Source organism: Cynocephalus volans, chromosome 1 (genome assembly GCF_027409185.1).
Source record: "Cynocephalus volans isolate mCynVol1 chromosome 1, mCynVol1.pri, whole genome shotgun sequence".
NCBI lineage: Eukaryota > Metazoa > Chordata > Mammalia > Dermoptera > Cynocephalidae > Cynocephalus > Cynocephalus volans.
Window position 1 is genome coordinate 181,673,994 of NC_084460.1, and position 135,812 is coordinate 181,809,805.

Genomic DNA, 135,812 nt, shown 5'->3' on the forward strand with positions numbered 1-135,812 from the left:
CTATAGGGAAGTTTACTCCTGCTTCCTCCGAATGACTGACTGGAAGGGAAAGCCCAGAATAACAGGGTCCCAAGTGACCAACACAGGGGACCCCCTGGGAAAGAGAGCAAGAGCCAGCTGAAGTAGGAGGAACTCAGAGTGACTCCTGAGCAAGGCCATGGCTCCTACACTATTGAGACACCCTACCTCCCAGCTGGAGTCCTGGCTGAGACCTCTCAAAGGCTCTCCTTTCTTTATTCTCCTTTGACTCCCTGACTTGTGGCAGGCCAGATACTTGTAAGGGGTAGAGTCATCACAGGAACAGGAGCAACTCCCTGCTACCATGCTGGAAGCACAGGTGTTTAAAATCTTTTAGAAAAAGGACCAGAAAATACACTTAGGCCAAAAGGGCAAAGTACTAACACTCCCTGAGAATGCTGGACCACAAGTGCAGTGCCTCCAGAGAGGCAAACCCAGGACCTGACAAACACCCGGGGACGTTGCCTCCCTGCCCTTATCTCGAGAGAAGCTTTGTTTGCACTGTGAAGCCAAGTGACTCAGCTGAAAACTCAGTAAGTGCATTGGCACTTGGGTCAACCTGCACTTAGTGAAGATGTCAGGGGGCTCAGGCATGTTTACTGTACTGTTATTGGTCTGCATACACGGGACTGTGGTTATTGCTTGCAGAAGGGAAATGGGATGTGAGGTATAAAGTGGGAGTCAGGTGTAGCAAGGAAAGCTCCAGACTGAGAATAAGGAGCCTGGGCTGCTGGTTTCTGTTTAGTCATGAACTTGCTCTGTGATCTGGGGCCAATCTCAACCTCTCTGGGCATGGTGAGTAGACACTGGGTCCATTCTAGCACTAACTTTCTATCCTTCCATGAAATGAATGAGGGACCTGTGCTGTCCAACTTGGTAGCTACCAGCCACACGTGGCTATTTCAATTAAAATTAAGGAGACTTAAATAAAATTAAAAATTCAGTTCCTCAGTAGCACTAGCTACATTTTAAGTGCTCAACAGCATGTGATGATTTAATTTAAAATGAATTAAAATTAAATAAAGTTTAAAGTTTGGTCCCTCAGTCACATCTGCCACATTTCAAAGGCTCAGTGGCCACTTGTGGCTAGTGGTTATTGCACTGGACAGCACAGATACAGAACATTTCCATCATCCCAGAGAGTCTACTGGGCAGCACTGAGACTGTGCAGAGTTGAGACTGTGCAGATGGAGACATGTGGTTTACATTAATGCTCCCGAAACCACCTCTTTAAAGAATTGTGTGCTAGGTTAGAGCCTATATAAAGTATTGAAAGACAGCAGGATATATTTGGTGTGCAAAAGCAGGTATATAACAGGAAAGTACATATCAAAGATAACTGAGGTGAGTTAAAGTACCATGCAGCCACATCAAGGTTATGGTCAATGGTAAAACACCAGCACGCCTCCATAAGACAAGGATGTCCATCTGGTTCCTCTATTATTTAATGGTGAAGAGTCATTTGGACAAGAGAATAAAGCACATACAAGTATTGTGAAGAAGATGGAATATCATCATTATTTGCAGGTGATATGATTTTACATCTGGGAAATGCAAAAGAATCAACTATTAGAAACAGTAAGAGGCTTTATATAGGAGGTTGGCTACAATGTTAATACAAAGAAACAACAATTTCCTTAATATGAAAGTAGAATTAAGTGTAATGGAATAAAAGATCTCATATTTTGATACATTTCTTAAGTTTACATAAAAACTTATGTTAAAGGATTAAAACATAAATACAAACTAAAGAAATAGTAAGATCTATATAAAGAAAATTTCAAACCTGCACTGAATGGCATAAAAATATTGAAACATAATATGTAAAGGTGTCAATTCTTCCTAAGTAACTCAATAAACCCAAAGGAATATCATTCGCAATACCAATGGGTTAGGTTGTTCCGTTTTGTTTTCATTCTTTTTAGGGGAGTGGAGGATAGTTTGAAAGTGACAGAGTAAATCTAAAGTTCACAACAAAGAATAATCAAAGGACACTGCCCAGGAAATTAAATACTGAAAAAGAAGACCGGAGGAGAATTAGCCCTATTCATTGTTAAATAAGACTAAAATGTAAGGCCACAGTCATGAAAATAGTATGAAACTGGCTCAGAAATGGACAAAAAGGTCAACAGAAGAGTCATGATACAAGCATGTTTGACCATTTAGGTGGTATTTCAAATCTGCAAAGAAAAAAGGACTGCTTAGTAAACAATATTGGAACAACTTGCAGGTAACACGCAAACAAGAAAACCAGAAACCTAACACCTTTTACCAAAATATCCACTGAATGAAAGACAAACATAAAAAATTAAAATGTGAAAAGTACTAAAAGAAAACATACCCCTGTACATCTTGGTTTAGGTATAAGACAAACCCAGAAGACAGGAAGGCAAAATTTTTGCATCTGAACTACAAATAAAAAGAATACAAATTTCTGTGGGGTAAAAGCACCGTAAAATCAAATGTCAAATTGGAGAAATATCTATAATATATGTGATAAGGTACCGATTTCCTTAATTTACAAAAAACTCATAAATTCCTTAGACCAAAAGCTCAGCAGAAAGTAGTAAAAGATATAAACAATTTGTTTACACAGAAAAAAGCAAGAAATGACCAAAAGCACATTAAGATGGTCAACCTTATTCCTAACTGAGGAAAAGCAAATTAAAACAAGGAGATACCATTTTTTCATGTATCAAAGATCGTGGCAATGTTCCAAAATGATTTATAATCCCCAGTATTGGCAAGAATGTGGGGAAAAAGGAACCCTTATGCAATGCTGATGGTAATATAAATCCGGTATAAACATTTTCAAGAGCAAACTGACAGTATCTATCAAAATTTAAGATAACTATCCCCGCGGACTTGGAAATTCCACTTCTAGAAATGTACCTCTCAAACATGTTTATGTAAGTAAACAAAGATATATGTATAAGACTGCTGCTTGCAACATTGTTTATAATAGAAAAACAAAAACAAAACAACAACCCCCCCCCCCACACACAACAACCTGGCAACGACCTAAATGTCCATCAATAGGAACGACTGGTTTAGTTGTATGTTCTTATAATGAAACATCAGGCAGTCAGTCATCAAAAGAAATGCATTGAGTCTATTGGAAAGATGTCGACAATATTTTAAAAAGGCAAATGGCAAAATAAAAGTATAGTACTCAGTATAATGCTATGTAATATTGTACACATACATACATAGTATATATTTAAATGCATAGCTCTTCATATACATCATGTATGTTTATACATGTGTATGAAAGGGTACACATAAAACTTAGAGTCTATCTGTAAGGAACAGGCTGAGAGAAGATGGGAGAATTTTACTAAATGTTTTTATTTTTATTTTTTATGACCAACTATTACTTTTATAATTACTATACAAATCATAAAGCAATCTAAGCAAACGTGATAAGTTGGTGCTTAGCAAATGGTACTATTATGAGTTGTGCTCTGCAGACATTTCTCCCTAATGCCATTAAATAGCCTTAACAGGCACAATGTAGATCTCTACAACTGGTGGGTAACTTTTTGCTGAAGTCAGCTTGTAATGGTTGTGCTCTGGGGAGAAGCTTAAATAACAGATAAGTTATCCTGAACCTAAAGCAGAGAACTGGCTTTCTGAGTCCAGACCACACTATACTAATGCGCCTCTCACTCCAATCCTCAGTTTCCCCAGTATCTCCCTATGAAGCAGTCATCTCGCAGTACCATAACTGGGGACAGACTGTTGGGTGACATGCCGCTGCGAGGGTAAGAACTGAGTTTTTTTAAAGACTGGCTTACTTAATTAAAAACACAGCAGGGTACTGTGCACTAAGCAGACAGCATGCTTTTCATTAAGGAAGGTCATCCTCCCCGGCACAATCTAATGGAAACCAGGGCAGCACTTAGAGATAAGAAAGATCACACGTTGCTTCTGCCCTCTTAGGATGAGATATGGCAAAGAATGACCAGTTACCTCTGTCAGGGTGCTGTAGGCTGGCTGGTGTAGTAGGTGGAGACTTAGCAAATGACATTTTTCACTGCTGTGTTTCTGAAAAGATCTGTTTGTCTCCTAAAATGCATTCTAAAAACAGTGAGAAGGAAGGGGAGGAGGGAAGGGAAATGGGGGAGAAAGGAGAGGAGAGAGGAGGGAGGAGGGAAGAGGGAGGAGGGAGGGAAAACCTTACCACTAGACAGCAGCATTTTTCAATTACAAGGTTGGGTTTTTATCGTGGAGGAAGACTGATTTCTTGTTATCAACAATGGTTTTATGCTTTAGAGGTCATGGAGTTTTTCATATTCATTATGCTATTTGAGATTTATTTTTAAAAACTGTTTAAGCGCTTAAATTGTGCTAAGTTACTCCTGGGAAAATAAGGCTTACTATTTAATGGACTTAAAAGAGCAGTATTTTCATTTTTACAGTGGTGTTTTACTTCCACTGCTCCACAAATATTTAAGTGCCTGCTCTGTGACAAGCACTGTCCTAGGCACAGGCTAGACAGCAGTGAGCAGTATGGACACTGTAATCTTTGCATTTTCATAATAATTTTAATAAAATTGCTAAACTGTACTAAACACTACAAGCCTGGTATTATTCCAAGCCCTTTACTTGTATTATCTCCTTTCATCCTCACAATAGCCCCATAAGGTAGGTACTTTTATTATCTCACTTTGCAAATGAGGAGATCAAAGTTCAGAGAAGTGCAGTTTCTTGCCCAAGATCACACAGCTGGCTGCTGGCAGAACTGGATTCAAGTCCAAGCTGACCTGGCTTTGGGGCTCACTGTTTTAACCGCTGTCTAACAACACGTACAACTTTACACTAAGGTAGGTATTTGTCCATAAAGAAGGGTGGGCACATCTTCACATTTTTTCACTGCCAGCTGAGCCATGAAAATTAAAGTTAATAATTAGCAAGAAAACCTGCAAGTAGGTGATCCTGCCGATGCAATCTCTGTGCTATCCAGTACAGAAAACAAAGGAGGATAAGAAAATAAATGAACAAACAAAAATTAAGCAGTGACCCTATATAAAACCTCTAACAACATATTCATCATAATTAAAATGAGATCCTTGATAAAGACCAAATAAGTATTTTCTGAGTATCTCCTGTCTTCAGATACTATCACAAACATTACCACATTACATTTAATTCTCACAGTATACCTAGTAAGGCACAGGTACCTCCTGGACCTCTTTTTACAGACACAAAGATGAAGCTGCTCAGAACCTCAGGTGCAGCCCTCAAGGAGGCCAGCAGAGATGGCCTCATGTCAAGCCACTAGTGCAGCACATAATGCTTCATGCTGTCCTCTGCAGAGTCCCCTCCACCAAGTGCAGGAAATCATCCCCACAAACATACGAGCTCTCCATCCCCCACCTACCCTGCCCTGTATCTAGTTTGAAAGCTACACCTTGGATTCGCCTATCCTAGAAAGAGACCTATACAAATGAACCCTGAATCACATTCCAAACACCTGCAAGTGTTTCCAGGCCACTTCGTGAACTGTAACCCAGTGAATTTTTCTGACCGGTGGGTGGTCTGCTCTTAGGGACTGGAAAGGAGTTTTACAGACTGCTGGCCCAGACCGAGACCCACAGGTTAGGACATGTGAGTAAGGCCAGCATCTTTATGAATTCCCCAGAATCTCTCAGCTTCAGCCCAAACACTGTCGCTGCACGGCCCGAGCTGTGGTAATTCTGGAATCATCCGAGGGCGGGGGCCCCCACCTGAGAGAACAACTCCCACCACATAGGTCTGGCTGCCTATCTACTAGCACAATCTTTTCCTTTTCAAAGTAATCTACTTAATAACCTCATATCTGAAGCCCCCTCAGAAAATTCCCATTATCTCCAGAAAAAAGGTGTGTTTTCATGAGTGAGTTCTCTCTTTGTATTTCTCTATGTTGATAATTGGAGTCATGTCCCAAATAAGCTGCAACAAATCTGAGAATGTGGCAGAAAATTTACAAACTTGTGCCAAGGTACAGTTGGAGTAGGAGGGTCATTCCTTAAAAAGTCTCCCCTTTATGGGAACAAGGAGCTCTATTTCATTTTCTAACCAAAGAGGGCAGCATCACCAGCGGTAGGGAAAAGATCCACTGGGGAAGTGGCTTTCTCACTACACGGTTTTCTGCTGGGGTCTCTCCACTTTAAAGTTTCAGTTACAAACTTCTCTTTATAATAGTTTCTTTGCAGCACGAGGCATGACTTTTCTGTTCTGAAATGCACTTTTCTGTCTTTGATGCCTGAAATAAAGTCGAAGTCAACCAACAGGATCCACTGCAGAACACACATGAGGTTACTTCCCCCTGGTGGTGGCCTCTGGACTTTTGAACATCAGACTAGCTCTGAGTTCAGTGCTATCTCTGTCCCCTCCACCAGCAGGGAGACTGCTCTTTGGCAGCCCCCTAACAGTGGCATGGGGACAGGCCTTCCCCAGGTGTTGTTCCAGCTGGCTTTCATTCTAGAGGTCCTCCCTGTTATCTGTATGCTCCAGATTCTTTCGGATGGGGGTGAGAAAGGGGAAGACATTATTTTATACGATTAAACGAGTAGTGTAAAAATCAGTGGCTGTGAGAAAGGAGACCTGATTTCAAGTGCAGTTCTGACAATATCCCATAAGTATCCTGAGACTACTTCATCACCCCTCTTAGCCAGAATTTCTCACTGGAGGATGAAAGGTGAGGATCGGAGGGCCCTTCCTGCCATGGAACTTTGAGAACCTGAGTCAGGCGTCCAAAAACCACGGGATTCTATGGTACTTATTATTTTTACAAAGGGATAAGTCTCCATCTAGGAAATGGTCAAATAACTGTATTTAATCTTAGAAGGCTGTAAGAAGGATTAAATGAGATGAAGTACATGAAATATTTGGCACAAATGCTAAGTGCTAAATAAGGTAGTTGTCCTTAATTGTATAATTACTAATAATGTAATTTATCACCCAAACTTGAGTGAAAGGGGGTGCTACTAATAATTTCCCTAGAACACCTGGGATAAACCAGGATTGACAAACTGGGACATGTTGTCACCCTATCAGTAAGTAATAGCTATCACAAAATTTGGAAGAGTCATCAATAATTGACAGACTTTTAAAATAACATTTCATTCAAGTGTTCTGGCATTGTGAGGCTATCTTTGGCAAACTTTCAAGCAGACAGAATTGGTGCTACAGTCATTTAAACCATCTCTGACACAGAGGTCATCTCAGATCAGTCCAATGTAAATGTCCATGACCAATTAAAGACTCAAAGTTTAAGTGACAGAAATTTACCTCCTCTCTAGCCACAAACTAGCAGATAGTCCTCCCCCTGACCAATGTAGGACACGGCAGGGTATGGGTGAAAGGCCAGGGAAGCTGGACGAAACAGAATTAGAATCACACTGGAGAAATTCCCTTTTTGAACAAATTCCTACCTGGAAGTCTGATTTAACCTGCAGGGTGTGGGGGAGCAAGGAATGACATCACAGAGACTGTCTAATACAACCTGCTCAATGTACAGAGGAAGTAACTGAGGTCTTGACAGGTTGAATAACTTGCCCAAGGACATGTGATTTATTATTGATCTATTAAGTTCTTTAGTGCATATTTACATGATGCACACAATACCAAAAAAATTAATTTTGTATCTTCCCTGTTAGCCTGTAAATTCCATGAAGGGAGAGACGGTGTCTATCATTCACCAAGGACTGTCTAGGGCTGTGTCTTCATTACACTGACCTCCCTATGGCTGCCAAGCAGGGATTACTGTCCTCATTTGGCAACTGAGGAGGCCAGGGCTTGGGGAGTTTGACTGACTTGCTTGGGGTCCCACAGCTGGTCTTCCACCAGTGCTGAGAACACAGCTGGCACCCAATAAATATCTGTTGAATGAATGAATGAACGAACGAATGAATGAAGTGATGAAGCCAAGATTCAAATCCGGATCTGCCTGGCTCCCATGTCCAGGCACTGCCTTCCACCTGAAAACCTGCTGACACTGCCTCGTATACCATAAGCACCCAAAATACCCATTAAATATAAATACATGACTGAAAGAATCAAAGTTCTAACTCATGTGAACCTCAGTTTCCTATGGATAAAAATACATTCTTCACAGAGTTGTCCTAGATTTAAATAAGATGTGAAAGGTATATACAAAATTCATGGGTTGGTATACAACCCCCTCACTCCTCCCCTCCCCCTGCTGAATTTGACTGGCTTAAAAAGTTTTTTTTTTAATTTCCAAAGAATTAAAAAATGCATGCGCATTAATGCCACACAGTAAGACAATTAGTAGCACAGGCTTTGGAGTTAGCCCAAACTGGGTTTGAGTGATGGGACCTACACTTACTGGGACGGCTTACTTGGCCAACCTTTGGCCTCAGATTCAACTTGATTGAATAGGGATAATAGTACCTATTTCATAGGATTCTTGTAAAGATGAAATGATACATATAACATAGAGTACTTATAAAATAAAGCACTTCATATTAATGAATGGAAACTATTTTATTATCTTTAACATAAAGCACACAGATTAACAAAAAATATAAAAGTGATTATTATGGACTGAATATTTCCCCCCCAAAATCCATATGCTGAAGCCCTAACTCCCAGTGTGGCTGTATTTGGATACTGGGCCTCTAAAGAAGGTTAATGAGGTCATTAGGGCTGGGGCCCTAATCCAATAGATTAGTGTCCTTATAAGAAGAGACACCTGAGAGCTTGCTTGCTTCCACACACACTGAAGAAAGGCCATATGAGGACACAGTGAGAAGGTGCTGTCTGCAAGCCACAACAGAGCCCTCACCAGAGCCTGATCACGCTAGCACCCTGATCTTAGACTCCCAGCCTCCGGAATTGTGAGACAATAAATTTCTGTTGTGTAAGCCACTTAGTCTGTGTTATTTTGTTATGGCAGCCAGAACAGACCAATACAGTGATAAAGACAAGCTGTTATGTTGAGGGGAAAAAAATAAAAAAATTAGCTCTCCGAATTAAACAACATTTTTGACTTTTAATTCTGAATTCATGCCAACCTCAAATGCCTCTTTCTATGGTGTTAATTATGACTGCACAAGGGAATTTCATACTGCACCTGCTGGAATTAGTATCAAAAGGAAAAAGTATTGGACCTTTCCAAGTTACAAAGAATTTAGTTTCCCAAGCTCTTCTTTCAGAAATGCAGTGGATAACAGCTTTTTGTTATACTTCAGAAACTTAATGACCTAGCTGTAGTCTAAGTTGTGGAGGCTAAAACTGTATTCTTTTATGGAGTGGAAGCTAAAAGGAAAAAAGTTAGTTTAGAAAAATACCTTAATAAACTTTTCTAAACACTAAGTGCTCCACAGAAGGCAAAAAAGTTTATAGAGAAAAAATTGTACTAATAAATAGGTAACTGTGGTAGGCAGCCTGACCCCACCTCCTGATAGCCATACCCTTGTGTAATTCCTTCTCGGAGTGTCACCTGCACTTACTGACTCACTTCTAATGAACAGAACACAGCAGAAGTGACAGGCTAGCACTCTGAGATTAGGTTACAAAAAGCCTGTTGATTGCATTCCATTTTGCATGTCCTCTCTTGCTTCCTGTGAGGGAAGCCAGCGGCCATGCTGTGAGCTGCTCTACGGAAAGGCCCATGTGGCAAAGAGTGGAGGGAAGCCTCTAGTCAGAGGCCACCCAGGACCTGAGGTTTTCAGTCCAACAACCCACAAGAAATCCAGTCCTGCCAACAGCCATGGGGGTGGGAACAGCAGCAGATGCTCCTCAGCTCAGCCTTCAGATGAGACTGCAGCCAATACTTTATTGCAGCCTTAAGACAGATCTGAGGCAGAGGCACCAAATTTAGCCACCTTTGGATTCCTGATCCACAGACACTGTAAAATAACAAACAGTTACTGTTTTAAGCTGCAAAGTGTTGGGTTAGTTGTTACATAGCAGTAGATAACAAATACACTAAACTATATTATAAATTTACTATGTCCCAGTTACGTTCACAAGCATTTTATGTACATGATAAGATGTAAGTACAGTCGGTCCTCCTTATCCATGGGTTCTGTATCCATGGATCCAACCAATCACTGATTGAAAATATTTGGAAAAAAAATTGCATGTATACTGATCATATACAGACTTTGTTTTCTTGCCATTATTTCCTAAACAAAAACAGTCTAACAACTATTTACATAGCATTTACAATGTATTTATTATACATAACCTAGAGATGATTTAAAGTATATGGGAGGATATGCATAGGTAATATACAAATACTATGAATACTGTGGGATGACTGTGCTGTTAGCAGCCCCATTTCACAGGCAGAGAAACTAAGGCACAAGTTGGGTAAATAGCTTCTCAGAGTCACACTGCATACGTGGCAAAGGTATGCTGAAAACCCATGCACTTAACCACTGTGACACACAGCCTCCTCATGCACAGACTTCACTGGGGAATGTGAGCGTATTAAACCCAATTAAATCTTTAGAGGTAAAATAAATAAATAAAAACACCCTACCACAACTAAATTAAGTCTAGTAAAGTATTTCTACAATGATCAAAATTTATACAAGAAGCCAACCTTTTCCCCAACGTCAACGTTTGAGTTAAAGTAATTAATACACTCTTGATGTTGTATTTTAGAAATGTTCCCATTTTTCCCAAGAAGGGCAGCGAGTCATTTTTACTTTTAACTGCCATGGAATAACCACCCCCTTCATGGTCAGAGAACATAGCAGAATCATTTACTGTCTCCTTAACTGTCAGCATCACCATGTTTTGACAGTATTTAGTATTTACAAAAGAAAAAATTATCTCTCACAACTACATTGTATTTCAAAAGACTGTCCCTCCCCACAGCCCTTGAAATGAGTCCTAATGATTGTGCATAGAAAATATGCACCAAGGGGTCTCTTCACTGCCCCCCCTGCCTCCCACTGATGTGTGCACAATCACTATTACTCCAGCAGGAGTGATGCAGTCACGGGACTCTGCAAACAGTGAAGTGTGTCAGCTGATTATATTTTTTAAAAGGAAAAAAACAAAGAGACAAAGAATACAGCCTGAAATATAAACACTGGAATCAACGGCCACTGCTCGGGCTATTCTGCTCTATCACAAAGCCTATTTTTTGTTCCCTTATGTAATTGTCCTGAGGCTTGAAAAGTCTGTAGTTGCAGGCAGTAACATCTAAAGCTACTGCTACTAAGGAAAAAATGCTTTGAGCAATGTATGGGGGTGGCAGGTTGAACTGAAAAGGGAATCAAACACTCACTTGGGAGTAGGGTGGTGAGGGGGGATTAAAAGAACCTTTGAATGCAAAAAATATTTGATTTATTTGAGTCAGAAATTGTAAAACTAGGAAAATAATGACCTTTTAAAATAAACTTTGCACATATGCAACAAGTAGATTTTTTTTTTTAACATACAACATTTGAACATTCCCAAATAAATTAAACCAAACCATATTGGAGATGAGATCATTCAAGGGGAAATTTTACCCATAATTTAGATCTGAGAAACCACATGCCTCATCTTCACACTAAGGTGAAAAGTGAAAATGGCCTAAAACTGCCTGGCTTTTCCAGTGTGATAGAACCCAACTGCTACTCTCCCGCTAGGATGCCACATTTTACAGTATGCTACCACAGACTGACTGACTTGGGATAGGAACAGGCAGAAACGCGGCTAAGTCTACACAACCTTGGGAGTGGAAACTATGTACCTCAGCTGTGCCACCTTAGATCTGAAAAACATCATCAAATTACTATTAACTGATGTCTTGTCTGCTAAAAAACAAGTTCTGGAAGGCCAAGTCCAAGAGACCTGCCATTTGGGTGGAGGGTGAGCAGCAGCATATAAAGACCAAGGGAGGCAACCCAGCCTTAAAGAAGGACACTCTTATCTCACGCAGCTGCCTATGTCCCAAGCCTCAGGCTCTCCTGCTATTGGATTGCCAATAATCCCACAAGGTCAAACACTCAGGAGTAGGAAGCCTCCAGACCAACAGCCTGACTCCCATTTTAGACCTGAAAAAATCAAGGCACAGGTAGGTTATGTGGCTAGAAGTGGAAACTAAATATCAGTTATCTTTTCAAGATACAAAGATACCAAGCATGCCTCTGATCAGGCAAAACACCTTCTAGCTGGTACAATGGTTCCAGCCTTGACTAGCAATTAGAATCACCTGGGGAGCCTTCTAGGCACTTCCCAGCCCCTGAGATTGGAATTGTTCTAGAACAGCCTGGGCATGGGAATGTTTCAGAGCTCCCCAGAGATTCTAACTAGCTGCTGAGGTTGCAACCACTGCGCAGGGGTCTCCACTGATAGGAAGGATTTAAGAATGTAGCTTAAACTTCTTTTATGCCGATCAGAATATTTTGTTATTAAGAGAAAATCATGGAAAATATTTATCACAGGCATTTTTTTTTTTGAAGAAAAGTGAATTTATTTACTAGAAAAGAGTACATTTTTCTGTGATTTTCTGACTTAGCCTTCAGGCAAAGTTCTATCAACCAAATATGCATTCATGTTTTGGACAACTGAAAAAAGGGTATTTCCACTACTCTATGAAATTATACCTATTGCTTGGAAACTCACAGTATACTATTTGAGAACCTTAAATTCCTGGTTAGCCTGGTGATGACTGAATTAAACTCTTATTCTAGGGAACCAACTACCCATTGCCAGCAATGCAAAGCACATGTAATTATTGGTTCAAAGCACTGCTTTGGTTTTCTAAGTAGAAAAGAAAAATGGGTACCGTAATGGAAAATGCTAAGTAAATATTGGTACAAACAGAAAATAATCTTATTTTACTAAAAGTTTTCATTCATTTGTATCAGTATAATCTCTCAAGTAATGGTAATGATACACTTTTTAGATAAACATTTAATTAACATATTCATTATACATTATTTACGATATTGATGATGATCCAGCTAACAAAAACAAATCTTGATATGAGACAAAACTGTTAAAGTTACAAAACAACTTCCAATATAAATTCTCAAAAGACTTAGTAGTTCAGGTCAACTTCTTTCCTTTAAGACTAAAGTTATAGAACGACGTAGACATATGTAAGCAAGCTTGACATAATCTTTTTCTTCACACCATCACTCCCAGGCTGGCCTTCCAACAGACTGGTAGAGGGGGTGGCCAGACCACAGGGACTTTTGTCCGCACTTAGTGATTTGTCTACTCAAGGGTAGACACCACCAGCCTAAAGAACTCAAATTTTCATTACACCACCCAAAGATGACACCCTAGCCTTAAGGAAGAATGGCCTTTAAAATAATAAGGCTGTCAGGCTGAAATCTCGGAAGCTACATCTTCCCACCTAAAGGGATGGTTTTAGCTAAGTGAGAAAACTACCAGCTTGCTGAAAGGCTTACCAATGACCTGCCATGATTTTAGCTCCTGGGTTGCATATTTGCCTCACGGACTGGACTTCCTTGGCCCAGTTGATTTTAGTGTTTTCACCTATTGCTGTACACCTTACACGATTCTATGAATGGGCAACCAGTGCACAAAGCTCCCATGCCCCCATTCTGAAGCCCCTGATACTCAGAATGGAGAGAAGGGGAGGTTCAAATGGAGGCTCTGTCCCTTTCTCCATCTCCAACCCACCACTCTAGTCCACCTACCTTCCTATCTCCCCTGGGCAACGACAACAGCCTCCCAACCAGTCTCCTTGCCTCCTCTCTGGCCCACCCACCTTCCCCACAAGCCATCCTCCACCCAGCTCTGCTGTTAGATCACATCCCAATCCTCACCATGGCCCCCAAGGCCCTCCATGGAACTGTTCCCCCAACCATCACTTCCTATTATCCTGTTTATTTTCTCCATTGCAGTCAACACTTCTGAAATTACCTTGTTCACATGCTTTTTTTCCTACTGTCTATCTCAACCACTAGAACTGAAGATCCATGAAAGCAGGGAGCTTGTCATGTTCACTACTCTATTCTCTGGGCCTAAAACAGTACCTGGAACATAGTAAGCGTTCAATCAACAGGAAAGAATAAATGAACGAATGAACAAACGAATGCTGGCCCACTGTCTCTGCTCAAAACATCACCATATCAGTAAGACTTTCCCTGATCATCTTACCTTAACCATCTTATGTTAACATCTTATGTTAACCTCCCTCCCCTCCCAGGCCTCCACTCCCTCCCCAACTCCAAGTCTTTCATTTTCCTATAGCGTCATCACCTTCTGATATATTTGATATTTGTCTTGTTTCCCCCAACAAAAATGTCAGCACTGAAGGCAGGAATGCTATTTGATTCACTGCTGTACCTTCAGAGCCTAGAACAGTGTCTGGCCCATAGCAGGGTTCGAGTAAGCATTTGTTAAAGTGAGTAATAGCTAGCAAAGTGGGCAAATTATCATACAATGCAACTTCAGGAATTCTGGGAAGAATGTACAACTGTGAATTGCTAGACACCCAACCAAATAAATGCAGTCCTACATGACTTGACCTTGCTCCAGTAAAAAGACAGCCTAGGACCCCTAAGAAAGAGGCTTGAAATGCTGGCTAGAGCTTAGGCTACCAAGAGAAGAAAAGGTTTTAGAATAAGATGAGTAAGTCCCCAAGTTCGTGATGATTGTTGCTCTAGAAAGCATGCCTGGAAGCTTACCTAAGCACGCAGCCGTTGTAAATCCTTTCTGAAAGTAAATGGGCATATAAATTATGAATAATGAGACTTAAAGCACACCATGCTATGTTTCACAGTGGCGTTCTTAATGGCAGCAGCCTTCAACTATAGTTCATTGACAGTCTGTGTACACCCAAAGCCAAGCACTGAAAGCACTGCTGTTTTTTTTTGACAGCTGCTCTCCTAATGGGACATCCCTCAAAATCAGGTTTCACTCTGCAATGCCTACAGTGTCCAAATTTTATTCTCCACAATAATTGAAGATTTAAGATAATTTCCTCCTCCCCACCACCATCACTGATTACTCATACCTCCCCCCTCACCTCCAAAATGTCTAAATTGTGTGGATTTTGGAGAAAAAAAAAAAAAAACAACTCCCCATGTACTGAGTGTCCCCGATGGTGGCATGCCACTCCTCTAAGGGGGCAAAATTCCTAGCTAGAAATGGAAAACAGAGAAACATAGAAAATGGTCCCCTTCTCCCCAACACCATTAGACCAAAACTGGCCAACTGCAGATAATGAGCAACCACAGATCCTCACCCAAACACTGCCTTTTCTTCCAATAGTGCAGATTGAGAATGCAGAGACGTCGTCCTATTTATGAACAGTGAGTCACATCGCCGCTCAACGTCTGCTTCCTCCTCCCTATGAATGAGGTGACCCCCTCTAACTAGTAAATGCAGGGCGATGGCTAAAGCTCCGGGGGACGGACAGCTCCCCCGCCGCTTCGGGTGTTAATTCCTCCCCCGATAGTCTATACTTAGTCGTGCCCCGCCCGAGTAAGCCCCCGGGGGCAGGGGCGTCGCCGGCAGCGGGGAGGTGCCTGGCCAAAGGCGAGCCGCTGACAACCCCCTCGCTGAGCTGCGCGCGCCCCGTAGGAGCTCGGGGACACGGGACCCTCGCGGAACCGCCCCCTCCCGCCCCCGCCCGCGAGGAGGGGATCGCGGCAGGGCGGCCCGGGGTCGCCTCCATGCCCCGCCTGCCCGCGGCCCGGACCTCGGCGCTGCGACCCACGCCGCCTCCTTCGGGCAACAAGTGTCCGCCCCGACGGCCCGCCCGGTCCGGCCCTCACCCGGCACAGGCCGTCCACGAACACGCGCGGGTCCAGGTGACAGGCGATGGTGGCGCTGGGCAGGTCCTGCAGGTCCACCTCCTCCATCTCGCAGTCGATGAAGCTCCAGTCGCCGCCGCTCTCGTCCGCCTCGGCGGCCCCGGAGAGGGGCGCGAAGGGCCGCAGCGTCACCCCGGGCCGCGCTCGCGCCTCGGCCGCCTCCGCCGCTGCCCCGAGCCGGGGCCCGGCCACACCGTCTTCCATCCCCGCGCTCGCGCCCGCGCGCCCCTGTGCGCCTCCGCCGACTGCGCTGGGCTCGCGCGCCCAAGCCTGGCGCTCCCCGTCCGCGCCGCTGCTGCCGGCTCCGCGTTTAACCCGCTCCTGCTCGCACGGCTGCCGGCGGCGGACGGTCACCACGGCTCCCGAAGACGCGGCCTCCAGTGCCGGACCCCCGCCTCCGCTCCGCGCGGGAGGGGCACGAACCTCGCGCGGCGCCCTGCCCGCCCAGCCCCGAGGGCGGAGCACTGGCGGATTTACCGGTGGTCCCTTTAAGGCCGGCCCCCACTGGGTTGTTGTACCCCGCCCACTCAGGAAAGAAAACCATTAAAAGAACGGGGCTCTCTTCACGTGACTCTCATTTTGCCGCCCTATGCTCGAAGCTTCAAGGCGGCCATGTTGGTTAAGGGCAAAGGCCTCTTTAGACAGTTCCGCTTTTCTGACAGCTGGTGCCTGCTGAAGAGAGCCAGGCAGTGTTTTGGGCCCTTGGACGATAACGGCTTAGGAGGCAGCTCTTCTGTGGTTCCCATGAGGTGACGTTTTGAGGTACATGGGCCACCTTCTGTGGATTTAAGCGAGATCTAGTCCTGGCTCTGACTCTAACTGTAGCTGTTGACAAGTGATTAGATGCCTACCATATATTATCAAATATAGTCGCAAATGAGGATTGAACTAGACCATGATAACAATATCTTACTTTTATATTGAAGCTCATTAGTCATTATGTCATTTATAATGACATCAAAATTTATATAATTAAAAGTAATTTTTGAATTACAACTATGTATTATGTACAAGAGAAAATAACGAAAGAAGTAAGACATTGTTCCTTGCCTTTGGGGAGTTTTCAGAGGGAAAACAGAGGACTTCAAATGAGCATGTATCTCTTTTTCCCTACAAAACAGAATTTGTTCACCGTGAAGGACAGTATGATACCGTGAAAATCTGGGCTTGAATTTTAGCTTTGCTGTTAATTACTTGGACAAATAACCTCAATCTCAGTTTCCTTGTCTAAAAAATGTGGTAAGAATCCAATAAGTGCTTAATAAATGGTAGCTCTGTTTATGTGCTAGGTTCTTCAGAGGATGTGAAATTAGACTTGTATTTTCTCCTAAAAATAGGCTTACCCTCTAGTTAGGAAATGTAACTGATTATAATAAAAAGTACATCCAACTAACAACTGAGATTTATTCAGAACTTGCCGTGTGCAGATTCTATGGTTGCTATTATGACAGTCTTAGAGCAATTACCCTCAAGGAGCTTAAATCCAAGCAGAGTGGTAATAGCCATGCAGAGAAAACTCATAAAATGGAATGTGATGTGAGAATGTGGAGAAATCGGAACCATTGTACATTGCTGGTGGGAATGTAAAATGGTACAGCCACTCCAGAAAACAATTTGGCAGTCCCTCAAGAAGTTAAATGTAGAGTAACCATGTGACCCAGGAATGCCTTTCCTAGGTATGTACCCAAAAGAAATGAAAACATATGTCCACAAAAACCTGCACATGAAGGTACTTAGCGTTACTATTCATAATAGCCAAAAAGTGGAAACAGCCCAAATGTTAATCAACTGATGAATGAGTAAAGCAGGAGTGTATCCATACAATGGAATATTATTCAGCTATAAAAACAAATGAAGTGCTGACACACACTGCAATATGGATGGATCTTGAAAACATTACGCTAAGTAAAAGAAGCCATTCACAAAAGGAAGGCCATATATTATTCCATTTAGTTGGAATGTCCAGAATAGGCAAATTCACAGAGACAGAAAGTAGATTAATGGTTGCCAGGGTCTGGGAGAGGAGGGAATGGGAAATGACTGCTAAAGAATACAGGGTTTCTTTTGGGGGTGAAGAAAATCTTCTAAAATTGATTGTGGTGATGTTTGCACAACTCTAAATATGCTAAATATCACTGAATTGTACTTTAAAGGGTGAATTTTATGTGATTATATCTCAATAAAGCCAGTATTCTTTTTAGAAAGAGCGTGTGATAAAGACCACAAGAAATTGGAAGAAATACAGCAGAGTGGATAATATTGCAGAGTTGAAAACTCTGTAAACTTGGCAAGACAGTAACAAAGGAGATGAGGCACCAGTTTTGGAAAAACAACACCCAGCCAAGCTGTTGCTGGGTGGGTCCATGTTGTTATCATCCCTAGGACAGAACACTCATTCACCGCCGGCTTACTGTAAGCCGCTCACAGCACGCACAGTGGCCCCCAAAAGCACCAGCAAAACAGAAACCTGCCGTGCATACAGAGCAAATCATCCTAGCTGGCTCTACGCTGTGTTAAGAGAGGACCAAGAGTGGGTACGACCTCAGGGAAGTGGTAAAGACAAAGTCATCTTTAACTGACATCGGAATGCAGCTGGCCATTCATTACTCAGATACACACCAAGTCCCACATTCTCTTGGTGACTTTGGATCCCCACCTCTCTCCTCTTCCTCCTTCCCTCCGGAGGCAGTAAAGTAAAGAAGGTGATATTTCTTAGTTCACTGACCAGATCAATTACTTGTCTGTGTGACTCCAGTGATAATACTGGTCTCTTTTCTGTAGCTCATATTCTCACTAACAAGTGTTATTACTGCAGATCTTAACACTGACACTCCAAGAGATTGAATAACCTTCCCACAAGCAAACAGGCCACAAATGGCAAAGTAGGACCCACCCGGCTTGCATTCCTATGCGGCTTCTGCAGCTTGGGGCTACAGGAACAGAAACTTGGGAAGAAACCAAAAAACATGGTGGTGGAAAGTAAAGAAGGAAAATAAGGTAGAGGAAAGAGAGAGGAGGGGAAAACAAGGTAGGGAGATTGAGAGCAGAAGGTAAGAGATGCGTGAGGTTCACAGTGGGGAACAGGGATGATGATCCTAAAGGAGAGCAGGACCTCCCCCAGCACAGCCTGCCCAGCAGGGCACACCGAGACACCCAGGGCCAGTGCTGTGCCTGACGCTGGGAGAGAGAGAGCTCTCAAAATGTCAGAGCGAAATGATAGACGCTCTTGATAGAGGGGATTAGCGTCATGCCTTCCACATCTGGGTGCCCAGGACTTTTGTCCCATTGCAGGTGACGTAGTCAGCGAAAAATGCCATGTTCCTCTTTCCACTCTAGAAAATAAAATCGTATGGGAACTGCAAACATTCCCTCTAAGGTTAATGAAGGTGGATGGCTGTGCCTTATGCTTTCACCGACACTAACAATCAACACCAACAATCAATGGACTTTCCCAAGGAGATAAGAACAGAGAAAATGTGAGCTGTCAACAGCACAGGCAGAAACTAAGCCAAGTATGCTCCTGGAGTACGATTGCAGACATTTCCAAGGGTGAAATCAACCAAACTCAGGAGTAGTCTTTGAAGAGGCTGTGCCACCATAAAACATGCACAAATTCCCCAAGCGTTCTTTGGGGAGGGTTCACTGCAGCCTCTTTTTCTAGCTGTGGCGATGGAGTCTAAGATCTATGCCTGCTTCCTGCTTCATTATCTAACTGGAGAGCATTCTGTTCTCATTCGCTCCAAGGAGCCAATTTGATCCAGAACTTCAGATAACCAGAAGAGAAAGGAACCAAAATAGGTAAACAACTGCTCTCAGTGATTCTTCTTTTTTTTTAATGGGGGAGGGGCACACGTTTTAATTAGTATATTCTACCACCTCCATTCACTTCCTCCCCTCACACTGCCTTCATGTCAGCCATTGCAATTAGCCAATATAAAAGGAGAGGAGGTGCTCAGAAAGCCATGTTTGGTTATTTTTGTTCTCAGCACCTGTGTCTTACATCTATTGCAGCCCAGTTATGCAAACGTGCGTGGATAAACTAGCCTATTCATTTGCCAGGTGGGAAAGTTTCACTCTAGGATACTTTCAATTGCTTCCTATTTTGTTCTGGAAATTGAAGGGGGCTGTGTGCAGTAGGCACTTGCCAAGTGCTTATTAAATGAACTAAAGGCATTTCTGCACATTCGGAGAGATTACAGACATTCAAAAAATTTATTTAAGGTAGAAGGCAAATTGTTGACTTTCTGAGTGTTTGCTTTATAAAGAATGAACTGTTCCAGAGACTATTCAAATGGATAAACCCCTTTAATAACTAAATAGAAAGTTTCTGTTTTGTTATTGCCTATAAAATGAATTAAAATGTCATGCTGTTTTGTTGCTCTTGTTTTGGTTTGTTTTATTAAAGAGAAAGAAAATTTTCCCCCCAGCTCAAGGTTTATTCTTAAAACCCACTCTTAAAACCCCCCATTATTTTTGATGTTCTTCTGATCCTTTTTAATTCGAAAGCCAGTTATAAATTTGGTTTGGGGAAAATTTTTGGCATTTGGTTACATTTCCTTTTCAAGTTTGGAAAGGAAGTTCACTGACTTTTACATTTCTCTAAGTTCTCTTTCAAGTGTGTTGACACTCATTTGGCTTTTATATGAGTTAGGATTTTCCTGGTTGTAAGTAACCAAAACCTCTGAAGCCAGTTTAAACAAGAAAGAGTTTAAATTAAAGATGTAAGGCATCTCAAGAAAGCCAAAGGCAGGAATACGGCCTGGCCTCGGGAAAGGCCTAGAAGCTGGACCTGACACTGTCTGGAAGCCAGGCTATCTTCTGCAAATGAGTGTCTACTTCTGAAAGTTAGCAGCTCATGCATTTTCAGTGAGCTCTCATTGTTCAAAATGTCTTCCTTTGTTTTAAGCTAAAATTATCACTCCTATACTAGCATTGCATGATCTCTTGTATAACTCTGGAGGCCAGGTAGACCAGGTCTAAATTCCAGTTCTGTCCCTTATTATCTCTGTGGTGTTGTGGAGGACACTTGACCTCTTCTGAGTCTGTGCATAAAAAAGTGATATAAATAGCTTCCTTTCAGAGGTGTTGCAGAGGCTAGAGACAATGTCCAGCCAATGCCTGCCACAAAGGAGGGGCTCACAGTGGAACGGTTGTAATTCTCTTGGTCCCTGGTCTTCCATTTGGAGACCCCCTTCTCTTCTACACAACAATCTCTCAACAAAGTGGTAACTCCTCTGGCCAGCTTCTAGGAAATGAATACCAGGGCAGAGTCTGGGTGTGGGACCAGTTAGCTATTTCATTTGTCAGGAGTTCTTCTCAGGATTGTGAGATGGATAACGGTATCATGATTTAGTAAGCATAGCACACAATACCACAACGAGGTTCACCGTGATTTTCCAAAAGGATGAAGCATGTTTAATCACTTTACTCTCACTAAGACATTGTTAATAAGTAATTGAGAGTAACACAAGATTTTTGAGAAAACAATGTTTTTGATTCTTGATAAATACAATTTTTTAACATGAATTTATTTAATAAACATTATTGAGAGCCCACTCAATGCCCAGAACATTCTAGGCTGGGCAGAACATTGGTCAAGCTAAAGACCTTGCTGTCATCGAGCTTCCATTCTAGAGGTGACAAGGATAAAAACGTAATAACCATTTACATTTTTGTTTATTGCCCTTCTCTCATCCGTTCAAAATCCTACTTCAATGTGTGTTTTATAATATGCATTGAATATATTATTAATAGAGTGGGGAGAGACAGATAATTCATAAATGTGTTTATAATTGCATATCATATAACATACACAATTTAATAATGTTATTACGTATGTTATCTGCATATATTTCTATATCCATAAATGGCGTATGAATATATATTCATATACCATATTATATATAGTATATATTAGATACTATAGATCATAATTATGTGGCATGTTATAATATACATTTATATATGCTTGCTCACAGCTATTAATGTATTTGCATAGATTGTAATTATATGCATATAGTCACATATTACACATGTATACTTACATGTTATATACATCTGTTTACAAGTTATACACATATATTATACTCATACTACGTTCGTGTGCATATATAACCCTCCTATATTTCTCTAGTCCATTCATCCCACTTCTCTAGAAGATTACCTTGCATTTTCCTCCCTTGCCTTAAACGCCCAGTGCCACCATTCTCATCCTCACTCTCGGTTTCCTGTCTCACTGAGAAGATCTAAGCAACCACAGGGAACTATCACCAACCCGCCCCACTACCACATCACCCTGCCCGCTGGCACCTGTGCCCTGAATGGCGCATGCTGTGTTCTTCTGGTGACCACGAATGGTTTCTGTCCTTCCATCGGGGTCCTGCCTCTCCACTCATGCACCAGGTGCCCTCCGCTTCCTTCTGCACAGAGATGGCTCCAGAAATTCCCTCCCACCCTGTAATCAAGCTTTCCTTCTCTACTGGATCATCCCCATCTGCATACAGGCCTGGTGTCCCTTCTCCCATCTGTAAACAAACGAAACCCTTTCCTCACTCCCGCTTCTTCTTGCAGCTACTGTCCCACATCTCTCCTCCCCTCTAGAGCACGACTTCTTGAAAGAGTTGTTTAAACTTATGGTCTCTGATTCTTTTTCTCCTATTTGGCCTTTAACCTCCCACGGTTTCTCCAAAATTTCTCTTGCCAGGGTCAATAATGACTTCTGAATTTGGAAACCCAAAGTCAGTTCTCAGTCCTCCTCAAAGCTGACTCTCAGCAGCACTGGGCGTGGAGGACCCTTCTCTCCTCCAGGAAGCCCTTTCTGGAACTTGCCTTCTAGACACCCCATCTGCCTGGTGGTTTTCCAGCCTTTCTGATCCGCCTTCCCAGGCACCACTGTCTGAGTGTCACTATGCCTCGGACTCAAACCTCAGACCCTTCTCATCTATAGCTACTCTCACTCTGAAAGAGATCTCGAGGGCCTTGTGGCTTCAAATGCCATCTAGAGCTGAGCATCTCAAATGTATGACTCTAGCCTTCCCCCCTAGACTCCAGACTCTCCAGTCAACTGCCTCCTTGACAATTCCACTTTCACATAGAGAGGTGTCCCAAGTCTAAATTGGCCCAAAGTGAGCTCCTGATAACTATCCCCCACCGGCTCTTCTCTAAGTCTACCTTTTCTGGGGTAGAGGTGGCTCCTTTCCCACAGCTGCTCAGGCCAAAAGCTTTGGACTCAATCTTGATGCCTCTCTTTCTCTAGGTATGGTGCATAGAGTAACGGTCCCCCCAAAGATGGCCAAATCCTCATCCCTGGAACCTATGAATAAGTTACCTTTTGTATATGGCAAAAGGGGCTTTGCAGATGTGATGAAATTAAGGATCTTGAGATGGGGAGATGAGCCTGGATTATCCAGGGTGGGCCCCTGATCAGAAAGATCCTTACAAGAGGGACGTGAGAGGATCAGAGTCCAAGAAGGAGACAGATGATGGAAAATAGGGCAGAGGGATGTAAGGCCATAAGCCAAGGAATGCTGAAGCCTCTAGAACCTGGAAAAAGTCTAGGAGAGGGGTTCTCCTTAGGAGCAACACAGCTCTGATGACCCATTTTAGACTTCTGACCTCCAGAAGTGGTAATTAATCCCAACATTCATAGGAAGCTAATATAATAAGAAAATCCTGTTGGCTGAGCCTTCAAAATATAGAGAGAATCTTACCACTTACCACGTCAGGTTCTCCGTCATGATCCAAGCTCCTGTTTCTCATCTGGATTATTGCAATTGTCTCCTGCCTGGTCTCTGGCTTCCATCCTCTCTCCACATAGCGTACTGTGCACACAGCTCTTGAGTGAGGTTTCTTGATTGTCATAAGAAAGTCAGATCATGTTAGTTATTTTCTGCTCAAACCCTCCCCTGGCTGCCTGTTACAATGAGGGTGAAATCCAAAGTCCTCACTGTGCCCTACAAAGCCCTATATGATCTGACTCTATCACCTCTCTGACCTCAACACCACTCACACCCTAGATCACTCACCCCAGCCCCAGAAGGAACCCACCACAGCCTTTGCACTGTTCCTTCAACGGGCTGAGCAGCTGCCGCTGCGGGGCATTTACACTTGCTGCTCTGCCTGGAATGCTCTTTCCCAGAAGTGGGCATGGCACTCTCTCTTTTTCTCATAGTCTGCCCTGGTTGCCCTAGCTGAAATCCTTTCTCCTCCTCTCCCCTCATTTCTAATTCCTCTTCCTTGCATTATTTTTTGCTTGTTAGTACTTATCACCATACATATCAACATCTACATATTGCATTTATTTATTTTATTTATTGTCCATCTCTCCCCTCCTCTCCACTACCACCAATGGAAAGTACACTTCATGAAGGCAGGGAGTTTTGTCTGTTCTGTATACTGTTGTAACTCTAGCATCTAGAACAATGCCCTGCACATAGCATCCCAATGAGAGTGGGAGTCTCCAAAGTCAAAAATCAGGATGAGATCAGGCCTGAATGAGGCTGATTTAGTGGTGTCACTTTAGCCCTTCTCCTGGTGAGTACACAAGCACTAAGTTATCTTTATTCAACACACCAGGCACTGTTCAATGTTACAGGCAAATAAGATTTGGATCCTATACTTTAGGGGTAGACTCAAATAAGGAACCCATCACAGCAGTTAAAAACCATCCCTGAGGAAGAGCACTGGGAGAGGAACCAAGGATGCCCTATCCCAACCCCTTAAAGGAAATCTCTCCTTTTGGGATAATAATGGCAATGACATCAGCTAGATATTGGGATAGACTAGCTAGGAACACAGGTGGCCTCCAAGGACACACTGTCAAGAGGCTGGGGATGTGGTGGGATGAGTCATTAATGTACCTGAGTTCATTCTTCAATTCCTTTCCCCAAATATGCAAAGGATTATTATTATTATTATACTTATTACACGGTAAATTTCCATGCTCATTGATATTGATGAGTTATTCTTAGAAAGTAATTGGAAGTTGTTCATTTTTATAAGCTGCACAAATGGATTTTAAAATACACAGAACCCCTTAGAAGCTTTTTAACAGCTTAGAAAATTGTGTTTCCAAGTTTCAAAGTGCAAGATAGATGTCATACATTATTTTTTGGGGTAACAAAATCCCTTAATGACAGAAACCTTTCTAAATTTCTTTTTTAAAAATGTTCTTACTGTAGCACAATTTTCTTTCTTTCTTTTTTTTTTTTAATAAAGATGACCGGTAAGGGGATCTTAACCCTTGACTTGGTGTTGTCAGCACCACCAAGTGAGCCACGGGCCGACCGTACAATTTTCTGGTAGTAAGAAAGTTACTACCAGGAAGTTAAACTTTCTCACTCATTGTTAAATGTTGCCTTGACACTGAAGGGGCAGTTTGCTTGTTTGTTTATTTATTTTTAACTACTTCCAAGGCTCAGATTTCATAACCTGGCTGGCAGTTGCTCACTCCTAGAGTGGAGAGATGCCAGTTCTGTCTCTTTCTCGTTGTCTATCTCTGCTTGCTTCGTTAAATATCTGCATACCATTTCTTAGCAGGCATCTTTGTAAGGTACTTGACCATGTCTGTGAGATTCAGCTTGGTTAAAAACTAGATGATATAATTCGCAAGTACTCTTCAAGGGAATTTGGGATCTGCAATAACAGCAGAACTCTGGAAGCAGAGAAGGTGTGTGGAACCATGTCAACCCAAGCCACCTGGAGCTCCAGGTGTTCCATCAGGGGGCCTTGTGTAAGTCCCCCCCGCCCCCCACAACACCTGCCTGGGTGGCTCCTGCAGCAAGAGTGGGCCTCGGGGTCAACTCACACAACAAAGCAGCAGCATAATTCCTTCCTTCCTTCCTTCTTTCTGTCCGTCCTTCCTTCCTCCCTCTCTCTCTGTCTCTGTCTCTCTCTCAAGGATGAGATGCCTGCCCTCCAGTTTTTCCCAGAAAGCTCCTGGGGAGCAGATCTGAGGACCTGGGAGCCTTCTCCAGCCTATGCATGAATTAATCACCAGAAACTTTTCCAAGGATCAGTCGCCTGAATAAGGATCATTAAATTCCCTAATAAAGACTGTGGTCCCCTATATGGTACATTCCCCTATACGATGCCCTCTTTATTACTTTTATCATTCTTCATTGTAACCCTTCATCGTCTTTCTTCTCCACTAAACTGCTATCCTCCTGAGGACAAGAAGGGTGGTGGTCACCCTGCACCCGACACAACACCAAGCACACGGCAGGAATTTGATATTTATGTCTGTTGCGATTTGAGGACAGGCACCTACTTGTAATTATACGTGCATCCCCAACCTCGAGCACTTGACAATTGACTGCTGAATGAGTGAATGAAGCAAGAAATAAATGGATGACTGACAACATCCCTCCAATAAACAAAAGAGCAAATTTTATAAGGCTGCTTCTCATGGTTTTCACCAATTCAAGCTGAGGGGACATTAACCGAGTACCAGTTAGTACACTACAGCAATTCCTTGAGGGAACAGGCAGTGCAGTCATCCGTCTGGCTTAATTCAGGAATAGACTTGTATTTATCCTATACAATAAATAAACTATTCTGTAATAACAATTGGACTATATGCATGTTAGACAATCTTCCATGAGTACTGTGATGAGTTTGTCTGGGAGATGTCAACCTCTCCTCTACCTTACAGGGTGACTAAAAAGATCCTAAAGTTGGTCTCTTTGCTTTACATTCTAATCATTTTCCTCAAATTTGCACTTATTTTCCAGTGCCTGTATGGCTTTTTGTGGAGCAAGCATGTTATTTTAAACTGCTTTATTGAGGTACAACTGACATACACTAAAGTAAACATATTTAAACTGTACAATTTGTAAGTTTTGACATAGGGTGGAACCATCACCACAATCAAGAAAGTGAACATATCTGTCCTCCCAAAAGTTTCCTTGTGCATCATTGCAATCCCTCCCACTCCCACCTCCACCTCCAGGACACCACCGATCTGCTTCCTATCCCAATAGAGTGGTTGAGCAAGTATATATTTAATCATTAAGAGCTTCCATACTCTCTTTTCCCTTTTCATAGATTTCCCATTCTTAAGTTATTGCTTTATTATCTTATATCTCTGTGGATTTTTAATTTGATTAAAAATTAGTTTTGGTCTGCTGAGTTATCTCTGTAGCCTCCAAAACAGTTTTAATTATTTGTTTTTCTTGGTCTTCCCCTTTTAGCTTGCATGTTCTCTTCATATGTTGGGAGCCTTGATACACTCAAGAAAGAAGGACCAGGCAGCTGGCAGGCATTTCCATTATTGTTGAATGAGACAGTTTTCTCAAGGCCAATGGCTGCTCTATGTGGGGGTGGGGTATGGAGGGTGGTGAGAGCTAAGTAACTATTGGGCTGCATCCCAGGCAGTGAGCCAGCTGTCAGCCTGTGGACCCCGAAATGCTTGAAGGGGAAGGGCTTTTCCTGAAATGCCAGCATTAACGAGAGCAGTCTTAGCTTCCCTCAGACAGTTTGTTCCATTTATTGGAAGATCCACTTGGGTTTGGGCTGTTTTCTGTGTGCTGTGTGTGTATATATGTATATGTGTGTATATTTGTGTATGTGTAGTACGTATGTGTGTACAGATTGAATATCCCTCAACCAAAACTTTTCGAGTGCTGATATGATGCTCAAAGGAAATGCTCGTTGAAACATTTTGGATTCCAGATTTTCAAATTAGGGCTACTCAACTGGTAAGTATATACTGCAAATATTCCAAAAGCTGAAGAAATCTGAAATCCAAAACACTTCTGGTTCTAAGCATCTCGGATAAGTTTTCGAATGTGTGTGCATGCATGTAATGTGTCTGTGTTTATTTGTGTAGTGTGTGCATATAGATTTGGATAAATGTGTGACTCTGCATACATGTATGTGTGTATGCATATGTGTGTACATGTGAGAATCTGTGTATGTATGCACACATGTGTATGTGTATGCACACGTGTGTGCACATATGTGCACCAACTGGTACACCTGTACAGGTTGTTCCCTATACAGAAGCTTCAAGTAATCCCCATCTCAACTCTAATCCTCTGCTAATCTGCCCTGGGACCTCTTCTGGGTTCTTTCAGCTACATTGTCTCCTTGGAGATACTCTCCCCCCTCCAAGTTGTATTGGTCACTGGGGTTTCTTAACTTTAGTAATTGGACAAGGGGACAAATAGAATTCTCAAGAAGGTATGCCCGAGGGGCTCCTGTTTCTCAGCCACAAATGCTCTTTGGGGCTCATTTGGGTGTATTTGAGTCACCTATGAGAACACTCTACACGCAGTGAAAGCATAAAACTGCCATTTTATTCCATAAACATAAATATTTTTTCTTCTACCAAACCATTTTGCCTGAGTTTTTTATGAGCTTTGGCCAGAAGAGAATTGGAGGTTACTTTCTACTCTGAATGTATTCTTTCTCTCTCTCTCTCTCTTTTTTTTTTAAAGATGACCTGTTTTTTTTTTAAAGATGACCTGTAAGGGGATCTTAACCCTCGACTTGGTGTTGTCAGCACCATGCTCACCCAGTGAGCAAACTGGCCATCCCTATATGGGATCTGAACCCGTGGTCTTGGTATTATCAGCACCACACTCTCCCAAGTGAGTCACGAGCCAGCCCTGGATGTTGACGGTAGGTCCGTTTCCTTGTCAATTCCGTGAGCAGAGTAGGGCGGGCCTCCTTCTCTGTTATGGAAGGCCCCTTTGCAGGACTCCTGCGGCCATCTCACTTCTATGAGGAAAAATTTCACGGAAAGATTCATATTATCTTTTAATTCCATTTTTTTCCCATTAACTTTTTGAAGTACCCTTATATTTCAGGTACAATTAACATTTTCCTTAGAAAACAGCTAAAGCCCCAGTGTTGCAGATGATTTTGTGATGAAAATGTTTAAAGTATTCATTTCCATTAGCCATCTCTCTTGATTAAAAATTGCCTAATTAAGACATAGTCTTACCATACAACCAGCAATAGCACCCAAATGAGTTGAAAACTTATGTCCACACAAAAATGTCTATAGAAACTTTATTCATAATTACTGAAGCTTGGAAGCAATCAAGATGTTCTTTAATAGGTGAATGGGTTAAAAAAAACTGTTACACCTGTACAATGGAATATTATTTGGTGATGAAAAAGAAATGAGCCATCTGGCCATGAAAAGACCAGGAGGAATCTTAAATGCATATTGCTAGGCGAAAAGGCTACATACTGTACAATTTCAAGTATATTACATTCTGGAAAAGGCAAAACTATGGACACAGTAATAAGATCAGCAACCACTGATCGAGGGGTTAGGGCAGGGAGGAAGAGGTGAATAGGTGGGGAAGGGGATTTTAAGGGCAGTGAAAGTATTTTATATGATACTACAATGGTGGATACGTGACATTATACATGCGTCGAAACTCATAGAATGTACAACACAGTGAACCCTAATGTAAACTATGGTCTTTAGTTAATAATAATTTATCGATATTGGGTCATCAATTTAACAAATGTACCACACTAATGCAAGATGTTAATAATAGAAGAAACTAAAGTCTAATAATATGCCCACAAAATACCTGATTTAAAGCAATAATGAAAACTTGCCAGGACAAACTAGTTGCAAATTGTACTTTTTTAGGATATTGAAGAACACCTGTTAAAATAATAATTTTAGTTTCATAGTAGCTCATCATGAGATTTTTCTCTCCTTTAATATTGAGAACGGAACTCCTTTGTCTGTTGGGGCCACTCCCAGCAAATCGCAAGGTAAAGGAGAGCAAGCTGTGGAGACACTCCCATCTAGTGGTGGAAGGCAGACTTTCAAAAATGTAGCTTATTGCCCTGATACTATTACTAACACTGGGGATGTGCCCGCATCCCTTTATAAAAGCTGGAAGAAAGAAAACATGGGGGAAGAGAGAGGGGTAAACAGGAAGGAGAAGAGCCTGGCTGTCCAAGTGGCCAGGTCCCTAACATTTTCCACCAGGCAGACCGAGACAGAGTGATCAGATCTGGAGAGCGCAGAGGACTACCACACAGATAAAAGTGACTAAAAAGGTACTACAGGATCCGTTTGCTTCAAAACATCTCTGCCACAAAGTACTGCCCGTACGTACTGCTTGATGTGAATCCCCACAGTATACAATAGACAAAAATACAGAGCGCCCTCACTTACTTGTCTAGCAAGTGCCTGTTCCGGGCCACACTGCCGTGGGCACTGCTGCGGGCACTTGGGGCGGATATATACAGAAGGCAGCCTTCTAGCCCTCCTTCTTGGGTGCAGAGAGAGGTGTCCCCTTGACCATGAAAGATGTGTGGAATGGCAGCTCTGGGGGTGGAGGGGAAGGGGAACCCAGGGCTCCTGGCCAAGAAGGTGTGTTTAAGGGGACATCATTGCCAAGCGGAAGGGAGCCCCACTGCGCAAAAGCAGGGAGGGGATAAAAACAAAAGTCAGCCATGTCTTGGCTTTGCTTTAGGCCTGCCAGGGATGGCAGGTTCATCAGCCTCTGGTGACATATTTTAGCTGATTAATAAGTGGCTGATTCTAGGTCGCTTGGTCTTAACAGAGGGAAATTCCTATTATGAAGGGACTCCACGCAGAGTTTCAGCGTCCGCTCTTTTTCCTCACTGCTGAGGTGTGAACATCCAGATTATCCTGAGGATCAGCTTCCTGGGGCTGCTGTAATAAAGTACCTCCAACTGGGTGGCTTCACACAATGGAAATCTATTCTCTTATAGCTCTGGAGGCCAGAGTCCAAAATCAAGGTGCCAGCAGGACCCCCTCCCTCTGAAGCCTCTAAGGGAGAATCCTCCCTCGCTCCTCCAGCTTCTGGTGGCTCTGTTCCTTGGCTGTGGCTGCATAATTCCAGCCTCCGCCTTGGTTTTCTTCCCATGGCCTTTCCCTCTTCTGAGTGTCTCTGTCTCCAAATCTTCCTCTCCTTATAAGGATACCAAACATTGGATTTAGGGCCCACCCTAATCCAGTAGGACCTCAATTTAAATTGATTACTTCTGCAAAGACTCTATTTCCAAATAAGGTCACCTTCATAGGTATCAGGAGTTAGTACATCAACACACATATATACATTTAATACATATACATATATATATTTTTTGGTGGAGCCCACCATTCAACCCATAACACCTTGCCTGAGTTGCTTTACAGAGCAATCCACCAGGAATTCCCTGGTGTGCCACAGTCACATTTGATTTGACACATTATGTCACACCAGGAGAACACAACAGTACAGTGTTGGTATTTCTGACCCTTTGGCGTGTCTGTGACTTTGGGCTCCTTGGAGTTATGGGGATCTCTGCTGAGCTGTTTCTGCCCAATAAAGGGCCAGCTGTTGGAAGTCCACTTGTTTGCAGCCTGTTTTACAGCTACCCAAATATATCGTCGGTAACTAGAATGGATTCTTACGAGTCAGGAAACAGTAGTTGAATGCATTGATCAGGGGAAGGGGACTGAGGTTCCACCCAAGCAACTCCTCAACTGCTGGTAACAAGTTTGAACATGGCTGCCCCACTGAAAAGTGAACAGTTACTCCATGTTTGAATGGTTGATGGTGGTCATATCACTTCTGTGGGCTCCTACACTAAGAAACGTCCATCCAACCTTGATCTTGAAGCAAATTAAGGAGACATGTCTAAATAAAAGTGGGCTGTATCCATCAATGTTTGTGGGCTCCAAGCAAATGCATACAACACCTCCTTGGACATGAAAACATCTTATGAAATACGGAGGCTATTCAAAGTGTGTGTCTGTATAACCCAGCTATTAATTGGAGAGTTCCGGGGCCGGCCCCGTGGCGCACTCGGGAGAGTGCAGCGCTTGGGGTTCGGATCCTATATAGGAATGGCCGGTGCGCTCACTGGCTGAGCGCGGTGCGGGCGACACCACACCAAGGGTTGCGATCCCCTTACCGGTCACAAAAAGACAAAAAAAAAAAAAAAAAAGGGAGAGTTCCGTGCCTCAGGTGGACTCAACTACCTCATATGGATCTTAACGTGGAGGTGCCCTGGGTGTTGGGGTGTGGGATCAAGGAGAGGGTTGTGACAGGGAAGTTAGAGGAAGAGAGAATGGAGCAAGTCCCAAATTGTGATGCTACAGAGCTACGTGGGTCACTGTGTAGGTGCTGAGCCCTGCACACACGCTGAGCCCCGCACACACGCTGATGGTGGGACTTGGAGTGACGAGCTGCTTTGTGTGCTGCGTCTCCCTCCTCCACCAACCCTGGACCACTTTGCTGCTTCATTTTTCTCCATAACACTTACCACCATTTTATGAAATACATTTTTTGCTTCTGATATTATAAGATATTTTCATTTATTTTGGTTTTTTTTTTTTTTTTTTTTTTGCCTATGACCCTGTATTAGTTGCCTATTGCTACTGTAACCACTGCAAACCTAATGGATCAAAACAACACATTCATTTTTTAAAAAAATTCTATTCTGTAATTCAAAGTCCAAAATGGGTCTTACAGGGTCTCACTAAAATCAAGGTGTTGGTAGGGCTGTGTTCCTTTCTGGAGGCAGAATCCACTTTCTTGCCTTTTCTAGCTTCTAGAAGCTGCCGCACCCTTTGCCTGTGGCCGTCTTCCGTCTTCAAAGCCAGCACATCACTCCCAACTCTGCTTTTATCACCTCCTCTCTTTCTCTGACTCTGGAAACTCTTCTGCCTCCTTTTTTCATTTTTTGAGGGTACTTATGATCCCTCTACATTGGCCCTACCTGGATGATCCAGGATAATCTCTTTTAAAGTCAACTGGTGAACAACCTTATCTTCATCTGCCATGTGAATTCCCCTTTGCCATGTCACATATTCACAGATTCCAGGAATTAGGGCATGAACATCTTCGGCGGGGGAGCATCATTCTGCATCTTACCCCAAATGTAGGTTTCACGAGGCAGGAATTTTTGTTTATATTCTTAATAAAATACAAACATGATGATATGAGTTTCCTACTCATCCTCCTTCACTAGCTCTGCATGGACGCAAACTTCCCTAGCAGCATGCATTTGCCTGGCTTCCCCCAGACCAGCCCTGAAGTTGAGGATTTGAGTGCAAGGGAAGCGATCTCAGGAGATGCTGGGAGGGGAGGGGGAAGTGACACACAGGGAAGCAGCCAGCACAGGATGCACCAATGAGTAGGTGGCCACTGTTGGTGACGGTGGCTCAACATGAGGTGTATGGGACACACAAAGGGTAAGGAAGCAGGGGTGTGCCACCTCCATCCCATTGAGGACTATTGCTGGAGACATCAACTGTGCAGCACTTCCAGCCTTCAGGCTCCAGAGGCAGTCGAAGGTGCTTGCAGCAAGACCTCCATGGCTGGGGGGAGGCACCTCTACACGTGACTCACAGCACCTGTTAGATCTGAACACATTTACGTCTCATGTAAGATAGGGCTGTTTCCACTCTTTCTCAGTTTTTGCACTGAAAGTCCTGTCTTGGGAACACCCCCTCAGTCCCAAGACAGTTGGTCACTCCCTCTGGACAAGACAAAGATGAAATGAGCTAGTTAGTGATTTGTAAGGTACTGTTTAAAGTTTGCAGCTCTCCTAGGGGCACTGGGGGCTAGCTTGTCTACACTGTTCAGGGATGTACAGATTGATGGCACACATCTGCTTTAACCAGTTGTACAGCCTGGTCTGGCTCTAAACGACCCTGCTGTAAACTTTTGTCAGGGCGCCTTGCAATCAAGATAATGTGCACACATCTTGGTGGTTCAGAATTTAACAGCCAAGTGCATCCTGTATGAATGAGAAAGGACAGTGGGAGTCTGTGCTTAGAAGTTTTCCGACCTCTCTGTTTTCTTTTTCCTCTGGTGCTCTATCCCTCACCTTTATTAAAGCTGTATGTGAGTACACCTGCGGTATGCCTGTGAGTACTTCTGGTGATTCCATCCTATAAGGGATGCTTTGTTCTAGCATGATCACTCACCTCTCCCTCCTAAAACTCCTCAAACGCTGTATTTCTGGGCACTCTATTGAACTGCTTGTGGTGTTCAAAACTACCAGGGTCTCTCTTCCCTCTGGACATTGTTCCCTCAAATTCCCAAATGCCTTCATTGCCCCCCCAAAGCTTATAATGGTGCCCCTCTTCTCAAAGCCCTTGGTGCTTGCCCCTGGCACTTACCACACTGTATTAGAATTGCCTGATCTCTTGCCTGAACCCCTCCTGGACTGCCTTAGTCTGCTCAGGCTGCCACAACAAAGTACCACAGACTGGGTGGCTTCAACAACAGAAATTTATTTTCTCATGGTTCTGGGTGCTGGAAGTCTGACATCAAGGTGCCAGCAGGGTCTGGTTTCTGGTGAGGGCTCTCTTCCTGGCTTGCAGGCAGCCACTTTCTTGAGGTATCCTCACAGGGCCTTTCCGTTGTTGTGTGCAGAGACAGAAACAGCCTTGGTGTCTCTTGCTCTTCTTATAGGTTGTTAACTTTAAAAAAAATTAGAGAATGTAACCAGTACTATCTTTTACCAAACCTTTGGAAGGATTTGTGTTTCACAGTTCTTAATAGGAAATAAAGGGTGTTTACTCATTTATTTAACTATTCTTTAAGCTTTTTAAATTATGGCTAAATATACATAACATAAAGCTTACCACTTTAACCATTTAAAAAAAAAATTAGAGAAAATTATCTCCTAATATATTAAGTTTATTTGGGAATAGAAATAAGATTATAATCCAGAATGCACACCATGGCAAGCCACAAATGAATTTGGTGAGGAAAGGGTAAGAGAAATCTTTTATTGACAAAAAGGGTGAGGTTTGGGGCCAGCCTGTGGCTCACTTGGGAGAGTGTGGTGCTGATAACACCAAGTCAAGGGTTAAGATCCCCTTACTGGTCAACATAAAAAAAAAAAAGGGGGGGGGGAGAGGTTCATATAAGCTTCTTGGAAACAGAGTTCATTGGTTTCAGAGGCTCAAATTCAAATTTGTTGTCAGTTCATTGGTTGAGATGCTATTACTGGGCAGTTTCTTGGAGCATTTTATCTGAATTATTGCACTTCTAAAGAATGTCTAGTAATAAACCTTGTCACAGAAACATGTGTGTATCTGCAAAGCAGTAGATGCATGAAGGACATGAAGGAGGTGAAAGGATTCCTGATGGGTTTCAGAAAGTCCTTGGAAACAGTTCTTATCTCAGAGAAGCAAGCACAAGTCTCCCTCCTTCATGCCTTTCCCAGCCCTATGTTTTCTGGGTCTGACAGAAAGTGATTTTATCAACTTCCACAAAGGCCATCAATCCTATCAGATTAGAAGGTTAGGACTTCAATGTCTGAATTTGGGGAAGGGGGACACAATTCAGTCCACAACATATACTGTAAACTCCCTGAGGACAGGAGCTGTGCCTCATTCATTATGGAACTCCTGGTGCAATAAGTGCAATCCTGAAGGCAATAAGCATTTGCTGAGAAAACAAATGAATAAACTAACAAGGATGTAGAGAAGTCTGGCTGTATTGCTCACAAATACCTCCATGAGGTGTAGGCAGGGATAACAGATCTCATCCATTCACTCAAACCTTCTTCTCCTGGGTTTCCCTTTCCTGCAGAGGCATCACTGCAGAACAGACAAAAACTGCATTTTCTAGCCTGCCTTGCCTATAGGGCTCCACATAAGATCTGCTGATTAGATGCAGCCAGCAGAGAGCCAAATTTGGAACTGAATTAAGTGCAAAGGGAGGTAGCAGTCAGGGGTACCTATATTTTTGCTAGTGCAGAGCTAGCAGGTGTGTGTGTGGGGGGGCACAGGGGCATATATTGTGGTGGCAGCCCCCTGATCTCCAGTCACAGTGAAAGTGTTAGTCACTGGAGGTAAAAGTGGATTCGGAGGTTCTAGGGTTGTGCCACTTCCTGATTCTGGAGCTTCCTGCTTGAGTTAGAAGAAGCAGTGACAGTCTGTTTGGTTTGCTATAACAAAATACCTTAGACTGGGTAATTTATAAGCAATTGAAATTTATTGCTCACAGTTCTGGAGGCTGGGAAATACAAGATCAAGGTGCTGGCAGATTTGGTGTCTAGCGAGGGTCCATTCCTTAGAGATGGAGACTTAACACCCATTAAATCTGAACATCCTCACGTGGTGGAAGGGGCAAGTAAGCTTGCTTTTATAAGGACACTAAGCACATTCATGAGGGCAGAGCATTCATGACTTAATCAGTTCCTCAAGGCCCTAACTCTTAATGCTATCACACTGGGTATTAGGTACCAACATATGAACTCTGGGGGGACACAGCCTTCGTAAGCCTGTATTAAACCCAATTTTGTTTGATGCTCTGGTTCCTGTAACTATAAGGGGACCCTGCCTGAAATAGATAGAACTATCAAACCCATCGTATAGGTGCACACCTGAGAAGATGAACAGCTATGCAAGGTTGCAAAGGTCACAGGTGTTTGAACCCAAGTATGACCCTAGTAAGGATGAGTTAGTATGGTTTAGGGGACTTTGTTTACAGAGTGGTGTGAGTCCTGAAGATACAGTGAACCAAAGGCAAGAGTAGAATTAATCAGTGCAGGGAAGACAGACAGTGTGGGGATGAGAATGTTAAGAGAATAAATGAGCACCAGTGCTTGCATGTGAGCAAGCTGTCTCTGTACGAATGGAACGCAAGGCGTGGCTGTGTCACAGTCTTGAGGGTTCAGAATTCAGTTTCAGGTACACGTGTGTCCCTTTGGGCTAGGCAGAAGCCTCAGGTTTCAGTGAGAGGCCCAGTGACATTTGCTTTGGGTTTTAGGTAGAATGTTGATGCAAAGTTGTCTTTGTGTTTCTGCAAATCCCCAGGAGCTGGTGAATAGAGACAGTGTGAACCTGGTAGATTCTGGTGGCTGTCAGCTCTCATTCAGAGAGACATGGTTTGGAAATTCTCTGAAGCGTACAGCACCAAACCTTCCCCAGACTTTGGAAGAATTCCCCATGCTCTGCCTGCAGATTCAAGGACATAGAACGGATTCTGAAGCAGAATGTTCAAAACCCACCAGCACCAACCCAGAGCTGTTGTAATAGGTCCCAACACCTGGGGGTAGATGGACATGATTGCTCCTTTGATGAAGACAGGAGTCTTGTTACCCTCTGATGTTGGCCAGCTACCTCAGCTGTATTTGCCACAGGACTCAAATGACCCTGAATATTAGAAGGAAGAGGACTCTGGTTGTGGTGCATCAATGAGCAGTAAACTTGCACAACATGTTTTTTTACAGGGCCATTTGCCAGAGTTGTTGACCTCACTGTGAGACTTCCACCACTATAGTGACCGCAGTGTCAGTGCTGTTGAAAGTGATGTTATGATACAACTTTGGAAAACTGAATAAATAGCTTTTGACCCAGCAGGGTTTATTTTCTCTGCCCACCAGGAAATTGGTGTCTCCAGCAGTGTATATTACATTGGATCTGATGACTATGTACATCTGATTTACTGGGGACACCTGCTAAACATTCAGATTCTTGGGCCTAACCTAGATTTATTGAATTGAAATTTGGGGGCATGGTGCCAGAAATAAGCACTTATAAAATCTCAGATAATTTCAATTCACACTAAAATCTAAAAGTCACTGGTCTTAGACATTCCTGTCATCAGAATGATCTAATTATCACATCTTCTGATTCCTGTCCTAAGGCGTTCTCCAAGGGGATGTAAGGTCTGATGGGAATGGCCCCAGCAGTCTCTGAAGAGAGTGACAAATGCCTGAGCTGTTGTTCTGTGTACCTGGCACAATAGTGAGGGAGGAGGAGGAGGAGGCATGGCACAGGCTCGACTGACCATTTCCTCAGGGTCTCTGATGGGTCAGCTGCCTGCGGCAAGGGCCACACATCTGCCCACAAGCTTGAAAGAGCAATAGTACATCTTACATTATCATGGACCTTAGAGGAAGTGTATATGTGTGTATTTATAACCCACCTTACTCCAACGAGATTTAAGGTGTTTGGTTTATCAGAGTAGGTTGTATAAACTTCACTAAAAAAACTAAACTCTTTGATCCTCTTTTCTTTTCTTTTTACCCCTAAAGCCTTGATTTTAGACTTCTAACTTACAGAAATGTGAGAGAATAAAATTCCGTTTCTTAAAAAAATTGAGGTAAAATATACATAATGACACTTATCATTTTAACCATTTGTAAGTGTACAATTAAGTGGCATAAAATATGTTTGAAATGTTTCGTGACCATTAGCACTGCCTATACCTAAAACTTGATTTCATCATCCCCAACGTAAACTCTGTACCCATTAAATAATTTCTCTCTTGTTCCCCCATCCCCTAGTAACTTCTATTCTACTTTCTGTCTCTGTGAATTTGATTATTTTAAGTACCTCATATAAGTGGAATCATACAATATTTGTTCTGTGTTTGGCTTATCTCACTTAGCATAATGTTCTCAGCGCCCATGCATATTGTAGCATGTGTCAGAACTTCATTCCTCTTTATGGCTAAATAATATTCCATTGCATGTACATACATTTTGTCTAGCCATTCAGCTGTTAATATGGCATCCTCCTCTTGCATTCTGATCACTGGGAAATACCATTCTTTTTTTTCTTGATTTTTCATGGCTAGCTGGTATGGGGATCTGAACCTGTGACCTTTGCTGTGCTCTAACCAACTGAGCTAACTGGACAGGCCAGTCCATTCAGCTGTTAGCGGACACTTGAGTTGTTTCCACCTTTTGGCTATTGTGAATAATGCTGCTATGAACATTGACGTGCAAATACTGGTTCAAGTCCTGCTTTCAATTCTTTTGGGTATATACCCAGAAATGGAATTGCTGGGTCATTTGATAATTCCATGTTTACTTTTTTCAGGAATCACTAAACTGTTTCTACAGTGGTGGCAGGCACCATTTTAATTTCTCTTAATTTTCTTTTTTAAAGCAGAATGGGGAATATGTTTGGCTCATGTAACAGAGAAGTGTGGGACGGGGCCAATGTGGCTTTCTTTGGGGCTCCCTTGCCACCTCTGCTCCTGGCCCCTCTCCATCTCTCATCCTGCTGCCTCCACCTGCACATCTTCCTCAGGCCCCACATGGTGGGGACATGGTTGCAGCAGTGCATACTGCCATGTTTGAGTTCGTCTCATCAACTCTGAGTTCTTTGGAGAAACTTTTCTGTCTTACCAGAAGAATGACTGGATTCCAGATGGCAAAGGTGACAATTGTCCCGCAGTCTTTCCCCAATCCTGTAAATTTTCCCACCTCAGGACAAAATCAGCCTCTCCACCCCAGCACCATGTTCAGGAGTGGAGATCACCAACATTCCGGTGTGTGGGGACCCAAATTCTCTACCACCCTCAGTGCCTCCTTCTTGCCTGACCTTCATATTCAATCAACTCCTCTGCCTGCCCAATTCTTTCTTTGAAAATAGTTTTTCTTTTCATTAAAAGTGTTCATCGAGAACACTCATTATTTAAGTCTGTATAAGGTGGTTACTGCAAGTTCCCCGGATGCTGGAGGTGATCGTGCATTCAGGGAGGTCTACACTGGTGAAACAGTCACATAGCAGAGGAGATGGGCTGTCAGAGATGGGATCACTTCCTTCTCCAGACCAGTATAACTCAGGGCTTAAGAGGCAGTCTCAGGGGACCCACTGAACTTAAGAGGAGGCTGTGGTTTAGTCAATAATATTTCAAACAGCTGAAGGAAGACAACGTGACCAGCATGGAGTCTAGGAAAAAAAAAAAAATGGAAGTCAGAAAGTGGCAGATCCAAGCATCTTAGCACAGTGGGTGTTGCTGAGGCCAGTGCTGTGTTTTCAGACTTCTCTCGTGATCCATGATAAATGCCTCTCTGTTGTCTGAGTCCATGTTCACTAAGGAACCTGCTGATGACTCATCAGCTTCCCAAATACTCGGATGGCAAAAAAGTGGTGTCTTGGATGATAGCCTGGAGGCCCACAGGATCTGTTACAAAAGTCTGTTGTTGAGATAATTATTATAGATGAAAAAAAAGTGTTCTGGGGGCTCAAGAGCAGTTGTGGGGCTCACAGTAAAACATGATTCCTGTAGTGGATTGAATTACGTCCTCCCAAAATTCACTGAAGCTTGATTGTGTCCCCCAAGTTTTATGTATTAGAAACTTGACCCCCACTGGGACTGTTAAGAGGGTGGGAAATCCTATTATGGTAACCGAAAGGTGGAGCCTTGAAGAGGTGATTGGACTGTAGGACCGTCTAGTAGTGAATGGATTAATAATGGTGGTCAGGGGTGTGGTTCTGAGGGCTTTAAAAGAAGAGAGAGGATAGTCTGTCTTTCTCTCTTGGTTCTTTGTCTGCTCCCACCATCTTGCAATATGAGACCCCTGGGTCACTGTTGCCACCACCAAGACCCTCATCAGATGTGTTCCCTGGACTTTGAACTTCCTAGCCTCTGAAACTGTAAGCAAACAAGTTTTGTTTTCTTATGAACCACCCAGTTCCAAATATTTTGTTATAAGCAACAGAAATGGAATAATATAGCACACTCCCAATAGGTAAGGCTCCTTGATGTGACCCCAAACTCATTGAACATTTGTCAAATCAAAAATCTGTCTCAGTTGCAAGACCTGTGAGTTAGAGGCAGTCACTAGGGTGACAGCATGCTGGCAGGACACTGGCCTTGGATCTTTCTCTGTTCTCAATCCCTAGTACCCCACTCCGGCCATGGCTGGCTGGCTGTGAATGTGAGTTTAGGTCCATAGGCAACCAGAAGGGGTTCTCAAACCTACAGCCTCCAGGTTGGTTCCCAGCAGGGAGAGAGAGACTTAGAAGTGGGGCCTGCCTGGCTTTGGGTGCTGGGTGCTGCCCACCGCATGTGCTGTGGGCAGTGGGTGTGGTTGGCTGTGAATGGAACTGCAGATGTGCAGCGATATCCCATCCATGGCAGAGAACAGGGAAGTAGGCAGGGAGAACATGACCCTCTGCCCTGGCCCATCCTGGGTGGGGTCTGCAATGTGGGGGGCTGATGGCTGGGGTGAGTGGAGGAGTTTCAGAAAAAGCACCAATCATGGAAGATGAAGGTCTAGCAAGGCAGGTGGGTTGGGCAACAGGAGGCCTGAGGCTGAGGACTTTGGATTTTATTCTGCAGGTAGAGGGGAGCCGTATAATGTTTTTGAGTAGGCAGAGCAGTGAGACTCCAACAGACCACAGTGTTTTGCTGTGTTTGTTTTAAGGAGAGCAAGCTACCAATTTTTCCCTGCCTCATCCCGCAGCTGCTCTTGCATTATTTTTTTTTATTGTGAGATACACATCAGTTATAAGAAGGTATAGAATATATAGATATAGGTTAATGAATAGTAAAACTAACATCCATGTACCTACTATCCAAATTAAGAAATAGGACCTTTCCAGTAACTTAGAAGTTCTGGTGTTTCCTCCCTGATTACAACCCCTCTCCCCACATCCCAGAGGTGACCACTATTCTAACAACATAGAGCAGGGGTGGGTAGGAAGCTGGGTAATGTGGTGGGAGTGGAGGCAAATGTAGCTGAAGGACTTCCTAGAAAAAGAACGGTGATAGAGTTTGGATGTGTTGTCCCTGCCAAAACTCATGTGAAAATTTGATCCTGAATGTGGCAGTGTTGGGAACTCATTGAGTCATGGGGGTGGATCCCTCATGAATGGATTAATGCTCTCCCTGGGAGAAGAGGTTTAGTGAGTGAGTTCTCTCTCTATTTGTTCCTGCGAGAGCTGGTTATTTAAAAGACCCCGGCACCTCCTCTCTCCTCACTCTTGCTTCCTCTCGCCATGTGATCTGCTTGTACCTGCTGGCTACCTGCCAGCATGAGTAGAAGCAGCCTGAGGCCTGTGCCAGAGGCAGCTGTCCCAGAATCGTGAGCCAAATAAACATCTGTTCTTTATAAATTACCCAGTCTGAGGTATTTCTGTTATAGCAACACAAAACGGATTAATACAAGTGGTAAGACCTTGCCTTGCGGACATTTGCTGATCACATTGCACTCTACCTGCATGGGTAGGTCCAAGCCTGCAGTCCAGTGAGCTCATGCATTTGATTGGGGTGAAAAGTGCTTGGAGCAGGGTATCTATGCCTGTCCTGCATGGGTCTGTTGAGGATAGCTGCCAATGGTGGGATGTGAATGAGTTCAAGACTTCAGGGGGAACAGGAGTACGAAGCAGAGGTTCCTGCATCAGGATGCTCTTGGCCACACATAACAGAAAGCTCAACTTACACAGCCTCAAATGAGTGGCTTATGTATTGACTTGCCTAACCGTAAGTCTACAGGTGGGTCAGACTTTGGTGTTGACTAAATTCTATGACTCCAGCCCCGTTTCCCATGATTCTCTTGGATTTGCCTCACTGTGAGATGGATACACTGTCCCAAGCCTCACCTCCAGGCACAAAACATCTTGGGGAACAAGAAGCATTTCCTTTTGTGGTTTTCTCTAAAGAGCAGAGCAATCTTCCCAGAGGCCCTCCCAGCAAACCTCCTCTCTTGCCCATCACCCAGTGGGTCCCTCACTGAACTGATGCCACCTGCATTGACTCAGGCTTGAGTTCTTGAATTCAGCCCTGACATGGGGGACATGGGACCACCATGAGCAGTTGAGGCCAGTTGTGATCACCTCCTGGCTGTGGTGTGGCTGAACCATAAGGAGACAACCACAATGAACATAGGAATGAATGTTACCTCTGATTATTTACCGAGATATCAGTGAGAGCATTGGTCTTCTCTCCAGATGCAAGTTAAGGGGTTCAGGTTAATTTTAGATTGTAAATATTATAACAAAAGAATTGTACCTATATTCATTTATCTTACCCTTCAAGTTCCTTTCCTATTACCATTTAAGATCCCATAAAATTCCCCAAGCAAACGAGCTAGTTAATAGTATGTACCCTTCCCGGTGAAGAGCTCTTCTATAGTAGTTTAATAATACTCAATGCAAAACATCATGTTGCCATGAGATAAACAACTAGATCGTTGCCTCAGGGGTCAGAACCTAGAGAAGACAGTCAGAGTAGAAGACTGCTGAGGGACTTGGGTTTCAGGAACTGCCTAGGAAAAGAGGAACGCACCAGGGAGCTCTAGAACTGTGCTCTGGAAGACCAGCCCTGCTGCTTGCACTGGACCACGGAGCCCGGAGCTCAGAGGCCTGTCCTCACCCCTCCTCGCCTGTGTGTCCCACCACCACATGTGCTTGTGGGCTCCCCCACTGCCCCTCTACACTTCCTCTCTCTTGCTTTCTTCCCTCACTGCCGTCTCCTGGAAGTCATTCCACAGCAGCGTGGGAACGATGGCTTCTTCGTTTCTCCTTCCATGCTGGGCACGTGCTCTAGTTTATTCAACCAACTCCCTCGGGTGGACATTTGGGTTGTGTCCTGCCCTTGGCTTGCTCAGAGCAGTGCTTCTGTGAACAGCCTTGTGCATGCATCTCCTTTGCACTTTTGCCAGTAGATCTTTGGGAAAGACTCCTAGAAGTGGGATTGCTGGGTCAAAGGGCAAATGCTTATATAATTTTACTGGTTAATGTCAAATCCCCCTCTATAGTATTATACCATTTGATTCACAGTTTTTACGTCTATCTCTTAGGCTGTTAAACCAGAAACTTTATGTTTAACTTATTGGTACAGTGTTCCACTCAAGAGACATACTATGTTGATGGACGAAGATTTGAGTTCCCCTTACAGGTTTTATTCAATGAGTTCACAAAACGGAGTCTTTATTAGTGCATGAAAATCAGCCAATTTGGCTACTAAATTATCTCACACAGGTGCCCTAATACTGTATGTGCAGTGTTCATGGCTGGCTATTTCTGCATCACTAAACTATTGTGCTTTGAAATTATTTTAATGAAAACAATTTATGTTGTTGCTGGGGGAAAATACTGACACTAAAATGTCCTCTGAAGGCACTGCATGTCCTTCAAGTTCTATGGGAAAGGAAAAGTCCCTCATGCACAGGCTATTGTTGTATCTCCTCCTGCATGAAGTCCCCTCTCTGCTTATTGCCAAGGACTCTGTTTTCCATTTGCCTCACATCACCTCCAGAGACAGCGGGCCAAGGGTCAGCCCCTGCAAACTTGGAAAGGGTTTTGATTCCAGTTATGTGGGCACAGTGGAAGCATGCCAGCCTGCCTGACATAGTTAGATATGCTATAAATTCCAAGGGCTGACCCCCCCAATCAGGGAGTTAGGGCCCCATGATCTAAGGTTTTGGGTAGCAGGTCAAGGCTTCAAATTCCTGGAGGCTGATCACTGACCAAAAACCTCTTCACAGGTGACCATGTCCTGAAAGGGGGTCTTACACACCTAGGATATATGATCCTCTCTCCTAATGAACCAGCCCAGCACTTAAAAAGGCTTGTGAAGGGATGATGGCAGTGGAAGAAAACAGGAACGTTGACCTCCCAGAGCCTATGGATACCCGTGAGGGATCAGGTGATTGATTCATTCAAAAGCTTCCTGGTAGAATAAAAGCATTTCTCAGGTAAGCCCAGGAACAAAACAAGGTTCACTGAAACCGGGCTATTGTTGGCTTCAGGAAAGTTTAAAGGGAAGGTGGAGCCTTTTTAAAGAAATAGGGTGCACATCAGCTGTGTAAATTTCACAGGAAATATGTGAAAAACATATTAAGTATAGGAAGTATATGACACAGCCAGTATGGAGTTTAGTAAAGATGTCACACATTCATTAAGGAAAAAGTCATTAGAAAATTCAGAGCTTACAAATAAAGTTCAGAAGGGATAGAAGTTTGGAAATCTGAATTGCTAACCTCTTTTTAAAAAGAGTTAAATATGATTTTTGAGTTGGTATTAAATATACAGGATTCAAAAGTCCAAACCATACTATAAAGGTATTCACAGAGGTGGCTCACTTCCACTCTCATCCCCTCCCCGATGTAATCATTTAAATTAATTTCTTATTTACTCTTGCAGTGTTTCTTTAGTTAGATATGAGCAATTCTTTATTGTTATTTTCTCCTGCATTGAGTTGCCAGCCAGCCCTGGCAGACAGTCCCTGCAGCCTTTCTGGGAATGTGGGAAAGGAAAAGAGAGAGCCTTAAGAAACAAAACACTCCTTTCCAGCTTTGGCTATGAAACAGCAACTTTATTGCAAGTTCCTGTCTACCCTAGGGCCAGGGGGTCACTGTCACTACAATGCGGGACGGAACCTCCCAGCAAAGTAGAGGGAGGCCTGGGACTGTGCGAGACATGACCTGGGAGGGCAGGTGCTGAAATTTTGAATGACCCGAACAACTCCTTCAAGTTAAAAATTTCCTTAAAGAAAAGAGGGAACCAGCTCTCCATTCCAAGCCAAATTTTGGGAGGGCAGAAATCTTTGATTTAAACATTTTTTTAAAGCATTGGGGTAAATAGAACACCTCCTCCAAATTCATTACAGAGCCAACAGCTGTTAATGGAGCACCTCCAATAGTGAGAAAAAAAAAAAAAAGATTTTTTTGAGCATATCCTCCCTTTATCCCAATATATGTGAATATATTGACACATTTTAGCCACACATTTACGTATATAAATATTATTCGTGCATTTTATATGTTAGTAGAGAATGTTACGTACTTGTTTATCATGTGCACTATAAAACATAAGACATGTATCTAGAGAGGCTGATACCAAAAAGTGGCTCAATATGTGCTTGGATTTACTTTCTTTGCTGAGTGTGTGTCCCTCACACTGGGGTGTGGGCACCCACCCCTTGGAGACCACTGCTGCACACTGCCCCACTCCTGGAAGTGGAGTTCTAGGTTGGTTGGGAGGCTCATTTTCTGAGACATCCCTTCATTTCATGATCCAGACTGCAGGGAGCAGAGGCAGGTGGGGAAGGACTGAGACTGTTGCCTGTCTGTATGGGGGAACCGCTCTCAGCTTATTGTATGCTAGACACTGGGATTAGTTCATGTATCAGACCAGACACCTGCGCTCCCAGGCAAGTGACCTGTTGGGCAGCCCGCACAGGCTGGAGTGGTGTGGACTCCATCTCTGACCCGCTCCAGGAAGTCAGGAGGCTGATGACTGGACTTGGAGACCAGCACCATGGCATGAGATTTTATTTTGCTTATTTTTCTGTTTGGCATTAAAAAAAATTGTTTGACTTTGAATTTAGTGACTTCTGAGGGCCATGTTTCTCCTTTGTCCCATGGGAAGCTTTGTTCTGAATTGTTCACAAATTGCTTTCTTGTGGGCATCTGTTTAGTGCAGGGTTTCTCAGCACGGGTATTACTGGTGTTTTGGAATGGATAATTCTTTGTTGCAGGGGGATGTCCTGTGCCTGGTAGAGTGTTGAGCAATGTCCCTGGCCTCTGTGACAACCAAAATTGTCTCCTGACATTGGCAAATTGCCCCAGTTGAGAACTACTGGTAGAAAATCACAGCCCCACAGTTGGGTGGGCCCTTTTAGATACCTCCCCTCATCACTCTTTGGTGGTGAGACCTGCACAACAGTAAGGGTCCTGAATTTCCAAGTCAGAGCCCTCCACTTTTCAGGAAGCAGCTACTCTGGATCTGTGGAGAGTGGGGCCCGGTGGGCGTTCCAGGTCACCACCATCACCTGGACCGCTGCCATCTCCTCCTGATTCATCTCCTGCAAGTTCTCCATGCACATCAGCTCATACCACCTGGCAGCTGACGACCCTTCAGGGTGCCTCAGTGCCCATTGCACAAAGCCCAAACTTCCTGGAGGGCTCAGGGAGACTTCAAAATCCAGTCCTCTCCAGCCTCTCCAGGGCCCTCTACTCTTCTGTGCCTTTCCACACTTGGCTCCATCCTTGCTGAGATGACTTCTTTTTTCCAGGTATACTTCTTGCTCTGGGTTTCCCCATGCTCTTTCCTCGCCTGGAATGCTGTCCCCTGCTGTTTTTGGCCAACTGAACTTCTGTTCATCCTTCAGGTATACCTTGGACCTGACCTCTCTCCCTGCCTACTTAGCTCCAGGTCATGGCTGGGCGCTCCTTCTATGTGCTTCTATGGCACATTTACTTTCTATAGCACATTTACTTTCCCTGTGTTGTAATTTTCTCTACAGCACATTTACTTTACCTGTGTTGTAATTGCTTTCTAATTGTCTGAAGCCCCCCAGGAATGTGGCTCCATGAGGACATAGGCTAATGGCTTTGTCACCCCTGTGTCCCTGGCCCCAGCAGGTCTCAGTGCATACCTGCTAACCACATGCACACACTGCAACATGCCTGGAACTGGGCACATGCTTCCCAAATATTAGGAAGGATTAAGTTCACAGACTCTGGAGCCAGGCTGTCTAGGAACATTGCTAGGCTCTGCTGCTTTCCAACTGGGTGCCCTTGGGCAAATTACTTACCCGCTCTGTTCCACAATCTCATCATCTTTTGTATGGGATGGTAATAGCAGTATTTACATCAAGGATTTTTTATAAGAATCATAAGAGTTAATGTTTGTTACATACTTAAAACAGTGCCTGGTGTGCAGTCAGCACTACATAAGAGTTTGCTGTTATAGTTTCCAAACACTTAATAGAATTAACCCTCACTAAGAGGATGAGAGTTTTGATTGGAGGAGGCATGTGGGTGATTGGGATGATGAGGGGAGGGAGACAGGGTGGGCTGGGACTCCTCAGGAAACCAACAGCCTGGAATTCTCAAGAATAACAATAGACCCTCGGAGAGAAGTGCAGAACTGGGTGGGAAGGTTCCATTTTACAAGAATTTATGGTAGATTAATGTTGGGTCCAAGAAAGGAGCATGAAATTCTGTTCCTTCCTTCCTGCCCTGTCCAGCCCTCTCTTCCCAGGACTCACGTGAGTAGATGTCTTTGGGCAGCTAACCATCTATCATGTCATTGCCCTGAGAAAGATGCATTTCAGTTCCTCCCCTCCCACTTGTCAACGAACCCATTAGAAAAGAGAGGATTGTTGGTTACATGAAACTGTGGCGGTTTCATCTTATTATCAAGCATGTGGGTGAAATGGAAAATTTACATCTGTTGAGACGCATTTCTAGCTCTTCGTGGTTAGTCACGAGATAGCAGATGAACACCTGAATTCTCCACTGACATCTTCGGAATGCACTCACAGGTCTGGTGTCAGGTAGAAATAGCTTGGTGTGGTGTCAAGCCCAGGTTTTAATGTCCAGAGGGGAAATGACTTTAAACTTCTAACAAGGTTATCATGAGTTGAGGAGAAACCAAGAACATAAACACTTTCCTGTCTCTCGAGCCTGCGTTCATAGGCTCACACTGACCAATGCAATGGAAACAAGTGGTTATTCGGTAGCTGTTGAGTTCATTCAGTTGTTTAAACAACTCAATCAGGCAGGCAGGCAGGCAGGCAGGCAGACAGCAAACACTGGCTGACACCTGTGCTAGGTGCCCCGGACAAGGCAAGGACACTGTTGTTCTGATGTGGGGGTTTGCAGGTCACCTACTATCCCTGACACCTGGGTTGGATGCCTGGTTCTGCTGCTTTCCAGAGTTATTGATACCTCTGAACCTCAGTCTGGTCATCTGTAAAACGGGGATAGTAATTTTAGTTACCTCATAGAAGTCCAAGAGGCTGGAATGGGATACTCCACACACAGAGCTCAGTGTACTAAGTATTCACTACCCCCTAGCAGTTACTCTTAGTGCCTCTCTTTTGGAGCTTATGAGGAGATGGCAGAATCCTATCAGGGGAGAGAACTGATCAGCAAAAGCTGCTTGATGAGCCTTTTTTGTTTTGAAAGGATAGCTCTCAGGACATATGCAGATTGGGCGAAGAATGAAACAGGGAGAGTTGCTAAATTTGCATAATAAAAGCTGAATAGGGATTGGGGGGTTGCATGTGAGCAAGCTAAGGGGTAGAATTCAATTTGGGATGAGGTGGAGAGGGAAAGTGGGAGCCCTGTCACAAGCAGAAGATATCATCAGTGAAAATTCCTGTGGTCAGGAATGGCCTAAAACCCTTAAGAATCTATGTCTAATATTCAACCCAAAGGTGTTGTTTTTCTCCTTTGTGGCTCTGATATAACCAACCCCCAAACCACTGCCCATCACAGCCCTGAACCTTTAGGAAGCAGATCCCATGCCATGGAACATGTGTCATAGCTTTCCAGGACAGTCTTGTGGTTTACACCTGTGGTTCCAGCATAAATACTTTCACTCTCAGAAGCGTCTGGGTTTGGCTATAAATTGTGTCCTAACTATGTCCAACTGCTTTCTGGGAGATGGTATGTTTGAAAAACCATAAAAACAAGGCTGGATTCACCCGGGCTGATGCGAGGATGAAAGAAGATTGCTGCAGGTGGAGATGGGGTTAGTATGGGGCAGACACAGGTAATCAGAGAAGAGGGGACCAGGTGAGACTGAGCTGAGGCCAGGGGAGAGAGGCTGGGCTGCCTGCTGTTCTCAGGATGGGGCTTTCAGCCACCTCCATCTTTAGGGAGAGCTGGAAGGTGGAGGATATTCAGGAAACTAGCATATGGGTTATAAGTATAGTGTTTTAAGGTAAAATTTACACCTATTGAAGTACAAAAATTCCATCAGCCCTGCAAAGTCTTCTTTGCCCCTTTATTAGCAATCTCTGTCCCTCATTTCCTGCCCTCAGCCAACCAGTGGTGGTTTTGACATGGAAATAGCGTCATATAAATGGAATCAAACAGTATGTATGTAGCCTTTTGAGTCTGGCTTCTTCCATTTTTCATAATGCACTTGAGATTCACCCATGTTGCGTGTATCAGTAGCTTATTCCTTTTTATTATGGAGAAGTATTCCATTATTTGGGTGCACCATATTTTTTTTCCCATTCCCCAGTTTTAGGACATTTAAGTTGTTTTTATTGACTGTATTATTCTGACAATATCACTGTGTGACCTGCACCCTTCTTAAGATATGCACAGAGGTTTCATTTAAAATACCACTGAGAACCAAAATCTAGCTTAAGGGTTTTTATGTCTTTGAGCTATGGGCCTTTGGTAGTCTGATGAACTCTTCTCTGAATAATGTTTTAATGCATAAAAGAAAATGCATAAGATCTCAAAGGAAGCTGAATATATTGAAATATAGTTATTAAATATTAAGAAGAAATATGGGATGCAAAAATATATACTTGTATGTTTCTTTGTGATCATATTAAATATAATCAAGAGGCAGGTCTGATAACTACTGAAACTCTTACCAAACCTAAGTCCGGCTGCCTGCCCCGTATAAAAATCCCTGCTTGGCTCACCAAAATCTGTTAAAGAACCCAGAGCATTCAGCTCCAGGCTGAGTTGAATTTGAGGCTCACCAAAATCTTGTTACCTCAGGGCATTCAGCTCCTGGCTTAGGCTTATCAAAATCTTGTTATCAAACCCAAGTCCAGCTGCCTTCACTCAAATGAAAACAAATGACCCAAAAGTTTAATTGGTGGAAAAGGAAGTCAGCTTTTATTCAGAAATCCTGGAGACCTGAGGAGAGGTGTTAGGCTAACCCATCTCTCTGCTAAACCTAAAGGAGAATGCCCTGTCTCCAAGACTCAGATTTACTGAGAGGTTTTTAAAGAGGGGGTTGAGGGAATAGAACGTGAGAAATGAAAAGCAGGGAGAAGGGGGACGTGTAAGGGAAGCAGTGCAACTTCTCACCAAGGCTACTTCTGACTTCTGTTCTCATCTTTGATGTTATCTCAGAGTCCTGCAGGGTTCTGATTGACTTCAGGGTGGAACCAGCATAGCTTTATTGATGTCTTCCTTGGTTTCTCAGGATCTGGATGGTATGTATCTTGTGGCAAGTTTGCAGCCCTAGACCGATTGGAAAACAACTTTATATTTATGTAAATAATGCCACCTTTCCCCATAACCAATGTTCAAAATATCAAATAACCACAGGAAAAGAGGGAACTCAAGGGGCCGGCTCGTGGCTCACTCGGGAGAGTGTGGTGCTGAGAACACCAAGGCCCCGGGTTCGGATCCTATATAGGGATGGCTGGTTGGCTCACTGGTTGAGCGTGGTGCTGACAACACCAAGCCAAGGGTTGAGATCCCCTTACCGGTCATCTTTAAAAAAAAAAAGAAAGAAAAGAAAAGAGGGAACTCAGAGAAATGCATGCTAAGAAAAAAACTATCTTTTTTTTTTCTAAAGTCCATATGGTTTTAGGTCCCAACATGGCTTCCATACTGCTCATTTTGAGATACTCATGTCTGTAATGAGATATAAAAATATCTGTGAGTTTTAAAATGAGAACAAAGTCACGGGTACAATTACTATTATTATCATTTGTTTCCTACATTTATAATGGAAAGAAACTCAAATTTCAGTTTGAGGTTTGTGAATATAAAAACATGATTTTTCTTCATGAACACTCTGAATTCTTTTTTTTTTTGTCGTTTTTTCGTGACCGGCACTCAGCCAGTGAGTGCACCGGTCAGTCCTATATAGGATCCGAACCCGCGGCGGGAGCGTCACCGCGCTGCCAGCGCAGCACTCTACCAAGTGCGCCACGGGCTCGGCCCGAACACTCTGAATTCTATCTGTGCATCCTTTGGGGATTTTGGTTGTGATAACATGCTAGAATTAGATGATTCAGCTCATTTTGTTGCTACAGAGGGAAGGGGAATCAGCTCCTTTTTGCTGAGTTCTTTATACTGCAGGAATAGAACCCAGGTCTTTTTCTCCACTGATTCACGTCTGTTGAATAGTACATAACCCACCTATGTGAAGCAGGAACATAATCCCTAGTCATTTCTGTGACTTTAGAAACTACTCAGCTTACAATAGTCTAACAATTATGCCTTCAAATCCAATGAAAGAAAACTTGAACAACACCCCCAAAGTTCTCTAAGTGAAACATCCAACTTCATCTGTATGGAGACCAGCCACCTGAATTTATAGCAGTATACATACACTTAAAGCAAAAAAGAAAAAACAAAAAGCAAGAAGATTTAGCAGGGGTAGAAAAATGCAGCCAGTATTTCGTGATCTCTTAGTTTCTATTGAAACATAAGCCAATTTGATTCTGGGAAAATTCAACTTCCTGGTTTAAAGACGGACTTATAATATGACTTTCACATTTTACCTATATCAAATGCTTTTGTACTCACCAGACAAGATTTTTTCAGATGTAATACATATAAGTGCATCAGAGATATACAGACTAGCAATGCCTTAAAAGCCACTTAGATTTACGAGGAGAAATAACTATGTTCAAAAAAGTCATATCTTCAAATAGGATTGTTTTGAAGTATATCTCTTAATCTATTTTTTCACTTCTTCAAAAAAATCTAAGACCTTCCCCACTTCCTATCATGTACCTAAATTACTTTTAGACCTACTAAGTTCCTTATTCACTCCTGCACTAAAACAATCTATATGGTCAGATTATACCTTAATTACGTTTTCTCACCAAAGGTCCCACATGGGATAACTTCAGGGAAATACCAAAGGTTCTCTGTAAGAAAAATAGATTTCTCACTTGATTTTAGAGCCCTAGCATTTTTAGTCAGTGCAAAGGTTTTATTTCTCAAGTAGAGATAAGACTTAAAGTGCAGATACTCTTTAGAGTGGTTGCTCACTGACCTAAGTCCACATGAAAATGTAGATGTTTGTTCTTTAGAGCAGTCTTCCCAAACCTAGAGAGCATGGGACATTACTATAGAACCTACAGAACAGACACCAGAGTCTGGCCAACTGGATAAATCATTTCTGGAAGTGAGGCCTAGGGATCTTCCAATCTGAAATACTTTTCTGTCAATTTTGATGTGCAGCGGGGTTTGGGCACCACTGAAATTCTGATGAAGAATGTCTTACCTTGTATGTCCACAGTTTATGGATTTCGTCCACACAGATTCTTGCTTGGTCCCAAAGAAACTTGTGAGGTCTTCAGGGCAAGGATCACTTCCCAATAGTACGGATTGGGAATCAGAGGACTGGAGGTGTTAAGGGACTCATCCAAAGACACCTAGGTGCCTGTGTAAAGAAAAGAAGGAGAAGGAAGGGCTGGATCTGCCCTTGGCTTATTTTAAAAATTTGTGTTAAGGCAATTCCATATGTTAGTGAACACCATGAGTGTCTTCTGTGAAATTCAGGGACTTAAATAAGAAATAGGGTTTTAGAAAAAGCTTTCATTCACAAATGTGATCGAGAGCCTTCCAGAGGGGCACCGTGTTGGATGTTAAGTGTGCATTCCTTTTTGTTTTCCTTTGGTAAGAGAAGCTACCGTCTATGACTAAACAAAAGAAGGGCTGGTCAGTTATCTTGGGCTCACTGAGAGTCGGGTGCAGGTGGCATTGCCCTAGGTTCCTGGGTAAGGGCAGAATAGAAGTGTTTTTGTCCCAGGGTTAAAGAAGAAGCCTCCCACACCTAGGGGAGGAAGGGTGGCATGGTGGTGTTCATCTGTGTCCTAACTTCAGGCTCCGGGGGCCAGCTTGGCCCCTGAAAGAGGCTGGGTATGTAAACTCTTAGAAGAACTTACTGAGAACTGTGATATGGGGAACACTCTCAGGGAAATTCAGAGTTAAGGAATGGGACTGTTTCCCTTCCGAGTTTTGGCCACTGTGGCTCTGCGGGACTGAGATCAGGTCTCTCTGCAGAGGGGAGAAGTGTCCCTGGGCTTGAGCATCAACACTGGGTGGAGGTGGGAAACCAGGGCACTTTCTCCCTAAAGATGAGGAAACTCCTGGGATTCTTGGACAAGTTAAGTGAGGGGGAGACCCAAGAGGAAGAAACTCAGTGAGTCCTAGGAAAGAAAAATGAGGTGGCTGCATTTAAATCTTGACTTTATAGACAGTATACAAGCCAAGTTACCAGTTCACCTCTACCTGGGCATGGACTACAGAGTAATTTTGCCAATCATGACATATTTGATGGCTGGATAGATGAAGGAATAGGACATTTGCTCCCTAAAAAAAAAATTGGCTGTACAGACAATCCTAAAACATCCAATCAATTTAGACAGAAAATCAAGTCAACTCAGTCAAAAGATCATTCACTCATGTAACAAATGATTATCGAGAGCCTCCTATCTGCCTGGCACTGTTCTAGGTGCAGATGAGACAGTGATGAGCAAGGGACAGGCTCACTGCCCTCCTGGGGCTCCCTGTCTACTGGGGAGATGGACGGTCAACACGTGGAACAATAGAGTGGGTAAGCAGATGGAGACTGAGGGTGGCAGGAAAGCTGCTTCATGCAGGACCATCAGGGAAGGTGGCTTCAGCAGGACTTAAATGGAGTCAGACTGTGAGCTACATGCAGGCAGAGGTAGAGAGCAGCAGGCAGGGGCGTGTGGGGAGCAGCGGGGCAGGAGAAGGAGGTCGGAGAGGGAAAGAGAGATGGTGCCAGATTACGTAGAGTTTCAGAGCCCTAGAAGGTTTGCAGATTTGATTCTAAGTGTAAAATAAAGGCATTGGAGGGGTGTGAGTGGGGGAGTGGCTTTATCCAGTTTACACTGTGTTGAGATTGGACCCTAGAGACCAGTGTGGGGGCAGGGGGAAGAATTAAGATGCTATTGCAGTGGTCCTGGCTAGAGATGAAGGTGACTTGGACCATCACATGATAAAGATAAATCCAACTCATTTTTAGCTGGTGTGTAGGCAATGAAGTTCCATGGGTTTTATACAGACAACTTCATCTCTGTTAATCAAAAAACACTGACTATAAGATCTTTTCAGATAACAGTAGCAAGCAGAGATGTTCCAAGGGCATTTACTCTGCTTCAGGCATCCTTCTAAGTACATTCAATTCTTGTTATTTGTGATAGTTTTGTTCTACAAAGTCATCAAAAGCACTGGATTAACAAATACTGAACCTTTGCTCCTAGGAGAAATCAAGGGTTAGGTTCCTGTGAACCTCTGGTCACAATATTTTTTCTTTCTTTTTTTTTTGTTTTTGGTGGGTGGCCAGTACAGGGATAGGAATCCTTGACCTTGGTGTTATAGCACCGCGCTCTGACAGAGTGAGCTAACCAGCCAGTCCTGGTCACAACATTTTTATCAACTAATCAATACATAACCTTGTTTTACATGTGTTTCTGTTTAAAGACACCTTATTAATATATATTGTGGATTCTTTGCATCGAACTCATAGCCAACAGCACTATAATTCATGCTTTTCGATGGAGCTTATGAAACACACATATTTTCTCCCTAAAGCACATCACAACCTTCTTGTGCTTAGGAACATCAGACAGCCCTTCAGCGCTGCAGTTGGGGGCCATTTTAAACAACAAAATCACCAACAAAATGCACAGAAGTGTGAAAAAGGTAGCATTAAATTGACCAGGAAGAGGACATCAGTTTACAGTGTGAGAGTTGAAACAAGAAGGCAGAGACAGCCTTGTTCAACCTCAGCTGGGAATGTGTGTTGGGGATCCAGTTTTCTGCTGTTCTGCATGTGTGCATGTCTGTGAATGATCCTGAAAGCACCTTGAATATTGATTTTGGGGTTAAAACATTTACAAATGTAAATGAGGTTGTTGATATATATAAATGTAAATGTATACAAATATACAAATAAAAAAGTGTTAGCAAGCGGGTGAATCTGTGACTATACTTCATATACATTGACTTATAACGTCGCAGTCAGAAAGGCACTAGCAGGCTCATGCCATGGAAGAGGAGACCAAGGCACAGAGGGCCTAAGGACCTTGCCACAGGTGACACAGCGAGGAGAAGGAAGCCAGGACCTGCACCTCTGGTCTGGGGCTCCATCAGAACCACCTCCTGACGCTCTTCTGACATGTTGAAAGTACCAGGCACCATGGAGATCCCCATGTCACTTAGTGTTTATCAAATTCTTCTGCTGAGAACATGTTTGACATTGAGGTCTTTCCAGAACATCTCTGTAGGGTTTTCAGGGCTGCAGTGCAGAGTCTGAGAACACTGGAGCCTCTTATTGTGATTGTCCCTGTGGAGTCATTGTTAACAAGCTAAAGAACAGGAATGCAGATTCTGGGGCCACCAGCAGGCTCTGTATTCAAGAAGAAATAAATAAAGAAAAGAAATCCTATTCAAGGGAACAAAACTTAGCACAGTGTTTGGAAGGTGGGCAGTTGGCAGGGGTGCGGCTTGGGCAGCAGCCTTCATGGTAATTCTCTGGGTGGAGGCTTCAGCTGAAAGTGAGCCATTGCACAGAGAGGGATGTGGCCTCCCGACACAGCGTTCTTCTTGAAAGTGCAGAGCCAAATCTTGTTATTTTACTCAAGGTCCCAAAGTGATCAAGCTGTCTTCATAGGAAATATTTAGGAGAAAATCATAACAAAGAGTAAGTTTTCCATAATTCATTTGTAATTTAATCCAGTTCAACTCCATGTCATCTCACTCTGTGGCATCTCCCACCTCTACTCCAGGACAATGACCACCTCTTAGGGTTGCTAAGAGTGTTAAATCATTTAAAATAAGACATGATGTGTGTATTAGTCCCTTTTGTGTTGCTATAACAGAATACCTAAGACTGGGTGATTTATAAAGAAAAACGATATTTATTGCTTACAGTTTCTGAGGCTGGGAAGTCTAAAGTCCATCTGGTGGTGGTGACAGTGACCTAGGGGTCTCACATTGCAAAATGGTGAAAGCAGAGAGAACAGAGAGAGACAGAAAGACAGACTCCCCTCTTCTTTTAAAGCCCTCAGTACCACGTCCCTGACCACCATTTTTAAATGCATTCACTACTGCACAGTCCTATAATCCATTCATCTCTTCAAGGCTCCACCTTTCAGTTACCATAATAGGATTTTCCACCCTCTTAACAGTCTCAGTGAGGGCTAAATTTCTAATACATAAAACTTGGGGGACACAATCAAGCTTCAGTGAATTTTGGGGGAACATAATTCAATCCATTACAATGTGTAAAGAACCCTTTTTAAAGCAATAAAATGCAAAACATTTTATTTGCAAGAGGGAGCTAGACAGAACAAGCTTTGAGGTCCTTTCGAGTTTTAATATTCTAAGAGAATGTGAGATATTTGTTGAGGACCTGCTATATGGATGGCACATACTTGCTGGAAGACTATACCTGGTTGGCAGGTGGCAGGTGACAAGAAATATTGGAAGGATCCCAGTCCCTGGACGAGCAGCTGCCCCCTCCAGTTCCCTTCTCCCTCAGCGTTTGGATCTATTCATTACCTTTTCTTCTGTTGGACTCCCTTAACAAGGAGTCTGCACCCTGCCATTCCCCTAGAAACCAACTTTAAATGATCAAGAACTTTGATCTTGTTTTTGTGTCAAACACACTTGCAATAGAGTTGTGGAAAAATAATTAAAAACCTAATTTAGACTGTAATAAAGGAAATATAAAGAGAAGAAATTACTGTGCTATGTAAATTTCTAATTTATACTATAATGCTTTATTTGCAAGATGGATAATTATAACATATAATACACAGTTACATATAATTTATTTAGATTGTTATTCTACCTGAAATATTTGTATTTTGGGGGTTTGTCTCAATAATACTATGCCAATTTATTAATATAATAAAATAAAACCAAATTATCTATGTTTTTCCCCCCCAATATGCACAGTCAACAGTCTGCTTTTCGGATTTTCTTTATCATGTACCAGGCATATAAGGCTCTTTCTTTTTTCTCTCCCTCCCTCCCTTTATGCCTTCTTTCCTTTTTCTTTCTTTCTTTCAATTGATAAGTTATTATTTTTGTTCATTTAAAATGTGGAAATAAACTTTATCAATAACTGAAGTAACTGAAGTATATGACTTTAATGTAAGCATTTAATGTTTTCATGAAGACAACTGTTTCAGCCCTTTTATTTTGCTGTTTCTAATATATTCTGAATTAAGAAATCAGACAGTAGGTTAGAATGAATTTTGAATAAAGTCATGAGCTTTGAATGAGAATCCAAGCTGCTCATCTTTGAGGAAAATGCTCACACTTTGAGGCAAACTCAGTTACGTTTTTTTTGGCTGTAGGAGACTTTTTTGCTCACCTTTTGATTCTGAGCTTTGTTCCACTCTGATTACTGACTTTCAGATGTGTGAGATGTTAGATCATAGAACACAACATTTGAATGATGAGGGAACCTTAAGATCATCTGATCCAAGGTCTGCATCTAAGATAATACCCCATCAAGTGGAAGGGAATTTTCAAGGTCACAGAACTCACATGATGGAACGCACACGCCTCAAGGGGACTGAGCACACAGAGCCACACTGTCACCACTGGTAGACCCCCCTCCTCAGCCTTTCCCTCTTCTTTTCCACCTGTGTTGAACTCAACCAAATCAAGAAGAAAAAGTCAAGTGTTAGTAAGATCCTCTACAACGAACTCATGAGATAGAATATTTCATTCTAAGTGTGCTGAATAAATAAATAATTTTCAAACATTTGATTCCAAGTTTTTAAGAAATGTGTTTCAAATTATGAGCAGCAAAAATAATTTTACAAAGAATGGCCTTGACCTATTTGGGCTTGTAGGGTGTGGTTAATGATCTTCAAAAATAAATTTTTAATTAAAATTATTGATGAAGCATGAAGTCCCAACACCAGCATGAACCTATCAGAAACTCTAAGGTGTTGTCAGCTTTTTCCACTCTGCAGAGTCACACAGCAGGGTGAGAACCTTGGTTTGTTTATGTTTATTTCTTTAACACCAGATGAGTCTGTGTAACAAGAAAGGTCCTCAGAAAAAGTTTGTGGAGTGATGGTTAGATAGGTGGATGATGGATGGATGATGAGTGAATGGATGGAAGGATGGATGGATAGATGGAAGGGTGGATGGATTGATGAGTAGGTCTTCTCCATTCTGTAAGTAGCATAGAAATGGCCTTTCTAGATGACAATTTCTTGACTATATCATATAAAGATGCTGACTTAATTTTGAGATATATTACCCACTTTTCCGTGAACCTGTAGTCACAGGCAGAATGATAAAAACAAAGAATTGGAAAGTATCACAATGGCCAACTTGTGTTTTTCTTGGCCACTCAGAACTTACCTAGTTCCTGGCAGGTGAGAGATGTTCTTGGCCTTGTAGAAACAGGTACGCTCTAGGGCCATTCTTTCCCATTAGCCTCGTCTATCTATTTTTTTAAGTGTTTCCTGTAAGAAATGTAAGTTTAGGAAATTGAATTTTCTAAACTCTTATATGTCAATGGGTGCTCAGGGCCATGGAAGCTGGCCTTTTGACAAGTGTCAAGGGCTTAATATTTTAGATAAATTTCCTGTGTTATAGAAGGGTGAGGTCATTTCTAATATCTGGGCGGTAAAAACGATAGCACCAGCCATTAGCTGCAGGCAAATTAATATTACTTGGCAATTGTGCAAAATTTTCACGGCTTACCAAACACTTTCATACATTATCTCTTTCAGTGCTTTGAAGAACCCAATGCAGTAGGTTTATGACCAAGAAGTGGCTTGCCCAAAATAACACAGCCAGTAAGCAGCAGAGTTAGGATTTGAGTTTAGATTTCTAGATACAAATCTCATAATCTCTCCATTAACCCAAAGAGCTTCTCGTAAGGATTCATTAGTAATCTGTGGGAGGTGTTTTAAGGGGTGATGGGTTCTCCTCATACAAAATATATCCCCTCATCCTGGTGGAGTCCACACATTGGATGAAGCCATTTTGTATAGAAGACTCTGTAATAAGGGAGCTGGAAGGAGATGGGCCTTCCTCCAACACAACTATTGACATTTTTGGCTGGTTGACTCTTTGTTGTGAGGGCTGTCTGTGGATTGCAGGATATTTAGCAGCATGCCTGGCCTCTACCTACTAGATGCCTGTAGCACCCTCAAATCACGACAACCAGCAAATGTGTCCGGACATTGCCAAATGTCCCACGCAGGGCAAAATTCCCCGCAGCTGAGACCCACTCCTCAAACACATGACCACAGATCTGTTTTGTCAGGTCAGCCTCCATTACTGCTGATTTCAGGATTCTGGAGGGGTGGAGGGAGGAGACCAGAAACTGGGGTTTAATAAATGAAACTCAAATTCCTGAAATAGGTAGGGAGCAAATATTGGAGATTGGACAGTTTTAGAAAAATACCACAATAGATATAGATAGAGGTGGAAGATTTAAAATTGAAGTTCTGTCTTAAATTTTAGTATTTTGGTGCTCTTATAATCATGCTGCCGAGATAACAAACATAATTTCTGGGACTGTCGCTGGCTGAGTGCACAAAGGGTCACTCTAGTTCTCTGTTGCTTGCTACATGCTTCTGTCAAGATGTGATAGCTCTGTTCCTCTGGGACAATACTAATAACGAGATCATAATGTCAACAGTAAAAAACGCTGTGCTAAATATGATACATGCATTATCTGATTTGAAACCGGTGATGACAATGGCCCTATTATAAGCCTCAATGTCCAGATGAAAAACTGAATCAAGATCACACAGTTACTACAAGATGGGGCAGGGATTTAAATCAGGCAATCTGACCCAAGAAGCCACCCATTTTGCTATGATAGTCGTTTTCCTCAGTCCCTGTAATGTTCTTATTGACTTGCAAATGCTGTCTATGTGCTTCAGAATCCACTGGTGAGCAGATTTTGCAATTTCTGTCTTCTAGTTTAGGTCTGTTCTGCAGTAATATCTTTCTTTTAACTGAAATATACCTTTAAAAGTAACTGAGAAAAGCCAGGCAGATTAAGAAGTGGGTTTGGAGCCACTTGCAAGTGAGAAAGAGCAGCTGTTTGAAGAGAAATCAGTGCAAGGGGAACTTTTGCCCAGCCATAAGCACATGCTATGATCCAAATATTATAGATACATTATAGTCCTAAGGGCTCTTCTGAAGGAAACATTTGTCCTGGAAAAACAACAAAAACAAGAACCCCCTAACTTGTTTATAAGCCCTTAAGGTTCACTTTGTAATCTCAGAGTTACCCTGCTTCACGATTCCTAATATATGGCAGGAGAATTCTATAACTACTAAAAAGTTATTTAGTTATCAACACATTTGCCTTGTCACCCATTCCTGAATTTGTCACCTCTGTTTAACCCTCCCGGGTATTTAAATAGCTAATCTAGTGCTGGCAGCCAGGTTGTTAGCAATGTGCAGATCTCTAAGTGACTTCATAGCGACCTTCACAACTCTATTTATTTGGTATTTCCTTTTGTGTTCCTTTATACGAACTGATCTGGCCCTTGCTAATAATTAAAAGTATTTGCTAGAGTATTCACCAAAGTCAGTACATAAGAATTTCTGTGAACAGTGTGTCTTATGACATTAGCTTGTCCCCCAAAGTGTAAAACCAACTGAGAAAAGTATTTTTAAAAACTGGCTCAAGTTGATACATATGTATATGAAGGTGTGTGTGTATTCATTCATTCGGTAAATATTTATTGAGCTTCTACGATGTGCCTGGTCCTGTTTTAGGCAGAGACAAACAAAAACCCCTCCCTTCACAGAGCCACCTTCTTGGGGGGGTAAGATGAAGGAGATAGATGAGGAAGTAGAATATATTATATATCACATGGAGATAACTGCTATGGGGAAAAATAAGGCAGAGAAGGAAACCAGAGAGTAGGGGTTGTGTTTTGAAATAGGGTGCTTAGGGAAAATAGGTTAATCAGAGACCTCAATGAGGTAAGGGAGCCAGGAGGTTACAGGGAGCATCCTAGGCAGAGGAGTTCCCAGCAAGTTCTAGAAACAGTCAGGAGACTGGGTTATTAGGAGCCAGGGAAGTGTAGTAGGAAAAGAGGCTGGACAGAGATTAGGGTTGCCTGATTTTATAGGACCTCATACTTCATGCATAAGGAGTTGACTTTTTCTTGGTGTAAGACAGGAAACCTCTGGCAGATTTCGAGCATACAAGTGGCATACTCGGACTCGTGATTTCAAAGGAGGATCAGCTGACTGTGGGGTGGGGAGCAGACTGCAGAAAGCCAAGGGAAAAGCAGAAGCCAGTGAGGAGCTGATGGCAGTAATCTGGGCGACAGGAGGTGCTGGTGGCTGAGGCCAGCGTGGTAGCAATGGAGATAGAGGGCAGAGGGTGGATTCTGGATATATTTTAAAAAGTAGAGACAATCGGATTTACTGGCAGGTTGGATGTGGGGTGTGAGAGAAAGGAGTTCGAGTTTTCATTATGCGTGTGTGTGTGTCTGTGTGTGTACACACTGGCATGTATATCTACAAGCTTAACATTATCCAAAGTTATCTGGTTTCATTGTTTACCTATTTTTGCTCAGCGAAGAAAGGGACCTTCTCAGTCTTGTTCATTACTGTGTACCCGGTGCTAGAATAATCTGTCTTTTTCTCCTTCTCTCTCACAAGGAAGAAAATCTTTAAATGTGATTACAGGAAAATTGTAAAGAGCTGTGTTATTTTCTGTTTTCCATATTTTCAGCATTGAGCCTGTACTCATTTTAAGATAAACTTTATTTAATTACAAAAAATCAAAGAAATTTGAAAAATTACACGATATAAAAATTTTTAAAATGCTTCTTAAGACTAGTGAAGTGAAAGATTCCACATTCTAGGACACAATTGTGTTATTTTTGAGAGCCAATATCTGTGCAAGTAAATTAATGAATCCAAAACCTGTGATATGCAGGATCAGTTGCCAGGACAAAATAAACTTTATTTGTATTGTTTTTCTACAAGGAAACTACCCAGGAACAGTTCTTAACCAGCTTGTCAACAGCCTTGTTTGTGACTGTGCCAAGTCTGCAAACCTTAGTTGATCATCTTTTGGTTCAATTCAAAAGGAGGTTTTTCTAGAAATACTAGCTTTCCTATAATCAGGATAATTCTATCAAATGTGCTTGAGTTAATGTTTATGGAATATTGTTACTTACATAAGAATGTGCCTTTAATTTGATTCTTTGTGAAAGCAGAGAGCATTGGAGACAGTTGGTTTGTTATTAAGAGCAAAGTTATACATATAACTAATCTCACATTTTTCTAAGAAGTGCAAATAAACCTAGAGCCCTTCAATGGTTCACATGTCCACAATCCTTTACATACATGCTGAAATCTGAAAAAGCTACAAATTCTGCAAGCTTTTTTGAGAACTCACCTAGAAGCAACACCACAGTGACATGAACTCATTTGGTGGTGAACCTAAACTGGGTGGCCGTGAAGCTAAGAATGGGTTTTACATATCTCACCTATGGTGATATTCGTCTGTGTCACTGCAAAAATATTAGTGTATTTGATCACATATGCCGTGTTATGTAATATACAGTGTAAGCACTCATTCATCTTTCTAAGAATTTTGTTTTCCAAAACACATTTGGCCTTGTGGGGTTTGCATAAGGGACTGTAAACTGTACTGTGTCTGCTGTTTGGGGCTGAACGTGCTGGCTTTGAGTTACTTTAAAAGATAAGGTTGATGGCTGCTTTCTTGCCCTGGTGAATGCAGCAAGATTCTTTTTCCAGGTGCTCCGAACTTCTACAGAGCAAGGTCTGTGTCTGACATGTCCATCTAGCTCAACTGTGTGGGTGCCGTGCTTTCAGTAGATGCTGATTTGTGGTGACAAAGCTTCTGGCCCATTCCTTCCCAGGTAGGGCATAACCTTGGAGAAAGGTGGCACAAAGCTGATTGTCCCTGGTCTCCTGTCCTATCGTCTATCGGTGATGGGTGATGGGAATCAGAAGGAGATATCCTGGTGATGGCAAAATGTGCAACCCTAAACCACATCAAAGATGTCCCCAGCTCTTTCAATGAAAACAGAACCCTTTGTGCACATGATGGGCTCTTGTGTCTCAGGGTGGGATCCATGCCATTAAGAGCCTGACAAGTCAAATTGGTCTTGAGCTGGGACCCCTGCTCCACCACATTTAGATGGTGCTGTCTCGGGTAACTCAGTTCTTTACTATGACCCACGAGAGCTAGCCTGGCTCATAGTAAGCTTACTATGTAATTTTCATCACAATTTCCTTTTCTTAAAAGGAGAAGGTGTCTGGTCTGTGATCCTGGGAGAGTCCTAGTCCAGTGAATTCCACAGCCCCTCTCTTCCACATCTTGGATTTTCTTCTCCCCATCCCCAGTTCCCCAAGCCCTTACACAACATTGAGGCTGAAGCACTGGTCATGGGTATAGAAAATCTAGGAGACTCCACAAGATAAACAGACTCCTAGAGTCTTCAGGGACCAGGCAGAAGACGGGTTTAACTTTGTCCCAGGGCAGGACTCCCAGTACTTGTCATGCCTGGAGAGGCAGCCCCGCCATGCACAACAGAGCCCATCTCTGGTCATAGCAGCTCACCTGGCTCCTTCAGCTTCTATATTCATGGCCTCTGGAACCTCTCGGGGGGGCCCTGCAGATATTAGGAATCAGCCAGCATGTCATCTCCTGCTCTTTTCTCCGGGATTTATACCCTTGCCCTCGGACACTGATGCACAATGTGGCATCTTCAGTTGCTACCGGAGGAGCTTAAAGCTTCACTCCTGGGGTAAGGTAGGAATTAGGTATTTGGGTGTGTGTTTCGGGGGTGATTTAAATGGCTCTGGAACTTGAAGCTGCTCCAGAACACACGCAAGCGTCCAGTAGAACCAGGAGCTTTTCATTAAAATCCAGCAGGGCCACAAGAAGCCTGTCATTGGCCAGGTTCCCAGGCCACCCGAACCTGGCGTGGGGGAGGAGGAGGGGGGGGATTAAAGACAAACCCCGCCCAAAGCCTAGGGCGATGGAGTTGGCACCAAGGACGTCTGGTCACCCCCAGGACAGCGCACAGCGCGCCGGACACTTCAAAGGGCGCAGGAGCGAAGCAGCCCTCCTCGCGGTGCCTTGCTCCTCCGCGGCCCGCGCGTCGAGATCAGGGTCTGGGTGGGAAGCAGACGCGCAATCAGCGAGAAGCACGAGCGGCGGAGGAAAAATCCAGAGAGCTGAAGCCAGAAAGAAGCGGGGCAGCGTCTCGAGCACAAGCAGATTTTGCCCTGCACGTCCAGCGCACCGCCTCGGTGCCCCGGCGAAAGCTTCGTCACCGGAGCCCGGAGTGGGGCGTCCTCCGGGGGAGGGGGCGCAGCGGCCCCCTGCACCGCACTCTTCGCCGGGCGCCACCAGCCCCCAAGCAACGTCAAGGACAGGGATCCCGACCATGGCCGAGGCCGCGGAGCCGGAGGGGGGCGCCTCGGGTCCCCAGGGGCCGCCCGAGGGCCCAGCGCTTCTGGCAGAGAGACCGGGCGAGCCGGGGGCCGCGGGCGGGGAGGCCGAGGGGCAGCCGGCGAGCGAGGGCGCCGCGGAGGTGCCGGGGGGCGAGGGGCCGGGCGCAGCGGCTGCGGCCGCGGTGAAGGAGGAGGGAGGCGGCGGGCCGGGCGGAGGGAGCCCAGGCGAGCAAGCGCCGGGCGCGGGCAGTGGCTCGGAGACCGGGACGCGGGGAGCCAGGGGAGCGCAGGGCGAAGCCGAGGCCGACGGGGGCGTCCCGGAGGGCGCGGAGGTCCCCCGGGGAGAGGAGGAGGCGAGCGGCGCGGAGCAGGAGGGCGCGCGGGCAGAAGCCCCAGCGGAGGGTCAGGGGGAGTCCGCGGCCCCCGAAGCCCCCGAGACGCCGGTGGAGGCGGAGCGCGGGCCGGAGGCGCCGGGAGGCAGCGCGCCGGGGGCGTCCGGGGACAGTGTAGACGCCGAGGGGCCGGCGGGAGGGGCGCACGGGGCAGAGGGCGAGCCCCAGGATGGAGAGGACCGCAGCCCCCAGCCCCAGGTCGAGGCGATTGAAGTCGCAGCCGCGCAGAGCGGGGCGCTCAGCCCCGGGGAGCTCACGGGGGGCGCGGCCGCGGACGCCGCGGAGGAGGCGGGGAGCCCGGAGAAAGAGGGGTCCCAGGAAGCGGTCCCCGGGGACGCTGGGGCAGACGCTGGCGAGGACGGGGACCGGGGCGGGCCCCAGGAGGAGGCGGAGAAGGAAGAGGAGATAGGAGAGCCGGGCCCGGAGGGGCCGAGCGAGGAAGCCGCAGCCGGGGACAAGGAGGAGCCCCCCGACGGCAGCCCCCGTGCGGAGGCGGCTGTGTCCAGCGGGGCCGCGGAGCCGCAGGCCGGGCTCAGCAACCACCTGGCCGAGGAGTGCAGCGCCGAGGGCGGCGACGAGTCGGCGCGAGTGAACGGCCGCGGGGAGGACGGAGAGGCGTCCGAGGAGGGGGCCCCGGGGCAGGAGCACGACATCACCCTCTTCGTCAAGGTAAACGTCGCCTCCCCCCCGGACTCCTAGGACGCCCCCTCCCATTCCTAACCTTGGTCTTCTCAGATCCGAGAGGGACGCGACAGGGACGCGCCGCGAGGGCGCCCTCGGTGTCTCGAGTGTCACTAGGCGCTTCCATCCGCAGATGGGAGGCGGGACAGGCGGGGTGTAACGCAGAAGAGTTTCGAGAGCAGTTGGGGGAGGACTTGACAGTTTGGAAGCAAAGAGGTTGGGGTCGGGGTGGTGAGTCCAGCATCCCACTGTCAGCTATCCTGAAATCCCTAACCGGCCGTCCTAGTCGGGAAGTTATTAAAGAATTGTGCAACTTATAAAAAGCGACATGCCCTGTTGGTGTTTAAAGGAATTTCTGCCAAAGGAGGCACTAAAACTTAAAGTAAATAAGTGCAAACAGGTAGGTTCCAGGTGAGAAGTACCTCCTGGACTCCAGTCTCAGAGGCCCAGAGCTGCCGATGTTTTCAGCCCCCAAAAGGTATTCCGCTTTGGTAGAATCAATAATATATGTTCGGGAGGAAAGTGGAAACTTACTTACATATTTTGATATTTATTGAACGTTTTGACATTAATTTTGGAAGAATACAAGGTGCTGGTGACTTGAATGTCGTTTGCCTGTATGTCATATCTTCAACCTCACCTCTAACAGTGAGAGGGCAACGTTTTGTGAAGGAATCTATAGAGACACTACTGAGGCAGTTTTAAATGGGCATTTTTTACAAGGCATCAAAAATGCAGGGACAAAGTCCAGCAGCAGCTCACACCAGGATCATTATTTTTTTTAAAAAGTCCTTTCGGAAGACCTTTGGCCAGACCTAGGAAAGCTGGAGATAATAAGGTTAAGAATGTGAATTGCATGTTAAATCTTAATCCTTCAGAAATACTTTCAGGCTTATAGAAGCCAGTTAGGAGACCTCTCAGGCTGAAATGTAAGCACATTCTAAGAAGTAAAAAAGAAATGCTCCCAAAGTGATTAACATAAGAATTTTAAGAATTGTTTGTGTGGCAGGGGACTGGGACACAGTGGGTAGGCGTTTCTTCACTAGTGAGAAGGCGCTGTTCCTAGTATTTTTAAAGACCCTGGGACATTGTAAAATTACATATTGGGACATAACCTGAGGGCACCATCCCCAGCGAGGCCACTGGGAAGAGCTAGAGCACATGCTACCGTGTGGCCACAAGTCTGCTCCTCTTGGCCACCTTGGTTTGAGAAATTTCCCATGGCTCTGGTTGCATGGCTACATGATTCCAGCAAATGGCCTCTTACCACAGTTTTGAAACACAGTAACAGCTTTCTAATTTGACTCCCTGCTTCTATTCTTGGCCCTGTCTAGTCTAGTGCCTTTGTAATAGCCAGTGAACTAGGTAAAAGATCTGATCATTTTGCTTCTTGGTGCAAAATTCTTCAGTTGTTTATTGGAGAATTCCAGAAAAATTTACACTCCTTAGGCCATTCTGTCTGGGCTTCCCTTGGCATTGCTGAGTGTCTCCACCCTTTGACACCGATGGTACTGCTATGCCAGCTGTATTAAAGTACTTACCTTTCCTTGCGAAAAAACACTCTTTCCTGCCTTGAAGTTTTGCATGTGCTGTACCCTCTGCCTGAATGGAGTTTCTCCCTCGTTGCTCCTATCCCAGGTTATCTGCTACATGTCCAAGATTTAGCATGGGCATCATCTCCTCTGAGGAGACTTTTCCACCCCCAGTGTGGGTTGGGTGTCCTGCTGAATCTCCATTCACATGGCGCTGTCCTCTGCATGCTTTGTCTCTTCCCTTGACCGTGTGAAACTCATTGTTATAGCTCCAGTGTGGAGCACAGATGTGTTACATGACGAGGGTTTGAATGGGTGGCTGGCTGCCTGCATGAGGTAGTGTAGTGTGATGATCAAGAACATGGACTTCAGAGCCAGCAGGTCTGGGATAAAATCCTGACTCTGCCACTTTCTTGCTGTGTGACCTTGGGTGAGTTACTTAACCTTTCTGTGCCTTTGTTGTCTCATTAATAGAATGGGGACACTAGTAGTACCTACCCTTTGAGGTTATTGTGGGAATTCAAGAATCAGATTATGTAAAGCACTTAGAACAGTGCTTGGCTTGAAATAAGCATAGTAAAGTTTGATTTCTTATTGTTACATCTGCTCTGCTTCCATAAACTTTCATTGAGTTTGCACAGAAACAGTCCCTTCCCATTCTATTCCTGTCATTTTTCTTTCTTTCTTTCTTTCTTTCTTTCTTTCTTTCTTTCTTTCTTTCTTTCTTTCTTTCTTTCTTTCTTTCTTTCTTTCTTTCTTTCTTTCTTTCTTTCTTTCTTTCTTTCTTTCTTTCTTTCTTTTTTAGGGAAAATCCCTCTAGGTCTCCAATTATCTCCGTTCTCTGGGGAAAAAAATGTTATGAAAAGTAAGAAAATCTTGTTTTCTCGGATGCTGCTGGCGAGGAGTTTGTGTAGGCAAAGGCAAGGGGCGTCTGGTGGGCAGCTTTACCCTGATGACTGACTGGGTGCTCAGTTGTTGACCTTTTTTTTCTCCTTTGAGTAAGGAAACAGATCTCCAAACAGTGAGACTGATTAACTTCTCTGGGTCACTTAAGATGTGCCTCCTAGGATTGATAAGGCATATCAGTTTCTTCTTATCCTACTAATCATTCTCTTTAAAAACAAAAAAACAAAGGACCTCAAAGAAAAAAAAAAAAAAAAACAAGAAAAAAACCTTTAGACTCTTATATCTTCAAAGTTTGTAATACTTGACTTGAAATTCTTAACCTTAGTTCAGAACAGGATTTCTCCGCCAGAATTAGCTTTTTCCAGGTTCCTTCTTTGGGCTCCATTTTATCTGGATTCAATACTCCACAGCGGACAGCTGACCTGGGTTTTGTGAACATTTCAAGGCAAGTACTCAGGCTGGGTTTTCTATGGCATGGCTGGAGTGTGGAGTTCACAGAGCTGTTCTTTAAGGATTACACTGCAATATTCTTCCAAAAGCTCCCCTGACCTTCAGATGAGAGCCTGCTAACCCCATTTTAAAATCAATTAGCCCACATTCCATTTGTGCACTTTTAACTTTTACATTTTTTCCTTTTTTTTAAAAAATAAATGTTTTGGTTACAAATATACCTGAAAGTAATGACTTACTACCTAGTAATATCTAATAATAATTGCCTCAAATCTGTTTCTAATTTTAGCTGCCCGATAGATTGATATTCCCCATCTTTAGGAGAATTATCATGTTATTAATTTGTTATTCTGTTTTATTCTATACGTATATAAGGATGTATTCTTGTAAAATATCCAGGAACATATACAACAGGCCAAGGAAGACCTTGAATTGTTTTATGGTAAATTAATTGCTGATTATGTGAACTTTTAGTTTTGTTTTCTCAAAGAAGTGTTAATTATTTGTTATCTAATTATAGGGTTACCCTGCAACGTATTTAGTAAGAAAGATTTTTCTCCTTTATTCACAACAGCAAGGAGTGACAACATAATAACATAAAACATAAGATCATAACAACAAACAAAATGCTAACAACAAGGATAAAGTAAGGACTTCAGCAGCTGTGGAGATTTAGTCACCAGGGGAGTCTTACTTACGGTTTTGTTTCCTCTAATCCAGCACGTATACATTGAGTCTGGGTCTTTGGGTGGGACAGTCTGAGAAATGGATTTCTGGGAAAATTGTACATGGCTTAATTTTATATTCATTCATTGTGAACAGTGAATAATCCTGGGCCAGTGTCTAAGAATTTCTCAAATAGTGTTTAGCATACCATATATTTAACTATTAACAAAACTTTCACTCACCATCACATTTGGGTTCTCCAAAGAGGTGAACTGAGACCTGATGGAACCAAGTAAAACTCAAGAAGGATATGGCCTTTTGAATGAGCATCGTCACCTAGAAATGCCAAAAAAAAAAAAAAAAAAAAAAAAAAAAAGCCATCCAAACATTGTCACACCAGATGGCTGGACAGAAACATGCTAGGACCAGCATCTGATGTTCTCTTGGTAGACTAGTAGGCTGCAGCTCTCTGTGCACATTTTGCTGGGAGAGACATGTTGAGGCCTGTTCTGTGGGGTCTGGTGTCCGAGGAGCTTGAAAGGGAGCTATTTTCATATGTGTGTGCTATGTGTTCTGAAGGGATGTGAGCAAAGATGCACTTCTCTGACTTTAAATCTCCCCTAAAAACATTTTTGTATTGTGCTTTCTGATTGTCTTATGAAACACGCTTACAAATTACCTATTTGAAATCAGTACAGGGTCATTCAGGGTAGAACAGGATGTTTTCCTAACCTCTTACATCCAGACACACGTGTATGCACAGGCACAATGGCAGCAGTGAGACCCCTCCTCACAATGAGATCCACATTATAAACCCCCTCTCTATCCTCACCACCAGGCACCGAATGAGCTCATGGCAGGCCCTCAGTCATTGCTTTTTGGTGACGATAGGTAGGTAGTTGGGTCGATGGCCGATCGGCTAAAGGTGGCTCAGCTAGTGAGAAGCAAAGCCTGAAACATGAGCCCACTTCCCCCTGTGCAGCCAGTGGCCCTTCCTCCATGAAGATGTCCTGGCAGCAGGGCTACAAGATGCTGAGGGCTTTGGGAACTTGTGGCTCTGTCCTGCCATGTGCACCTGCGCCACAGCTCCCATCCCTGTCTGGGCTGATGGGCCATGTGCCTCCTGGGCCCAATTGTGCTTATTTACCTTTGGCACGGGCTGCCCTCCTTGCCTTTATGTCCTTGGTTTCACATGGCCAGAATTTCTCCATTAAACCCCCTCAGATATCCTGTTTCCTTGAGTATCTAAAAACCCACAGGACACATTCAGAAATACTACACTGGGTCCCTTAAGCATGTAAATTTACTCTTTCACTTTAGACACTTAGATAAAATCTAGAATTTGAAGGAATGAGTAAAAGCCAAAGCTCTGACCCATGCTTTAGGTTCAGGTGGATCATCATGCTATATATAGTTTCATATGAGTTTATCATCTACAGTGCGTTGAGCACTGTGCTAGGGTGTGGGGACGCATTGGCAGCCAAGGCTGCCAAGGTCCTTGCCCTCCCAGAGCTTACTATCTAGCATGGAAGACAGACACGGAGCAATGTAATACATCAAGTGTGCATAGCCTCTTCACTAGGCTGGAAGCCTGCAGAGGCAGCGACCATGGAGATTTTGCCCGTCATTGTTCTCTCAGCCCTTAGCACGGGGTCCAGCACAGAAGAGACAGTACTGGTTGGTATGAAGAGATGGAGGGGTGGAGGATGAGCAGGAGGACCTGCAGACGCGATGATAGTCACTACGTAGTTGTTGACTTCATAGTATTTGGGGAGACACAACCATTTTACTTTCTGGTCCACAGAGCTTGGGACCCTCTGCTAAGCCCTGGTACAAATTCTTCAAGATTTTTCTAAAATAGGCTGCCTTTGGTCATCTGCCACTCTCTGAGCTCCTGCCACATTCAGCAAAGAAAAGGTTTTTTGAGAGTTGGGGAGGTGGACGTTCAAATCTCCTAACCTCCTCCTTTTTCAGCATTAATTTTCTTGCTTTTTTTCTGCTTGAGTTTTCATTCATAAACTGGGCCCTGAATCTGGGAGATATTTTCTCCACAATGTAGACAGCTTCTGAAAGACACCTTTCTGCTTTCTGGCAGCCCATTCTCCTCTCTAGAGGGAGACATTTCCAAGTCCATGTTCAGCTGGAGTCCTTGCTTGACTTGAAAACCCCATTTTCTCTTTGTCAAAACAGCATTTTAATTTGGAGGTGTTGCTGCTTATGTACAAAATTTCACTTAATGCTGCTTTGAAATTTTCCCAGTCTTGAATTTAATACAATTTCTTTATTCTTATTTCCTGCTCTTCCATGGGGGACCATCTGCTCTGCTAAACTTCTTAGCTCTCGTGTGAGGTGGTGAGTGGGCTAACAATTAGGTACATTTTAAGCGCTTGTTATAAATAATACTTTTGCCCAGCTGGTGCTGCATTATGGTATTTAATGTTGTAGAGAATGTCATTAGGAGTGTGTTCTGCTGCAAGTAATTATTTAATAACAAGTGGCTTTAAACAGAAGTTTATTTTTCCCGTACAACAAGAAATCCAGAGGTAAGTGGATACAGCAACTTCCCCATGGCATCAAGGGCACAGGCTGGTTCTTTGTGCTCTGTCTCCCATTATCATCACGATGGCTACCTTAGCCTCAAGCACTGAATCGTCACCAGCAATGTAGGAAGATAGGGGGAAAGGTCAAGGGCTTTCTTCTCATGCCTGTTTCTCTTTCATCAGGGAGAAGAAATCCTCCCCAGAACTCTTGCAGCAAACTTTCCTTTATGTCTCATTGGCTAGAATTGGATTCTGTGGCTGCCCCATCCAGGCCTTTCATGAGCACAAGGGAATGGGATTATAAGACTGGTGTAGACCAAAGGTCAGCAAACTATGGCTTGCAAGCCAAATCCAGTCTGCCACCTGCTTCATAAGAATGATTTTTATATATTTTTTCTTTTCCCTGCTGACTGGTACAGGGATTGAACCATGGATCTTGGTATTTTCAGCACCATGCTCCAACCAACTGAGCTACCAGCCAGCCCCACATTTTTAAATGATTGAAAAATATCAAAAGAATATTTCCTGACACATGAAAAATATATGAAATTCAAATTTCAGTGCTCATAAATAAAGTTTTTTGGAATCCAGCCATGCTTATTTCTTTACATATTATTTATGACTGCTTTCATAGTATAACAGCAGGGTTGATAGTTGTGACAGAAACTCTATCACAAAGCCTAAAATATTTGCTATTGGGTTTTTTAAGAAAAAGTTTGCTAACCCCTTAGCTTAGATGTATTTTGATTCATCATCTGGGACTAGATACATTGCCATTCATACAAAATTGAATTTTTATTTAGAAGGAAGATGGGGAATGGCTGTGGAATAAAGAACTAGCAAGTTCTATCACAGTAAGATACATCCGACACTAAACATCATACATATAAAGATAGAAATGCTTTTTACCTATAAAGTTCATAATTTTGATTTAAATAAAGTCAAAATAAAATATAGATTAAATATATTTATATGCAGTTTGTTACAACACATTCATATAGTCCATGGGATTCTTTTGTAAAATGCACTTACTGATATTTTTGAAAAGATAATACATTAGGATAATAAAAATTTATAAATATGAAAAGATATAATAAAATGAAAAGTAAGGTCTTCTTCCATTTCTGAAGACCAGACTCCCAGTTTTTCTCCCTAGAGACATCCACCAAATATCTTTCCAGAGAAAATCAAGCATGTGTCCTCACTGTATTAGTTTTCTATTGCTGTGTAGCAAATTACCCCAAGATTAGAACCTTGAAACAAAAAATATTTATTATTTATGGTTTCTCTGGGTCAGGAGTTTGTGAGCCACTTAGTTGGGTAGCTCTGGCTCATGAGGTTTCAGTGATGATGTCGGCCAGGGCTGTGGGCTCATCTGAAGGGTTGATTGGGGCTGGAGGATCCACTTCCAAGATGGCTGACTCACATGTCTTTTGGCAGGAGTATATGTTGCTCACCACTTAGGACTCTCCATAGGGCTGCTTTAGTGTCTTCACAACATGGCATTGGCTTTTCCCAGAGCAGGGATCCAAGAGAGACCAAGAAAGAAGCCATGATGCCAGAAGTCACACACTGTCACTTTTGCCTTATTTTACTCATTAGAAATGAGTCACTAAGTCCAGCTCTCAAGGGGAGTGGAATTAGGCTCCACCTTTAAAAAAGGAAGTCAAGGCTGGCTGGTTAGCTCAGTTGGTTAAAACATGGTGTTATAACAGCAAGATCAAGGGTTAAGATCCCTGTACCACCAGCTGCCAAAAAAAAGTAATAATAAATAAAAATAAAAGTAAATAAATAAAAAGGAAAGTCAAAGTATTTGTAGACACATTTTAAAACACTAGAAATCCATTGGTTTACATCTTGCTCTCTTCCTTTAACTCTCTGTCTTAGAAATCATTCCCTTTCGGTACCTACAGCTCTCTCACATTCTTGTTAAAAATTTCACAGTATTCTAGTGAACGTTGTACTCTAGAATCAGTCCCGCATGGATGAATGTTTAGGTACTTTCCTCTTTTTGATACATTAAACAATGGTGTAGTGAATATTCTTCCACAGATGTGCAATAATACATGGGAGCTAAATTCTTAGAAATGGCATTGCTGGGGGAAGGGTATGCATATTCAAAATTTTGATCACCTTTACCAAATTTCCTCTTCAAAGTGGTAACAACAAGGAATGCTCCTCGGACACTGTATCAGTGCCACACTTATTTCTTCAACCTTCCCTGCTCAGGTATCAGCACACGTTTTGAATCTGAGAGGTGAAAAAATGATGTCCATTGTCATTTAATTTGCATTTCTTTTATTATGCATGGGGTTGAGTATGCTTTTATGTATTGAAAACCTATTGCTATCTGTTTTTCTGTGAGCTGGCTGGCTATGTCCTTTGCATTTATCAGATGGGCTTTTGACCTATTCTTCCTGATTTTTATATAAAGAAATTAGACCTTTGTCATATGTGTTGCACGTATTTTCATGCGAGTGTGTTTGTACTGGAGCAATTTCTCTTCTTAGTCTTAGAAATTTCTTATACTTGATGCATGGAAAAACAAAGCATAGACTATGATGCACTCTTAGAATCTTCAACGTCCTTTCCCAGAATCTTTAAATGCTCTGTTTATTTTATATTCTATAACTTTTTAAATCCTGAGGGACTAGATATTTCCAGCCTTGAATTTCTCCCTTCCCTTTTAACTAGCAGGTATATTTTATCAAGCACTTGCCTTTTCAGAATTAAACTCTATGTTACATAGTAAGAATTCCTGTTCAGAACAAAGTTTAAACTGTAAATAGCAGGATCATTTCAAGAGTACATTACTCCATCTGAAAATGTGAGCTATATCTCTTCGGTCTTGGTATGCCATCTGTTGAAATGAATTTGGTTTCCACAGATCAAAACCATTCTGAAAATATCATCTGTGACGCAGTGATATCAAAATATTGTCTCTGAGGTTGTTTTTCCTAGCCAGATATTTTATATATGCTCCCATCTGTTGAAAGAATTGACCACAATTTATAGAAAATCAAATCATATTTGCGTAGGTTCACGGGGAATGAGTTGAATTGTGGAGGATTAGAAAGCCTGCCCATCGTTTATGTTTAATGAGTGGGAGGGAGAACTGAAATACTCAAATTTCAATGTTTGTGTGGAAAAATAATTTGAAAGCTTTCAAGGCGGTAGCTCTATTGAGAAACAGAAACCATGTTGATGTATACTTATTTGGTCTGTAAACATTAAGTTTAATCTCATTTGTGTGTAGAAAATCATCAGATTAAAAATATTCTCTAATATCATTATTATTAAAATTACAAAAAATTTTATAGGGTTTACAGGCTCTACTCCCAACTCACTGTTTCTCTTCCCTTTTGTACCTGGTCGTTCATTTCAAAGTTGAGTCTATTGATGGGGGGAGAAGTAAAAGTTGCTTTTCCGTCTTCTAAACTACCAAGTGGCGTTTTGGGGCCAAAGGTATATATTTAAAACAAATATTTACTGGTTTCCTGCCAAGCATCAGACATTGTGCTTGGCGCTTGGGGACACAGCAGTGATTAAGACAAACACAGCCCCTGCCTTTCTGGAGCCATCAGCCTAGAGATTGACCCAGAAAGAAACAATTCCCACACAGTGAGAGGAGGGGACCACGGGGGTGCTGGAATGCAGGAAGAGCAAGATGGCAGCTGGGCAGTGGCACCCATCAAGGGGAGATTAAGACTCCAGATCTCTGAGTGTGAGGCTCTGCCCCTCTGCTGCAGTCCCCTCTATTTGGAAGATTAACAATTTATCCATCCATCGGTCAGTGGTGGACACATGACTGACAGCAATGTAAAAGCATGGCTACTCTATCAGGTGGAAAGATTGGGGTGGTTAGTTTTTAATTAGATATTTTGCAGAATGTAAGTGTTATATCCCGTAGCTTTTTTTCATCTAAACCAGCAATGACCCACAAGTCAGATTATATTTACAGACACTGGCTTTTGTCCGTGCACAGTAATTTAACAACTATTAAAGTACTGTGGCACGTGAAAGATCAGCTTTCTCCTTCTGTCTCAATGGCAGGAGACTACAGTAAAGAATACAGTTGGAGACCAAAAGGTGGGCGCAGAAGAAAAATTGCTGTCGTTACAGAACGTGAGCAAGGGGGCCAGGGTCATCCTGTCTACCCCTTCTGCTGCCATTTCTTTGTCATCCCTAAGTAGCAGCATTTATTTTTAGAAAGGAGAAGCATTACTAGTGCCCATTAGGTGGGTACTAGTCCCAGGGCCCCCTTTTTGTCCCAAGTGCGCGAGTTCAGAGCTGTCCTGAAGAAGCCAGGGAGTCGGGGCCTCTTTCACAAACTTACCCGATTCTGCCTTCTGGCTGGCGGACTCTCTGCTGGAGAGGATGGCCCGCTGCTGAGAGAAGAGGAAACCTGGACCCGTTCTGCCCAAGGCTTTAAGTTTGTATTTTTCTAACCTATCGGGGGCTTAGGCTGCTGCAGGCCAGCAGGAAGAACCTCATTGTGCACACCCCGCAGCCCCCCAGAGGCACCCCTGGCCCTTCTGTAGCCACAGTGGGATGTGGGGACAAGGAATCAGAGCAGGAGGGCCGTTGTTCTCTTCCTAGGTGGGACACACAAAGTCGTTCTGATGAGGCCCTCGGGACAATGGCCACACGGTGTGTCCAAGACACTGGGCACATCACAGCTGTCATGTGCTTTGAAAGCTGCACAGAATAAAGGTGTCATTGGTCTGGAGACCCAGAGATACCCTTCTCCCCAAATGAGAAAATTAACACTTTTTTGGTGCCTTTGGTGTCAGGGCCTTGGAAGTGAGTTCAAAGAACCTTAGAAAAACTTAATCTCTCCCTCAGCTTTGTTCTCTTTGTTTTAACTCCAGGCTGGATGCCTTCACCTCTATTCTTATAGATGGTCAGACTGATGGAGTTTTGAGTTGCACTCAATGGCTTCTTTGGGTCATCGAGCCCTCCACAGGGAGAATTTAATGCTTAAGAAAACTCAGAGATATTAAGACATCAGATATTGAGGGGGAAGTTTTTTGTTAACTGCCATTTTAACCAGAAAATTATGATTCTTTGACTCATAAATAGCAAGAATAAAGCACGATCGCTCTGTTACTTTGCTAAGGAATACTGCAGGTATGCATCTCTATCCATTGCTGAATATAAAAAAGTTTCTCCATTGCTTTTAGACCCTGCTAAAATTTTCATAAACCAGCTCAAGTTCATAAAGAACTGGATCTGTTAATAAATGATTTGAGCACTTTGGCACACCCTGGAATCATGTAGTGTGGTGGATTGAAGGTGGCTGCAAATTCTTTGACCCTTGTCCCATTGAGAAGTGGGGTCTGATTCTCATCCCTCCAAATCTGGCCTGATTTTTGTGCTACTTGGTAATCATTGGAACACAGTGCGAGTAATGTGGCTGATTTTATATCACAAAAGGCTGCGCAGCTTCTGCCTTGCTCACTGACCACCCTGAGGTCACCATGCTGGAGGGACTACATATAGGTATGTCAGGAGGCTCCATTTGACAATCCCAGCTAGACATGAGTGTGAAGCAGCCTTGGCCCCTCCAGACCAGCCTGTCCACCAGCCGAACTCCACTGACTGACCTTTGTCAATGCCATGTGCCACAGAAAGGTCACCCAGGCAAACCTTGGTCACATGTCTGACTCAGAAAATCACGAGATATAATAAAACAGATACTTTAGGCTGCCAACTTTGGGGTAGTTTGTTATGCAGCAGTTGGTGACTGGGACATGTGACTTATGTCTCCTCCAAGCTGGTGAAATCTGGATGGGTGAAAAGACAGGGCCAAGGTGGGAGGTACGAGTTCAAAGGTGGGAGTTATGCAATGGTTTAAAGCGGTTCAGGGGTGGGGGACAGTGCAGAGGACAGGAGGGAGGTGCCATATTGCCATTTGCTGCCCGCATTTTTCCCTTTTGAGTCACTGTAAGGATTGGAATACTCTGTCATTCAAGAACGTGCATCACTGAGGTATATTAAAACAGGCTGCATTATTAAGCAGGATTTCCAGAACAAGACGTTCCTTTGTTGTAATAATTCCGTGTGAGAATTTTACAAGGAAATAGGCTTTTCATCTCCAAGTAAAGCTTCAGTTGGTATCAGGCCATATTATTAAATAAGGATTAAAAATAGCCCTGGAGTTTTTAAAGCATAATTCATGTCTGAGAATAAGTGGCAAGTGCCATTTTGTTTGTTCATGTCTTTCCTGTGACTTGGTTCCACCTGTGGTGACAATGAACACTGATATACCCAAGCGTTCTGCGGGAATGTAAAGCTAAGAGCAATGCGGTGCAGTAATTAAGCTATGTGGGTCATTTAATCCATCTTATAATAAATGAATTGTCACAGCAGTTGAAAGGAATAAATGACTGTACACGCTCGGGAATATGTTTAGGATTAGTAGGTTTTTGAAAAGTTTAGGTCTATGTTTCAAAGTTTTAAGATCTCAAATATACTTCTTAGGATCTAGGTGTAATGATGAATGAAATTACTTCTAAGTTCTAAGGATATGAAGAGTGAGAAGTCTGTTTCAAGACAGGGTGTAACCCCTTTACAGCCTGGAGTGAGGAATCCGAGAACACCTTTTGCTGATAACGTGCACCCAGCGAGCGCAGATTTCACTCCACTGGGGACAGTGGCCTAGAGCACGGGCTGGATGTGCGGACAAAGTCAATCCAGAAAATGTCATCCACTGTGCGGACCTGTACTGATTTAAGAAAAATATACTCTATTTTTCTTTTCTAGAATAGGGCTTGCCACACTTATGGTGCATTTTTCCTTTATAGACTTACAAGAAGACTGAAGCATAATGTTTGTGTCATGGGGTGAGCTAGCATGATGGTAACACACAGTACCAGCCAGTATACGAAAACAAGGGCCCGACGGGCTTCCCTCCCGATCTGCATCGGCGCCGCGAGGGCGCACCTGCCCTGGTTCCGCCCTGCTCTGCGAGAAGCCCTCTTTCTGACTCTGGGCTTTGCTGGTCGTTGCTGTCCTTGTTGGCTATTTTGTCCCCCACTAGAAGACAGGCAAGGGAGGGGAACTCACAAATAGGAATTCCAGAATCCGAGTGAGGGTCTCTAATTCTGAGGGCTGCAAGGTCACCATCTCCCCAAAGAAAGAAGCCTTCCTGTATTCCATGACCCCTGCGAAGGTGTCCTTGCCCTTTACAGAAACTGTGAAATAGTTAAGAACTTGGTACCAACTGGTACTGTCTGTCACGTTTCTATTGGTTTTGCCTCAAGTTATCTTTGTCACCCTGTTAAGTGGTTTATCTATCCTTCAGGACACTTTGTGTTCCATAGGACACTTTGCCCTCAATTTTGTGGTTCATGGGACATTCCTATGAAAGTTGTTCTTTTGGTCACTGGCAAAGAGAATAATCTTTTGTATCATTTCCAAGGGAAAATCAGTCAGTATGTAATAAATGTAACTCACATTATCTTTCTCAGGAGTGTTGGCCTCTTATTGAGAATGTCCTCCCTCTGAAGAGTATCAGTGGGTGATATTATATTTCAATACCAGAATTTTTTATCTGCAATCCAGAGTTTCAGGACTGTTAGCCTACAGCATATCTTACTATGGTGAATTAGGGGAATTAGCTTTTCAAATTTGTAGAGTATTATTTATTAAGTTCTTGCTGCCTGCTGGAATGGTATCTGAGTAAAAATGGAGATTTAAAAGTCCCCTGAAATTGTTCGGTTTATTCAGAGGTAATAATTTGAGAAGTGAATCTGTGGGTCTGTAGTTCTCCAACACTCTCCCCTGTGGGTGGAATGTTCTTAGCACAATGGAGGCCCAAAGCTGGGTCAGGAACAGAGTGAAGCGACCTGATGTCTCAGATGCTCAGCGTTTCTGTTCCCAGTGCACGGGGACGCAGACTGTCTAGTGTTTTGGGGATCATTGAGTGATTGATTTATGTCTTCATTCATTGATTCAGTGAGCATTATTAAGCATTCCAAATTCCATAAAAGAACATCTTTTATTATTTTTGCCCAATTTTGTGTTTCAGAATGAGGTTTTATTTCTTGGTTTAGGGCATACCATATTTTGTGCCATTTTTACTCTGGAGACTTATCTTCTGGAGCAGAACTTTACTGAACAGATTCATAGATGAAATGGTGCAAAACCAAGCTCACCTCTTTTCATGGTGTCAGTTGGACGGTCTCCATGACCAGAGTCCTGCAGATGGTGCAGATAAGTGTGTATTTGCATGGAGTCGCGGTCCAGGGAACCAGGGGGTGACTGGTTTTGATGATGCCCAAAGCTAAGCTGGGCACGCTGAGGCATGTAGCTCACTATAGAGTCAAAAATACCCAAGACCCAGCAAGCCCCCCTCTGCCCTTTCATTCCCTGACCTCTTGTATTTTCTTATCTTTACGGATGCTTTTATATCAATGACAAGTTAACGAGAGGTCTCACAGACTCATGTCAATAGGATCTTTCTGATATCTCAGGGTGCTTGTGTGAAGTTGCCTTCAGTGTGGGGTGGGGATGGGAGTGAGGTGGGACAGCTCTCTCGAGGTTCGGAGGGAAAGCAAAGAGTCCCTTTTCTTATTCCCTTGCCTGAGGAAGAGTCTGCCTATGCCCCATCTTTGAAGACTACGTTCCCCTTCTTTCTTCCACAGGGTCTGCAGTTTGAGGTGCAGGGAGAGGTAGAGCAGAGAGAAGGGTATGGATTTCAGGGCTCTCCACCTTGCCTTTGGTCTCCCATGCCTCCAGAGTTGTGGCCAGACTCACTCTCAGGAAGAAGTTGTCAGCGTTTAACCCAACGTGTGTGTTTCAAGGAGGTGGACCCTTGGAGAAGCCCAGATGAATTGGTGTTAGAAGGTACTTTGCTGAAGAATGATGGTTTTTCTTTGGGGATTGGGAGGTGGGTACAAAGTAATGCCAGAGACCACTTCCAAGGTCCTTATGTTTCAAAGCACATGCCTGGCATCATACTATCCATTCTGAGTACTATTATTATGATTTAAAAAAAAAATTTATCATTTACTGCTCATTCTATTTCCAGTCCATGTTATTCCATGGAAGGTGTTCTAGCAAGTATCTCATTTGGTGTTCTTATTCCTTTTTCTGAGAACTAGGACTGGGTTGATCGTGGTGTCCCTCAGCATTGCTCGGCACAACTGCAGGGGCACCCCCAGCACAGACTGGAACGTGAAAGAGCTGGGGTGTCACGGCAGTCCAGGGCCGCCTCTGGGAACTGCAGCTACTGGAGATTTTTATTTTGAATTCCCTTTCTTAAGTTTGGCAAAAGCCTAGACAACTCCATGTCTTTGTTGGTTCTGACATCTCCTTGAATGCTTTGTCGGTTTTGATTCACCTTCAACACAGCATGAAATGATACTCCATGCTCTATATCAGATCAGCTGAGCAAATACTTCTGTCTCCTTTCACGAGACATGTCATTCTAGTGCTCCAGTCTGTGGGTGAGGCAAGTGTCCACTTCTTTGTTCCTGGAAAAGACTGTTCCATTATTTTCCGAATCAATTTTCTACAGATGGATCATGAGAGCCTGTTTGGAGGTCCCAGCAGGAACGAGTACACTCTTGTACACATATGTTCCCAAACAAAGAACAGAGCTCCTGGGGGTGGGGGTGGGGCTGAGCAGGGGTCCTTGTCTGGTCCGGCTCACAGCTCCTGGTGGGTGAGGTACAACACTGCCTGGATATCCAGGTGTGCAGGAACAGCCTCTGGAGGTTGGTGGCATCGCCCCAAATCACAGCCTGATTATCATCACATTCCATTTTCCTGTTTGGTTGCCTGTTGGCACCCTACTGTAAAACATTTGCAAGTTATTCTACACAGAAAGTAATATGTTGTTGCCTTCTCTTTGAATTCCGGTTTTTCAAGCCTTACTTTGCTTTGCCCCATAACACAAAACTGAAAGATGGGAATTCTTTATGTAATTGGACTTGCTTAGATTGGGTTTAGGAAAATAAATGAACATAGAAAATTCTAGCCCTTCCTTGTGTGGTGTCGGCCTGTCCATTTGCATGTGGCAGATGAAGTGACGCATCACCCTGACACTGGATTGCTGTGGCCATTGGACAATTTGCCACAAATTAGGGACACTGGTTTCACAGTCACTTAGCATCCCTGCCCCCTGGGAAAACACGAACCTTTGAATGTATGGCTCCTCGACTGGTTTGTGGACAATTGTGTGAAGTTGATCTCAGGCTGGGTCAGGTTTAGGGAATCTTGAAACAGTATAAGTCCCCTCCTTTTCTTTTCCCAGGGGTGAAAGTGGGAGGGAGTTACAATATTTGCCAAAAAAAAAGCATGTGGCACAGAAAAGACTTCCTTATAATAAAGCCAGGGTGTTAGCCTTGGCCAGCCAGTTTGGTGTTTCTCCTTGTTTGGAGAACGGCTGATTCCTCTGGCTTCGGACCATTAGCCTTCCCTTTATGTGGGTCAAGCCAGGCCATAGAATATGGTTATAGCACTGACAGCAGGAAATGGGGGAAGGTCAAACCTCCAGATAATTTTGTAATGTGTGAAACATCCTAAAAGCTCACCGTTTAAATTGCTAACATCTACAGGGTGGTCTGGTATGTCTCTGCTCACTGACAAAGAACTTTCAAGTTTAGCAAATTAATTATCCATGACCTAGGAACCCTTGAACTTGTAAGGAAATGCAAAATGAAATCTAATTGTTAAAACTGAAGTAGTCACCCTTTCAAACATAGTTCTAGTAAAATTTTGTCATTTTCCTAAACTCCACACTTTTGGGGTGGGGTGGGGATAGGGGATCTGACTCTGATTTTCCTCCTTTGGAAGCTTAAAGCCAACTTTTCCTGTTTTATACATGATATGATTTTATGCACTCCTGTTTAATTCTTTTTGTCTCCTTTCACCAATGCAAAATGATGGGCTGATCTGAGTCCAAAGCTTGTGAAACCTGAGATTTCAGTTTAGTAATATAGGCTTACCTTTAAATCCTCGTGGCCAGAAGAAAAGGGAGTGTCAGGGAAAATTAGCAGGTTGATACGTCTTAGGTTTCTTAAACATGAAGGTACAGGGCAAAGTTTACTACATTTGCATTTATATTAAAAATACCATCCCACTATACATTGATCTGACATGTGGTCACACTGAGCGTTACACAATCGCCTCTCTCTGTTGCAAGCAATTTTGTTTATGCCGGAAGCTGTTCATTTGGTTGCTATTCTTGTTGAAGTTATTCCATTAAGCAAGACAACTGCAGGAGAAACTGATGAGCTAGTGACTAGAAGTAGCTCTGGTTCTATTTGCCGTTTAAAATGTAACAAAATTTTACATGACATCCGTGAGATCTATTAAGAACTTCCATTTAGAAAACGAAATCTACTTGGCATCCTAGGTTGCTATTTTTCAGTATTCCAGGTGGTTTAACTTTGGATTTTGAATATCCTTCATAGCTACAGTGACCAGCTGTAGTAATTAATACAGCTTCTCAAAACTGCCTCAAACCTTTTGGAAAGAGATCTGACAAGCATATATTTACAAAATCAGGTTTATTAAGATGGAACATGAGTGTTCATCTACCTTTGCCACTTCATCAGACACCTGTGGGAAGACGTCACCTGTAGGAAGGTGTAGAAAGGTCACAAAAATGGACCTGTTCATTTTGTGTATGAGGATATGGATAGTGTTAAAGGTTACTGGGTTAAAGGTCTTCTAGGTTGGGCCTGGGGAAGCCAACCACTTACCCTGACAGACTGTCTTTTTCTTAGGTAATCCTTTGAGATTCAGGCTTTAATGAAAGGCGAGTGGGGGCATTTTTAGACAGGTGGATTCTTCCAGATGTCATAAATCATACCACAAAAGTCATCACCTGCCTTCTACCTAGAAAGTTAACTACAGGCATCTGATTTTTGCCATCCTTTAATATTAAAAGGAAAGCGTTCTAAAACCGACATTGGTTCTAAACCATATCTCATAATAATTCCCTTAAGATATTTCTGATTTACTGACTAGTTTCAGTGTGCACAAAAAGTACTATAGAATTCCCAGCTTTCAGCTGCTTGTGGATTGAATTGTGTCCTCCAAAGTCCATGTGTTAGAAACTTAACCCCCACTGTGACAGTGTTAAGAGAGTGGGAAATCCTATTATGATAACTGAAGGTGGGACCTTGAAGATGTGATGAGATTGTGAGGACCATGCCATAGTGAATGGATTAATAAGTTCATGGTTTAATGGTGGTCATGGGCATAGTTCTGATGGCTTTAAAAGGAAGAGTGAGGGGTTAGCTCTCTCTGCTCTGCCATTCTGGCCATGTGACACCTTGCTTTGCTGTAGAGTCACCTCACCAGATGTGTTGTCTGGACTTTGGACTTCTCAGCCTTTGAAACTTACAGCGATAAATTTTGTTTTCTTTACAAATTGTCCAACTCCAGGTAGTTCTGTTGTAAGCAATAGTAATGGACTAGTACACAGCCACAGAGAACTTCCACCTGAGGGTGTTTGAGGCACTGAACTTTTCCCTTTGTTAATAGATTTCTCCAAACCTCTCACCTCCTTAAAACTTATAAACATTATGAAGAAAAATGAAGAGAAAGTAGGTTCCCTTTTGTGAACTATGTGTTTCTAAAGAACTTTGCAAAAGAGCCAGATAATTCTGAACAAATTGAAAAAACTGAATTTGAACACTTTTAGGGATAATTAGAATTTCTTTTTTATCGTCTTCTGAGCCCAGTGTATGGGGTGACCCTACTCTCCCCCACACACTGGGCTTCCTCCCTGTCCACCTACCCCGAGTTCTTCAATGAGAGTCCAGAAATAATTTATAATTCTTAAATGGCTATTTCCCTAACATAAGCAACATATGCACAATCCAACTGCTGATCTGAAATCAAGATGCAGTTTCAAAGGCACACTGTTCAGGTCCAAGTTGTGTTTGGGAACTGGTGTTTGCAGTGTTTAGGACAGAAAGACACTGCTGTCTTCAGGTAGTTTTTCCATGGGATTTAGGAGGACTGTTAGGGATGGGGGGAGACCAACTCATCCTAGTTTTTCCAGGACTTTCCTGGTTTTAAAACTGAAAATCGTATGGAGCATGAAATCCCTGAGTCCTGGGTAAAACTGGGTGGTTTGGCCTCCTCCAGGGGCTGAAAACTAACGTGTGGCATTTTCTGCCAGAACCTAATGAGGGATAGATATGGTAAAAATGAAGGTGATAAATCTGAAAGTGCACCTCAAGACCACTAGGGGGCACCAATGGCCTCTTGAAGTTGTTTCCACAGCTTGGCATTTGAAAGGTTTTCAAAACAATGGTAAGGAATTAAGATTAAAAAGAGCAAAAAGAGGGTTCACAGGTGGACCCCTCATTCTCTTGAGGTGACGATCTAAGGACTGGCCCTGTAAGATTTTTGGCCAGATGGACCCTCACATCAGTCTTGCCAAATTTTAAAAATTGGCCTCTGGTCCAACTAGAAAGATCCATGTGGGGCTTGTTCACCAGAGGCTGTGTCCCCAGATGCCACACAGAGGAACCAGCAGGCCTCCAACAGTTGTAGTTCACAAGTTGACACAGAGGATTTGTGGTCTTGGCTTGGTTGTTAGTGGGTTCGATACAGGGATTCTTATGGCCACTGTGCCAATAATCCCTGGCCAATGAGCAGAGTAGCTCCATGCAGGAAGTTTCCAGAAACAAGGTAAGTGCTACCTGCTTCAAGGTTTGTCCCTCTGTAGGACTGATTAGTAGTTGACCCTCTGAACTGTCTTGGGAAAAGGTCTTGGATTCCCATATGGGAATGTCCAGCTGCTTTAGTTTTCTGAGGCTGCTGTAACACGTTACCACAGACTTGGTGCCTTCAAACAGCTCAAATTTGTGATCCCACAGTACTATTGGTCAGAAGCTTGACACAGGCTCCCTGGATTCAAATGAAGGCATCCGCAGGGCTGCATTTCTTTCTGCAGGCTCTAGCGGAGAATCCATGCTGGCCTTTTCCAGCTTCCAGAGGCCACCTGCATTCCTCGGCTCATTTCTCCCTTCTTTCATCTTCCCAGGTGGTATCACTTCATCTCTCTGACCACTATTCTCTAGTCAAATCTTTCCTGACCACAGCTGGGAAAGGTTCTCACTTTTAAAGATGGAGCCCATCTAATAATCCCGGATCATCTCCCCATTTCAAAATCCATAACCTGATGTTCTTTGCAAAGTCCTTTTTGGCAGGTAGGGTAACATATTCACAGGTACAGTGTAGTAGGATGTGGACACTGTTGAAGGGCTATCATTCTGCCTCCCGTACCAGTCAATAGTCATAGCATTTGCTCTCTGTCATTGTCACTCTGGGCCATGGTCAGAGATAGTTGTGGTCAAGGGTCACCCTATTTGGAAAATCAGTTTGTGATTATTTTCCTGCTGCTTCTGGGATTGCCCTGCTTGTGTACCCGATACCTTCTCACACTCTGGGATAAAGTCCTTTTCCCCATTAGGAAGTGGCCTTACTTAGTGTTTAATGCTCTCTGGGTGCTTTTATTGAAAGCCCTTCATGGCCGAGGCAGGCACTGGTTTTACCTGCCTTAAAAAAATTCCAGATCCAAGGTCTTTTAGCCAAGAGATATGGAGCATGCTACATATGGGACCATGATAGCCTGGATTAGAGCAGATTAGACAGGATCTTCCAAGGAGACCCTTGGCCTTGCCTGTCCTGTTGGAAAGAAGAAGAGATAGGCCCATCCGCCCAAGTGCACGGCTTTGCAGGACACCCCAGTTTCTGCAGGCGGAAGCCAGCCCTGCCAGGTTGGCCCAGGCATGTGGGGGTAGGGGATGGGAGTTGGGGTCTGTTGTTAATCAGGCAGAAGGACTATTTGCACTCCAGGGGAGGGGAGGATGCAAAGTTAAACTCACTGCCACGTTGAGTTCCAGCAAAAGTTTCCTAGAGAAGGAACAGAATATGTAAGACATGTCTGGGGACTCCCCCAGCCCACCTCGCCACCAAAGGTGTTCACCAGGGCTTTTAAATGTCTCCTCCCCAGTATCCCCCAGCACACAGGATGAGCATTTTTTTATAGCCTCAACCCAGCTCCATTGTTTTTGCCCCAACCACTGTTTGTCCTTTGCACTTTTCACCTTCTTTTGATATGTGTGCTCTTATCAGTATGCATTTCTGCAAGCCACCACCAACTTTTACTGAACAGAGATGGAGTAAAACAAGCAAACAGGCTAACTCCCATTTCCCTGAGGGGCCATCCTGGCTGGAGCTGGAGCCCCTTCATTTGTCCAGGGTGGGATTAACAGGATGGATTCTAGCTGACTACCTGGGTTCAAATCCTGCTGTGTGACCTTGGGTGAGTTTCTCTATCTCTCTGTGTCTCAATTTTTTCACCTGTAAATAGAGATAGTAATAGTGCCTACATCTGATCGGGCTCTCGTTAGGATTAATTGAGTTAATATGAGTAAAGTGCTTAAGAGCAGTGAGTAGCACACAGTAAATGCTGCAGATGAAGCCGTAGACCGTTGCTGTCATTATCGTCAGCGCTATCATCATCATCATCATTATCATCGCCATCATCATTATCATTATTATTATTTCGCAACATAGCCATTCTGTTCATAATCACATTTGTGAAAGACAGGACTGGAATCTGTGATCTTCTTAAGGCCTTGGGTGTATTATTTTGAGAAGTTGAGAAGATGCATGTAATTATGTATCTTCATTTTAGGGTGAGAGGTGGGTGCTAAATTCCAGGGTAACACGATGAATCGATACTGATCTTTCCGCCCCTAAATGCCTGGAAGGAGGCACCATGCAGGTGCACCAGGGTGCTCGCTTCTCACCACCTGCTGACGGCTTCGGGGATGCCCACAAGGCTTTCCTCTCTGACTTGGACAGAGATTCTTGCCTTTTTTCTTTTCTTTTTTTTTTTTTTAATTCAAGGAGTAATATGGAGGATTAAAGACAAGTAGTGGCGTTTGTTGAGAGCAATTTAGAGCTTCAGAAATGAGGCAGTCCTGGTGTCTGGCACGTTTGTATGGTGCCCTTTGGTCTGTAGTGTCTGCCACACCCTGTGATGGACAGTTCTGGGGTCGGCTTGCACCACCAATTTTAACTGTCTCTCCCATCCAGCCGAGCAGCAGACTTACCCGAAGGTGGCCTGAAAGCTGGGAGGGGAAAGGCTGCCCCGGTTAGCTGGCTCTGCAAGACTTGGGGAGTTTGCCAGGCTTGTCCTAAATCCCCGCCTTCTCCTCCCTCCCCACCCCCAGCCCCTGCTTATCTGTCCTCCTGCCCAGGCAGCTGATATTTGCTTATCTCGGGCCTCCCCTCGTCAGCATTCAAGATATCAACTCTTCAATCTGATCGACTCATCTGTGCTGATGTTCTGTTTAGAGAGCAGCAAAGGTCTGCTTCTAAGGAATCTGTAAGGCCTTTCAGGGTGACTGTCTGGGACTTGGTGAGGGGTGTGTGGGATTTTTAATTTTAAAATCAGGACAGTCTGGGCAAAAACCAGGATGAGTTGGTCACCCAGTGACTGTCAATTTGGGTGGGCAGGGAGAAGAGCCCAGGCCCCACAAGGAGATGGCGGCACATGTTCTGCAAAGAAGGCTGACATGGTCCCGCCCTGGAGGAATGTCACCAACAGGAAACAATTAGTAAGCAATTGGGTGCTAAACCAGGCAGAGTCGATTGTATTGTTAGAGGAATTCTGAAAAGGAGAAAGAGATGCTGACTAGAGAGTTCTAGAAAGAGACGAGGAGGAGGAGGAGCTTACCTGCCATGGCTGTGAGAAGACGGCAGGTACTTTAGGTAGGAAGGGGGTGTGGGTCATTAAGGACACAGTACAGTAGCTGGCCTGAGAGAGGACAGCATTGAGGAGAGGAATTGGCTTGACTGGCAGATGTTGGGCAGAGGGAAGAGGAGGGGATGGGGAGGGGGAGGAGAGGGAAGGAAAGGAAGAAAGAGGAGGAAGTATGGAAGGTGGAGGGTGCACCAGATGCTTGACTGGCCCCATGTGCTGGCCACTGTTCTATGAATCTCACGTGTAACATCTCGTTTAATTCTCACCAGCACTAAGAAGCAGGTGCTAGTGTCCCTACATTGTAAATGAGGACAGAGGCACTGGAAGGTTAGGTGATTTGCCCAGGGTCACTCCGCCTGCGAGAGATGTGATTCAGTTTGCATTTGAATAATATTCCAGCAGAATGACCTAGAGAAAATGGCATCTTCTCAGGGTTAACCTTGTCCAGGCTACAGGAAAGATCAGAGGGGCTGGAAATTCCAGGCAGAGAGACCCATCAGGAGCCTGCCACAGACATCAGGGTGTGAGGCTCTGAGAGTGGGCAAGAGTGGCTTAAAAGGCAGATAGGCCATGCCGGGAGAGCGGCTGGTGTCCAGGTAAAGGGTAGAGAAGAGTCTGTTTTCCATTCTGAGCACTTGGAAAGAAGCTGGGACCATTGACTGGATCCAGTTTGGGAGAATAAGAGAGAGCTTTATTTGCCTAATCCTGTTTGCATCTTTGGGCAGGTTACTTAGCTTCTCTGAATCTCAGTTTCCTCATCTGTAAAATGGGAACAATAATAGGACATGTCTTACATGATTTTGAGATGATTAAATCCAATAACATCTGTAAATTATTTAGAACCATACTTGAAATCAGAGTAGGTAGTCAAGGGGGGTTAGCTATTATCAGTTTTTAAAGATCACCTTAGAAATTGCTGATATTTGGAGGATATTCCCTTTAAATACCAAAAAAGGGTGGGCTAGTTTGTTTTTCTCCCATTTTGTTATAATAACCTTTCTTCATGTGGATCTACAATCCCATCTTGTTGAACTTCAAATCCTGACAGTGGACAGTTGCATTCTCCTATCCCATGGAAGTCACTCTGTCCAAGGACATGGCAGGCAAAAGACAGGGGCACTGCCCAGATTCTCTTAGTGCCAACTCCAAAAGTTGGAAGGGAGATCAGCCTTTTCACTTTTATGAACAGAGGTTGCTAGTGTCATTTCTTGAAAAGGAAGCGGCCCCCTGGGCTCATCAGCTTCGCCGTCAGTCAAGGCGTGCACAGCTCTCCAGAGCTCTCCACCCTGGACCCTTTACCCAGAGGTTTATGTAACTTCCAGACATGAATGCCAGGCCAGCGCCCTGCATTTTGCTTCCTGGCTGAAGATCTGTTTACTTTGCAATTACGAGAGTGACTTCAATTCTTAATTTTCACTTGGAGAAGGCATAGGATGTGTTAATTTTTGAGAGAGACAGTGGGAAAAAAAATCAGCAGTTCTTTAAGGACTCTACAGTTTGGCATGAGAACCACACTAATTGAGGCTTGTTAAAAAGTACCCTGAATTCCATAATTGTCTGTTCTGTTGTGCTCAGGGTTGGAAGAGTAATGATGATGATGTTGATGATGATAATGACAATAATAGCTACCTTTATTGGGTGCCCAGGATACTCAAGTATATCACACAAAGGTCCTGAATGATGTAGCTGTCTTTATCCCTATTTTTTAAAGTGGAAAAACTGAGGCTCAGGGAGAACAAGTGAATTTCCCAAGGCCACACTGTTAGTAAGCCGAGGGGCCCAAGTTCACGGCTCGCCCTGGCTCCAACACCTGCACCCATGTCCCTTGACCATGTTGTCTCAGAGAAACCTGATGTTGCTTGAAAATGGAAACTTCAGCTTATCAAGCAATTGGAGAGTACAAGTATTATCATTTTTTAAAATTTACAGAATTATTCAAAGCAGAGTTATTCAAAATCAAGAAGTCTTACATATATTTATTTAGATATTGCATTTTAAGTTATAAGCATTAGACTGGGAACAGGGGGTGGCTTGGGGAGGATTTTGCTGCCAATGGCTCAGGCCTCTTGCCGTCTTCTCTCTTCCTTTTCCTCCTTCTGTTCTCTCCCCTTCCGTCAGATGTGCCTCTGCGTAAGTGATCTCTTAGTAGTGAGGATTTGTGAGCTTCTGTAAGGGAAAAAGTCCATGGATGTTGTACCAGAAAAGAAAGAGCTTGGAGGTGCTACAAGGCACCTTCTGGGGTGGACCAGGCTCCAGGTGCATTGGAGCAATTGGATTCAGGCCCTCAGTCATTTTTCGAATGTTTCCTATGTACCAGGAACTGCCAGAGCCTGCGGGAGCCCTGCGGGTGAATGAAGACAGTCTCTGACTCCAGACACCCATGTTAGTGAGGGTTAGTAGGTCCCAGCTGTCCCAGTAGTATAAAAGACCCAGTAGGACTGTCCCCCACCCATCCTTGTCAGCCTTCTCTCAGGGATGGGGCATTCTCCTGGTGCTGACTGTTCCAAGTGTCAGTTCTCAATGGAGCATGGCTGGTGGTGCCCCACATTTCTCTGTGACAAATACCAGCCATTCCATGCCCCATGTGCTCTTGGGCCCAGTTTATAGCTCACACGTTTCACAAGGGGTGCTCATAAAATTCTGGAGTCAGTTGTGTGTGCAATCAGATTTCATGCGCCGAGGGAAGGGAGGGCCAGCCTCACGGGCAAATCCAGGGTAGATGCAGTGGAACCTGGGGAGGCCTTGTGGACCTTTGTGCTTGGCCACAAAGGGTATGTTCCACTGCCAGTTTCCAAAGGGTGCAAGGCCACTGTGCTTGCAGCAAAGGACACAATAAGGAATTCAGGGAAATCATAGGTGGGACTCAGAGGGTGGGAAGCATCTCCATGTGAAGGGCGTTAACTCTTAATCTCTTGGGTCAGCTGCCAAAGGAGGAGAGTCCCAGCTGGTTCTTTTTGCCACGTGGTCCCTCTCTAAGGAGAACTGACTCTGGCCTCTCATGTCAGACTCTGTCTTCTGACTCTTGCCTCCCTCCTCTGGTCAGCTACTGTTTCTATCCAGCCTAAAGTCCCCCTGGGACAAACGGACCAGCCCGTCACTACTTACTGTCTTTCTCCACAGCCCTGTGATGGAGCCAGATTAGATGTTTGCTCCCAGATCCCTCCACCAGACTCCAGGTCTTTCTCCTGGTTTTCTGCAGGGACTGGAATCGTCCCCTGCACACAGGATGCGTATCCTACCTCCTTGGTTGAAAGCCAGTTATCAGGAGCAATTAGAATATTACCAATTTATTGTCTCTTCCTTTACCTTTTCTCCACCCCCAAATTGTTTCTTACAATATTTGGGTAGAGAAAATTGCTTACTTTATAGAATCTGTTTACCATTTAGGCCCACCCAGAATTTTCTAGAAAGCAGGTAGAGCCAAGAAGGTGGAGAGTCAAAGTAGTGGGTGTGTGTGGCTTGTCCTGGTGGGAAGGGGCGCGAGGGGTAGTTGGAGTTGCCAAGAGCATCTGGAGGGGCCACACCCTGTCAGGTCTGCGCTGGGATGACAGGGGTCCATGTGGTCCCTTGGAGGCAGGCATGGGGCAGGGAGTCATTTTAATAGAAGGCGGGGATGTGGGTGATGCCCCTTTCATATAGCTCCAGGCCATCAGAGAGGTCATTTGCCTGAACAAAAAAGCACTTCCAGGAAATTGAAAAAAAATATTTTCCACAAATTCTGAATAGAGTAACTCTTGATGGAGTAGGTGGGAGGGCTGTAATTTAAAGGGGAGCTGCTGACCTTGGAATTGCCACCTGGACCCTTACCGCTAGGGACTGGGGTGCCCCTGTCAGGGGAGGCAGGTGCAGGCCAGGACGGCAGAATTACCAGTGTCCTCAACTATCACAGCCATGGTTGTCAACAGAGTTTCTCGGAACATATCAGAGGCGTTCATGTTTTGCTTTTGAGAATTACCATCGTAGGTGCTCGAAAAAGTTGAATTTGCAAGGCAAACATATAATTCTGGGTTCTCCAAACACCTAGGTCTTCACTGGAAACAAAAGACACTCTGATCTCTCAAACTGCTTAATCTGATTTTATCAGAAATGTATATAGACAAAAATTTCCCCTGTAGGCTGAGAACCCTGCTGAGAAAGTTTAGCCCAGAGTACAATTAGCCTGAAAGAATTATCAGCACTGGAAAATAAAACTTCGTGTGATAAAACGTCCCAATTATGGTGACAGTGTCAGTTACTCGCCCCTACCATATACGCATGTATCCCATCGTCCTGTCTGCTTAACGAACGCGACCAAGATGATCTTTCCTATTATTGCTCAATAATGAGCTATGGAGATGGTGTTTCTTCACCTTTAGTTTTGCTGGCACATTCTAGCGCCAATGCACATTAAGGTAATAAAATTAGACAGCGAGGCGTCCTCGTCACTCCCACCATGTTCCCGTAACCTCCTCACTTAAAACAGACTGAGACAGAAAAAGTTTTTTTAGAGCAATTTAGGATGAGGCAACACTGGATCTGTAAACCCTGTTTTATTGGCAGCTGCAGCAGCTGGCTAATTCTTCTAAAATGCCTTATAGCCTTCAGGTCACTAGCCATGCTGGGTTGGAACAATCCAGCTTTAAGGCCATTTGGGGGAAATGGACAATCGCCGCTTTCCTGCTGTCTTGTCAGCTGTGGGTGCTGTGGCCCTGCAGACCATCGTCCCACCCTCTGGCCAGGTGTTTTGTCCCAGTTGCAGATCCAACAAGGAGCCCGTTAAGAAGTTTAAAGTTTTTACACAGTTGGACGACAAGGCAGTTTTTATTTTTGAAAACATTTGCTACTCCTATCCCCTTTATTTCTTCGAAAGAAGTAGCTGTGAGGATTTGGGAAACGGTAAGAACAATTTCCAGGGAAAACCCTGACTTGAGTTTGAAGCCATTAAAGAGACAGAGCAAGGGGAAGCTGCTGCTGCAGGAGAGAGGCCGTCCCAGACCCAGAGCTCTTTGTCCAGGGAGCTTCATCCACACACCTAGAGAACAGCAGGATGCACGGAGCTCAGCAGGGACTTTGCCACATCCAGAGTGAGTTATAACAGGATTCTAAAAGTCAGAGAGATGAGGGAAGAAGGGAAAAAGTTTGCCACACTCCACAGAACTTATTTTAGATGTTACTGTGCTTGGCATAACTACTATAAAAATAAGAGGTTTAAGAGCTGCAGAGCAAGTCAGGACTGGCCAAAATATGTGGCTTTGTGTCCCTGCACTTTCCTCTCTCCTCCCCCCTTTGCTTGGCTCGACTGTGCCCGAAACTGCAGAGGTTAAGAAAGTACCATGGTGTAAGATGTTCCCAAGTAGTGAGCCCTGGGAGTTTTATAGACCCCAGCTCCCGGAACAGGGACTGAGGAGGAGGTGGGGACAGCCCAGGGTGGTGGGACCCCGAGGCAGGGAATGGCTGCCGGTGGGCGAGGGGGGCGCTGTTTCAGGGCCCGTCTGCAGGAGGTGGTTGTGACTGCCTGGATGCATGTGTCACTACTGTCCTCCTTTCCAGCCCTTAGGCTCTTAACAGCTTCACAGACTCCACCTGGGATGCTTAGACCCTTACCTCTATCAGACAGGGGCAAATGAATGCTGGCTTGAGGAAGGGGTAGTTGGAGGGGCTGGAGAAGGTGTGACACACAGGCCCAGAGCTTAGGGGACTCTGAATTCAGTGATCTTGGTCTCCTGGGACCCTTTTTTGTGTGCTAAGGCCACCTATCATGTCCATGTTTATGCGTCTGTATTTATCAACTGCAAAGCCTTGCATGTCCTCTTGTCAACGGATTGTCCAACTGCAAAATGCAGATAGTCATGTCCCACGCACCATCTCGAGCCCTACCTCTCACCCAGGATGGGTCTGAGGCCATGATCTCCACTGTGCGGCTTCTCACCACTGGCCTTACATCAACTTGGGGAGCTTGTTAAAAATTCCCATTCCTGGGCCCCCCACAAGACCCCCTGAATCTGACTCTGTTTTTGAATGAGTGCTTTTGCTTTCTTTTCTTTTGTATTGAGGTAAAACTTATATGCAGTAATGTACCTGAACCTTAAGACTTTGTCAGTTAAAAAAACCATGGAACCACCACCCAGGTCAAGATACAGAACATTTCCACCACCCGGAGGGCTCCCTCCTGTGCTTCTCAGACAATACCCATCTTCCAGGGGCAACTGTGTTCTGACTTCCCGCATCTTAGAGAAGTTTGTCTGTGCTTGACTTTCACCTACATTGAATTAAGCAGGACTCTTTTGCTGGCTTCTTTCTCTCAACCCGATGTATGTGAGATGCATCTACATTGTTGCTTATAGTAATAGATAATTCTTTTCCATTGTGGCATAGTATTCTATCGTATGAATATAATACAACTGATTTATTTATTTTACTCTTGGTAGTACCTGGTTTTTTTCTAAGTCTTGGCTATTATACTAAAGCTTTGAAGAATATTTTGTATATGTGTCTTGTGGTGCTCCCAAGCTCTCATTTCTTTTGGTAGTGGAATTGCTGTGTCATAGGGAAATGTATGTTTAGCTTTGGTAGATGACTGGCAAACAGTTTTCCAAAGTAGTTGTATCAATTTACACTCTTGCTAGCAATGAATGGGAATGTCAGTTGCTCTGCATTCCTGTCCACACTTGGTTTTATCAGACCTTTTAATTTTACCCATCCTGGCAGGTGCATGGTAGCATTGGCTAGTGGTTTTAATTTTCATTGCCCTGTTGGCTAATGATGTTAAGAAACTTTTCATGTGGTTATTAGCTACTTAGATTTCCTCTTTTGTGAAGGGGCTGATCAAGTCTTTTAAAAACTAGGTTGACTGTCTTTTATCCTCTTAATTTATAGGAACATCCATTAATGGCCTTTCATCCATTAATTTATTATTGATTACCTCTTGCTGTGACTTAAGAACACTAAAGGCAGAGAATCACCTCTGGGGTACTGTTTAGGTTGTCTGATCTTCTGGAGCTCTCTCTTTTCTTTTCTTCTTCAATTCCCAAACAAGCAGCTCACTTTCTGCCTCGCGTCCTTCTGTTGTTCAGGTTACAGAGACAGTGCTTTCCTCTCAACTTTCTTTAACTATACGTGGTGGAAATGGATTTCACATATTAAATGTGGCTGTGTTTTTGTCCTTGAAAGCTGGCTGAGTGTGGGATTGAAGGCTGGAGATGTGGGGAGTGTATCCAAGCCACCTCCTTGCCTTTTTGGCAGCGTTTTATTAGCACCATGACTTTCCATGGAGTGGGGAAAGATGGCAAGAGAAAGAAGGGTCCCACAATGTCCTTTGTTAGCCTTGGTTCTATCAGTCCACTTACTGGGAGTTGCGACGCCCCCCCGAGTATTTCCTTTTTCACCTCCAACACCTGCCTTTCTCCTCTGCCAGGAGCCCAGGGAAGGAGGGCGTATGCTCAGTAGGTCTCTATGTCTGTGTTTCGGGGTGTGCATGGATGTGACCTGCTTTGGTGCACTAGGAAGGAACTGTTTCATATCCTTCCACCTCAACGCTGACTGTGTTGTTACCTACCTTCTAGGTGCAAGTGCTGCCATCTCGTCTCTCTGCCACCCTCATGAATCAGGAGAGGGACATACAAGTTTTGGAATGTCTAGGCATCTTTGAACTCGGATAATCCAATGCTTTCATTCTGTGGAGGAGCATAGCGGACAGCATCTTGGTGGGAGAGTCAGCTGGTCAGTTATTAAGCGAGGGCACCTGCCTCTCTTGCAGAGGATAAGAGACAGAGGCAGAAAAAGAGGATGTCTTTCTTTTCTGCCTGTGTGACCAAGGGAGTTCCCTCTGGCCGCTCTTTCCCTCTGTGACTTGCTACTCAGAGGCCCAGCGTGGCAGGAAGTGGTGAGGTGGTGGGGAAAGAAGAGAGACGATGCTCCGTGCAGCGTGTGTGTTCTCTCCCCTGCCCACAGCCACCTCCCACTTGGCAGAGAGACCGAGTAAAATGGCCTCAGGAGGATATTTACAGTGTCATGACCATTCATACAAATTTATGATTTTGTGTGTGCATATTGTAGTATCTGGCATTTATATTTGTGAGACTGGCTCAGATAAAGATCTCTTTTTTCCACTCGTAGGCTGGTTATGATGGTGAGAGTATTGGAAATTGCCCATTTTCTCAGCGTCTCTTTATGATTCTCTGGCTAAAGGGCGTTATATTTAATGTAACAACAGTGGACCTGAAAAGGTAAGACAAGTTTTCTGCATTGTTGAAATAACAGTACCTGATTCCCTACACCGCCCCCCGACACACACATGCAACACACACCCCGGGACCCCTGGGCGATATCATGGGCATGTCCATCTTTGGTCAGTAGCCAGAATTGGAGCCTGAATGTGGACCGAGGGGAAGGATTACAGGATCTCACGTGCTGTAATGAGGATGGAGTTGGGGTGTGGGGGGCCACCAGAAGGAACCTGCTGTCCCAGCTGCTGGTCTGCTGTGCACCTCTCCAAGCCCACGTGAGCACCATCCCTGCTGGTATACTGGGGAGAGCTAACTTTTTCATCTCTGTTTCCAGGAAGGGGGCAACAGAGGGGAACATCAAACCCATAATTTGTTAATGAATGCCTTTACTTTTATCACCAGTAAGGCAGTCTGTAAACCCACAATATGCTTTGAAATCCTCAAGGGTAGTTTCTCTTAAAATGGGGAGACACTGCTAAGCCTTGCAAATGAATCCGAACACTCACAGCTGCCCCCAAACACTGCTCTTTACTCCCACCTAGGAAGCCCGCAGACCTGCAGAACCTGGCTCCCGGAACCAACCCACCTTTCATGACTTTTGATGGTGAAGTCAAGACGGATGTGAATAAGATTGAAGAGTTCTTAGAGGAGAAATTAGTTCCCCCGAGGTAGGCCTCATAAAACCAGTGTTCACCACTCGGTTCCGCTCTCTCCCGCAGCCCGTGGCACATACTTCCTCAGTCACACCCGGGCTGTGCTGCAGAAGACATGGAGCCAGATTAGAGACCTCATGCTGGGGGCCTGGACTTCCTTGCTTTGCACTTGCAGTTTGGCAATTGCGGGGTGGGCAGGAAGAATGGGCAGGAGGTGGGTGGGTGGGGTGCGGGGCAGCAATTTCTTCTATATGCTGCTCCAGTGTTAGGACAGAGTGTCATGGAGTGTTGGAAATGGAAGGAAACCTAGTTCATCCCCTGCATTTTACTAGGGAGGGAACTAAGGCCAGCAAGGCCAGGGAGGGCCTTGTTTCCCAGGACTGGTCACTGCCAAGACAAAAACTCTCCATCCAGTTCTGTTCTCCCAGATTAAGTTGCTTCCCAACCTTGACTGTAAAAAGATTAAAAAAACACGGAAGGGGAAGTTTTCCTTTCTACATACACCCAGAGAAAGATATTTTTCCCCACTGAATTATCCTAATTCAATTTTGAATTTTTCAAGGTACCCTAAGCTGGGGACCCAACATCCTGAATCTAACTCTGCAGGAAATGATGTGTTTGCCAAATTCTCAGCATTTATAAAAAACACCAAGAAGGATGCCAACGAGAGTGAGTACCTCTCATCTTCCTGTTCTCTGTTTCTCCCTGGACCTCTGCTTACCCCCAGTGGAGCTGCTTAGGAGACCCTGGGAATTCTGACTCATTTCACTGAGGGTAGACGCATGAGTCTGTGAATAAGGAAAAAGTTCTCCCAACTTTGAATCTGCACATGGGTTTCCAGAGGCTGAGTGCTTCTTCTAGAGATTGGGAACCCAGAAAATGACACTTTTAGAGAAAAATATTTGCACCCAGGTGTTCCCCTCTGCAGCATGGGAGTCGTTTTAAGTGAGTGTTTTAAGCACTTAACCCATCATGGGATTTCTGTAAGTACTTTTGAATAAATAAATGAGTTCTAGAAGTAGCAACCTTGTATAGACAGCAGGGTAATTTTCCAGGGAGGAGTGGGTCCTTTATTTAGATTCTAAATCCACATCGCCCGTCGTTGGCTGGCCATGTCTCAGGCAGGAAGGGAGTCAAACTCCATCCTTCTCACCTAGAGAAGACTGACGCTCACCTGCATGTTCTAGCTCAGTGATTTCTTGCTTTTCTGTTTTAGTTTATGAAAAGAACCTGCTAAGGGCCCTGAAGAAGCTGGACAACTATTTAAATAGCCCTCTGCCTGATGAAGTAGACAACTACAGCACCGAGGATGTCACCGTTTCTGGAAGGAAGTTCCTGGATGGGAATGAGCTGACGCTGGCTGACTGTAACCTCTTACCCAAGCTCCATATTATTAAGGTTTGTCTTTCCTCTTGACTCATGTGCTGGATACATGAATGAGGCTTTGTTTTCTTTTGTTTTGACTTGTGTTTGGGCCAGACATTTCGACAATCTGAAAAGCGGACTCTTGAATTAAAAACTCTAACTCATCTCTGTTCAAGGCAACCAAGCCTCAAATTTCAGATATAAAGGTACTTCAAAAAGCTCAGGATAAAATGGAATTAAAAGCTAATAAGAATCTTGCCACGAATCTTTTGAAGTACCTCGTACGTGGAATGATGGGCTTCTGCTGTTCTTCAGAAGTGCCTGGGAATGTGGCCCCTGTCCCTCTGGCCTCACTGTCTGTCTTTCTCAGCTGATCCCCTGAAGACAGCCTAAAGAAAAGTTATGTGAAAGCAACTTGAGGGAATTCATAGGTTACACCTGGCATTTGACACTTAAGGCTTGGAGATGAGGCATGGACTCTGGGACTATTAAAATGTGAACTCAGTGGTTGTTGATTGTGGGGTAAACATGGCCCTTGCTAGGGATGACACAGGAGTGTCCTGTCAGCTCTTAACACTGACCCTTGGCAGCTAGAGAGCAGCTGACAGCTCCTTGGAGGGACCTCTGCCATATTTGGAGCCGTGTCTTTCCAGATAGTTGAACATGATACAAGAGTAATGGGTCATATGATTAGCCGTGATGTTAGCAGACATAAGAATTGGTTAGGGAGTTTTGTAGAAATGTTAAGTCCCCTATCTATTACCTGACCTAATAAATCAGGAATTCTAGGGGTGGCCCCCAGGATTCCAAGGCAGATGCCCACACTTGGACTTCTCAGTTGCTGCTGTCTTTCAGCAGTGCTCTTAGTCTCTCCATCTCTTACATATGCTCATTATTATTAACCCTATTGCTGTGTCCTCAGTCTTCAGTAGCTACAGGTATGTCAGGAAGAAGCTCATGCCTTGCTCTGAACCACTGTGATGATTAAAATGCCACCAGACTCAGAGCTAGGTCCTTGGTACAAGGGTGAAAGAGATGGGAGAGACATAGAGTAATACAAGTAAAGGGCCATGTGTTCTAATAGCACACTGAATCAGCATTTAGAAATCACACATCAGGTTCACAGTCACTGGGGCTGATGCTCCTGTGGGCTACCTGCCAGCCCTGAGTACTCCCTTGCCACGTCTTCCTGCATTTCTTCTTTCCACCTCTTCCCCTCTCAATGCTTGTTGTGTTTACCTTCTTTCTTCTCTCCTTCTTGTTGTGCTTGAGGGTATGAACCTGAAATGCAAGCTTACAAGGTGTGCTGATCCCTTGAGAATGCTTTCTAATAGCTTTGCCAGTGCCCTGACATACAAAATTTAATGAAAGCATCTTAACTCCTGAAAATCTGCTAAATTTGGAGCCATTTTCCAACAGGATATTTACATAGTTGTGTTTCGGCTTAGCCCATTTTGTGAATGCCTTTTAGTCATTGCTACGACTAGTGTAGCATCGCAGAAGTACGTGGAGGCTGAGGAAGAGCGAGACTGTTATCTCAGCCACACATCGTTAATTTCCACTTGTTTAGCTCCTATAAAAAAAAACTACTTTAAATTTCAGTATAAGTGGTAAGCTTCCGGGTGAGATAAAGCAGTCCATGGCTCCAGTAGAAGACCTAGCAGCAAAATCTTTAAAGCCATTTAGCACTCAAAATACCAAATAGTTTAATGATCTTCCAGGATGGAGTATTTCTGAAAGGAAATGAGAATCAATCTAAGGGAATTATGGTAAAAGACAAGAGAGTGAAGGGATTTATAATTTATTCCCCTTGCTGAAACCTAGCAAAAATAATAAAAAAAAATAGAGTATTAGCTTCACATTTTATAAAAGTACAAAGAAATGACAGATCACCAACTTGAAGGCTAAGAAACTTTATCCTATGTGAGGTGTCACAGAGCCAACACATGTTTCTGCATAGCTGTAGCAAGGTTCAGATTTCTCAAAAAGTCAATAGTACAATCCTGAAATGCCCAACCCAAACTTCTTTGTTTGAGGGCTGTGGAATGCAGTGAGCCTTGAGGGACACAGCGGACTTCCCTATAGGGACCACTTTTGAGCTGAGATCTCTAGGGAGGCAGAGCTGGAGGAGGTGATGTCGATGGAGTCTGAGACACAGCCCCTAATACAAAGGAGCAGTCTGGAGAGGAGGTGGGGTTGGAGGAGTGAAGGCAAGTAAGGTTTTCCTTTGTGTCTGCTGGGCAGAGAAAAGAAACAAGCCCCAACCAGTCAGAGAGAGACCATAAGTTGCCCAAGCTTCATCTATAGCCATGGTGAACTTCTGCATAATGTGTGAGGCTCAGAGTGGAGGATGCCCTAACCCTAACCCAAACCCAACCCTAACCCTAACCCTAACTTCATCCCCAACCCAAACCAAACCCTAACCCCAACCCTAACTCTAACCCCTACCGCAACCCCAACCCTAACCCCAGCCCTAACCCAAAACCCAACCCTAACCCTAACCCTAACACTAATGTGTCCCTGGGGCAGCGTTCATTGAGAGGATACTTGAGAGTAAATATCCAAATTAATCTGCCTCCAGCCCCATCTCACTCCCTTTGTTCGTTACATTAATTTTAAGCAAATGGTGGGTTCAATAAATCAGCTTCATTAAAAGATGACTAAATAACCAGAAAGAATCCAAGGGAGACCTCTGTGTAGGTAGAGATGATCAAAAGGGGGAGTGGGAAAAAAAAGATTAAAAAAAAAAAAAAAAAGCAGATGAGAAATATGCGTGTGATGAAGAACTGCTCCGGTAAACTGAAGAACATTCCACTCAGGAACATTTCTATGGCCTCAAAGGAATGAAAGAGAACACGGACCTTTTGAGAAAAATCTCAAAGACAAGCACACAAGATATCAAAAAGTAAGAACATCACAAAGAGGATGGAAATCAGGGTGGCAGAGCTCAAGGAACAAGTGAAGATAAGTGAAATAATTGCAGAAATGAAAGTTCTGTTAGAAGTAGCAAGAAGCAGAAAAAGGCATTGCAGAAATCGGTCAGGGGTTTGGAGGCTAGGCCTGAGAAAATCAGCCAAAATCAAATGGGAAAGAGCAAAGAAATGACCACAGAGATTGTAGATGTTCATAATCAGGAACATGAGGACAGGAAAGGAAAAGGAAGAAAAGAGGGAGTTCCAAGGGGAGAGTTATGTTGAACTAAATAGTGACTTGAACCTTCAGTGTAAACGACGTGCCACGTTTGAGAGGACATTGCCCCAGAACGCTCAACACACCGGGACACATTTATACTTTTCACGTGCTGAGCTTTGAGAATAAAAAAGAACCCTTTGGGCATCCGAACAATAATAATAACAACAGCGGTAGTAATAATAACAATTATAAATAAATAGTAAAGCCACCTACATAGGGAAGAAATTCAGAGTAGCCTCCAGTGTCTTTATGATCACATTAAAAATCAGAAGAGAGTGGTTTAGCATCTACAGAAAATTAAGGGAAAGGATGTGCGATGTAAGATTTTATATCTGGGAAAATTGTTGTTTTTACTTAGACTTCTGGTCACAGTAAAATAAGAACTCCTGAGCCATTTTTTAGAGATAAGATTTGTATATGATAAAATGATAATAAAAATAAAAATCTGGAAACAGAGAAGGTGTGTGATATAAAAGGACGGGTGATAAACAGAGAACCGATTTAAATAGAAAACTAGTACTAAGACAAAATAACAGTGGGATTTATAAGGACAGAACAGAGAATACAGTCAGCCTGGATGTTGCTACAACCATCGGAAGGCGGGTAAGGGAGGAGAAATGGAGACAAGTGGAGATATGTGACTTTCCTCATTTAATATCATCGGAGTCGATAGACTGCACCTGAAGTTGATAAATCACGAAACTGAGAATTCCTAGTATTTAAAATTTTCTCAGAAACCACTAGAAAAGTTAAAACAGACCACAAATCTTCTAAGTTACCTGAAAGGGGAACACACACATGTACACACACATACACACAGAAAGACAGAAAACAAGACAAGTATTAAATCCAGAAAATATAATATGAACAAGATTCTGTCAATAAGAGACATACGCTTAACAGATGTACTCAGAGAAGTTCAAATTAAAAAGTGGGAAAGAAAAATCAGGAAAATGTGAACAAAAGAAAAGCAGAATTCTTAACACCAACATCAGTAGGTTTGAATTCAAGTCAAAGGTGAACAGTTTAGGAAGCTTTCTGGAAGTTACATGGTCCCGTTCTGCTGCCACACTGCATCAATGGCTGCTGGATTCCAAAATCTGAGAAATAAGTCCCAACAGTCTTCCAGTCTGTGTTAAACCATGCTCATTTCAGTCAGACATCCCAGGAATCAGTGGGATGGGGGCAACAAGGCAGAACTGGCCTTTGCAACCCTAGGTTCCTACTGCAGATTGAACTGTGTCCACCGCCTCCCCCACTCGTATGTTGAGGTACAGAATATAACCAAATTTGGAAGCAGTGTCATTGCAGATGTAATTAGTTAAGATGGAGTCATATTGGCATAAGGTGGACCTAATCCAATATGACTGGTATCCTTGCAAGAAAGGGGAAATTTGGATACAGAGACAGAGATGCAGGGAGAACACACACCATGTAAGGATTGGAGCCACTAACCAAGGAACTACCAGAAGCTAGGAGAGAAGCCTGGAGCAGATCCTCCCCTAGAGCCTTCAGAGGGAGCATGGCCCTGATGACACCTTGATTTTGGATTTTTGGCTTCTGGGACAGTGAGAGAATAAATTTCTGTTCTTCTAAGCCACCCAATTTGTGGTACTTTGGCAAACTGACACAGTCCCCAGTGTTATGCACCCTGCTTTGTGACTAATTTTCCAGCTGTACCTCTGCAGCCAGAGGAGATATCTCATGCCATCGTGTTTTGTTTGTTTGTTTTTGTTCGTTTGTTTGTTTTCTAAAAGATGACCGGTAAGTGGATCTTAACACTTGACTTGGTGTTGTCAGCACCACACTCTCCCAAGTGAGCTAACTGGCCATCCCTATATAGGGATCCAAACCCATGGCCTTGGTGCTATCAGCACCACACTCTCCCAAGTGAGCCACAGGCCGACCCTACACCACTGTGTTTTTCATGATGCTCTCTCTCAGTTGCCCTTTCCTTCCATCTGCTATGCCCATGAAGATAAGAATTTGTGTCTGCCCTTTCCTGTTCCTGAGTTACCCCTATACAAAGTTAAAATGCCACCATGGGGAGTCTGAATGACTGTAGGATGACATCAGGAGTTGAGAACGAGAATATAGTACATGCCTCAAAGAATGGGTTGTCTGACGTGATTGCCTACGTTAGTGGGTTTTCCCTTTACTGATCATCTCCTCTTCATTTTCAGATCGTGGCCAAGAAATACAGAGATTTTGAATTTCCTTCTGAAATGACTGGCATCTGGAGATACCTGAACAACGCCTATGCTAGGGATGAGTTCACAAACACATGTCCAGCTGACCAGGAGATTGAACACGCATATTCAGATGTTGCAAAAAGAATGAAGTGAATCTGGGGTGTTTTCTGTCTTATTTCTCAGTTGAATGAGCTAGGCTACAAAAAGAGTATGTTCTATGAATTTCCCTCCAAAGACCATCCTTTGCAAAATAATGCCCATGGCTTTTCATTCAAAGCCATGGTCTTGTAATTTGTCAAATCTCTTGCGTATGGAATATTCCAGTATCTGTTATACACACCAATTATCCAGTTTATGTTATGTTAATTTATATCGTTGACATTCATTGACATTGTAATCAATGATATTTAGGGCATGTATTTTGCAGTCTCAGTTACAAAGCAAATTAAGTTTGGGTTCAATTCCTTCCATTTTAAATAAATTGGTCTGTCTGATAGTTTTCATAATCACATATAGCTTATTTTTCTCCTCTAAAATATTAGTTTAAATTTTTTCAAAATGAAAGTACTATTTTTATAATTACAAAATAATACATGCCTGTTTTAATATTTAAAAATGTATCAGAAAGCATAAAGAAGGAAATAAAAAAATCACCTTAAATTTCACTCCACTTTGGTAGCTTATTGGCGAACATTTTCCAACTCTTCGGTCTCTCACACACACACATTCACAACACACACTTTTTCATTCATATATGGTATCATGTTTATTTCAAAGGACTGGTAAGGGGACCTCTTGGTAGTGCCTTGATGATTATCTATAGAGGTGCTAGAACAAACAAAAAGATTTGGTGCTGCAGAGCTAAAAAGGATGCTCACAATCAGGTTTTAAAGAGGTGGGAGATTGTACAGTTCGTAGGCCTGCAGGGACCAGCAGAAACCTCTGATTCCAGAAAAGGCAAAGGAGGAAAGTGCTTCTCTGTGTCTTTGGTTCCAGCTTCCTTTCCTTCTCTTGCCCCCTCCCCTCTCACAGACTCTTAATATCAGCCCCAACTTGGAGAATCACCCTGCCTGGTGCTGAAATGCGAGGCATGCACACTTTGAGTCCTTCTAAGACCCAGCACTGCACTGCAGTGACGGTGGTATAGTGTGGAGCCCACCTGGCTGCTCTTGTGTCTCTGCCCTTCATAGCTTCATGTAGAGATCAGGCAGGGAAAATCTGGGGAGATTAAATTCATGGTGACTACTCTTGGACAGTTCTGGTAAATGACCAAGTTAGGGAGGAAGTGGAAAGTATTGACGCAAAAGAGTTTCTGGTTTATCTGTGGCTTTTTCTGCACCACCCCTGTACCCAGCCTCCCCTCACAGCTTTGTCTGTGGGCTGGGTTGCTGGGCTCCAAGCCCAGGCGCAGAAGAGAAAATGTGTGGCTGCTTAGATATCCATCAGGACCTCACAGGACTGGAGCGTAGCCTTTCAGACTGTGGTGCTCTGACATTCACACACATCTTACAGAAAAGCCTTCTTGTAGAATTGAGTGTGGCGTGTGGTTGATGTTAAAATGCTCATTTTTCATGTGCACATCTCTATGGGCGATTCATTTGAAGAAGAGTAAAATGCATTAACAGTAACCATTCTGGGATTTGGTGAAAAGTGTCTAGTAAGGGAAACAAAGGCTTTGATATGGTGGCCACTTTCCTTTCCCGCTCGCTGGATGCAATGGTTTTACCCTGGCAGTCTTCCTTTTTCCACAATCACACATTTTTAGAGATTGTGTCTAGTGTCCCAGTGTCCACATTGTTTCATATCTGTTTAGAAGTCAGAATTTTAGTCTAGTTTTATAATGTCACATTTAAACTTGGTAAATAAGTCAGACGTTACTTGTATTAACTTTGTATTTTTAGATGTTAGAATGATCTACATAAACTGTGTGCCTTAAAAATTAAACAAATTATAAAAATGTTAAATGGAACCAATCTCCTTATTTTTTACTTTTAAAAATTTTGCATTTCCCATTTAGATTTAAAGAAATAAAATGAACAGTATGGGCTTCCTTTAAGACGGTGAGAGCAAATGCGAGCCAGGTATTTGAATTAGAGATCTTCCATATTTGAATTGTGAACCGCAAAACATTTAATGGAGCCTTAAAGAGGTACGAAAAGACAGCTGTAAGCTGTCCTTGTCCAGGTGACTGAAAGAGAAGCCCTGCAGGCCGTTCCACTTTTACTCGTGGTTGTCGAAAAGTGAACGGGGGCTGGTTGCAGGCAGCCTTCCCCAGCCCTGTCCCTTGCTCCCAGCCCCGTCCCACACCCCCTCTGTAGTCTCCAAAAAACTACATGTGTGTGGGCAGGTGAGAAATATTCCAGGGCTGTTCTGCTGGTTTAAGATCTTTATTACCTTGTGGTTTTTAAAGCAAAATACATTTGTTCTTCAAAACATACCATACAAAATGCAAATATGGGCAAATACGGAATAAATCCCTCTTTTGAGGCTGATTGTGGGAAGGCGTCTCTGGATGGAGAGGACCCCATTCTCACTTCTAGTCGCCCAAAAGGCCCAACAATTTGAACAAAAAATAGCTTTACTTCTGAACACAGAATCTCCAAAAGCAGGCTGGAAGAGAACACACGAGCATCACAAGCTTGTCTTTCGGGGATGCTGCCCAGCAAGCGGGGATGGGATGATGGAATTTAGCCCAGGAAAGGACTTTTAGAGATGACTGGTGTCAATTAGATAATTTCCAGTCTACAAGTCTGCCTCGAGGAATTGAATGTATGCCTGAGCCCTTCGCTCCTCAGATAGACAGACACGACACACACACATGCACGCACACATACCAACACTGTTACAAACACACACTCTCGCATACACAGAAGCGTTTTTACACAGATGCACATTCACGAACACACACGCACACACGTGCCCCACGCTACAGGGTGAGCTTGGGGCTCCTTTCATCATCTCCCATAGTGACCAGTAACTCACTCTTAGCAAAATTCCACCTACCCCTCAATCCCCACTTTCAGTAGTTCATAATTAGACTTTAGAAGAATGGCTTTTTTTCTTTTTAACGTTAACCCTTCACTCTTCTTTTATTTTACAGTTAAGAGTACCCAGGTATGCATCATTCTAAGAACATATAATTCACAAACCCCTGGGTACATAAAATGGGTAAATTAGGGGATGTTTGTTCATATTACAAAATGACTTCTTTTTCCATATGTTGTTTTAATTCTGAACTCTTCTAAAGGGCTGGTTTCCCTTCAGACGTTTGAATTTTGGTTTAACATGTTACCGCATTTCAGGACATGGCCACTTTATAAGGCCAGATGGATGTGTGGGACCCCTGGTCACAGAGGGACTGACCATACTATTCACCGGGGCCTTTGCATGTCCAGGGCCATCAGGGAGCCCCTCCCGCTACTGACTATGTGCTCAGGCACCTGGCAGGGGTGGGCACCCGCCACTGTAGTCAGTGGTTAACAAAGTCATTGTTCCCATTGCAGAGAGTTCTAGCTGAGTCTTTGACGCTACTTGCCTTGAAGGGAACCACTTAGGGAGAGCCCAAAGCTGCCATCTTCTCCCCCCAAACCTGTGGAGGTGGCCAGGTCAAGTCATGGTTCGGGGGAAATTGCGTTCAGCATTCTTGCTCGTGGGGCCCCTGGCTGATTCAGCCTGTCCTAACCCACCTCTTGGAGAGAAGCCATTTTTCTTGGTGACACCTCCCACCCTCATCTCTTCCTTGACCGCCTTCTGTAGTGGGTCCTGTGACATACTCCTGGTGAGTGACGAGGACAGTGGCCGTTAATGGCTGGCCTAGAATTACCCACAGCTCAGCTGATCTGTTGGGCTCTGTGTCCCTGTAAAGCCATCTTTCCAGGTGGCCAGTGCTTGTGAATCTGAGTTAGGTCCCATCCGGAGGTGTTGACCTTCTACGTGCATAACCAACCCCTGCTGGAGCCCTGTGAGGCCCTTCAAATCTTTCAGATCTCCTCGGGGTCCAGAATAACTCTGTGACCCAGAAGGAGGGGAACTACCCTTGCCTAGAGTGTTCCTTGGCTTTGTAAAATGGAAATGGTTTTGAAATAGCATCAAGGTTTCCATTTGCTCCTTTGCCTCCCCTTTCTGGCATTAAGTACTCTATTAGTCTGTTTTGCATTGCTATAACAGAAATACCTGAAATGGATAATTTAGAAGAAAATGAAATTTATTGCTTACAGTTTCTGAGGCTGGGAAGTCCAAAGTCCATCTGGTGGTGGCAACAGTAACCCAGGGGTCTCACATTGCAAGATGGTGGAAGCAGAGAGAGGAGAGGGAGAGGGAGAGGGAGGGTAGGGTAGGGTAGGGGAGGGGAGGGGACGGGAGGGGGTGAGGGGAGGGTAGGGTAGGGGAGGGGGAGGGAGATTCTCCTCTTTTAAAGCCCTCGGACCCACACCCCTGACCACCATTTTTAATCTATTCACTACTGCACAGTCCTACAATACAATCACCTCTTCAAGGCCCAACCCTTCAATTACCATAATAGGATTTCCCATCCTCTTAACAGTCATAGTGGGGGCTAAGTTTCTAATACATAAAACTTGGGGAGAACAGTTCAAGCTCCAATGAGTTCTGGGGGGACATAATTCAATCCACTACAAGTATTAACAAGTTAAACACGTTACTGGCCTTTTCTCTAGAGGGATTTTTGAGGCAGTACTGATATTTAAAACAACAAGAAAATCCCCAGCAGACATAGGGTCCTTAATCGGCCCCCATACCTCTGACGTGTCTGAATGATTATTTAACTTCCCAGCCTCACCATTCTCATCTGGCAAAAGGGAAGAATATTTCATAATCAGGTAGAGGTTGGTATATTTAGGAGTTCTTTGTAATAGCTGCCTGCGTACAAGTTAATTTTTCTGGTATTTGCTCTTCTTATTGTGTAACAGTCCCAAAAATAAGTGTCAAAATTCACAGGGCATGAGTTTATAGTGCCTTGACCCTTTCTCACAGAGTTAGAAGGCAGTTATGCTCTGAAACCCTGGTTCCCTGCAGCAAAGTACCACATGTGGGGTGGTGGTCACTAACCGCTCAGCAGTCCCCTTTCATCAGTCACTGTGGGCTGTCCAGGGCTGGTCCAGCTGTCTGTCAGGCACGCTGTGAACTGGATGGGCTCCACAGTGGACTGACAGCTCTATCACGGACTCCCCTCGTTTGGCTTGGAGACACTCATTTTAGTTGTACGATATTTACTTGCAGCCCTGAGAAATTAAAAAGCAGATAAATTTTCCTAAAGCCAGAGCCCAAGGCCCACCCAGGCTAGTCCCACCTTCTCACCACTAAGTGGTGCCTCCTCTCTCTCCCTGATGCCAGGTGGGCCTTGCTGCACCTTCCACTGAAATTGAACTTGAGACAGGTACTAGTTGAGTTGACCCCTCTGGCCTGATATAGACTGATATGGTCTGAATGTTTGTCCCCTCCAAAGTTCATTTGAAACTTAATCCCCATTGTAACAGTAGCGAGAGGGTGGAAAATGTGATTATGGTATTTGAAAGATGGGGCCTTTAAGAGCTGATTGGATCATGAGGACTATGGCCTCATGAATAGATTAATCCATTCACAGATTAATGGGTTAATGGATTAATGGGTTATCATGGGAGTAGACTGGTGGCTTTATAAGGAGAGGAAGAAATTTGTTAGCTCAGACTCCCTTGCTATGTAATTCTCTGTGTTACTGCAGGACTCTGTAGAGAGTCCCCATCACAAAGAAGACTCTCACCAGATGGACCTCCTGGAACTTGGACTTCACATTCTCCATAATTGTAAGAAATAGATTTTTCTTTATAAATTACCCAGTTTCAGGTATTGTTATAAGTGACAGAAAACAGACTAATAAACAGACACAGCTTTGGGACTTAATCCAAACCTGTCCCAGCCCTCTGGGTGTCATCTCAGGGTGGCCCACATGTCAATGAGTAGCCTTTCAGGACCAAGAAGCAAAGTGTGAAATGACCCTGCTGGTCTCAGCCCTGGCTTCCAGGAAGGTCACACCCAATGGCAGGTTGTATTTTTTGATGTGGTAAAGAACATCTGCGAGAGGAGGGTTCCACTCTGTCCTGTGGCTTTCTGTCTTGTCATGGAAATACCCTCAAGGACAAGAAGCTCCTTGTCACGTCCAACTCTAACACGACTTCCTCTTGATATCCCCTTACCCACTTTCTGTTTGCAAAAGCAGATGGGATAGGGCAGGGGAGTGGGTGGGCACTTCCCCAAAGACTTTAGGAGTTGAAAAGAACTCTTGGGGCCACCTCTCGATGTTTTCTCCAAGCCCAATGAGCCCAGTGCTCCCTCCTGGAGTCCAAATGCAGAGATGTGTGAGGATTTTATGGAAGGTGCAAGTTTTTGGATCCTGAGATTTCCACTTCTTTTCCTCTCCAGGCTTGTCTCCTGGGGCCAGCACACTTCCCTGAGCCGACTTGTCCTCTCAGCCTTCTGGCCCAAAAGGAAGCCTGATGGCAGCCTGTGCAGGAGGTCAGTGGGAGGAGGCACCTCTCATCTCCACCCTATGGCTGTGCCCTGCAAACCTCCTCTGAGGGTCCTTGCCTGCCCCTGAGGGGAGGAAGGGCTTCACATTGTAGGGCCAGAGAGTGGGGGGATGAGGTTCCTGCTGCTGGTGGGAGCAGTAAGATCACTGCCGGACAGCCGTGGGTCTGGAGCCAAGTCCCCATGACTGACTTAATTGTTCCTGAATCAATTGCCAAATAATCAATAAATCCATCTATTTGATTTTGTTATGTAACTATATTATAAGCAGTTGGGCAGTCTAGATGTCTGGTCAGAAATTGAAAAGGATGTTGTGACAGCAGTGAGGTGGCTGCCATCTTGCTATGGCAAGATGTGTGGACCACCACAGGGACTTTGTTTTGCCAACTACAGGGACCTTACCCCATTTAGGGGGAGCAGGACTTTCTAGTCAGTTAGAGAATTGGCAGCTTAAGGGCTCGGAGGTGGCAATAAATAGAAGAGAGAGTAACAGTGAAACGCTTGTCTGCCTTAAGTCTTTCATCTGGAAACTGAGGGGTTGGATTAGATTGGTGGGATTTCATCCCTGGCTACATATTAGAACCATCTAGGTAGCTTTACAAACTACCAGTGCTCAGGCCACACCTCAGACCAACTGAATCAGAATCTCGGGGTGGGCTTGCACATTGGTGGGTTCAAACTCTTCCCAGGATATTCTCACATACAGCCTGGATTAACAGCCATGGATAGATGCTCTCTAAAGTCATGTCTAGCTCTACCTAGCTGGTTGAGATTCGCTCTGGGCATGCACATAAAACCCAGTGTACTGGGTGGTACAGTGTCCCCTCGAAATTCACGTCCACTTAGGACCTCAGAGCATGACCGTCTTTGGAAATAGAGTCTTTGCAGATATAATCAGTTAAATTCTGATGAAGTCACACTGGATTAAGGTGGACCCTAATCCAACATGACTGGTGTCCTCATAAGAAGAGGAGAAGACACACAGACACACACATAAAGGAAGAGACTGGAGCAATGCTTTTACATGCTAAGGAATCCCAAGTGTTGCTGGAGACCACCGGAGGCTGGAAGAGGCAAGGAGAGGTTCTTCCCCTAGAGCCTTCAGAGGGAGCACAGCCCTCCTGACGTCTTGATTGGAGACCTCCAGCCTCCAGAACTGTGACAGGATAATGCATTTCTGTTGTCTTAAGCCACCCAGTTTGTGGTATTCTGTTACTGCAACCACAGGAAACTAAGACAGCTAGCGAGGTTTGGATCTCAGAATGGCTGAGTCACTCACCATTCCTGAGCAGTAAGAGACACTGCAGCTGATAGCACAGCTCAAATGAGAAGAAAGTTGGGTTGTTAGGAGAGTTTGTGTCATTTCTCTAGACAGAGCAAGGGCAGCTGGGTTCAGACTCAAGCAGGATTTGAACCTGCAGCCTATTTGAGAAAGTTGGTGATTTAGCCACTAGGCCTGCTTGGCTCATCTTGCAGGGGTGGAAAGGTGACTAGATGGGAGATAGTTGGAAGACATGAGTTTTGGTTTTGCTTCTGTCACTTCTGGCTGGGTGGCTTGGGATAGACAGCTAGTGTCCTGAACCTCAGTTTTTTCAATTGTCAAATGAAGGGATCGAATGACATGATTTTCTATGTAGTTTCCAGCTATTAAATCCTAAGTGCTGAGAAAGGGGAGACAGGTCTACCATCAGTAACAAAGTTTGGGAATAGCCTTCCAGGCACAGAAATGCATCATGCTCTTTGCAGCTCTTGCCCCAGGTCTGATTCTGCATTCAGACCCTTTAGCCACTTGCTGTAGGGATTTTTGTTGAACATTATGCTTTCTGGTGGAGCTACTCCCCAAATTTAGGGGGATAGTCTGTAATCATGTAGTCTGTAGCTAAATTAGCCTTGTCTAATCATCTGATCATCTAATAGAAAGGAAAGATTGATCACCCACAATGAGGCTAATGAGTTTTCTTTTCTAGAACATTCTATACAATCAATGAGACCTTCAATGACCCAAACAGCCAGGTGTAGAGATCTTAGGAGACTTTTCCAATATTCTGACCACCCACTCCTGGTCTATGGAGCAGTCTGCTAGGTTTAGGTGTAAAACAAACCTTGACTTTGAGCATTCACCTCAAGGGGTAAAAGTGGGTCCAGAGAACACGGATTCAGTGAAGAAAATGCGGGCAAGTTTTCTCTCTGCAATTCCTAGGATGGTATATTAGTTTTCTATGCCATATAACAAATCACCACAAACTTAGTGGCTTAATACAAAATACATTTATCATCTCACAGATTCCGTGGGTCACGAGTCCAGGCATGTAGCTGGGTTCTTTGCTCAGGGTCTCACAGGCTAAAATCAAGGTGTTGGCTAGGGCTGTGATTCCCACACTTCCAAACTCCCTGGTTGTTAGCAGAATTCAGTTCCTTGCAATTGCGGGACTGAGGCTCTCAGTTCCAAGAGACCACCCACCATTACCTGTCACATGGCTCTCTCCATAACATGGCAGTTTGCTTCTTCAGGGCCAGCAGGAGAATGTCCCTGGTGATTCAAACCTCTCTCCCTTCCCCAATCTCTGACCCCTAGACCTCCTTTTAAAGGGCTTATCTGATTAGGTTGGGCCCACCCAGGATATTATTCTTTTTGATCTACTTAAAGTCAACTGATGAAGTCAGGCCCACACAGGATAATGACCCTAACCTAAAGTCAACTGATGAGGGACTTTAATTACTAATGCAAAAATCCCTTTACCTTTGCCACATAATGTAACCTCATCACAATAGTGATGTGCCATCATACTCACAGGTCCTGCCCACCCTCAAGGGCGGGGGAATTACTCAGCTTGTGTACACCAGGGCCTTGGAATCTTAGGGGCCATCCTGGATGATTTGGAGCGTTGGTGATGACCATTCCAAGGGAAGTCAGCCTCATCAATACCCCACCCCTGGGTCGAGGTCAGCTGAGATGGCATCACCAAACCTCTCAGGTGGCCCTAAGCCACACCACAGTATCAGGTGTCTGCCCAAAGCCTCCCTGAGACTTTCACTCCTCATTCTTAGGCTTGAACACCTGTCGAGCAGGAGGTACGATGTCTCCGTGAAATCCACTTGACTTGTTTCCAGGCTCCTCTGACAGAGCAGGAGTTTGTTGACCTGCAAGTCCTGGCACCAAATTTACCTGTTTACTCAGGCTTTTGCCAAAGGGTGGGGAGAGAGGGTGGAGCAGAAGGGAGATTCTGTCACAGTGGGCCAGTGAAGCACCATGTTATGATTTTGCTGCTTGCTGTACAGGCGGCCAAGGGTCTCAGGCACGAGGTGGACAGATTTCTCCCCCATGGCCTTTCCTGCACTCAGCCCCAAAGCCACTTGTACAAGTTCAGAATAATAATAGTAATAGTAGAGGTTGTGTTTTCTCCTGTGGTAGAAAAGGTTGTCTTTAGAAAGAATCAAAGAGTCTGAGAGAAGTTACCTAGAGTTTAAAAAACCAAAGACACCAATTCTTCCCTACTCTCTTGAGCTTCATCTGATACCTCTTTGCTGATTGCATGTCTCAGGCAGTTTTTATTGTCTATCTTTTGGCTGCGGATCCCATTGGATTATTCCTCTGATCCAAGCATAGTCTTTTAAGTGACAAGGGTTTGGGAGGTAATGGATATGATTTCTCTCACTTGTGTTGCAGGACACTCGGGAGTAATAGGCCCATGTATTTTAAACTATGGGGAAGCAAAATCTGTCAAAATAGGAATGCTGAGTTGGACAGTGGAGATAAAAATGTAACTCTGGGTTTGTATGGACACAGGAACCAAGTGAGGCTTCTTCATGCAATGGAAGGTCACCAGAGCAGGTGTCACATGGCCAGAAACCTAGTCCCCAGGCCTCAGACTTCTTAGTGCCAAGTGAGGAATTTGGCCTATGTAATCTCCAAGGTTTTTTTCAGCAGTAAAATGGGCTGATTCTCTACAACACACAATTCTCCACAAAGCCTGTGTAGTTATGTCATGACTTTCCAACTTTCATAAGAGGCCACTTCCAAATAAATTATAAACATCTCACACCAGGAAGAACTGGAAGGCAACCAGCTCTCAAGATTGGGTTGGTTTGTTCGTTTTTTCCCAGGAAATCCCCTCCTGCTGAGAGGTGTTAATTAGTGTAATGTCATTATTATTATTTTTTAAAATTTTAATTTAAACTTAAAAAGTATAATTTAATATTCTAATTATTGGGTTTTTATGTTCTGGGAACAAAACAATATTTTTGTTTTGTTTTGAGAAAGAAATACAGTCAGTCGTGCTGATTTTGTTCTCAGTAGCTATCTCAGTTGGTGGTGTTCAGTGAGAGGAAAGCAGTTTCCTTGGTGAGAAATGAATACAGTATATAGTTTCAACCACAATGTATCTTCACAGATGAAATGATTTCTATCTGTATTAATAAGAACATTTTCTGAGGGCTCTGGACTTCCCTGTTAATGGGATCTTCAGGGAGGAATGTGTTCCTACCTTATCCTGAGGACCAGACTCAGGAGATGTTCTTTATGAGAAAAGGAGAGATTTGACTTGGCTCTAAGACATTTCCAGGGAGTAACAGGCACTAGACACTGAAATGGCTGAAATAGAGGAGGTGTGACATCTCCTCCCCAGGAGATTTTGTAAAAGGAAGCATCTCATCTCTCGGAGACATAGGGTGGACCCGTCTGGCAGCCAGAGAATTGGTTAGATCACCAATCAAAGTGACATTAATGATATTCTCTTTCTGTGAAAGAGGTTCTACTTGGTATTTCAGAGAAGTCTGACGATCCATTTCCATTTTTAAAGAGGAGAAGTCTTTGAAAGACAGTGACACTCACAGGTGAAATCTGAAATGCTACCTTCTGAGGGCCACCGCTTTAACACCACCGACGTGGGGGCCTTTAGCTCCTGGAAAATGGGGCCTCCCTGTTATGGTGAGACCCTTGTGTTTGCCTAATAGTTTGGAGTTGGGTAGCATAATAGTGATTTGCCACCCCAGGAAGTCCAGTCCTTACTTTCTGGGATCACAAGAAGCCTTCCCAGTTTGCTGGGTGGAAACAGGCTAGTCTTAGCTCTCTCCTGCCCTGTGTAACATCTAATCAGGGAAGTCTGGTTCTAGAACTCAGAGCCTGGTTAACGGTGCATGCCTGAAGCAACTTTCTGTGGAACCATGTAATATCAGGAGAATAGCATTTCCCACTCACCCACCTCTTCACTTTCCCTCTCCCCATCCCGAGGTCTTCCAGGGCACTGCTTGTACGTGTACGGGTGTATGGCAAGATGGAACAGATGTGGATTTCTAGTCCGCTTGTCACATGGGGAGTGGAGAGGGAGGTGGTGAGAATCAAGCAACAGGGGAGGGTGTAGGAAGGGTGGGAACAGCAGGATTACTCAACACTTGGATTTTTAATCAAGGGATCTTAGTGAGGAACAGTACATCCATTGTTGAGCAGAAAACAAAAATGCAAAACAGAAGCCAGCAGAGATTTAATAAACAGAGCAATCCATAGGGCACTTTAGGAGAACGTGTGCATAAGGACGGTGTTAACCCTGTAGAGGTCAGCTTCAGTGCCATGGGGGTGTTGATGCCCTTTGACACCGTCTCGAGTCAACCCAAGAGTCGATGCAGGACATTTGCGATTAAGCTGGATGATTAATGATCACAAGCAGCGTGAAGAGCCCACTGTGTTCACTGTTTTTGAGGAAATTTTAAGACAATAAAAAGGGTTATTCAGGGATAAAGCATTTCCCTTTTTCAAATGCTTTCAGAGATGGCTCAGTTCACTTGGGCGAAGTGCATAAAGGTGGTCACTGTGGGTGCTGTGGCTACCAAACAGCTGTGGATGTTTCTTTAAGACCCATCTCACATCTAGAATTTTCATTCCCCATCTTCTTTCTGCCTGGGCTCCTCCCCTCTTTAATTGGGACTCCAGATGACTGGGAAAAGAGCTGTACGGCCGGGCAAGCCATTTAATTTTACTGAATCTCAATTTGCTCATCTGTAAAAGACTTTTTCTACCTGGCTCTTGGAACCATTGTGAGAATGTAGAGGAAAGTACAAAAATATGAAAAACTAGGTAAAAGCAAAGATTTTTATACTTTCTCCCTGGTTTTTGGGCTAGGTTTTTGTCCCCAGTAATATTTTCCATCAGAAGCAATTGACACCAAATACAGATCCACCAAAGGGAGGAGGATTTGTATTTGGACAAGCCCTTGAAGGTTAGGGGATGAGGCCTCCGGAGGCAGAGCAGCCTGATGGGCAGGCAGCCAGGGGGAAGGCACGTCACTCTGTTGGTTGGGGGGTTTGGACAAGCCACTTTTTCTCCTCAAGGCCAGCAAGAATCACATGTGTTGTTTTTTTTTTTTTGAGACTGGAGGGGGAAATGGAAGTGAAATCATTTTGACTTTGTATAAAAAACAGTGTTAAAGGGAGTTGTCCCACCCCAAGTATTTTTAATGTTTACTACCTAGCTCTGTCCCAGATCCCCGTTGAGCTGGGTGCCTTGTCCCCTCTGGGTCCATGTTGCTTCTGAAGCCATAACCAAGCACAGGGCACCCATATCCAATCTAATTCACTTCCTCTAGTGGAGAATGGATGTGAAGGGCCTTGCAAGGTATAAACAATATTTCTGTCTTCCCCGCTTTTGGCTAGTCCCCATTTTATTATCTAGATTGTCAGTCACTGTTAAAAATGACCACAAATCTTTACAAAAACCAATCATCACAAAGCAGCTGGGATCCCACGAGAGAACTTGCAGAAGAGCAAGGCGCACCACAGATGTTCATCACGCTGATGGTTATCTGGTTAGCTCCTAACTTTCTAAGTTACTTGAATTGAGAACCTTTTAAAAGTGTCAGAAGAGACAGGCAGTGCCTAAGAGAAAATGTTTAAGACCAAAGAACAACAACCCTACTTTTAACTTGCTCCATTATGGTTGAGAGCTACGCCACCTTCCAGAAATGGTTTTCGCAAGAATGTGCTTTTCAGAAAGAGGTTTCAGGAGTGCCAGTCCCTGAAGGAGGTTACTGTGAAGCAAGAGCGGCAGGTTCCTCGATGACCAATGACCCAAGGACGGCTGCAGCTGGAACCCTGGAACCTGGCTCCACACAGAAGTGAGGGACAGGCCCTGCATGAGATGCATTGAGTGTTGGTGTCAGCGATGCCAAAGTCCCAATTTTTCCATTGTCATCTCCTAAAGGTAGACACAGGGAACATGGCTTTTTGTCCCCATCTGTTTCCTGAGTCCCCATGCTGCCTGGCCTTAGTTTCCTCCTCTTTTACCTTGGTCTTTCCTGGGGTCAGCGTCACTAGGGGCTGAACTCTGTGAGCCCAATATTCAAAAAGTTGTCGTTGTTCCAACAAGACCCTTCATTGCCTAGGAGTTCATGAAGATTATAGCACTGTAGATGACAAAAGGAAGGGTATGTTAGACCTTTCATTCTCAGATAACTTTAGAGCTCAAAATGGCATGAGCAGTCACACAGGGCAAATTTTAGCTTAAGAAGCCCAGGGAGCTTAAATGACTTTCCCCAGCCCCCCCAGCCACCTATGGTAGAGCTGGAACTAGTATCCAAGCCTCTTGGTTCATGGCTGATGACCATGGATCCAAGGCAGGAGTTCTCAAATTGTGGTCCCTGGACCAACAGCATCAGCATCACCTGGGAATTTGTTAGAAATAAAACTTATCTGGTCCTACCACAGACCTGCTGAGTCAGAAGCTCTGCAGTATGTGTTTTATCAAGCTCTATGGGATATTCAGATGCTTGCTAAAGTTTAAGAAGCCCTGTTGCATGTTGTGCCAAATCAAATCTTCTGGAGGACAAGTCAGCATTTTTCATCATTTATAGAAGAGTGGAGTGCTAATAGTGATTTCTATCACACTTAATTCTTTTATCCATTTGTACACTTATTCTTGAGTGCCCATTCCCATATTAGGCACTGTATGGATCAGAAAGACATCTTGGACATATATGCCTCTTTCAATGAGTTGATAGGTAGTCACGGCATAGACAAAGCAAGTCTTTGCCTTGAAATATAAGGCAGAATATGGTTGAATCTTTGAATGATACAGACACCGAGGGCAATGTGAGTTTGGGAATGCTTTGGGCTGCAGAAATGAGATTGGGAATGTCAATGGGGGGAGAGAATTATCAGTCAGCTGGTGGAAAAGGGCCTAGTGAGTTCTAGAAACAGTAAGGAGATTGGTCAGGTTAGAGGAGAGATCTTGTGCTCTCTTATGAGACTTATGAGACGTTATGACAATGAATTTCTGCATTCAATTGAGGTACTGGTCTCGGTGACAGAAGGGAATGCATGGTTGGCCTTAGATTGATCCATTCCTCAGTGATTGACTCTTAAAGCTTCTATTTGGCAGGGAGGGTAAGAAGAAATATTTTCAGACTTCATGACAGTACAAGCCTCAAGCGATTTGTCATGTCTCAGGTGGTCGGGAAACAACTGCTCCCAGGACACCGTGGCATGTCACTCGAGCAGCCTTCTTGGACCAAGCTGTTCTTTTAAAGGAAGAGCTCTAGGCTGAATCTGAATTTGGAAGAGAGTCCAACAAACAGAAAGTGACAACAGAAGGTTGAGTCACGATTGCATACCTCATCAAGACCAGTCCCTGCTTCCAAGCATGAAGTAGATAGACCATGGGATTGGATTGGCATTTTTACATTGTAACAGCAAATTCTGTGATCATTTCTGCCACCTGCATCATTTTATAGACCTGTATAGCTGCATAACTGCATGAAAATTAAATTGGTATTCACAATAAGGTGCCACTAGATCCCCAAAGGCCTACTGGATTGTCCAAGAAAAATATCTGTCTAGTATCCAGCTTTAGGATATTTTATTATGTTTTGATTTCCGAAACATAATAATTCACTTGTGTTATATGTGGTAAATATAATTATTAGAATTTTTTTATTAATCAGAAAACTTTGTTTTCAACCATGATGGATAATAGAGAATTCATTGCAGTTACAACAATTGGTATTTTTGAAAATAATGCTAGCTAATATTGATTTAGTACAGTCTCAGGCACTGAACTGCTGCTTCAAATTCATTATCTGTGTCATACTCAAAACTATTCTGTGAAATAAGTATTATTATTGTCTCTATCTTCCATGTAAACAAACTGAATGACAGAGAGGATAAATAATATCTTCAAAGCCATGCAGCGGGTAAGTGCTGAAACCATAATTACACGCCCCACTCCTAATCCTGATGGGTGGTAGACCCATATCTTAAAAAGAGGAAAGGATTTCAAGCTAATAACTGGTAATTGAGTTCTGACAGGTTGAGCAATATGGGAAAGCCCCTTTTAAACTCTTAGAATATTGGTTGCTTAATCAATAACAGGAAGAATTCCTTCCTCACAGATCGGTTGTGAGAAATAAATGAGATAATATATTGAAAAGTTTTGCTCTGTGAACTAACTTCCACACCAACCACATCCAGAAATTAGGTTTTACTGGTAGATCATGGATATAGGTCCAGCCTCAGAATCTTCTGATCCAACTCTCTTTTCCCAACTCAAACAGGCTAACTCTGTTTTTAACCCATCATTCAGCTTAGTTGATAATAATCATCTGTCAGGTGACCTGGTAACTAGTCAATTAACCACCAGTTTCACACAGAGCTTTTTGGAGAGCCAACCATGCTGACATAGACTTGGATCTGCTTGGCACTCTGGCAGTTGCCTGCCAGCATCTCTAAAACTAAAGATGTCTTGTCTTCGGGTCTGTGTCTTTGGTTGCCTGGGCTCTCTTCCACGTGGTGGGAGTCACATTTTTCTCTGCTTCTCCCAGCAGCCCCTGCAGTCGGTGGTGTAAGGCTCTGGTTGGCACACAGGGTTCCATAGCCTTACTTTCTCCAGCATCTGGTATCTCATCTGGAACCCCCTGACCTCCCGTCCCACCCACTGCTGCCCTTACTCACTGCTGGCTTATAGCTGGTGATGAAGGAGATGAAATAGGGGTCCTGTGATCTTGTGCCTTTCAGAGTTCATGAAAAAGCTTTATGCCTGGAGCAGAAACAAGTATTTGCCCTCCAGCTTTCCAGAGTGAGCGAGGCTTTGGAAGTACTCTTCAGTGGCTCCTGTCTGACTTCAGAATTTCTCCCTGAGTTTGTTTTAAGGACAAAGGAGAGGATTCTTGAATTAACAATGATCCCCAGATGAAGGCCTGTGAAATTTGAAATGTAGCAACTATGACAGACAAGTTTTTAAAATTTTATTGTGGTAAAATACACATAACATAAAATTTACCATTACTGGTGTTTAGTGCATTCACAATGTTGTGTAGCCATCACTGCTCCCTAGTTCCAGAACATTTTCATAACCCCAAAAGGAGACTCTGTATCCATTAATCAGTCATTCTCCATTTCTCCCTCCTCCCAGACCCTGGCAACCACCAGCCTACTCTCTGTCTCTACAGATTTACCTATTCTGGATATTTTCCTATAAGACAGACCAGTTTGTTAATATAAAATTTTCAACATGCATACCTTCACATTGCTTTAAAATATAAAAGTCTATAAAAGATTTTCTTTTCTTCTATCTCACCCCTCATTATCCCAGGTCCCTCCTTTTCCACAGATATCATCTTTGTTTGTAGGTTCCTATGCATTCTTCTAGAACATGTGTAACCCAATACAAGCAAATATGACACACACTCACAGCTCCCCCCTTTATTACACAGAAGGTGACATCCTATACACAATATTCTGTACCTTTTTTTGGTCACTTAAAATGTCTTGGAACTTTGTCCATATCAGTGCACAGAGAGCTTCCTTGTTCCTTTTGGCAGCTGCATACTAGTTTGTTGTCTGCATGTACCATGCTTTATTTAACTAATCCTTTCTCTATGGCCATCTGGGTTTGTTTCCAATTGTTTGCCATCACCAGTGAAGCTGTGATGAGTCATCTCACACACGTGTCATCTTGCAAGCGTCTCGGCAGCACAAATTCCCAGAAGATGAATGACTGGGTCAGAGGGCATGTAGATTTGTCACTTTGTTCACTGTCATCCAGTTGCCCTCCTCGTGCTGACTTACCAATGACTCATGACGGTCCCACAGCCTCCATTGCAGAGTGTTACCCAACTTCTGAATTTCTTCTCAGTCTTGGTGTAATTTAGTTTGGATATCTATCCATGTTTAAAAATTGGATTTAAAGAACTAGTATTCTGGTTTTGTTTCCTAAAAGGAAAGAAATGCACCCAGCACCTCCACGTTACCTATTTGTCTTATCCAGCAGTATCCACCAAAGCAGCGCTTCGCCTGAGTCTGAGCACCCCTTCCTACCTGCAAAGATCTCTCCGTGGAAGGCCGCTGCGTCCCTGGGCATCTTTGTTCCAAAAGAGATTTGGTGTTTTTAGAATAGGTGTCTTCCCTCTCAGGTAAAGGGGGTGAGGTCTAGCCCCTCAGTGCTGCCCACTGTTGACTGTACACACAGTTCAGTCAGCGGCCCTCTGAGAGCCAAGCACAGGCTCCAGGAGTTTATTCAAAAGCGTGATGAGAACTCCAGTTATGGAGATGCCCTACGTGAGATGTAGAGCAGGGATTGGGTTGAAAGATCCCTTTCCTGTCTCATTAGAACTGGTGGCAGGGGTGGGTGGGGGTGGGTGGGTGGCTGTGTGCCCCAAGGTTTAATCCTTGTAGACAAGGGATAGTGAATCACAGCACACATGCCCTCTGATTGTCGCTTTAGAAACTTTTCAAAGTATTTGGGAAAAGTGCCTTTCCAGTTGCTTCAGTCTCTGTAGAATCTTATTTCTTCTTAATTGGGAATCGAGTAATCAACTAAAACTCACGACTTTCACAATTTGATATCACTGCCTCTGTGTGGACATTTCTCTCTGCTTGGGTGGAGCAAGTGCGTGGTTTTATTTCCTACTGCATTTCCCATTTTTCCCTAAATGCAAGGAGCTATTTTTCTGCCTTCTCAGGCAAGGCTGGCAAGAGCTGGAGAGCAAGCGCACACCGCTCAGCAGCCACATTTAGCATCTGATGACCTTGGAGGGACAGCTGGAGGGGCAATGTGCTTCTGTCCATCAATTCAAATACAGTCAGCCCTCAGGCGGGCTGGAACCCAAGAAAAAGGCGAGTCCTCGGAAGGCCGCCTTCTCTGGTTTGGAGCACATTCCTTCCCACCACAGGAACCACATTTGGGCAACGCTCCCTGCCACTTTTCTCACAACGCCTCCATGCTCCTTATTTAAGTATTGAGTCAGGAGCAGCAGGTGGTTGCACACAAGAGGGCTGTGAGATGTGGGTACCACAGCTTCCTGCATCTGCTGTCACCTACGTCCTCTAACCCAGAGAGCATTTCCTATCAGTTCCTCTGACCCTTCTCCCCTAAATCCAGTCCTCTGAACTCACTCTGTATCCCCCTCCCCAAGCAAACCCCAGTGCCCTGTTCTCAGAAGAGGGCTCTGGCAACCAGGGAGAGTGGGGAGAGCAGGGCCTTGGGAACCAATCACAGGGGTCAAGTCTCAGCTCAGTCATTTACAGTCCCGGAGTACCTTAACCTTTCTGAAACTCAGTTTCTTTATCTGTGAAATGGGCTAATGATTACAATCTCCAACAGCAATAGGAGAGGGCTGAGGGAGACATTTAGGAGGTGACTGGCCCCGTGGAAAGCACTTGTGGCAGCTGTAAAAATGTGCCACTCATGACGATGACGACCCCATCTACTAGCCCTTTGGTTTCCCCAGTGGGTTTGTACAAAGGCCATGCTTGTCATGGCTGTTCCCAGGCCGTGAGCAAGCTCCATAGGGGACCTGAGACAGGCCCATTATGGAGAGATATGGGATTCCTCTGACCAACAGCTTGGGGCAAGGACCCTGTCTGTCCAAGACTCCTTCCTCCCTCCCTCCTCCACAGGGCCACACCTGTGTCATGGTCCGATGGCTGTTCTGCATCCCCTGGCTCCTTCCAGTGTGTGGCCCCTAGAAATCTCTTCTGTGTCTAATCCTGTCTCAGTGTCTGTTTCTGGAAGACCCAAACTTCACAGCACTAAACATTTTTTAGTTCTCTCTCCTTTTTTTGCTAAATATACAGTTTGAAGGCCATGTTTAAGCAATTCTTATCTAGAAATCATTTAAGGATATAATGACATATGCTATTTACTTATTTTTAAATTATTTTCTGTGAATTTGGTGAAAATTCCTGTATGTACCTCTGAGATCATGGATCCTGGGACTTCATCGAGCATGAATGTTTTCGGAGAGCTGCTTCTGATGCAGATAAGAGCCTCAGGATCTCTCCTTGTTGATTGGGATCAGGCATTTCCAAAATGTCTTTTTCCTACGTGAAAGGAAGAGAACAGTGTTACCATCTCTGCAAGTGCTGTTCAAAGTCCATGTCTTTCTCGACAAGGAGGGTTAGAGAGGGCAAAGGACCGCCTCAGCCCTGGGAACCTCTGGGCACACGAATAGAAGTGCCTCCAGTCTCCAGGTCTCAGAAGGTGTTATTCCTCGAGTCTATGCGATTTTTTCAGGAATCTTAGATCCTTCATGCTTACAGTGGTGAGAGATCTCCTAACACCCTTTCACCCACAGATCATTCTTGGGGGATCTTCAGCATCTCAAAGTCATGAGACCATAAGAACATGACATGACAGAGCATGAAGAGGTCTGAGAGATCATTAAATTGACCACCTCTTTTGATAGGCAAGGAAAGAGGCCTAGAGTACGTCTGGGTGAATCCACCCTCGACTTCCTTCTGTTCATCCATCCATCCATCTATCCATCTATTCACCCATCCACTGATCCACCTGCTGGTCCATCCTTCCAGCCATGTATCCATCCATCCCTTCACTTATTCATCCATCCACCCATCTATTCATCTGTCCATCCATCCACTCACTCAACCGTCCATACATCCATTCATCTACACCCATCCACCAAATAATCCATCCATTCATCCATATACCAGAGCCAGGCTCTGAGAATACAAAGACAAATGAGGTGTGGTCTTTACCTACCAGGACTTTCCCAGTTCAGCACTCCCTAGATTCCACTCCTTTAAAGGGCCCAGTCCAATCTTGTCCCTGAAATAGCCTAACTGTGTCACCTTCACCAAGCCTTTCAGATTCTGTCAGCAACACGTTGGCTGTGGGAACGCAGGTCATGAAGAGCAAGGTCAGCAACATGCACCTGCCTGTTGCTTCTCAGTGAAAGGCACTCCTGTGTCCAGGGCCTGGGACAGCAAGTGGTCCCAGCAGAGCACACTCACTTTTAAACTTCTGCTTCTCTCCACTCTCCTCCCTTCTATCTTCTCTCCTACCCACTGTCCTGATAACCCCCTTTCCCTGTCCTGTTCCCTCAAGCACATTAGCTTTGGGGCCATCCAGAGATGACTTCCTTTTATGGATCCCACTTTTCCCATTGCCCTTCATGTCAGAGACCCTTTCTGTCTTTGAGCACACTCATTACTTCTATTGTTACTGCTTGGATACAAAGGGCTATGACATGTGACATGGGGGCTCAGGCATAGAGGGAAGATGGCAGACTCTGAGCCATTACCCAGATGGCACCACTTGCCTTCTGGCCAAGGGCCCAGAAGTTCTACTCAATGGAACAATTTTTAAATAGACCACTGATGCCAGTATCTGGTCTAAGAGAAAGGCAAGAGACAGATGCTTCCCCAGTCAGGGTGGTGGAGGGAGGCTGGAGGATCCTCTCAAGGACTTCCCTCTGCCACCTCCACCAGCTGGGTAAGTGGTGGGACTGTAGGGTCCTCACTGTGCCCATGGGACCCAGTGTCATCTGGAGGCTGGGGTTCTGAGTCACGGGTCACCAGGCTACCAGCCAAACAATCTTGTACTCGATGCAAAATCTCTGAATGTCAGGGCCTTCACCCGAGTAACAGGAATTAATAAAAATATCTATGCTGTCCCAGTGTTGATACTGTAGTACATGGGGAGACAACACAGTGAAAGCACCTGCTACCTTGAGCTGATGTGTATCACTAGGAAAGGTGGTTTACAGTCACCTGTGTGTTTTCATGCCGCCACATACCCTCGGGTACTGCCACACGGTGACCACTCTCAGAATACAGTTGGCACACACTGGATTGTGGTAGTCTTTGAGGGAAGAGGTGCTTTCAGAGTAGTGGCTCTTAGTCCTTTAAAATGCTCTTCCCCAAACACACACACACACACTTGAGCACACATAGACCCCTGCAAGGGCTGGCAGAGGCCCAGGTTAAGAAGCTCTGGCTTAGAGGGTAGGGAAGGGGCAGCCCATAGAAGCTTCCTGGGGTGGTTTGTGTGGAATTCGGCCCCTAAATGAGCTGGTTGTCCTGGGTTCTGCTTGCCCTAAGCTATAAGGCCAGGACATTTCAAGACTTGGAGGCCACCTCTCATTTCAAGACTGTAGAGGTTTCAATCTGTGGCTGAAAGATGGAAAAAGCCCTCGGGCTTGTGAGCTGGGGACAGCTGCATATTTTGCTGGTGTTTTTTTGGAATGGGGGAGAGAGGTCAAGGTGGGCACCTTTGCAGATTACGACCCAGCTGCAGCTGTGTTTGTGAGGACAGTAAACAGAGAAAGCATGGTCAGTGGACCATTTCAGCCTCGCTCTTTCTTTCTCACTCTTGCTTGCATGCAGCTTCTCCTGTCCACAGCTGTGAGACAGAAACGTCTGGCTCTTTCCCCAGAATCCATGAATCAGATTATGATAAGAGGGCAAGGGTCCCAGACTCTGGGTGGCAGAGGAGGAGCATGCAGCCAGCCTGCTTCTCCCGACAGCTTCCCTCACTCTCCCTTACCATTCGGACTGGGCAGGAGCGTCTGGAGGGTGATGGGCTGGGCGCTGTGCCCCAACCTGCTGCACAACCTAGGGCAAGTGCCTTCTCCCTCTGGGGCTCAGCTTTCCTGTCTTGCAAACCTGCTGGTTGTCAGATAATATCATCATGTGCTCTGAGGATGACTCTTGCAGCATCTGAGCTTTCAAAGTTTCCTCTGCAGCTGCAAAGCACGGAGACCTGGATGATCAGATCCAAGATGGAGTTGTCCCCACTGCATCTCCCCACCCCCGCCACCCAGCACCTCTGAATGAAGAGATGTGGCATCCGCTGGTACATTAGCAGCAGGCATGTGTCAAGCAAGATCCTGCTAATGTCTTGAGCCAGCGGCCCCTTTCCAGCAGTGGGCATGTCCCAGCGTGTGCCCACAGAGCTTGGGGAGGTGCACTAACTTGGGGATGTGGGTGGGAGTCAGGCAGAGCAGCAGGCTGTGGTCCCTGGGCCTGGCCTAGAGCCCTGAGCCCTGTCACGGGAGCCCAGGGATAGGCACAGCTGTGCTGCTCCCCCACACCTGCTTTTCCTGCCAGTCCTCTCTCCCCACTCTCCAAAAAGATGGTGGTTGCTGTTGGCATTTGATTATGAGATTGTGCTGTGAGATGCTGGCATGTCGCTTTATCTCCAGGAGTCTCAGTTTTCTAATTTGGAAAGTGAAGGTCATAATAACACTGACTTCACAGGGTAGTATAATGACTACATGAGGCCGTTTTGGGGAAAGTGATTCATTAACAGCTTTACCCACATTCAGCACATTTATGATGATGCGTTATCATTAGAGTGGATCCTGAGGGAAGGGGTGAGGTGTGAGACCTGATTCCAGGGTCCCAGAGGGGCTGCGGCTCCCACTCTTAGGAAGGAATGGCCAGCACTTCCCTGGAGGGTCACACCTAGAAGGCAGACTCAGTCCACTGTCCCCGCGTCTCCTCCCTGGAGGAGCCCTGGGAACTGACACACAGAAACACGTGGCCACTTCTGTGTCGAGCGTCCCATTGAAAAGTTACACGCACTTTCTCATCTAGCCTCTTCCACACCTGCAGGAGTTGGCGTGATGCGAATCCTGTCTTATAGAAGGAGAGACCAGAGAGGAACTTTCCCAGTGATACATCTAGCAGCTGGTACAGTCAGTGTTTGAATCTGGGCTCTGTGGGGCCTTGCCCAGCTCTTGACCACAGCTCAGTCCACAGCTGTAGGACACAGGAAAGTGCTCAGGGAGAAGCCCATAGAGCCTGTCCCACAGCTGTGCCCTGGAGAGAATACACTGGTCCTTCTGCCACCTGCTACCCCCCTGAGGCTCCTGCACCCAACCTACTGCACACTCTGCCACAGGCAGCATGCACACCACACCCTTGGGATATCCGGGCATGTGATCCAAGAGGACCAGGGCATCCCCTCCAGCTCTGGGGTCTGTGACAAATCAGTCTAGTTGTATTAGTTTGCTTGGACCATAGTAACAAATTACCACAAACTGGGTGCCTTAAAACAACAGGAATTTATTGTCCCACAGTGCTGCAGGCCAGAAGTCGGAGACAAGGTGCCGGCAGGGTTGCTTCCGTCTGAGGCTGCGAGGGAAAATCTGTCCCAGGCTTTCACCACAGAGGGAAAAGCCAGGACAGACGGATGGACGGCAGGGGTGGAGACTTGAGGAGTGTCCCATTGAGCATCCCATTAACTGCTGGGCACTTAAACATGCTCTTGTGTGTTCCTTACCCAGGTCTTTGAGCAGCATGTTCATAACCTTGTCCCCACTTGGCAGATGGGAAGTCGGGAGATTTGTCTGAAGGTTCATGGCTGGTAAGCAGCAAGGCGAAGATTCACACTCAGGGCTGTGCGACACTCCGTTCTCCGCTGCCCCATTACTCCTGCTCCTCCCTTGGTGCCTGATGGGGACAGGTTCTGAGCGGGAGGCTCGGCAAACCCCCACAAACACCAGCTACCCCAGGAGACGGGAGCCATCCCCACTGTCACCTGCTTGGCACCTTACAAACCTCCAGACCTGCTGCTCCACCCTTTGGAACAGTCGGCTCTGCCTGCTGCCATCTTCTGATGCCCAACAAGCATCACGTTCCCCAAAGCTCGTCCTCTCCCTGAACACCCTGAGCCAAGCCGAAAGAGCAGCCCCAACTCAGAGCCACAGGCAAGCCCCCCTGCCCCCCATCCTGTCCTTCAGTAGACATGAGTTCTGTCTGCTCAGTACTCGGAGTGTGCCTAGAGATGGCAGTGGGGGCCAGACAGCCCCATATTCACTCTGCACGTTTGTTCAGAAATGCTCCAGACCTGGCCTCAGCATCCTGTGTGGGGTGGGGACTGTGGGTCACACGGGGGCCGCTGCCTTGGGATCCGCGTTGGGCCACACAACAGGATTTACAGCGCCTTGGCTCTGGTCCTCAGGCTGGCACCCTCCATACTCCGTTTATGGGCTGTGATTGTTCTGCAGAGTACAGTGTCAACCTCAGTTGTGTCTGCCCCTCAAGTTTCTCTTCTCTGGGAGCCAAATCTGCTTTTCTCTGGGCCTTATCTCCCTTCAGGAAAACTAAAAATTAGCCCAGCAGGGCAGGCCAGGGCTCTCCCTGAAAGGCACTATTTAACAAGCTTTCGGGGGCCGGCCTGGACCCGTGGCACACTCGGGAGAGTGCAGCGCTTGGGAGCGCAGCAGCGCTCCTGCCATGGGTTCGGATCGGCCGACACCAAGCCAAGGGTTGCGATCCCCTTACCGGTCACAAGAAGACAAAAAAATTAAAAAAATAAAAATTAAAAATAAAAAGCTTTCAGGACCACGTTGCTTTCTCTTTCCATAGCACAATGAAGTCAGGACCCTGCTACAGCCCAAAGCAGCTTCTCTCCCATTTATTAAATACTAGTGAGGTCCAGGCTGTCAGACAAATCTTTCCCATGGGTTTCCTATGTAGTTTTTGTAACTATCCAGTTAGATAAGTTCTCTTATAGTTCGTTTCACAGATGGAAGAAACAGACAAACAAAAAATAAAATAAAAAAGAGGTACAGAGATGCCAAGTAACTCATCCAAGGTCACTTAGCTAATAAATTTCAGAAATAGGACTCTAACCCAGGTGCCAAGAGCTCATAATCAAAATTACACACAGCGGTTTGTATGTCTGAGATATGTATGGATGTATGTATGTAGGTAAGTAGTTAGGTACTTATAGACGACTTATAGATAGATAATTGATAGGTAGATATAACAGATAGACAAGTAGGTAGGTGGATAGATAAGAGATAAAAGATAGATGATAGGTAAGTAGATGACAGTTTTTTTTTTCAGCAAAGCCAAATTTTATTCTTTAAAGAGATTAATAAAACAGAAAACCCTCTGGTGAGATAAATTAAGAAAAAAGGACACAAATAGATATTAATTAATAAAAAAGAGATCATGATAGATCCAGCAGAGATTAAAATATAATATGGTAATAAGTAGATGACAGATATTGGTAGATAGGTTGGTAGATGACAGGTAAATGATTGGAAGATATATGATGGATAAAAGATAATAGGTAGGTCAGTAGCTAGATGCTAGAAATAGATAATAGATAAAAGACAGATGATTGATTGATAGATGACAGATCGGTAGATAGATACTCTGCACATAAGAGGTCGGTAACTCCCACAAGAAACAGGCATTATGTGTATATAATTGTATACCTTATTCTAAATCAGTCTTTAAATATTCCACCCAGTATAGGTGCCCAGCCTCATGGTGGTCATCTTCCAGAAGAAGAAATAAACGCTCAGAGCAGTCAAGACCTTATGCCTAGGGGACCAGCAGGTGACACAGCAGAGAGGCCTCTGAGCCCTGCCCCCGTGTCCATGCTTCATGTTGACTTGCCCACCCGAGTCTCCTGTGTCAGGGGCTGGTGTGAGCAGTGGGGGCAAGGGCCTCTCCCCTACAGGTGAACATGAGGCAGGGTGACAAGAGCAGCCCTAAGTGTCTATGGGACGCTGGACACCGGAAATGAGGACTCACCCGGGGGAGTGTGTCACCTACAGCCAAACACCATCAGCATCTGAAAGGGGCGTAGGAACCTGGTGCCATCTGTGGGGCCTGCAGCTGAAAAGGGTGCCCCGGGGTGGGTGAGGGGTGGGAGCAGGGAGTTCCCTGCCATGGGAGAATGGTCTCCCAACTCCTCCCAGTGGCAATTCCTCCCTTTCTGGTCTGAAATCTAGCTGTCTTTAAAGAGGGGCATCTTCTTTCTCATGGCATGGCCATATCCGCTGGACATAGCTTCTGCAAGCCAAAGTCCACTTCCACAATACCTTCCCCTTTGAGCCCTGCCAGATCCATCAGTGCAAATGTCTCCACATCCCCTGCCCTCAGGGAAGGGGCCCTCAGCAGGGCTGAGTGCAGCCTGAATGTTCCACTGGCCGTCAACAGCTGCCTGAAGGTGCTCATAGACGTCTGCATCCGGACTCTGGCATAGAGGAGCTGACTCCGTGGTGTGTGCGACACGCTGCCTCACCCCTGGTGTGGGGACACGGCAGCCTGGCAGAGAACCTGAGGATTCTCAGCAAGACAGGCACCGCGGCCCAGGGACTGTTGTGGTCACTTGCTTGCAGCTGTCCTCCTGGCCACATCTCCAAATAACATTTCTAGTCATTCTGGCTTTCACTGCATGTGGCAGCAAAGAGCCAGACACATGGGTTCAAACCTGCCACCATTTATGGCAAAAGCATAGGCAAGCCATCTAACCTCTTGTGCTTCAGTTTCCTCACCTGTCAAAGGAGGAAGGGGACAGTCACTGTGCCATCGAGTGAATGAGCTTCTATATGAAATGAGCTTCTATATGAAATGTGCTTGAGTAGCATCTGTATGTGCTTGAGTCAATGTCCTGCTGGGGTAGAGGGGACCAACTTGTGGCCCCCTTATGACAGTGTCTTTGCCATGACAGTTGCTGCTGCTAAATCAGGCCCTGGGTTTGTCTTGGCTTGACTTGTTTCCATTTTCAATTGAAAATTAAATTTGGATAGACTTCAGCCTGACTCGGGCTGCTCCCTGGACCTTCGCCAGTGAGCTCTGAGTAACTGCAGACAGGGTGGGGTCACTGGGATTTGGTTATTGGATTTTTTTCCTCCTGCGGTTTTGGGCAGCCTGCTCTGTGACGGGCAGCTGCATCGTCTTGAGACTGGACTTTCCGGGAGAACATTCAGGTCACTTTGGGCGTCAGCTGGAAAGGGCAAGGTCATTGGCTTGAATCAGGAGCTGTCTTCTTGACTGGTAGCCCCTCAGGCCGATGAAAGCCTGGGCCACACCCAGCTCCAGTGACTGTCGCTTCATCGCCTTGGCAGTCGGCTTCGTTGTCTCCATTTGTTAGGTCTTGGCTGCTCCTTTGCTATCACCCTGGGCTTCCCTGGCATAAACCCCTTCTCCAGCCACCCATCAGTTACCCACCTGAGCTCTGGAGAGACAGAGGTGGGAGTCCCAGCCAGCCATGTCCCTGCTCCAGTCCATGTTTCCTGATGACCACCACCTTGAAGTCTCTCCCATGTACTAAGGTTTAGTTAGCTGGGTGGGTGTGCCTGGTCCTTGGCTCTTCCCCAACTCTCCTAGAGTATGCCAACCCAACTCTTCAAGGTGGAGGATTTTTTTAAAACATGTCCTTGGGAACCACTGAAGACCCACTCCCAGCCCATTCTCCATGACTCCAGGAAATTTCTTTAAATTTAAAACTCAAATGAAGACAATATAGTTTGGGAATATACTTTGTGCATGCTTGTGTGTGTGTGTGCATGTGTCTGTCAGGGGCTTCTTATTTATTTGTTTATTTAAAAAATTTTGTCTAGGGCCAGAAGTTCCTAGACATGCCAGCCCAGAGCACTAAATCATGAGAATAAAGAGATCAGACAGTTGTTAAAGCAGACAGAGACCAGACTCCTTGTGGGTGGATCCAACTTACTGATCCTTTCGTGGACTGAGGCGCTGGTGGCCCCCCCAACACGAGTGGGTTATGACCAGTGGGGGGCACTCTGAATATTATTGCCGATGTAGGAGTGACACCCGTTTCTGAGTGCTTTCCGATGCTTTGTACCATGCTGGGCCATTGGCATCAGAAGAAAACGGAGTCATAACTGCAAAAAGTTGCCAGACAATTTATCCCATTGGCACCAAGCCTAGAATTATAATCAGATCTTCACTTCTTCAAAGCCTTCTTGCTTTGGATTTTCCAAATTGAAAATAAATATTGAAGGCAATTACCCTTCCTTAGTTCTCTGATGTATGAAGGGGAGTTTTCGTCCATTAGTTCAGGAACTCTCTCATTTCATTCAGAAGGTATTAGCCCATGGAACCTGTTAACGCAATATCAACACAGTCCGTCTAGGTTTTGACTAAAAAGAGAGAGGAGTTATTATGCTCTGGGTTAATATTTTCCTCTCTTTAAGAAGTCTTGAGCATGCCAGACAAACTCTTTCTCAGACAAAAATGGCTGTTTTCTTCCCGTTAAAGGACACATTATTTGTGGGGGTCCATGTACTTGCTATACTCAGAACATCCTCTGGGAGGCAGCAAATCACCACCTCTGGACTGTTTCTGGGGCCGCCCGGCCCACTGCCAGGCTGATCAGGACTCGGGTCTGGGAGAGGGAGTGATTATTGGATTACCGGCTGCCTTCTCAGGGTCTTCTCTGGGCTTGACACAAAAGTGCTTCTCCTGGAGGAAAAGCAGAGCTCCATCAGTCTCATTTTTCGAGACCTGCTAACATGACCAGACCTATTAATCACTTAATTGAGGTGCTGGACTTTGAAGACGAAAAGTGCTGTGTAAATGGGGAATGCTGTCGTTTCCAGTCTGGGGAGCTCTTTATCAGGGCTCTTGAGTGTCTCTCTCAAGTCATTACACAGGTGACCTTCTTCTGTTAGCATAGATAGCCCACCTCACCCCTGCAGGCCAAGGAGTGTCTCATAGGCAAATCCATTTGCAAACACGTCCCTGATCTCAAGCCACACTAAGCTGCCCCAGAGTCCCAGCAAGTGGCTCAGTCATGGGTCTCATCATGCAAACAGGCTCCGACCATGTCACAACCCTTTGGTGCTAGAGAATACACAGAGGGTGCTGGTTCCTTCCAGGCTCTGTGCTGGGCTGAGCCCAACTGATGTGGGTGCCCTCTGGCTCTGTGGCCCTGGCCAGGGCACAGGGTGTGGGTCCCATAAATATCAGCACCTCAAAGCACAGTGCCAACTCTACCTGGTGGGCACAGGTGGAACAGAGACACAGGTGATATGAAAACAGATCGAATGCAGAGTTGATGCTTCAGTTTACAAAGACCGTTCACATCCTGCATGATCTCACTTGAGCCCCTTGAAGGGCCTGTGAAGTGGCTAAGGGTGTGCAGGGAGTGGGTATGAGAGATATAGCAGAAGGGGAGAGAGGACCGGGGCCAGGGGGTGCATAGCTGCCCTCGTGAAAGCCTGGCTGCCTCCCTCCCTCCCTCCTTCTGATAAGATGGGGATACCAAAGTGGTGAAAAGGGCAAAATCCTAAAGACTAAAATCCGAATACTGCGCCCTCGACTATGATCTTAGCCTCCATGTTAATAGAACTAAAAATGAGCCCCTGTAAAGCAGGGCGTTTGACACACTCTGCTGCTCCTAGTGCGGCGATTCTTGGAAGTGTTGTAAATAGTTGTCCTCGCATCCAGACTGAAGAGCAGAAGGGACCATTTAAGAAACTAAAAAGTCTAGACTCACTGTGAAAGGCTTTGAGGGAAAAGGGGAAGCCCCCGAGTCCACCCCACAAAACACAGTGTGTTTTCCTCTCCCAGGCTTGGGGTGTGTTTGTTCCCCTCCACAGTGGCCTCGGCCTCATTTGTAGCTGGTGGTCTAACATGGCTCTGATGAGCTCTTTCATTTAGGTTTTTTGAGAACCTTTACAGCTTCCTTTGCTGGAGTGTTACAACCTCAAGAGCAGGACCTTGACTTACTCTACTTGAAAGTCCAAAAACCACAAGGCTCAGCCAGAGGCATGTCTTCCACCCACGCTTGCTGAGAGACGCTGTGCAGGCGCAGGAGCAGGAGGAGCAGGAGGGGGTGGGGGACGAGGAGCTCACGTCCACCCAAACAGCTGGCCAGCGTGAGGTTCTCTTCCTCACAAACCACAGACGTGGATTCTGGCTTAGTTTAATCACAGTGTAGTTAAAGATGGGAAAGTACTGCAAGGAGCCTGGGGTCTCACGGGCTCAGAGGTGGCGTTGGGGCACCAGGTTGCCCCTTCCGTGCCCAGCTGTCTCTCTCGCAGGACCTCCTTCACATGCCCCAGCCTGAAGTCCTGGTGTCTGTCTGATCTCAAACTTCCAGGAGCCCTAATTTGGTTTGATAGATGGGGTGTAGCAAGAGGAGCAGCGTGTGGTGGGCATGTGTGCATGTGTGTTCTTGGGGAGATCTTAGAGACCTGGTACACTCTCCAAGTGCTTTGTCTCATGCCACTTTCACACATGATCTTGTCCAATCCTACCATAACCCTGCCAGGAGCCTATATATATATATCACGATTTATTTACCCATTCTTCTGTGGAAGGATATTTCGGCTGTTTTCGGTTGGGGGCTATTGTGAACGCTGTTGTAATGTCCTTTGGTGGACACTGCTACTCACACCCATGGGTTACGTGCCCAGCAGGGGAAGTGTTGGGTCAGACAGGATTTTTAGTTTTAGTGGGTCCACCCACAAGTTGTTCGTAAGTGGTTGTTTCAATTCACGCTCCCACCAGAAGTGCTCGAGAGTGCAGTTGCTCCACATACTTGCCAGCACAGAGTATTCTTAGTCCTTTAACTTTCGGATATGCTGGGGGGAGTGGGGGTTGTTTGTATTTGTATTTTGTAGTTTTATTATTACAGGTGAGATTGATCTTTTTTTCCCTAGGTGTATTGACTATTTGGGTTTCTCCTTTTTTGAATTGCTTTTTCAATAAACCTTCTACCCATCTTTTGTACTGAGATGACTGTATTTCTCATTGATTTTAAGAGCTCTTTGTATGTTCTTAATAATTCTTGGTTATATATGTTGCCAATACATACGTGCTTTTGTTTAAATAAAACAATGCTGAGTGCTATCAAGTATTGAAGCCTCCTCCTGGGCAGGTACGACACTGGGGATTTTACATATAATCTCATCACTCTCACACTTCACAGAGGAAGCTAAGACATGCAGAGGTTAGAGAACCCGCTTGAAGTCACACCGTCAGTAATTGTCAGGTGGGATTCACACCTAGGCAGTTGGATGCCAGAGCTCAAACCTTCAGCCACTATGGTCTGTCATCTTGTGAATTTGTGACTGGGCCAGTTATTTTCAAGTCTGCTGTCATGGAGTGTTCTCTTACAATTATTTTTGGAATGATGATTTCATTCTATTACGTGGTTG

General features: G+C 44.4%; 1 protein-coding gene and 1 long non-coding RNA gene across 2 annotated transcripts; one reads left to right on the forward strand and one right to left on the reverse strand.

Moving 5' to 3' along the window:
• The first annotated feature begins 64,603 nt into the window (after positions 1 to 64,603).
• On the forward strand, positions 64,604 to 104,283 carry CLIC6 (chloride intracellular channel 6). Its single transcript, XM_063074760.1, has 6 exons — positions 64,604 to 65,671; positions 96,619 to 96,728; positions 97,271 to 97,396; positions 97,944 to 98,050; positions 98,598 to 98,779; positions 104,122 to 104,283. The coding sequence occupies exons 1-6, from the start codon at positions 64,604 to 64,606 to the stop codon at positions 104,281 to 104,283; spliced, it is 1,755 nt and encodes a 584-aa protein (XP_062930830.1).
• An 11,749-nt stretch (positions 104,284 to 116,032) lies between these two features.
• Positions 116,033 to 121,526, reverse strand: LOC134388279 (uncharacterized). Its single transcript, XR_010024629.1, has 3 exons — positions 121,381 to 121,526; positions 120,589 to 120,770; positions 116,033 to 118,046 (listed from the first exon to the last, which is right to left on the reverse strand). It is a non-coding gene; the product is annotated as an uncharacterized LOC134388279 (long non-coding RNA).
• Between the last annotated feature and the right edge of the window lie 14,286 nt (positions 121,527 to 135,812).

Coding starts and splice junctions, on each gene's coding strand:
- CLIC6 (XM_063074760.1), top strand. CDS start 64,604: ATGGCCGAGGCCGCGGAGCCGGAGGGGGGCGCCTCGGGTCCCCAGGGG. Junction 98,051..98,597: donor CAAGAAGGATGCCAACGAGA/GTGAGTACCTCT, acceptor TTTCTGTTTTAG/TTTATGAAAAGAACCTGCTA. Junction 98,780..104,121: donor CCAAGCTCCATATTATTAAG/GTTTGTCTTTCC, acceptor CTTCATTTTCAG/ATCGTGGCCAAGAAATACAG.